Here is a 144,179-nt window from a genome sequence, read left to right as displayed (position 1 = left end):
CTGATACTGTTATGAAGTGTAACAGCACAGTGCTTTCTGTGTGGTTCTTATGATCTGATGATGAATCCCCCTCTTTACTTAAGTAGCTAAAACCTATATGTATATATATAAACCTATATATATATATATATGAAGCAATTCTTCTGAAATACAGTAATTTGGAATTTGAGTTTTCTGTTACCTTGCTATTTTCTTTAGGTGCGTGTGAAGGAACGTTAGCCTGTTCGACTTGCCATTTAATCTTTGAAGACCACATATTTGAGAAGCTAGATGCAATTACTGACGAAGAGATGGACATGTTAGACCTGGCATACGGCCTCACAGAAACGTAAGGCACCCTAATGCTTCCCTACATCAAAGAACAGAAAGGAGGGTTTGCGGATGGGGCAGTCCAGTATTTTTAGAATACCTTAATCAGCTTTTAATGAATAGCTGGATTCTGTTACATGGATACGACCGGCAAGTTTAGCTGTTGTTTTTCTGAATTCATACTGATGTCAGTACAGTTGATGGAATATTCATGACAATACTGTCAGTTTTTGTAAACTGAAGAGTAGCAGTTTCTAGCGCTTGCTCTTTTGTCTGATGCAGAAGCATCAGATACGGAAGTGTGACCAAAACCCCAGTTCCTTCACCAGAAACTTTGCCAGTGCATTCGTGTATGTGAATTTCCTTGTTCTTGTTTCCCTTCTGTTTTCTGTCTCCATCAGTGTGTATCCAGTTAATGTACATTATGGATATTTTTACATTAGCATTTTAGTTTGGGTCAGATCTTCTTTTCACAGATGCACAAAATGGTTGAGGTTGGCAGGGCACTGTGGAGGCCATCTGGTCCCACCCCTGCTCAAACAGGAACACCCAGAGCAGGCTGACCAGGACCACGTCCAGGTGGCTTTTGGAGATCTCCAAAGAGGGACATTCCACAACCTCTTTGTTTTTTCAATGCTATTTTTTTTACGTGCTAGTGAAGTAACCTTCTGTTCTGCAGCTCCCCGCTGTCACATGCCTTCTGACATGGGAGAGTCACAGCCTCGTCACTCCGCATGCCTGTTCCTAGGGGGCCGCACTGCTTGCTGGTGTGCACATAGCCTGTATCGTAGAATATAGCCACGTGAGCTATAGGCAGCTACACCGAGAGGTTTCTTAAGCCACTTCCTTCAGGTTTCAAAACAACTGCGTGTTGGAAGTCTTTGAGAATCTTTCCAGTGGTTTCAGAGGGCTTTATACCTGGCCTGTATAGCATTTATTTTTTAATGTCTCTGCAAAGAAGTATTCTGAATTAACTCATTTATCTCCTTGTACCAACAATGGGAATCCTGGACAAATGTTTTCTCTGTAAGGGTACACTTTCTTGAATTTCAGCCAGATCTTAACTTTTTAGGAGGTTGTGAAGGCAAATAAGTAAAGCTGAGAAACTTATTTCAGCTTCATTTTTTTTCTTCAACCATCTTTTAGTTAAAGGTTTAAAGCAAGGGTGTCTTACTGAAGAACTGAAAAACAGTGGAAAGCCAGAGCTCTCTGTTTAAACACTATTTTCTCTCAAATTTCTTCAGACTAAGTTAAGTTTTAGACCCTCTGAAGGCATATGCTACTTGTGTCATGTTTTCCTAACATCATGTGTTCTTCCTTGTGGCCAGGGATCTTTCATGTGTGCGAGAGGAAGACTTTTCTGGAAGAGAGTGCTTTAAGTGATTCTCATGTTTGCCATAGCTTGCCTGGTCTCGTGCTGATACAAAGCTTTGCAATGGAGATGTGCTGCCATGCTCTGTCATAAGTCTGAGGATAAAAGTTTTTTTTCTTGTCAGTGACTCTCTGGAACTGGAAGAGTTTCAGCTAGCAGCTGCTGTGAAAGTTAATGCCTCATAAAATGAGGGAATGATTAGAAAGGCTAAAACAAAATCGTTTTGAATAACTGCAATATAATGGAGGTTCCTGAAAGTAAGAATATGAGAGGGGAGGGGGGAAAGTAAACACTGGCAAATTAAATGTTTAAAAAGAATACTGAAGAAAAAAATAGATGAGAAACAAGAATATTTTTCTAGTTTTTAGCAGGCTGTTTCAGCTTATCAGAAGCAGAAAGGTTGTCCTTGTGAAGAACTAATAGCTGATGTAGAAGGTGCACTTATAAATAGATATGTAAAAACAAAGGTGTTTTCTTTTTTTTTCCCATTGTTTTTTAGTGGAGATGTTACAGGATGTCTGTGCACTGGAAGCTTTCTTTTCAGGGAACTTCCTGGAAGATCTGTGTCTAACTGATGTGTCCGTGGAAGAAGTACTACAGCAAATAAAGATGTAGGAACAAATGGGAAGGGCTAGGTGGCATTCACCCAGGAGTTCTAAGGGAACTTAGTAACTGACACTGCTGAGCTACTGCCCGTGAGGTTTAGTTAGTTGGCTTAAAACACCTAAATCACCAGTGTGATCTCAAAGTCATCTGTGCTAGATTTTACGTAGTGGTCATGTTTGTGAATGACTCGAGAGAAGAGATGAAGAGTAAGATGACGAAGCTTGTGTACAGTATTGTGTTACTCTGGAGTAAAGTCAGAAACTGGCTGTGACAGCACCTAGAAGGATCTTACGTGGTTGAGTGATGGGAAACAAAATTTGGTGTTAATAGATGCAGATTAATGCATATGGAGAGGCAGGTGGAACAGTGGTAACTGCATACTTGAAACGAGATGGCAGCTAGCTAAGCCTTTCCAGGAATGTTGGTTTCAAGTTTTTTGTTTGTTGGTTTGTTTGTTTTTTAAAAAAAGTAAATGGATCAGCAATATGAGGTAGGACCAGTTAGGAAACCAGAAAATACTATTACATGACAAAATAGGGATTAAGTGTATCTTTGTATTTGTACAACTCTGACTTCCTGCCTCTTTAAAGAAAAAAAATAGAATGAGAAGAAGTAAAGGGAAGGCCTGTTGAAATAGTTAAGGATGAATGGCTTTCATGTAGGAATTAACTAAATCATTCTTTCTTTTGTTGGGGGGGAGGGAGGGGTCCAAACTTCTTAGGCTGTCAGGGGAGGGGGGAATCTGGTTAAAGGTCTATCAAATTGCAAATGCTGTGGATGACGGTAGTTTGTTTGTCACAGTGTTATTTAGCTCTACCTAGTGCTTTGTTTTATCCTGTAGCAGGCTCAAAAAAAGAGTGTTATTTCAAATTAAGTTAACTCTGTTGTCAACACTGCAGTGTACATATGCAGTTAGCTTTGGTTCTAACTGAAAAACAGAAATTTCAGCCAAATTAAGCCTTGCAAACAAGTATCGTAAATTGCATCTCTCTAGGGGATTAATTTTTAAAGATACTTTTACGCTTGCATATTCACAAGGTGAAGTCTTCTGCTAAAATATATATTTATGCATATATTACAATAATTTGAAGCTGATGCATACAGTCACTTACACTGCTTTCAGGTGTAGCACTCAGCCAGGATCTTTAACAGTTGCTCTCTACGTGCTTGAAAGAGTTCTGTGCACATATTAATGTGGTATCTTTTTTATGATCTCTCTGACTACATTCCTGATTAAATTATTATTCAGCTGGTGACATGGAATATTGTACATCCTTGCTAACACTTAGGTATTCCTAAAAATGAACGTGTATATGTTAAATTAGCTGAGTTCCTTTAGAAAGGTGGGAGTAAGCCTTAGACTCCAATGTTTAAACAGCAAAGAAAGACACTGCACGTTGCTGGACTAAAGAAGCAAAACTGGAAGAGAGGATTCATTGTGTAATAATGTAGTGATTATTGAGATTAAATACATTTTTAAAGTTCCCTATATCTGTCTTACCCAACACACAGACTGCATTAATTCACTTCTTTCTGTGAACATAATGTTTTGATTGGGTCGGTGAATTTGTAGGATCATAAACGTGCTTGTCAGGATATATTCGGGTTTCCGCAGTGTGTTATCATCCACTTGGTCATGTTAAAAACCTGACCCAGTTATCCTCAGCTGTAGTTTGCTTCTTTGTTTATGAACTGGTAAAAAGTTGGCAGGCTTCTTTAGTATATGTAATTTCTGGCAAACACTGTGTTAAGCCTGCAAGGAGTGAGTTCTGAAGAGATCAAATTTTAGACATTTTAAAGACCCTGTAGCTATCGTTTGTACATGTAATAGGGTAGTTAATATGTCCCATGTGGTTCACGTGTACTCTCCATTACCTTATCACAGAGCTTTTTTTTTTAACAATGTTAGTCATAGGAAGATGCTGCTTCTTAGATACCTGCTTAGGCAGCAGCTATGTTAAGAGGAGGTAAATGAGAATTTTGTCTTGTAAATAATTAGGAAAAAAAGTCTAGAACTCCAGGTAGAAGTTGGTGGGGGAGGTTTGACTTGGACAAGAGCTTTTAGAAAGATACGAGGGATAGAAATGGAAAGAAGTTCCTAATCTCCTCTCAGTCAGGTTGTATGTAGCTTTTTGACAAGCTGTAAAAATTCGGTTAACCTAAGCTGTCAGGTGCGTTGTTCAAGTGCACATTCAGTTTTCTCAGGCTGTCTTCAGACCCTGGGTGGGTTAGGTTGTGCTTTTACTGAGGTTGTCCTTCAGGTTAATTGCCTTTGTCTCTTCAGAGATGCTGAATTCCCTTGGGAGATCAAGTGTCTGTCCCTACCCTTGCCTGTGAACCACCGAAAAAGGAAGGGTCACCATCACTGTGTTGCATCAGCAAGTGTGAAGCACTTGGTGTTCCACTTCCAACGTGCTGAAGCCTGTAACCTAAGAATGTCAATCAGTGAAATCAGTGACCGTGACTAATGCCACATATCTTTGCACTGATGCAAGCAGTTTACTACTGGTCTTGATTAAGACCGTGCACGAGGGGACTGTTTCTGGATCACAAAGTGTTTGGGATGGCTGGATGTCCGGGAAGCAGGGCTGGCTGTAAGTACTGTGAGATGTATGACTGGCTGGAGCTCAAGGCGATGTTATTTCCTTACAGATCACGTCTAGGCTGCCAGATCTGCTTGAAGAAATCAATGGAGGATATGACTGTTCGAGTACCAGAAGCTGTTGCTGATGCTAGACAATCAGTAGATATGAGTAAAAACTCCTAAAAGAAGATACCGTAGGAGTTTTAAAGAAGCTTAATTATTTTTATAACTTATTTTTAAATGTATAATTAAATATGGAAACTTACATAATTGTGAGTTATTTTATATGACTATCAATACTAGATTAATGCTATTTTAATTTTCTGTATAGAACCTCCTATATTTTTACGCTTAAGATGCAATAATACTTCTAACCGATCATTGGACTATAAATGTTATCAAGTGTATTACAGATTTCATATAATATTAATCTGCCAAATCCTTTAATGATGTTTGAAAACTGAATCACTTCTGCAAGACCTCTAAAACCCCTGGGCATTGCTGGGTTTCAGACCTAGATCTGTTAGAGAGCACAACTTGTAAGACTGCACGGGGTCTTTTTAAGTGATGCCATTAAAGGTGGTGTGCTCAGAACTAACTCACTTTTTCAGTAATTTTGATACTTCCTTAGCAAATAGTGGATTTTCAGGGTAGGGATTTTACAAACTTTAGGAACTCCTTAGAGATGTGACAAATTCTGTCTCACAGAAATACTGTTAAAATCATAAAATCTAGGGGCCAGTAAAGAATGTGGGCGCCTGCAGATTAACCCCTGCGGTACGCCACAGATGTGGAGATCCACATGGCTTAGAGTAAAGGCTTGGAGCTGTCTAACGGGAGAGCACAACCAGAGGAGGTGAGTGCAAATTCTTGCCATTCTCTGAAGCTTGGATGGCTGAGTCGGGGTTGAAGAAAGCAGGGTTTGTCAACATGATGTTTGTTCTGAATCATTGTCTCTTGCTTTTCCTGTTTTGAGCTTGTTCAGGAGGCAGTCTGATGTTAGCTAAGGCACTCAGCGTGAAGAGAGTCCTGGATTCTGTGCCTTGCTCCCAGAATCATTTCAGTGATTGATGTGAAATGACTAGGTACATTTTTTTCCATAAAGACGCACTAGGTTTCCCAGAAGGGGTAAGGAGATCCCCGTGGTGGGATATCACGTGGAGTGATGATCGAGAGCCTTCAGTTGGGTCTGGGTTTTGTCATTCTAAAGTAGGGCAAAATGAAATGACGTCTCTAAGACTCTATTAGTTTCTCTTTTTTTTTTTCCTTTGGCCAAAATAATTAAATGAAATGGCTGTCACTGATACAATAGAAGATCATAGAAGATTGTAGTTGTTACTGTTATGATTTTGGGCATATTCTTATGTCTAGATCATGTTTATTCACATTTGAATGATCTATTGTATTCATTAATGCTTTATTTGAATTGGTGACAATGACACTTAGACATCTTTTCTTGCATTATTATATTTATGGGAGAGGGGGAAAAATACTATCCAGTGTTGAATATTGGAATTATTTTGAGCTTCATAAAGCAAAAAAAAGGACCTTTTATGAAAAGAAATATTTTCTAGAACTATATTGAAAATAATAGATGTAGTTTGGAATCCTTGATCTCCTCTCTGAGCAGGTATTTCTTTGTTTTGTGGTGATCACTTGGGACCTCCCCCTAAAGCAAGGTATGCTTAATGTGGTCTGCTCAGAGACCTTAATCGTTAGGGGTTTCAAAACTCAACTTGGTATCTCACCTAATTAAAAATAGGACTTAAGAGTTTAAATATCCTGACTTCAAAAGATGAGGAGAACGAGGTTGGGTAGAAAGGTGGAAATAAATGGAAGAAGTGTTCTGAAGATACTGCTGCTTCCTTTGTAACTGCTGTGAGTAACCTGAGTTTAGAAGTTACCCCTCCCACCATCACATAAGGTAAATCGGCTCTCAGTTTGTGTTGCCTTTATTCTGAGTTCATTTACATACAGCAGTTCTTACTAAATAATGAATTTTTGATTTATTTTTTTTACATGAGACACAGATCCTTAGCTTCCAAGAGAGAACTCAGGTCATAACCAGATGTACTGTACGTCCTTACATAGGAGAGAAAATAAATCTGAGGTTTCAGTATAGCTCTGGCATTTGGGGTGGGGTGTGTTTGGTTGTGTGGCTTTTTTGTTGTTGTTTTGGTTTGTTTTTAAACTTACAGCACACGGCACTTCTCCTTGTGGGAATCTTATAGTGCTTAACACGGTGTTAAACAAATGTGAAACAGCTATCATGCAAGTTTTCCTTGTAAACCAAGGTGGTTTCATTGTGTGTTTCGTGTGATGGTTGTGTGTGTGTTTCTGGTTAAAAGACTTCTGAGTCTCCCATAGTGTGCTTGTGGAAGGAATTATTTAGTACAGCAAGGCAAAAAAAAAAAAAAAAAGGACACTTCAAAGGTCATTTTGAATTCTAGAGGTGTCCCGTAGTGCATATAAATGGAAATCTCAGAAGGCAAAAGAGCCGTCATGTAATCCCCAAGATGTACATCCGGGATATACTTGTTTCCTTATTGTCAAAATGATTTGCAAATAAATCTTATTTTATACTACTTTGACACACCTTGTTTGTATTGATTTTTTTCATCCCTTTGAATGCACTTCTGGGTGTAAAATGAAACTTCACAGTTAATGGTGCACATTCACAGATAAATATGAATTAACGGCTCAGTGACAGGCAATTAAAGCATCAAAGCTAGTTAACTATGTTTATTGTTTACTTCCTTGTCCAAATAAGGATGACGGGTAACTGGCTTGCTAAACGCACACACTTTGTGTTAAAACATGACTCAACGGGTCTCTCCTGTCTCTAGTCCCCTCAAAAATGAGGAGAAAATCAGAACTGACTTTGTTCCCTCTGTTTCTAAGCTTCCTTATGTGCTTCAGCATGTGCATACGGAAGAAGGCATGGGGTAGAAACAGATCGTGGTTTCACTAGCAGTGGCGAAACTGCCTTCTGATTCCTGCAGCTTCTGTTTGGTGTCTCGGACTAGAAAGGCCCTTCGGGTTTCTTTGCTTCCGAGAGAAAGCTGGGCCAAAACCATCCTCAGCCGAAAGGAAAGGTCTGGTAATCTCTGCTGCCCTCCTGAGCGAGGTGGGGAGCTTGTCTGGGGCTGGAGATGGTGGCCCTTCCCCAGCCCCTCGCAGCCCGGCCAGGCTGGGGGTCCTACCGGCTTCTGTTGGGGAAGCTGGTGGCGGCAGTCCCCTCTCCCCATTTCTCAGACACTTTGTGTGCTTGTGGGGTTCTGTTCCTGGTAGTGCTCGGCAGCATGCCTCAGGGGAAGGAGGTGACTCCCGCTTTCACACCACTTCATCTAGTCCTGCCAGGGAAAGTTGTCGTCGTGTGGACTGCAGGCTGCCACCACCAAAGGAAAAAGCAAATCCTACAGGTAAGTTTGTTACTCTTTTCAGTAAGAAAAACTCCTAAATCGTAAGTTCACCAATTTGGCTACAGGGCTCCAAAAAATTGAAGGCAGCTACGTCCATACTCACTTCACGCTGGGGGCAAGTTGAAACGACCAGGTCCAAAAAGGCAGCAGCGAAAGGGGCAGTGCTTCCCCCACATGCTTGTCTAAGCTAGGGTGAGGGGGAGACCCTGCAGCCTGAGCTGGTTTTGCCCATGGAAAGGACAGTGCGGGGTATGAAAATAGACCAAGAAATCCTCATCCCTTGGGAGGAAAAAGGAGAAGTAAATCTTGAGGAGGGGGAAGAAGAAAAACTCGAGCTGAGTCATGAAGGCATCGAACAGCAGAAAACATTAGGAAGAAGCTGCAGCTGCTGTAGATGACTCATAACAATTTCTCCTCAAATGATCCGAAAAGATACGAAGGGGGAACGGGGATTTCCTGCATCGTGCAAAGACAAGGAGCGGGGCTGTTGTCTCCGTGGGTGGCCTCGTATCCAGCAGGGAATGCCTCGGCTCTCCTCTCTCCCCCCGTGCTGCCAGCAGAGTGGCAAGAAGTGCACGCTGTATGTAAGTAACAGGCAGTAAAAGGAACTTTTGAGATTTATTTTCTAGCATACTGGATACCACCACCTTTTTAAATGAAGTTAAATGTATGTTTTTTGATGTGGACCAGTCCCAATTCTAAAGGTCTTGTTACAAGTAATTTCTGACCACTGCTGATGTAGCATTTGCAACTGGGGCAAACTTTAAAGCAGTGGCCTCGTCGTGTGTGGAGAAGCATCTCGGGGGGTCCCTTCCACAGCTCTGGAAGCTCCCTTGACCTCAGCCCAGCAGCAGCAAAGTGATTTTGAGCATTATCTAACACTGCCCACATGCTTCAGTACTGCCAGTGCCGTGATCCCTCGTTCCTCAAGCCTCCCAAAGCACAAAGCCCAAGCAGGCAGTGGGATGCATCTCGCATCTGCTAGAGATGAGAAGGATCAAGGGTTTTGAACACACGCTTGATACAACCTTCCTGACATTTACTTTTTTGTTTCTGGCTCTCTTGGAGCATGTCTGTCCTGAAAACAGGTCTGAAATTCCCACAGCTGGTGCTGACCCCAGGTGGTGAATGGGAGCAGCACCGAGCTACCAGTCTGGTGTCGGGGCAGGCGTGCCTGTGAGCCCAGCACAGCCGCAGCTTTCGGGTGCGTGCTGGTTGTGGTGGTGCCAGCTCGGATGCCTGTAGCCACCATAGACGTGTCTGTGGTGTTTCTGGTGAGGCTACTGTGCCTCTGCTCTTGTGTGGTCATAAGGGAGGAGCCTTCATAGAATCATTAAGGCTGGAAAAGACCTCTGAGATCATCTGGTCCAAGCATACCCCTACCACCAATGTCACCCACTGAACCATGTCCCTAAGCACCACGTCCAACCTTTCCTTGAACACCCCCAGGGACGGTGACTCCACCACCTCCCTGGGCAACCCGTCCCAGTGCCTGACTGCTCTTTCTGAGAAGAAATGTCTCCTCATTTCCAACCTGAACCTCCCCTGGCACAACTTGAGGCCATTCCCTTTAGTCCTATCACTGGTTATCTGCGAGAAGAGACCAACCCCCAGCTCCGCAGAGCTTCACAGCAGGCTAGGGCTTGCTCTTGGTCGGGTGAGTGCTCGTGGGGTTTGCTGGTGGCCACCTGGGAGAAGGACGTTGCCTTCCTAGAAAGCTCTGACAGGCGGGGAGGAAGGGCAGGAGCGCCGACACGGGCTCACCACGCGCTGCAGCTGCGGCCTCTTGGATCTAGGGGCGAGCAGCCACGCACCACCCAGGGAGCTGGCGGTGGGGCTTGGCCGGGGATGAAGGTAGAAGGTCTCATCTCGGAGGAATGTTGAACAACAGAGGAAAAGAGCTGTAAAAGAAAACAAATGGTGTCATAGAGACCAGGCATATGGGAGCTGGGAGCGAGGGGGAAGGCTCGCTCAGGTTGTGGTTTGGTGCCAGGGGCCTGATGTCTGTCAGGAGCGGAGCTCAGCAGGGAGGGCTGGAGTAGGAGCATTTCTGCTTCAGATTTCAGCACTTTTTTTGTCTTCTTCTGGCCTAATTGAGTTGTTATGATCATCTCAGTCATTGGATTTTTGTCAGAAAATTAGGCAAAACGTATGAGTGCTGTGCACAACGAGTATAATTCCAACCCAAGCAGCCCTCATTTGGGCATTGCTTGGGAGGCTCTCATGGAGAAAAAATACAAAAACAAAATGTTTTTTAATTTTAAAAATCCAAGTAATCCTGCTGAAATTCAAAGGATCAAGGAGTTCCTGGAGAACGCAACAGATTCCTACCTGCCCATGTCCCTGGTGGGGACGTGCAGACATGGCTGTGGCAGGACAGACGGACGAGGCTTCTGGGCTGGCAGCCTCAGCTGGTGCCGCGGGGGGTAAGAGGGCTGTGTGACCTTCCCGTCCCAGCTGGATTTCAGGTCAGCTTGCCAGAGCACTGGTGCTCAAAGTCCTTCGGGAAACAGACTGCGGGCTCCTGGGCAGCGCGAGCTGACCTGCAGCCCCACCGCCGGTCTTTGTGCTCCACCGCACTGCGTCTAGTTAAGTATTTACCCCCGGTAAGCAGGATGTGGAGAGTTTCCATCCCGTTCTGCCTGCTAGAGTACTTATTTTCAGAGGTACTGAAAGGAGGCACAAGACACCGGAGACCTTTGCAGAGGCACACAGAAACAAAGGGGGAAAACAAATTACCCGGCAAGGGAAATTAATTCTTAGAATAAAAGTACGGAGCGACCGCAGGGTATTTGCTGCGGCATTTCACTGCTTATGTAAGTGGTTACTCAGTGCTGTCAACTGACCAGCTCTGGGCCGCTCCTGGCTTACCATAAAGCACTGCGTTCACCATAAATAACGGATTTAATACATTTCTGCTTCCTTCCAGCTGAAGCTCCAGGCGCTAGATCCCAGAATTTTGTAACGTTAGCCTTCCTCCAAGAGTCAGGTGCCAGAAATTCCTACTCTCTGGCAAAATAATTCCCCCAGTGTTTTGCTAGCAAGTGAAAGATGAACGCCAGCTCCAAGCCCTGTGGTGCTCCCGTTGCTCGTGTACCTGCCCTGTGCTGTCACACTGCATCCTGCAAGCTGCTGGCTAACAGCTCCCAAAATGAGGCATTATTTACCAGAACCTTGCAGCTTTTTCTTCTCCTTCAAATACGGAGTGCATTCAGAAACACAGGAACGAGCTGAAAAATTGTGATCACCTCCAAGCCTGGAAGGAAACCTGTGTTATTTAAGGAGTTCATTCCTGGGAGCAAATTTCAGTGGCTGCTCCTCTGAGAGTTGACCTGAATCTGTAAACACTTGACCCAAATCCAACGAGGGAAGAAAAAGAGCCTTCAGACTGTCCTCGCGGCTTGCTTCCCACCTCTCCAAAACAAACAGACCACTATGTTTTGGCTTAGCAAAAATGTTGAAACAAATTACATTTGATATAAGTCACAGTGCTATTTCAGAAGTGAAAGCTGCGCTATTCCTTCCAAAGCACGCCGATTCTTTACATATAAAAACAAACCGCCCGGCCAGGTCCTGCTGGTCCACGCACTGAGCTCCCAGACCTCTCCTCTCATAAGTCCTATGCAGCTCCTGCCTCGTCTTCTCCACCTCCTTACTCAGATCCCACGACTTACACGTGCCCACTTTGCTCTTTTTTCCTGCTTGGTTTATGTACTTACTGTGTTTCTTCATCAGAGAGACACTGGATATCCTGCAAAATTTTCCTTTTTATTACACAAGTCAATATTTGTATGAAATGCAAACTCTGCTAGTTTCGGTTAATTGCTAAATTCTTCAGTTTTCCCCTGTGTTGCGAGTAGCCGTGATGCCTGGCATCCCAGCGGCTCAGCTGGTGACAGAAATGAAACAAACAGAGCACCAGGCAGTCAGGATAGAGAGGGGACAGGTCACTACAGATTCTGGGGAGGGGGGTTGCTTTGGGCACCCAGTGGCTCCCCCCCCCCCCCAAAGGTCTTTCCATGAAACCCGGCTGACAGAGACAATGGGAAAAGGGAGTAGGAACAGCTCAAGACTTCAGTGCTATGTTGTCATGCTCATTTTCTGGCTTTGGCCCCTCTTACCTCTGTTAGGGGCTGCACAAGCTTTGAAGGAAGTAGTTCAGAGGGAGCCTCCTGGGTGCCCGGCTGTGCCCATGGCCTCCTGTCCTGGCACTGGGCACCGCTGAGCAGAGCCTGGCTCCGGCCTCTCTGCACCCTCCCCAGGGATTGAGGGACACGGATGAGATCCCCCTGAGCCTCCTCTTCTCCAGGCTGAGCAGCCCCAGCTCTCCCAGCCTCTCCTCACAGCAGAGATGCTCCAGTGCCTCCATCATCCTGGTGGCCCTGCCTTGGGCTCTCTCCAGTATGCCCAGGTCCCTCTGGTACTGGGGAGGCAGAACTGGACCCAGCACTCCAGGTGTGGCCTCACCAGTGCTGAGGAGAAGGAAGGATCACCTCTCCTGACCTGCTGGCAACACCTTGCCTAACACAAACTCTTTGCCCAAAGTACCATTTGCCACCTTTGTGAAAAGGGCAATTCTCCCAAGTCAGTTGTGCACCCAAAAAGAGAAGCACCGCTGCCAGGGCCAGCACACCAAGTCACAGCCACATTTTCCACTTCCCAGGGCTTTACCCGCATTGCAGGGTCTACTAGAAAGGAGGTGCTGCCCCTGCCTGCATGCACGGAGCACATCACACATTTTTCAGAGCCGTGCAGTGCCAGAAAGCCTTGTGTTTCTGCTCGGTGACCTTCACCAAGCTCATTCCACAAAGTGCTGGAAATGTGTTGGATGCCTAAACTTAGAGCAAGAGACAATTTAATTAGTGACTACTTGGAAACCTAATGTCTGAACAGCTTCATACAGCGTTGTAACCTTTGTACGTTGTCTCTGTCAGACACCGCTTGCTCTTCAGTTGCTATTACCTTTGATAGCTTCCTTTAAAAAGAAATTATCATAATTACTTCTGAAGAAATGAAGCAGCAGACATCTCGAGCCCGATTCCTCCATTTTTTGCTTGGTTATCTGCTGCTCTTATGCTATCTGTTATGTCAGTGTGCGCTTTTTCTAATTTCATAGCCTTGATATTAGTGCCTTTTTTTTTTTTTTAACAGTAAACACCACCACCAACAACAAATTGCAGATAATTTCTCAGCACACTGGCTGGGAACTATTTGACTTCCAAACTGTATAGGAAATTACAGACTAAGGTATTTTCAAAATTATCACTTTTTTTTTTTTTTTTTCCCCCATGGAAAATGTGCAATAAACCCCTGTGTATTTTTTTCTTGAAAAGCATAAAATGTATTTTTCTTTTTGTATTTCTCCTCATACCATGAAAGCTGATCATTTAACAGAACACTTAAAAAAATGCTGAGGCTGATTCTGTTAATTTGTTCATGATACTTCTTAATTCTGGTAAGCTTGTTCATAACAATTTCGAAATCTGATAGTCACTGAAATTGTCTTGCAATGTCTCTATACTACAGGCTCTGAAAGATCTTTTTTAACACTATATTTTTTTTCCAAAATGACCAACACAAGCCAATAAAAACAAGATTTTTGGCCAGAGAACAGCATACTTGGTTAGGCAACTGCATAAACTCTGTGTATCTGATAAGCTGATTGTGTAAAATTTTTTGATAAAGTTGAATTTATTGAAATTTGGTGTGCTTTCACAGGCATCATACATAATATACGTCTTATTTTTGGAATTTTTCAATACAGAGGAGTCTCCCTCCTTGGAGATCTCCAAGCAAGTTAAGAAACACATGGAGGCTGTCTGGGTGAAATGAAAACAGGAACAATTAGTTTAAAGGAGGGAGCTGTAGGTCTGAAATCTCACAGTGTAAGTCAGTGGACATGGAGGCAATTTGTATAGAAAAAGTTCACAGAAGCATGTATCAGACTGCTGCTTCTCAACAGCATTTGTTCATAAGGAAATTGCATGTTAAGAAATCTAAAATTTATCCTAAGCTATAGTCGGTAATTTTGTCCCCAGGTGGTTGGTAAATTTGGAAGATTTGGGGCTGTGAAAACGTCCCAAACGTGTGTGTTGTTGTTGTTTTAAATGGAGTTTCCACAAGCAAGGATTTACTTGAAGAGTTAGTTCAAGGGTTGCTTTCAGTATAGAGCTTCTGGTGTGATGGGTGTGAGCCAACATGTCCTAGCCTGATATGAGCTGTGTGGCTGCTACAGGAACAGGTTACTTAAGGAGCAAAACTTGTGTCCCAAGGAAAGAAAGAAAGAAAAAAAAAAATCTAAAAAATCTCTTCAGAGATCAAGGCTGAGAAGGAGACATAATACTTGTTAGCAGACCACCTAGTTGGAAAATCACCATGTTTATAGAGACCCAGTTCTTCCCTTGGATCAAAGCAGAAAGTTGCACACTAAAGCTTGATCAGAGCAATGGCTTTGCTCCAAACTAAGGGTGTTACTCAGTTGGGCAGCTTGAAACAGTAAGACTAGTTGAAATCTGTTGGACCTTGAAGAAGATCCAGATGCACAGAGTTGATCAGATGCTGGCCAGCTGAGGAGCGGGTAATTAACATCTGTGCACCAAAACACAGAAGGCAGTTGATAGGAGACAATCTTAATGTGCCATGCAGCCTGTGTTTCTAATAAAACCATGATATTTAGTGTCTGAAGTAACTATGAATTTCACTTCCAAGTTTCACCTTTCGAAGGTGTTTGTAAGCCACCCTTGAGAATCAGAAGAAGAAAGTCAGAAAATAAGTGCTGTGAACACATCTCTCTGGCTGGCAACTGGGTGCTTCTGGGTCTTCAGCTTAGTCACTTTTGGTGACTAATGATCATTTAGTTTTCACCCAAATCAAAGAATCATAGCATGGTTTGGGTTGGAAGGGACTGATCATCTCATTCCAACCCCCCTGCCATGGGCAGGGACACCTCCCATCACACCAGGCTGCCCAAAGCCCCATCCAGCCTGGCCTTCCAGGGATGGGGCATCCACAGCTTCCCTGGGCAAACTGGTCCAGTGCCTCACCACCCTCTGAATAAATAAATTCTTCCTAATATCTAACCTAAACCTACCCTCTTTTAGTTTAAAGCCATTACCCCTTGTCCTATCACTCCACTTCCTGACAAGGAATCCCTCCCCAGCTTTCCTGTAGGCCCCTTTAGGTACTGGCAGGCTGCTGTAAGGTCTCCCCAGAGCCTTCTCTTCTCCAAGCTGAACAACCCCAACTCCCTCAGTCTGTCTTCACGGGAGAGCTGCTCCAGCCCCTTGATCATACCCGTGGCCCTCCTCTGGATCTGCTCTAACAGATCCACATCCTTTTTGTGCTGGGGGCCCCAGAGCTGAACGCAGGGCTCCAAGTGGGGTCTCACAAGAGCAGAGCAGAGGGGAACAATCCCCTCCCTCACCCTGCTGGCCTCGCTGTTTTTGATGCAGCCTAAGATACAGTTGGCTTTCTGAGCTGCAAGCACACATTTGGCAGTTCATGTCGAGTTTCTCATCAACGAACACCCCCAGGTCCTTCTCCTCAGGGCTGCTCTCAATCCACTCTCCACCCAACCTGTATTTGTGCTTGAACGATTTTACAGAATCATAGAATACCTTCAGTTGGAATGGATCCACAGAGGTCATCAAGTCCAAATCCTGGCTCCACACAGCACCACCCAAAAATTGGACCCCATGTCTGAGAGTGTTGTCCAAAAGCTTCTTGAACTCCAGCAGCCTCAGTGCCATGACCACTTTCCTGGGGAGCCTGTCCCAGTGCCCGACCACCCTCTGGGTGCAGAACCTTTCCCTAACCCCCAGCCTGACCCTTCCCTGTCCCAGCTCCATGCCGTTCCCTCGGGTCCTGTCGCTGTCCCCAGAGAGCAGAGCTCAGCGCCTGCCCCTCCGCTCCCCTCGTGAGGGAGCTGCAGGCCGCCATGAGGCCTCCCCTCAGCCTGCTCTGCTCTGGGCTGAATAAACAGAGGGACCTCAGCCGCTCCTCATATGTCTCTGGACCCGTCACCATCTTCGTAGTCCTTCTTTGTATGCTCTCTAATAGTTTTATGTCCTTCTTGTATTGTGGTGCCCAAAACAGCACAAGGTGAGGCCACACCAGCACAGAGCAGAGCGGGACAATCCCTTCCCTCGACCAGCTAGCAGTGCTGTGCCTGATGCACCCCAGGATATGGTTGGCCCTTTTGGCTGCCAGGACACACTGTTAACTCACATTCAACTTGTTGTTGACCAGAATCCCCAGATCCCTTTCTGTGCTCTCCAGCCTCTTGTCCCCCAGTCTGTAAGTATATCCAGGTTACACCTTACCAGGTGCAGAATCTGGCACTTGGTCTTCATAAATTTCATATTGTTGGTGATTGCTCAGCCTTCTAATTTGTCAAGATCCCTCTGCAAGGCCTCTCTACACTCAATGGAGACATCAGCTCCTCCCAATTTAGTATCATATACAAACTTACTCAAAACACTTTCAAGTCCTACATACAAGTCATTTATGAAAACATTGAAGAGAACTGGGCCTAAAATGAAGCCCTGGGGAACCCCACTAGTGACTTGCCACTAGCCTGATGTAACCCCATTTACTATAACCCTTTGATCCCAACCCATCAGCCAACTGTTAACCCATCTCATTATGTCTATCTGAATGCTGGATATTTTATCCAGAAGGATACTGTGAGAAACAGTGCTGAAAGCTTTCATGAAATACAAAAAGGTTGTGTTCAGCTGGGAGTTTATTATTACAGCAATCTTGGTCCTCCAACACCATCATTGGTGTTGAAGACAGAGACAAAGAAGGCATTAAATGTCTTTGCTTTGTCTATGCCCCTATTTGTGAGCTCACCATAGTCATCCACATGTGGACCAATGTTTTCTCTGGCCCTCCTTTTGCTGTTAACATATTTTAAAAAACCCTTTTTGTTGTCCCCCACAGTACTGGCCAGCTTCAACTCTAATTGAGTTTGGCCACATAAATTTTCTCCCTCCAGTGGCAAACAGCAGGAGGTAGTCCTCCTGCGTTGCTCGAACTCACTTCCCGTGGCCATATACATTTTTTCTGTCTAAGCACTAGAAGATCCCTGCTTAGCCACTCTGACCTTCTGCCCCACCTGCTTGGCTTTTCCAGCATTTTGGAATTGCCTGTTCCTGGGCTCCTAAAAGGTGGTTCTTATAAAGTGACCAGCACTGATGGACCACAATGTCTTTAAAAGCAGTTTTCCAGGGGACCTTACTAACTAGTTCCCTCAGCAGCCTGAAGTCTCCTCTCTTCTTATCCAGGCTTGAAGTTTTGGTGGCAGTTTTCCTCCTATCACCAAAAATTTAAAACTCAACTCTTCTTGGTCACTGTGGCCAAGACAGCCACCAATCATCACGTCACCCATGAGACCCTCTCTGTTTACAAGCAACCGATCTAGGAGAGCACCTTTCCCTTAGTATCTTTACCAAGCAGTTATCATCGAGGTGCTTCTGGAATCTCCTGGACCTGTTTGTATCAGCTGTGTGATATTCCCAGTTAACATCTGGCAAGTTGATCTAGAGGTATCTCTTAGTTCCTTAAAGAACAATTTGTTGGTGTCATCAAATGTACCTCATTGTACCCAGCACCTCATGGAGCAGGCTGAAGGATCTCAATAGCATTCAGTCCCTCAAATTTTGGTGTGCTGTTCCGTAGCTTATCACTGGTGAGCCTGGTTTTATCCCTTTCCATGAAATTGTTTTGGTTGAGCATGACAGTCACCCATGGTGTTTTTGGTGTTTGTATTGTAAGGCTGAATGCTGGAGCTGTATTGGCTTGCTCTGGCAAGATCCATCTCCATGTGGTGTTTGTCAGACAAGAGGTATCTTGCTTCTGGTATTGGGATTGGTATGGGTGGGAGGTGGGTGGAGGGCTAGAGAGGTTCTGGGTAAAAAAAGGTAGTTCTAAGAAAAGTTATTTCAAGGTCTGATCTTTCAACTAGGTTGTAATTATCCAGCATTTTCCAAGATATTTTCAGAAGGAGGAGAAATCTTATGATCTTGGGTGGGAAGCTTTTTTTTTTTTTCCTGTCAGTCTGCACGAAGCACATAAATACTCAGATACTATCGTTTCATCATATCAAATTAAGGAAATTAGAGTGGGAGGATTAGAGAAATTTTTAATTACCTCTGGCTCTGCATCCAAGGATTTTTTCCATGATGAAGACAAATATGCTTTTCACCACCACCTCCATAGAGAAGCTCCAAGATCACAAGGAACTTCTCCGCTGAGCTTCAAACGGTGCAAACTCCATGGCTGTGGCCAGATCTGCTTGCTGCAGCTGAGGGGTTGACTCTTAATCTCTTCAGTTTAGGATCTTGGGTTGTTTTAGTCATCTGCATGTAGAGAGGTTGGTACTGTGCAACTCTGCTCTGGGCTGTGCAACCCCTGCCTGCCTGCCTGCCCCGGGGGGATGCTGCAGCTCAGGGACAGTCCGTGGGCACGTTGACAGCCTTGTTATAATTAAGGCCCTGAGGAAGGGAATAGTGTGCTGCATATGTCCCTCCAGCACCTTCATCTAGCTATGTCCATAATGGCAATGCAGGATGAGAACTGATCTGGGGAGCCTTTATGGTTCGTTTCTTTCCCTGTCATCTCTAGTGTCAGCCTTGTTTTTTCTTACTTTGTTTTAGGTACAGCTTCACAACATATTTATCTGCTCCTTTGGGGTTTGCTGTGCCTGGCTGTGGTTTAGGGTGGTTTTACATCTTACTTTTGATGGATCTCTGAGGTAAAAATATTTACTAATGCCATCTCTATCAGGGACTAATACAACCAGGTGCATTAATATGTCTTCTCTGCTCATTCTTTGTCCTTTGAATGAAATGTGAAAATTCACCCAAACTGACCCATGGTCTCTTGTTTTGTAGAGTATACATTTATAATTGGCTTGTGAGGTCAGTGTGTGTGTGTGATGTTTTAATGTTTTCCAGATTATGACAACCCCCCTAACAGCAGAGACTCTCTCTTTCTTGGCAAATGATCTTCGGAAGATGTTCTGAGAGCATATAAATAAGGTAGAGTTGGACATAGAAATGTGACCTTCCCTTCTTGGGCCAAACATCAAATGGCAAACAGGGAGTAAGAAGGGTGGCACGTTAATTGAGTTATTTAAATGTATTTAGTGGGTGTTGCTGCTGGGTAGCGATGACATTATTGGGAACCTTTTGTTACAGGGAAAGATGAAAATAAAATTAATGGCTCCTGAAGGCAATTACTCTTAAAAATCACAGCTTGTTCCCTGTCTTGGGAGCTCAGTGGGATGATGGAGCCCTTGTATGGGGCCAGAAAGGCTGAACATGAGAAGACCTGATGCTTGCTCCCATGCCAGCTTTCTCCCTGATAAATTCCACCAGCCCACTCGCTCTTTGCTCTTTCCTCTGTTAGACCAAGAGAAGGTCACCCCTAGGCAGCTTGAGTGGTTCCCAGGACACCTACACACATGCAGGAGCCACCTCAGTAGTTCAAAACAGGGTTTACGTGGTCGTTTGTAGCTGCTGCTGCCAAGGGGTGGGCTGCAGCCTGCTGCTGGCAAAGAGCCTCTGGGGTGTGCAAGGCACAAAACCCCTCAAACTTCACCCCACTAAGCACAGGTCACTTCTAAAGGGTTTGTGAGTGCCCTTCAGTGCACTTCATACAGCTGAAACAGAAGTAACGATGGCTGGAGCCAGTCCTTCTAAATCCAACTTAAAATGGTATTTTACCTAAATTTCACCTAAGGTCACCTGAATTCCACCTAAATCCAGTTAGCTTTCTGCCTACTTCCATTCATCATGATGGCACCTAGTTCAGATGACGTCTCCTTGCTAGAACTTCACTTTCCTTGTGTCTAAAGTCAGGAGTGGGAGAATGCTTGGAGCATCCTGCTCCAGCTGTTCCTCTCTAACTCAAGCTTTAGGGAGGTTCAGGGGGATGCCTCTAATGCTGAAAAGCCTAAAAAACTTCCACCTAAGTGTAATGTCTCTTCATATGGAGCTGACACCACCATCTCCCCTGAACATCATGCCCTATGCGTTAGATCCTGGTCGTGAGGTGGGAGACCTCGGCTCCAGGACTCTTTAACGTGAAGAAATCTGACAGCTCTCAGCCCCAACCACTGGTCAAGGGAAAAGTGTGCTTCACCATGCCTAGTGTGGTCCTGGGAAGTCGTAAATGCAAGGGTCATGGGGCTAAATGGGTGAGGGAAAAGCAGGAACCAGAATATGGCATGGGAATGGATAGGAGTTGCTATCACCTTTTTAACAGAAGTCAGCGATTTCCCTGGAGGGGTAAGGAGTGAATTCCAACAAGTGTTTCTTCCATTGGTTCCCTGCACCGTGAACGAGAAGGGGCAGCACCTAATGTGGCTGGTCTAAATTGCCCTCTGGAGGCACCTGAGCTCAGTGAATGGTGAACAGAGGGCAGCAGAGAATTAACTTCTTGTGGCCTGGATTAGACTCTGGAAACTGAGTCCCCACTGACTGTGTGGGTGCCTTGGTGTCCTGGTACCACTTGGCTGTAGTTGGAGCTACCTTCTGACGTGCCTCCATCCACCTGATGGTGGGACTAAATCTGTGGTCAAGGCTCCTTTTTAGGGGTGGAGGAGGAAGCACTCATTACACCATGAAGAATAACCTGGGGGGCAGGAAGCACCTCTGAACAGTTCTTCAGATATAAAGAAACCCAGCACTGATCTCACACTGCTTCTCCGATGGCTGAAACCTCACCCAGGCTTTAGGGGAGTGGGCCATCCCCTTTTCCTTCTGTTAGCAGCCTAAAACTCGGACACAAGCAGGCTTAAGGCAGACGCCCAGTTGGGGTGTAAACCACCTGGCTCTGCAGGGAGAAGAAAGCAGCAGCTGCATTTGGAAACTCCCTGCAATGAGCCTCTTTTTTCTCTGGTGGGGGCACAAATAAAGAAAACACATTTTTGCATGCTTAATGGTGAAGCACTAAGTCTTTAACTAGCTCTTGTTTGGGACTGCCTGTGTGATTGTCCTATACAAAATTAGTAATCATTATGGACTTGTGAGTGATCACTTGGGACAGGGAGCCTCCTGTACCATTCAGGGCAGTTCCCAGGCAGTCATGAATGTCCTGTCTCCATACCCTGGTACCTGACGCTGTTGTACATGGCAGGACCTTGGTTTGCAGCTCTTCCTTAGGCAGCATTTCCATTAAAAAGGGTGCAGGGTGACTCAGAAGAAAATCTGAGGTGGCCATGGCCAAATGGCCTGAAAAATGTGGAAATTACAGATGGACGTGTTATTCCCCAGTCCTCATTAGCTCTAGTGCATGGTGCCTTCAGCAACCTTGGCTCATTTGTGTTGCAGTTTGTGCCCTCTCAATTATCACACACACCCCGTACCGAAACCTGGAATCTCTCTCGCTGCTCTCTGCTCCGTTCTGCCTCATTTCCTTGTCCTACATACAAGCACCGTCAGTGAGGTCTCTTCCCTTTTGTAGATGTCTAGTCTCCACCGTTCATGAGTCGTGTTAGGAAAGACCTCCCCGCTAGGCAGGTGAACATCACCTCTCTCGTGCATGTGGTGCCTGACTGGCTTCAGTCCAGGTTCAAACTCAAGGGGATGAAAATAAAATTGGTGGGCTGTTGTCGGAGCTGGGGAAGGGGCACTGGCTCACCTTGCTCTCTGCTCCTGCGCTGCTGAACGGCATTCCTGGACGTTAATGAGCACAGGAGCAGTTCTGGCTGCAGACAGCCCCAGAGCCACCCTGAGAGAGCGAAACCTGCTCTGGGCTTAATGAGGAGATGGGCTGGAAGCATCGCACTACGGCTCCCTCATTAGCCTGCGATGGGGAGAGATAAAGCCGGAGATTCGCTTGGTTAATTCTGCAGCCAAAGTCATTGCAGGGTTTCTGAAGAGAAGGAAAGGATCTGAGAAATACAAATAAATTGGATTGATGCGGTTAGTCAAGGGCATGTTACGGAAGCATTTGACGCTTTCCCTGGAATTATCTTTTAGAAGAAAAAGACTTCGGGCAATTACAAGACTGACAGACAAAGAGTAAGTGGCTGCATCGCCTCTGCTGGCTGCTCACTCCGGCACAACGACACCACATCAGCTGCTTTCCTTCCCCTTCTCCTTCTCCTTACCTTTACCCTTCCACTTCCCCTTCCCCTTCCCTAGGGGCACACAATCCTGGGTGGGGATCTGCTGAGCAGTAAAGCCTGCAATGGAGGAGTCTTTCCTGACACCCTGCCCTTTGACAACATCTAAGCAAAGGAATTCTGAAATAGAAAAGAGAAAGAGAGCTTCAACTCAGAAAGGAGTATTAACAGACAAGGTCCCTACTTCTGCTGCATGAGAGCATCAGTGCCCCTCTACCGATGTCTGAGCACAGTCCTGAGCTGGGCTTGGGTCGTCTGTCCCTCGCAGTTAATGAGAAGGACTCCTCCAATTACTGCCCCTAATGCACGCTGCTGAATGGAGAGCTCTGGCCTTCACGTTTTCATGCATTGCAAGATCAGCTTGCTCTGCTCCTGATGCACTCCTCTCCTCGTCTGAGCTAATTTCCCTGCCGTGGAGGTACTCCAACTTTTCCCCCTATTAGGTTCTCTTTGGTGCATCACCAGCTGCCGAGGGCAGAGACTGATGTTCATTGCTGAAGAATTTCCTCGATGGCCTAATTAAAAATGAAGAGCTCACTTGATTAGACAAATAATTAATAAAGCCTGAGCCTCTGCTCTGGTGAAAAGTTGCCCAGAACATCTGTGAAGAGGAGAGCAATGATGGCTTGGGGAGCAGAGTGGGTGTCCCCAGCCCAGCCCACCTGAGGTCTCCTGCACACACTCTGGTGGGAGCCTTCCTCTCTCCTGCTCAGAACCTGTCCGCTCCAAATATAGACAGAAATTCGGGGAGAAAAAAAAAGTATTTGAGAATGATCTATTATTAAAAATGTTTCTTGTCTGTTGCTTCTGCCTGTCTTATAAGTAGTTTCCTTCCCTTAATTCCTTACTTTCGGAGTCACCTGGATAGCAGGAGGTTGAGGAGGCAGAGGATGCTCTATGTCTGGACTTCTGATGCCAAATAACACAGCAGGCTTACAGGAGACACAAAATATGCCACGGACAAAAAGGTGCACTCAAAGGGTGGTCACCAACAGATGAGACCCCCGTGGCTGTCTGCTCTGGAAGCAGCTCCGTGGGGCTCTCTCCTTCCCCGTTCACCTCCAGACCATTTGGAGGACGGAGCTGAGAAGATGCTTTTGCAGACAACGCCAAGGTGAAAAGGATGGCAGGCTGGGATCCGGGCTGGATGCAGGCATTTGGGTGCCACCAAGGTTTAGGGGTGTATGCAGAGCTATACCGACAATACTGGAGTAATAACAAGACATCAACTGAGCAAAATTGATGTGCAGTTATGAAATGTTTTGATTTAACGCTCGTCTTCCTAGAGAAACACATTTTGGCCACAGATCTCCACCCAATTTTTTTTGTGACCCACAGCGTCACCTGCAGAGAGCACAGTGTGAAGGCAAGCTGTGCAACGGCTGGACACAAGCCTCGTGCCTCCCTTTTTTCTGCAAAAATCTGCTCTCTAGTCACTCCTGCGGCAGTAATAATAATTGCCAATACCACCGAGAATTTGCATTTCTGGTTATCTTAAAGCTTGGCATTTCAAATGAGAGACTTCACGGAGCTAATTAGCACACGGGCTGATTAAATGCTAAAAAAACGCTCTAGGTAGACGGAGCATCCAGGCTGTTAACCCATTTCCCAAAGGCAAATGCATCTCTGCCTCTTTAAGCTTTACCCAGAGCGAACTGAATCCTTGAATCCACTTGGGAACACAGTTCATACCATCGACCAGATTTTGCCTGTGTGCTGGGGGGCCCAGACGCTGCGTTATGGGGTGGTGGCACATCCCCATAACCACACCAGTGCCTGCCCACGCAGACTCAGCGCTGGCAAAACCGATGCAGTGAGCCAGGCTCAGCTCGTGTCTGCAGAGACCGAGAGGAAACCCGAGGGGAGCAGGAGCAGCTCTGTGCTCACACTCGCTGCTGACTCTTCCTCAGAACTTACAGAGCTGGCTGTGGCTTTTCTGTGGAAGTTAATGAACGATAGTAAATAATATTTCTTTGTGCTAGGAGTGAATAGTGCCCTCTATTTGGACATCGCTGTGTGATAACGCTTTGTATTTAACTCAGCTTCGCAGCAGAAGCGCACTGAATAATTCATTGCAAGTAAATTATCTGAAGAATACAGCCCTTTTTTTGCCACTTGCCAGCCCAGCCTGCTTCCTTTGATGCCCTTTTCCGCAGCCAGCAGTGTCTCTTCAGCAATTTGGGCAGCCGACACTCAGCGCACGGCTTTTGTTAATTGTGAGTGCGTGCCTGCATGTGCCGGGGGGGCAGGAGGAGGGTGACGGCCTCTTTGTCTTGCTAACGGGATGAGCAAAGCTGTGAGCGGGAGAGATGGCAATAAGTAATGCTGAGCATGTTCCGCACCTATGAACATACAGAGTACACACGTGTGCACATGTGTGTCTAGCTTTTCATACGCACTGCTGTTCAGAGGGCACAGGTTCCCGGTAAATCCCACGGTGAGTCTACACAGAAGGGATGCAGATGACACCCTTTTGGGCTGATTTAGGTGCTCAATGTTACCCGTAAAACTCATCTACTCCATATTCAGACAAATAAAATCTTCTTGTACACAGCCACGGCCAGTAACAACTCCGTGCTGAAAAGCAGAGGGTTGTCCCCAGGCTGTCCCCAAGGAGGGAGGCAGAGCTGGCGTCATCTCCAGCCCCAAGGCTCCCATGGATGTCCCATGGATGCTCCCACCAAGTGGGCAGCCCTGTCCTCATGTTCCTGGTTCCCACCTCTAGAAAGAGTTGCTACTCCCGGGAATTTTGCCAAAAAGCTTTAATTTCATCAGCACTTGATGCTTCTGGCAATGGAGCCCCCAGGTCTGGTGGCACGGGGCAGCCTCTCAAGAGTGGCTCCACACAGGGCCCATCGGAGCTGCACTGAACATGGAAATTCCCCCGCTAGCAGCACTGGGCATGTGGCAATACGTTATTAAATCTCAAGTTTGAGTCTTATGGAAAATGAATGCACGACAGAAAATCATGAGTTTTCCAAGCTTTCCACACAAAAGTTCTGCTTGCTGATTTTTGTAATTTTGTCTATTTATTTTAAAGAATAAGGGCACCTTTGTAAAAAGGAAGCGTTTTTCTGTTTAAAAATATCAGTCTGTTTTTTTTTTTTCCTTTGGAAATAGCTAAGTTGACAGAAAAAGAAACCTTAGATGCATGTTTTCAGCTGTTCCTTGTAATCAATAACACCCACTTAAAAAGAGCTGAAATTAAGCACCAGCAAGGGAACAGGCTGAATCCGTCACATTTGTGCTGACCTATTTAGTAGTCACATTTGCTAAGGGGAAAATGAATCAAAGCAATCCAGTCTCCTGACCCGAACCTGATGCATTACCTTGGGTTGGTTGGGTGTTCATACCAATGCCCTCCAAGCACCGTGTGAGGACAGCACTCAGATGCCTTGGCTAGGGTCCTGCCGTCAGTGGGGACATGATTTTCAGGAGATGTAAGAGCTGGGGACATGATGCATGGGGACGTGATGCTCAGGAGATGCTGAGAACTGAGTTTCTCTATCCTGGGAATGTGTCTCCTAAACCTGCTCCTTCCTGAGGTTCCTTCAGTAGACCCGTGTAGGATGTGAGATGTTTTAATTTTGGTTTGACTTGCAAATGTATGGAGATTCATGGTAAAATGGGTGTGCTTCTCCCCGTGGATCTGCCTGCTGAAACCAAACCCTGAACCACTGCGTATGGCACATGCAGCCACGTCGTGGAGCTGAGCTCTTCTGGTGTCACCTGGGTAGAAGATGGAAGAAGTGGACACGGACAGAAATAAAATAGCAGGGGGCTTTTAATAACAGAGGACTGTGAATTCTTTCAGGGAAGATGACGTGTGTGATGTCTGAACTACTTTGTCTCTGGAAAAGCAAGAAATGTCGGGGGCTGAAGGCTTACTGCTGCGGTGGCTTTCACCACTGTCACTGATAACTCCAGGTGTGATAGACACTGTCCTCTAGGAGACAAATGATCCACACTCCATGAGACAGTTTCTCCCTAAAAAACAAAAGGTGGGATCAATTTTCTCCCACAGATTGGGCATATTCTTTATTCATGATTTTAGGACAGTAATGAATCATTCCTCCTGTAGCCAGCGCCTGCATTGCCGATACACGCATGGAGAGAAGAAAGTGTCTGTGGAGCTATTCAGGGAGAGCATGCCTGCTGAATTTAGGTGTCTAAATATAGGCAGAGAGGATCTCCCTATGGACTCCCTGTGGGGAATCTGCTTCTTCCTGCTGACTACACTGGAATTGCAGGCACTTTCCCAAGGGGGATGCTGCTTTAATACTGGAAATGTACATGAGCAGTGACAGCCCAGGGTATAAAATGTCCCCCTTACATCTCTGACCTGCTCAGGAAGCATGTCCTCTCCCTGTCATCTGCGGGCAGTGTTTCACAGCCCAGACCTGAGGAGCAGAGAGGCACCAGCCCCGTGTATGGGAACTCTGGAGCCAGCTCCATGTCTCCTTTTCTTTGCAACCTCAGCTGGAACTGCCAGCAGTCATAGGGCCAGGCCTGTGGGGGTCACAGGATTACAACATTACAGAATGGTTCAGGTAGGAAGAAACCTCTTGAAGTCATCTGGTGCCACCCCTGCCCAAGCAGGGACACCCAGAGCAGGCTGCCCAGGACCACGTCCAGGCGGCTTTTGGAGATCCCCAAGGAGGAGACCCCACAGCCTCTCTGGGCAGCCTGTGCCAGGGCTCCGTCACCCGCCCAGCACAGAAGTGCTGCCTGGTGCTCAGAGGGAGCCTCCTGGGTGCCCGGCTGTGCCCATGGCCTCCTGTCCTGGCACTGGGCACCGCCGAGCAGAGCCTGGCTCCGGCCTCTCTGCACCCTCCCTTCAGGGATTGAGGGACACGGATGAGATCCCCCTGAGCCTCCTCTTCTCCAGGCTGAGCAGCCCCAGCTCTCCCAGCCTCTCCTCACAGCACAGATGCTCCAGTGCCTTCATCATCCTGGTGGACGATTTGTAGGCTGTGGATCTGCTATGGTGTGTGGATGAAACACAAAATGCAGAGAGCCTGCAAAACCATCCTGGGTCAGGGAGGACAGGGCAGTACCTGTGGGCTGGGATGAGACAAGCTGACCTGGGTGAAACACCAGCAAATGAAAACTCAGTCATCATGTGAAATGGTGGTTTCAGATAACTGGTGTCCACAGCAGGGACAATGTCAGCCCAGATTTCTAGTGGCAGCAAAATGGCATGGACACCCAAGTACCAGACAGCTACAAAAAAAGTTCATTAAAACACTAAGTAAAGAAGGGAGAATGCACCTCATACTTAGAAATCAAGACCAATCACGTTTTCTTTATATGTTGAGGAGGTTTATTTTTTTTAATAACTGCACGTGAAGCAGGCTTGTGAAGTTAAGTGTTGACCACCACCATGTCACTGGAGGTCACCATCTCCCAAACGTAATTTTGGGGGTACTATTACCCATAGCAGCCTCCCAGGCTAACCCTGGGCTATGGGTGGGTTTGCGCCACCTCCTGCCTGACCTCCTCTCTCCCACCATGGTACGGCCTCAGCCTCTTCTCCCCGCATGGACACAGGGAGCATCGGCGAGGACCTGCCCTGCCCAGGGCACCTTCCAGCCCCGCACACACACCGCCCATCTCTGGCACTGCTGTGCCGGAGGCAGAAGTTATTTGTTCAGTTCCTTGCACAGAGTTGTTGCATTAAACCCCATGCTTTGGCTGGCTCTGCTATATTTCAGGGCCTGATTCTGTGCCAGCCGTGGAAGAAAATCAGATTTGAGAGCATTCATCACTTTATGAGAGTCTATGAATTCCTAACAGAAAGCTAAGTAAATTCATATGCGGAGTGTATTAAAGCTATAAATATTTTGGAGTGATGGGCCCAGGCTAACAGCTCATTTTACAAGGGGACCTGTTGTGCACCCACGTCGTGTGGGTCTCCTGACCACGTGGCGGGGTGGGATTTTGTTCCCAGGGACCTGTTTGCAGACTTGTGGCTTTTACAGCCTTTTTGAAGGTGAGAAAAGTGAAGAATTTGCACAGTAAAAATTCCTGGCAAAGTCAGAGCCTCCAGTTTCTGCGTAATAAACTCATTACTGTGCTGTTGAATTTACACACCTCAGACAACTATACTGTAAAGTCATATCCCAAGGTAAAAAAATGCAAAAAATTCAGACTTTGGCTTTGCCAAACAGTTTATTGGACAAATTCTTCATTTTTTAAATCTAGACAGGATGCAGAAGTACTGAATACTTTTTTTGAGTCCTTACCACACTGAAAAAATATTTTCAAAGGCTCTACTTTTCAAAATAATAGATAGATCTCTGTAACAGAAATTAAAATTGGAAATGGAAACTTGATAGGGAGCAATTTTTTCCAGCAACACAAGAGTAGCTGGTATGGTTTCTGATTTATTTAGAAAATAGGCATGTGACCACGTCCAGTCTAGCAAGAAATATAATCACATAAACAACCTTATTGGACTTCTCTGGGACTATTTACACATTTAAGCCAAGCCCAAGCCCAGGCATGTTGCTGAGGTTCACCTTGCAGGCTCCTTATTCCATCGCTACATGGAGAAGTACAACATCATTTGGATGCTCGTACATGGACCGTTTTCCTGTGGGCAATGAAAACTTACCAAAATCCTTCAGTTCCCTCTGGCCTCAACTGCTCTGATCCATGGAGACCAAGTTCTGCTTGAAAAGGAGGCTTTGGGGCGTGGAATTCTTTGGCTGCTTGCTCATCTTAGGTTCCTTGAGTCAAAGGTGTTTCTGGAAAAGGGACGGTGGTGTCGGACATGCGTTTCATAGGCAGCTGTGCCAATGGCCCGACCACGTCCCTGCCTCCTTCCTGCCACCCCACCAAGCTGGCTCCCCCAGCCCTACGAGGGGACAGCCCATCTTGGTGCTTTCAGGGGTGTTTCAGACAAAGCTGGTTTGTTCAGGTAAAACACTTGCAGTAGGTAACTTGCATTTACAAAGCTGCTATTGCTTATTCTGAGGCCAGGGGTTCGCATGAAGGGCTCCCAGTAGCAAATAACGAGTGATCTCTTGGTGTATCCAGCTGGATCTGGAGGAGATCTTCTCTGCCCCACCTTAAGCTCTTTGGGAACAATTTATATCCCATCTTCTGTGAAAATGGTCCATGGGGCACTTGACAATTAAAACAATTCCTTCTTGTTCAGCCTGTTTGCTGACTACGACTAGGGTAGACACACACAGTGAACACCACCAGCAGCTGGTACTGCTCGTCTCTGCTGGTGAAGTTTGTGCGCACACGTGGAAAATGGGTCTCTCCAGTGGCTGGCATTAGCTGCTCAGTCTGCCCAAGAGCTGGCCTCAGCCCCTGGTTTCCTCTGGTGCTGGTACCTGGACCCTCAGGCCTCTGAAGGAGGAGGAGGAGGAGGAGGAGGAGGAGGAGGAGGAGGAGGAGGAGGAGGAGGAGGCGGGGAGCCTTCCCTCTTCCTTCACGGGTAATATCAGAATTACAGCTGCCTTTGAGAGTGGTTTTGTAGCAGTTTGACAGAAACAGTTTGTGACAAGAGAATCAAGTGCAGAGAAATAATTTCTGCATTGAAAACACCTCTCTTACACAGGGTCACTGAATGGCTAAATTCTGAAATATTTAACTTAATACAGTTGGCAGTAGCTACCAGACTACTTGTCCTCGAGGAACTGCTGACATTTGCAGTGAAGCCATTAAGAAACCTCGACAAAATAAGGCCTGGAGCAAACCTACTATTAAGAAAAAAGAAAACACTACAGAGTGCGTTGTACATACTCATAAAACACAAGTGATGACCAAAACCTTTAGGCCCTCAGCGTGGCAGCCATGCCTTAACAGGAATGCTCAGCACCTTTAACCAAAACGCATTCCCCTTTGGACCCTGGTGGATCAATTAGTTTGTCTCCACGGCGGCCTCCATACAGAGACGTTGTTAGCTATTGAGAGTAAGGGAAATCATTCCATGAATGGCAGAAAGCTGCCTGGGTGCCCTTAGGTGTTACTTAGGGCTCGGTTTGGCCAGCAGACGTCCTGCTCCACCACCTTCTGCACTTGGCAGGAGCGGAGCCCTCCTCCATGGGGATGTGGCCTTGCACAAATACCAAAGACGAGGCCTAGCGCGGGCGCTCGCTCCCCCCTCTTCCCACATCAGCTCTTGCTGAGGGAGGTTGGGGCCTCCTCTAGGTGATTCCTCAAACGCTGTGAGCACATCAGGTTGCCCTGAGGTGTCACCGAGGTTATCTCCCTATTTTATTCTGGTATTTTGAGTCTGGGATTAAGGGAGATGTTGAATATTGAGGGAAAGCATGTATCATAGACATCCAGTCATCGTACAAAGACAACCTGAATATTGTACATAAGACTACAGCTTTTCCTCATTTTTTATAAATTTTTGAAGTTCTTTAAAAAGCATCAGCATTGTCTGTTACAAAAGGTTTTATTTAGGTGTCTGAGCCAGCTACCTTTTCCTCAATTTCCCATCCTGATGACCAGCAGTGACCAGCTGAGGTTTTGCTATCTTTGCTCCAGACATGAGCTAGGTGGAGTTGCAAGCCCTTGTCAGGAGTTTGGGCCAGAGACCTCCTGAGTTCCCTTCCAGCCTGAATTATCAGTGCCCCTACGTTTTTATGGATTAATATGAGTGTGTCTGGCTCTATCAGACTCTGGGTCTGGGGAACAGCAATGGGAACAGCCATCATTGTGCACAAACTGCCGTGTCCTGCTTAGGGTGAGGGGAGGTCTGGACTGGACATCAGGAAGAACTTCTTCATGGAGAGGGTGGTTAAGCATTGGAATGGGCTGCCCAGGGCAGTGTTGGAGTTCCCATCCCTGGAGTTGTTAGAGAGATGTGTGCACATAGCTCCACATAGACATAGGGCCACAGGTTAGTGATGGGACTTCGTAGGTCAGGCTGATGGTTGTACTTGATGTTCTTGAAGGTCTTTTCCAACCTAGATGATTCTCTGATTCTAAGACTAGTCATGCAAATAGAAACAGGGAATGGAGGAGGCAAATAAGTCTGCCAAATGTCACAGAGTGGAATGGGAGCAAAGCTGGAAATGAATTGTAGACCACCAGACCCTGAAGCAACATTACATCTCTTTAACAAGGAAGGAATTGGACCAGCAGGTATTAACAGAAACCTGGTGATTGGAGGCAGGGATAAAGGGACACCTTCAATTTAAAGGCCACGCTTCAGCCCCGAGACCTATAGTCTGTTCTAGTTGAACTCTATAAACTGGTTTAAGCAGAGAATGGATGATACATCGTCCCTCTTCCTGAACTGGGCTGTACTTCAGACCTAAAGCTTGCAGGGAAGAAGCAGTATTATTTATGAGACTGACAAACAGATTTGAAAGAGCCCTTACCAAAAAATACCATGAAAATTCAGGCACATGGATCCTTTACTAGGGCTAAAAACAAAGTCAAAATTTTTTAATGGAGGTCAAGAACAAATTGCCCTAAATTGATACTACATTAGTCTCTGAAACGACCCAAAAGGCAAGGTGGATAGTGCTTGTGAAACAGGTAGGATGCTCATCATTTACAAGCTCAAGAACCCCTGTGGGACAGAAAGTCCAGGCGAGAGAGGCCATTTGTCAGTTTGCTTCATTTTGTTCTTGACAGCCGTGAGTGCGGAGTCATTGCCGCTGTTTCTTCCCTAAGTCAATTACTTTTCATTTGTTTATTTATTTTTCCATGAGGCATTGCTGCTCCAGGAAGGAAAACATTGTGGAAACGTCTCTCTGACCACTTGTCACTAAAACTCAGGCATCTCCCCCCAAGCAGCCCCCCTCTACTGCTGGCTGGTGGCTTGGGAAGACTCCTTGAAGCCTCCTGCAGAGACCGGGCAGGGTCCTGGGCATGGACTGTTGTCACCCCTCAGGGCTGAGGGGCAAACCTTAGCCAAAGTCTTTCGTGGGCACATGTAAGCAGTGTCATCTAAAAAGTTTTCCGTTTTTCAACATTTTATTTTTAATATTGCCCCAAACCCAGCCCTCTGGGGTGCTCCGGGGAAGGAGCAGCAGGGACACCCCTGATACATTGATGTCTCCCCAGCAAGAGCACACCTGGAGCCACTGCATATTGGAGTCCTCAAGGGTGCATCCAACACTCTGGAAAGGCTCAGTACAATCCATTTCGGATCTTAACAGCATTTAATTCCTTTAGTAAGCACTGCAGACAGTGATCTTCTCCATTAGCGCTCGTTTCTGTGCCTGTCACAGAACAAGCCTCACACAGCAGCAGGGTGTATGTCTTTCAAGACAGGAGTGCATTTTAAATCGCACTGGGTCCACATCCAGCTTGTTCACCATATGTTTAAATTTGAAAGCACTCTAGCTTTAGCTACAGCTCAAAAGCAGACACATAATTTGTTTCACATCGAGGCACTCTTGGATATGCTTTTACTTCAGACTAGCAGAGATAAACGACTTGCTGGAAGATATCACTTGTAGGACAGAACATTTATATTGCAGAGACTAGAGATTTTTCTAAGGCTTTATTATTGCTGCAATGAATCAGCATTTGCTACTTGATGTAATCTTGGCAGCATGGCAACATGCTTTTTGCCATTTCGAAAAGAAGTGCAGAGTAGCTGTTTTATTTCAAAATAGCATCATTTTTTTCTTTTAAAGGAGGTGAACATGTAGACCTATTACATGACAGGTCTCAGGATACACACAAAGGGTTTTACCTTTGGAAGGTGACTATTACAGATCAGATTCTGCATATTACCATTTTTATTAAAATAGCTAAATATGAAAAATGCAAAAAGGAGAATTTCCAGTAAAAAAAATTGAGCTTGTAAACAATTATACATGCTGGTATACTACCAAGTGCATGATATTTTATTGCAATATGTAGGTCTCTACAAATGCCCTTCTGTTCACTGATATAATCATTTGCAGGATTAGAGCCCAAAATAGTAAGTCTCTGATTCTGTATTTTCAAGTTAACTCCCACCCTGAATCTGTTGGAGATAATCCATTCTGTCTGATACAGAGCTAGAAATCTTTTTACACTGATAATACTTGGAAATAGCTTAGAGCACTGGACAACGTTTGTATTTTTTTTCAGAAATACTGAACAATTTAGGAGCATAAGCACCTTTACCGGAGTGTGGTTGAACAGAACAGGATCTGAAACTCCACCATTGGCCAGAATTAACTGGAGTGGGGGATGAAAACGGAAAGCTAATTAATGAATTTATGCAATTTCAGATGCACTGTATGCATGCACACATGCACAGATGCTTAGTTTAGCACTGCTATTCCCTCTTGCCTTCTCGATAATCCTGCTGATGTTAAAGAATAAATCTTGCTCCCCTCTCTTACTTGCTCCCCACCCTAATAGCCGTTACCTGAAAATCTCTCTCTGCACCTCAATGTTGTTCGCATCATCCCCTTAGCTGAAAACACTACCCAGTCTCCAGGTGAAAATCAAAAGGGTAGGAATTCTTGTTTGAAAATTACCAAAATTTACAAAAGTTAACAGCATTGATGATACATATGGTATGAATGATGCCACCCAAAGGGGAGGAAAAATGTTGCAGTCCTTCCCCAGGCAAGATTTACAGTGGCATCACTGGGACTTCTGCTTCAGCGATAGCTTGTAGAACTATAAAAAACACCTAAAAAACATTACAAAGAATATAAACTGAATTTATGACATAACAAATAATATTTAATATATAGCATTGAATGCATACACATCAGTACCAGTGCTGTAACAACAAAACAGAACTCATAAAATTAGCAGCAGTTTTTGCAAGTACAAAAATACACATTTTTTCAGAACATATATAATAGCAAAATTTATCAGGATATATTATACAAACTCAAAGCATTTAGATAATGCATTACTTTTAATATATTATATGATGTTTTAGATGCTGCATAATAAAATTACATGTGTTCTGCTTGCAATAATATATAATGCCATTTACAGCAATGTTAAACTATTCACAACTTAAACATGAACAGAACAGCCAACAAAGCACAATAAATGAAACACACAGAGTTGGGAGGTGTTAGTTACAAGCTTCAGCATTTATCTTTACATATTTTTGAGCTTATTTTTTTTTTCTTTCTTTCGCAGTGTGAAAGAAATAACTACACCTATTGAACATACCTCAGAAACGTACAGAAAACAATACACTTATTCCTTGGAGGACAGTGAAGGTAATACCTATCGGTTTCAGAACAGTAGTATAATACCACAGTTATGGATTCTACGCTGACTTTGCACGCTACATCAAAACCACAAAGGACCAGGACCCACATCCGCAAGGCTCAACACACAAGTGGTCAAGGGGAGAGTCCCAGCAGGAACCCTGCTGCCTCGAGAGGCTCACAGAACAGGTCCCTCCTCTTAGTTCCTGGGACCTTATCAGATTTTTCAGGAGGTTTCTGTTTGCTTGCTTTTAGCAATTTTTATTATTCTTACAATATTCTTGCAAAGCTTTATGTGGGAACATTAACAGTTTCCTAGAAAAAGAAAACCCACGAATTCAGGGACTGCTCAATTAAATTTGAACAGCCTGTATATTAAACTTAAAATGAACACACACTAACACCAAAGGCATTTTCTTTATGGTGTTTATTTTAAGCGTTAAGATTCCTCCGCAAAAAAGCTTTGGTCAGTCTCTTCAAACTTTGGATTGCTGTAATGCTCTCCTAGACCTCCTCTTTGATCTTGGATCATGAAGTCTCTCTTTTCCTGCGACTTTCAGAGGTAATGGCTGAATGTCAGGCTTAATCAAATAGCCGTCGACTCCTTCAGTAGGTTTCAGGAGTGCTGGCCTGCTGTTGGGCTCCACCAAGCCCCCCTCAGCCAGCGCCTTGGTAGGTTGTGGAGATGGTGGCACCCTGGTGGGTGTGACCAAATAGTCATCAGCCACGTCAGCGGCAGTCTCTTCGTGTTTCTTTACTGACTGAAAAGTGCTGATATCAAAAGGGGAGGAGGTTTCGGTTGGGGTAAACACAGATTGGTCTGAAAACTGAGAGAAAGCACTGTCCAGGGAGCTCATTGACGACACAGACGGAGATGTCCCAGGAGAAGACAGGCTAGAAGAGCTAAATCCTGAGCAAATATTTAATCCCTCTGGCGTTGGAGGCAGGAGGCAATGGGACAAGTCTTTCTTTTCAACATTTTGGTTTGTGTTGTCACTTTTACCAATGTTAATCCCTATAATCAGGCTCTGATTGATAAGCTTTTGCCCTTCCATCTGCAATGACCGAAGCTGACGGAGATAGTCTTCATCTTCGTGAGACAGGACAACGTCACAGCTGGCTTTGCGCGCTGCCTTCTCATGACTGTTGCCACTGTGGGTGAAGCTGGGGGCAAGGAGGCCGATCGCAGGCTCTGAGGAGCGCCTGTGTCTCCTCAAGGCTTTGAGGACACCTGAGGTAGCTGCTGAAGAGAAGCCCAATGCACTGGAGCAGAGAGACTCCTTCTCTGAGTTTTCTTGCGAGGAAAACTTACGGTGTACATCAACAGAAATCGTCAACTGTTTCGATTTGGTTTTACTTTGGATTTCATCCACCTCTGTCTGCTCCGAATCGCCGTCGCTCAGGGTGAAGACAGACTCCCTGCTCCTGTTATCCTGATCTCGGTTCTTAATCCAGTCGCTGGAAGAGGAGTCGGCCTCATCGTTCGCCTCATTTTCCAGGCTGTCGTAGGAAGAGTCGTTCAGATGGAGGGAAGCCACATCTGCAAGGATAAACCAAGCGTTAGCATGGCAGTGACCAAACCACCCTGCGGACAGGCAGCTGCATTTTTTTTTTTTTGCTTTTACTTTTAGGAGCATTTGTCATTTAAAGTCTCTTCAAAGAGAAACGTCAGTAATTTCAGAAATAAATACTGTCTAAATTTGGAAAGGAAAAACTGAATGAGTGCTAAGTAGCAGTTCAGTCAAGAAACGCAGGATAACAGGACAAATAGGGGTGAAGTCTCTTCTTTTTTTTTTTTTGAGTACTTCAGCAGTAAATAATCCAGCTGTGAACATTAATTTATATACAGAGTATTAAATCAGCAATTTATTCGATGTTTCTTTTTGTTAGTGAAAACATCATTTAACCTTTCTTTCCCTCTTCTAGAAAGATGAAGAAAACAGGGCATACTTCATGCTTCTACGGTCTTCCAGAAATTACATTTTTAAGAGCAACACTATGAAAAAAGTTCCAGTCTCTGTTTAAACAGTCACCTCATTTCAACTGAGCTGCGCACACATGCACCCTGCTCCATATATGCGGTAATTGGTGTTACATTAAATCTCTTTTGCTCAGGGCTACGCTAAGCGGACTTATCTCACACTGCAGCAGAGCTCACGCATGGGCAGTTACCGTACCTCAATGCCTGCCTGAAAACTTGCTCAGCTGCCATAACCCACCATGGGTCTGAGCTTTCAGTCCCAGCACAGCAAGATCAGAGAATTACAGAATGACTGAGGTTGGAGGGACTGTCAGAGGTCAGCTGGCAATCTGCTTCAACCCCTGCCCAAGCAGGGACACCCAGAGCAGGCTGCCCAGGACCACCTCCAGGCGGCTTTTGGAGATCCCCAAGGAGGAGACCCCACAGCCTCTCTGGGGGTCACTGAGCAGAGCCTGGCTCCGGCCTCTCTGCACCCTCCCTTCAGGGATTGAGGGACACGGATGAGATCCCCCTGAGCCTCCTCTTCTCCAGGCTGAGCAGCCCCAGCTCTCCCAGCCTCTCCTCACAGCAGAGATGCTCCAGTGCCTTCATCATCCTGGTGGCCCTGCCTTGGGCTCTCTCCAGTATGCCCAGGTCCCTCTGGTACTGGGGAGCCCAGAACTGGACCCAGCACTGCTGGCGTGGCCTCACCAGTGCTGAGAAGGGAAAGATCACCTCCCTTGACCTGCTGGTGATATTTTGCCCGACGCAGCCAAGAATACCATTAGCCTTCTTAGCAGCAAGGGCACACTGCTGGCTCATGTTCAGCTTGGTGTCCATCAGGACCCCCAAAGCCTTTTCTGCAGAGCTGCTTTCCAGCTCGGTGGCCCCCAGCACATACTGGTGCCTGGGGTTGTTCCTCTCCAGGTGCAGGACTCCACGCTTCTCCTTGTTGAACTTCACAAGGTTCTTGTAAGCCCACCTCTCCAGCCTGTCAAGGTCCCTCTGGATGGCAGCAAGGCCCTCTGGTGAGTCAGCCACTCCCCTCAGTTTCATGTCATCCACAAATTTACTAAAGGTGCACTCTACCCTATTGTCCAGATCACTAATGAAGATGTTAAACCAGGCTGGACCCAGTATTGACCCCTGGGGTACTCCATTGATTACTGGAACGCAACCTGGCTGTTCAGCCCGATTCCACGTTCTTCTGCTCTTAGGGAGTAGAAACGCATTAAAAGAAGAAGTAGAAATGCAGCTTTAGAAATATATTAAGGGGAGACCTGAACTTCCAGTCAAAATCAATGCTATCACAGTGCTAGAGAAAAGAATATTAATGATATTCTGGAACATGCTGCATACCAGTCAACTACTCTGTTGGACATTTTCAGTCCCCAGTTCCATGACTTTTCTGTGCTAGGAGCAAAATCTGCCTGTCCCATTAAAAATCTGGAGAATCTCTCTCTCTTGATAATAAATAATGCTTTCAGCACTTATATAACGATGTGACAACTGTATTATAACCATTGTTGGTCATTGGCTTTCTGATATTCTGAGAAGACATGCTGGGACACAAATTATATATTTGAGATGAAACCTTCTCCAGATTTCTTTCGTCCTTCCTTCCTTTCTTCCTTCCCTCCTTTCTTCCTTTCTTCCTTCTTTACATCTTTTCTTCCTTTCTTGCTAACACCCCCCATTTTTTAAACATAGTAGCTCAGATGACTGGAATAGGAACAAGGGATTATTTGGGACAGCACTTAGAGGTGCTCTAGCTCTGTGGTAAGCTGAAATCACTGACTATCACCAAAACTTTGGGTAAGGTGACAGAGACAACAGCAGTATCTGGGAAAGACATGTGAGTCGATTTTCTGTCTGGCTGTGTTTAGCTGATAGGATCAAAACATCATCTGCATTACCTGAGCCATTTTCTCTCTTGCATGTCATCAGTATTTCTCCGAAGAGGGAGTTAATCTCCTCTCCAAAAATCCTGCAGCAATTCTCAGTGAGGAACTGCACCAGACTAGAAATCTGCAACAAAGCAATGGCAGAGAGACGTCCTGTCACTTCTTGAATTATCACATTCAGGGCAAACACACCGTGCAGAGGAAGAACACAAGCAACAGCCATCCATGAAGTGCCCTCTGTAAAGCAGTCTCAATGCAGAGGCTTACCCCAGACGACTTGCAGCAGACCTCCCCATGGTGGGCCAGCCTGGGACTCTTGCCATGAGCTATCCCCGTGAGCTCTCCCGGCACACTGAGCCAGGGCACGAAGGGATGTGGCTCCACGGGGCGAACAGTGGGAGCCAGGGAGAGCAAGGTAGCATCTCCTGAGGCGTCATCCCATCTTTCCTGTTATGCCCTGTCTCTAGAGTTGTTTTTACCAAATGTTTCCCACATAACATCAAACTCCATCTTCTTCAGTAAAGGCAGATGACATTCATTCCCCACTGTCTCCTTCCCTGCTACCTTTTGCAATCCTCTCCCCCACCCATGTCCCTCTCTACCCTGGAATAGGGTCCAAATACTCCTGTCCTTGCATACAGATTTGCCATTTTTGCTATGTCCTGTTCAAGGCTACAACACTGGGAGATCTTTAGGGTGACAGAAGTCCTCTGTTAATGCACTGGGTATCTCTTTTTGATCTCTCTCCCCTTCTCCCAGGCAGATTATGAGAATGAATCTATGAATGTTTCTGTAGCCCTGATAAAAGGACAGGGATCTGAAGAGGTACTAACTATTTTCACATTTGTGGTTATTTTTGTTTAGTACACTGCAGTCTCCCACCTTTTTTGTGAATTCACTTTCCATATCAGGAGTGGAGGAAACAGGAGGCCAGAGCAGGCTAGGTGCAATGCAGATAGCTAGATTAAATGCGTTCATCTGGTTCTCTTCAGATCGCATTTCTATACCATGTAGTACGCCGAAGATGTAACGTAAGAGAACAACGTTAGCTCTGGGGAGCTGCTCTATTAACCTGAAAGCATATACAAATGTAAGTCTTCAAATTAGTGACTGGAAAATACCAAAGCTTTGAAGATAACATTTTCCATAGATACACACAAGTCAAGACAATGAAAATACAGGAACAGGGTAAGATGGTCCACTAATTGAAGCAGGTAGTGTGTTGAGGGGGCGTTCTTGCTCAGCTGCTTGCCCTCATTATAGCACATCTCTAAACAGTTTCCTGGGATGCCACGAAATACTCTAACAGATAATTAGAATTACAGTCTGTCAGACTAATGAACCACATGCAATGTATGACATGAAACTGTGTTTCACCAAAGTTGCCTGACAGTTCACTATTCAATGTGAACTATCCATTGTCACTACCTGCCATCGAGTTGCCATAGGCATGTATACACGTACAGAAGTACGCACGAGGTCAGCTAGTGTACAAAGCTCTGCTTCCCATGACAGAAACTTTGCCCACTTTCTGTTTTATATCACCTTCCAGTGTGTAGGATTCCCTTCTCACTATGCTCCAGTGTTTTATTTACAATTCCATCTTGGCTTCAAAATGGTCACTAAAATTTGAGATGAATGAGGGGGAAATATGAGGAACTGATTTCAGCTGCTCTGTCACCCAGCATGCACAGGTTCCCTGTGGATGACTCTGGCTTTGGTACCAGGCAGAAATCCAGATCTTGGACAGCATATTTATAAATATTATAAATATTTTTTTCATAAAAAGATATTTCATTTATTTACTGGCATTCACAAAAGGCAGAAAAGTGTGACAAAAGAGTCATAAATTTGCCCCATACAGGCTCTCCCTTAAATATAAATGTATGTTTAAATGCTCCATTATATGCAAAGATATTTTTAGCATCTATTTAAAGTTGTGGTTTTTTAATTGCAGGTTGTAAATTGAATGTTTGGGATTCTGCATTCTGGGATATAATTTTACAGGAAGAGAATACAGAGAATATAAGTAACTCTACCTTTGGATGCTTTTTATCTTCTCTTCGTTATTTCCTTGATCCATCACAGAGACCCACTTATCACAGAGCTGGGATGACAAAATGCTGCCTGGGATGTTGCGAAGAAAATCCTTATCCAGAGAAAAGAAGAAGAAAACGTGAGCAGCTATTCTGGAGTGTGGGAGGAAACAGGAATAATCTATGCAGATACAAGAAGATGTATCAGTAGGACAGCACTAGCTGACAAGCGTCTTGATCCACAAAAAAAACATCAGAAAATCATCTGAGATAAAGACGTTCTTTGGATTATGCTAGAAGTGAAAATTTTCCTGACTTGTCCTCACCCTTTCCTATCAAAATAGAGGTACTGGGATGGATGTTTCATCTGCTGTTGTTGAACTAAAAAAACCCACCTGCGCTGGGACCAGTTATTTTGATACTGTTTGTCTGCCTTTACTTATCACTTGAGTCCATCTGTAGCCCCTGTTTATCCTCCTCAGATGACAACCTTCAACCCCACCAGACCACAAGAACTCCAAGGCATCTCTGCCTGCCTTGTCCTTTTTGATATGGAGTATTTGTACCAGTCCGGGACAGTCTTCCTGCTCCTGTCTCCAAATACCTCAACTACTGGCAGGCAAACTGTTGAAGCTTGGGAAGAAGCCCAAATCCTAGCTTCCCAAACACGTTAGGGTAAGAGACGCTATGGTGCACATGAATAACACATTTGCTCTTATGTGGTGACTGCCCCCATGCTCTTATAGGTGTGCCCTAAAACCACCAGCAGACACGTAACAGTGTAAGTCTCACCCATGAAAACCTCTCATGTGGCAGCAAGAATGGTTTTCTGTGGTAAAACTATTCCCCCAAAGCAATGCTTGCTGGAGAATGGCTATTACAATTTCTTTTAAGCTAAATGCTATACATAAACAGATGTACTGTAATAAAATATGAAGAGAAATACGCTCCTTGTGGCTGCTGTTCTGCTGAAGGTGTGCGATGCTTTTTGCACAAGCAACATTGCTGTTAACATACAAGTGTGTAAGAAAAGATAATCCATGGGAAAAATAACCCCAGTATTTCAGGCAACACCATATGTTTGCAAGGGTCTGTGGTGTAAGATATTACTGATGAATAAAGAAACAGGTCTGCAAATTCGCCTTTCTAGTATTTCCATTGATTTAAGGAGAGATTAAGAGAGTTGCAGGACCAGGATGTAACTGAGACCTCAGGAAAGCTGGCAGCAAAACAAGCTGACCAGTCCTCTTCCCCATCCTAATCCAGCGGTAGCTTCCTTTGGTGACCCTCACGTTAATGTGCCAGCCCATTCTTAATTCAGACTATCAACTCCCCTCTGGGCTTGTCCCTGGTGAAAAGCCCGACTTGTTTGTGCCCAAGATCTGTGCTGCTCTCACCCGACAAGGGAGAAAGGAACGTTCTTCACGTACCTTAAACAAAGATGCTGTCACAAATATGGATTCACAGGCTAAGTCCACTTCAGCGCCTGAATCAAGCTTCTCCTTGAGCTCTTTGCAGGTTTTTGCACTTCCAGAGCGTCTGAAAATACCCTCAGTGGAAGGACCTTCTTGGTAAAGGAGGGAAAGCATGTCCTAAACAAAATCAAAAGGCAGAGGGGCTTTGTCAGAAACACATTTTATTGTCCACTACCACTGAAGTGTGGTTTTACCACTTTTGTCACAGGCAAGAACCTCTGAGTCCTCAAAAAGTTAAACACAACTCAAGGCTCCCTCCAGGCCACACCAAACTGCACAGCAAACCTATGGTCCAGGGAACTGATTTTGGAAAATGTCCCTTCAAAAACACGGTGCCACCACTGCAGAGCACGAACCTCATGCACAATCTCTTCCAGGATCTGTACAAGTTTTAGCCAAGCCACTGAAATAAATAAACACTGTGGTATGGGAAAAGGCTACCGTGTGCCTTCTGCAGCGCCCTTTGCAGGAAGACATAAAATCCTCCCCACTCATCAGTGTGTTTGATATTAGCACCGACCAGAGAGGAAGACTTCTGCTGCAACTTATCAGACTGAGGTCTGAAAAAAGGAGATGTTATCCAAGCTGGAAAGTGCTTCCTTTTTTAATATCCATCTGCACTTCCACATCAGAGCTGGATTTTACTCCCTTCTGCTTCTTGTGAGTGGCATTGCACCCCGCAAGCAGCTCAGAGGAAACAAGCAGATTTCTGCCCAGCTTCTAAAATAACACGAGGGCCTGATTTCTTCTGCTAAATAAAAGAGGAAAATGAGCAGAAATGCTCAAATCAAAGACCTCTCCCAAGACAGGATGACACAGTTTTCCCCAGCTGTTTAATTCTCTGCAGCCTGGTTTGGGGTGCCTCTCAGACACTTCTCCGCAGCCGCGTTCTGAGCAATGTGGGATTTGTCATGTTTGTCTCTTTTGAGGGGAAATGCACGTAGACAGTCTCTGAATTATGTGCAGGCACACGGTGGTCTGAGGGCCAACTTATCAGAAGGGATGGTGGGGGAGAACCTGTCATCATTAAACCAAGTTACTCTAACAGTAACGGCCAAGCAGCAGCGTGTGGTTTCTTTCAGAGTCTGGGCTGTAAGGTCAGTCTTCCTGACACACAGCAATGCAGATATCCCTCAGGAAAACTATTTTCCTAATCTTTACTTTCTTAATGCTTCCTCTCACTCTGCGGAAGTGGAAAGCCACTCGCGGCTGCGCAGACACGTCAGAGCAGCACCTTTCGTGGCAGCAGGACTCGTGGCAGCATTTCCATTTTCCTTGCAGGGACTTACTGCTGTCAAAACAGACTGAGCTCCAGTGCCTGAACAAACACCTTTAAAATATATTTTGAATAAAACACCCACAAAATAAAACAGGGAAGGAACCCTTACAATAGTAAATCCAAAAGAATTACATGAATGAAGCTACTGGTGTAAGACAATTCGGTGTAGCAGTGCCTAAAAGAGAGCCCTTCAGCTGTGAAAAGCGAGCGTAGAGCTTTGCAGCAGGGCTATCAAACATGCCTGCAGCATTCATCCCTGATGTTTCCCTTCTCTTGCAGGTGTATCCCACACAGTACCTCAGATGCAGTTTTCCATTCTCCAGAGACGCATGAGAAATCAAAAGCGAGTTATATTTTGGGCATAAACACGGTGTTTTAAGATTCAAACCACAAAGTCTACCAAGCTCCGATGCTATACTTAGTAGCTTAGATATGTTAGATGTAACTTAGATATGAATCTCTGAATATTTATGTTTTGGAAAAATTTCCAAAATGCAGCACTGGCTCCTCTCTTAGATGGGGAAAAAGAGAGACCAAATTCTTACAGAGTCCATCTCTGGCAGGCTTACTTAAATAACCTAACTGATAAAAATGTACAATTCCCCCTCAAAGGGAACTAAAAACCAACACTATTACAAGACCCAAAAGTCCTGGTATGATTCACTATTCAGGCAATGCTAAAGCAGCACATCAAGCACAAGCTTTGGAGACAAACCATCTGTTACTGTAAACTGATGTAACCCCACTGATTTCAGTGGGGTTCTGGCGAGTTGTGCCAGCTGGAAGGCAGTCTGCTAAGAGGAAGGGCCCAATCCTGCAGGGATCATGGTGGGCGCTCTTCCCTCCCCCTCCACAAACGTTTCAATTGGTGCATTAATAACAGGGCAGTCCTCAGGACACCCTCCCGACCAAAAAATGCCACACATCTATCTTAATTGTGCCTAGGATGGGCTCTAGGACGTTTCTGATGTCCCTGGACTGGGAGGGGAGGGAGTTTTGAGCACCCACAGCACGAGCACTTGCTTGACACAGGGTGAACAGATGCTGAGGTGTTCCTGAGGCCTCCAGCCATCCCAACCATTTTTGCAGTGGCAATGCCAGATCAAAAGTGAGGACCCAGAGTGCTGGGATGCCTCCAAGAAAGGCTCTGAAATTGTCTGCTTAAGGACAGGAGGCATTTCTACGCAAGCATGGTCTGCCTGCACTGGACAGCAGGCACAACCTGACTGGAGTCGGGGGTTTTGCTGAGACCTTGGGAGTGGTTTAAGAAGTGTGCATGAACGTGGTGTGTATTTACACCGTGTAGATGAGGATCAGGGAGCCAGCCGTACAGCATGGGCTGTAAGGAAGCAACAGCCCGGAGCAGTCGACCCACCACACGCTTCTCAGGCTGTCTGGTACCGACCAGGCCTGATCACAGCATATGTTAAAAACCAGAGTTCTTGCTGGGAAGCATAAATGAGGCTTCCTTCTGTTTGCTCTGCTCGAGTAGTTTCAGTGTCCCGTTTACACCGCATCCCCACGTTCTCAAAGAAATTCCACCACTGTAAGAGCCAGCCCTGAGCCTGGGACTCACCAAGAGAGGTTTGGGCAGGTTGTCATCCTCACAGATGGCTGTTAGCAAGAGGCCAAAGAGCTTCCCAGGAGCAGCAGATGTTGAGGAGAGGGGCACATTGTCCAAGTGAGTGCCTGGGCCACGCCAAAAAGCCCAGTTTATGATAGATCTTTTCCTTTTAAACGACTTCTGGCTTAAGTCTGGGAAAAGAGAGAGGTGTTTATTAGAAGAAATGCATTTCAATTCTAATTCCAGTATTTGTTTTGCGGTGGCTACTATGGTTTCAAAGGAAAAAATGACACGAACCAAACCAACTCCTTGGCACCCGGCTCAGCCTAATCCACCACGTGCATACCTGCGTGTGTGTGTGGAGACTGCGCTGCCCTACCCACAGTCTTGAGAGGCTCACCAAGACCTGCACTGCACGGCTAGAGCACAGCACCAGCGCCTACCCCTCAGTGCAGGATGGTGAACCTCAGCCCAGCGGCTTCCCATGGAGCTGGCCTGTGCCCAGTGACTCGTTTCCTACCCACAGGTGCGAACCACAGACCTTCTCTGGAAAAAATGGGTAAACAAACACCACTGCCCTCACCTTGGCTGACCGTCCGGAGGCATCCTAGCTCCACTCTCTCCACAAGTAACGCCAGAGAATCACAGAATCATCTAGGTTGGAAGAGACCTCCAAGATCACCCAGTCCAACCTCTGACCTAACGCTAACAAGTCCTACACTAAACCATATCACTAAGGGCTACATCTAAACGTCTTTTAAAGACCTCCAGGGATGGTGACCCAACCACTTCCCTGGGCAGCCCATTCCAATGCCTAACAACCCTTTCAGTAAAGAAGTTCTTCCTAACATCCAACCTAAACCTCCCCGGCGCAACTTTAGCCCATTCCCCCTCACTGACTGGGTGAGACGTTGTCAGGCTAGGAGAAGCCGCCACCTTTGCTCTCCTCTCCGCAGAACTAGCGTGTCCTTACTGACCACGACGCAGGGATGGTGCCTGCCCTTTGATCGACGCTTTCCAGATGGCATTTCAGCATGCTGCCAGCACACTGACTGATGGGCTCCATTTGTCTTCATTTATTTTAATGTATTTCATTAGATGGCTAAAGAGCACCGCTAATTGAAGCCCTTGTTCACAGTGCATGAAGAAGGAAATACTGATGTTAAGACACAAAGAGTTTTTTAACATGACCTCTCTCAACATCAGCGAGTTAAATGCTTCTGAAAAGCATGGGCTACTGTTAAAGGTGAGTTGACGCCATTTATGATGGAAGTGCTAACTGGGAAAAACTTACTCCAACATACTTTTCCGTTTCTGAAGTCTTCAAAGCCACTCAGCTTTGATTTAGTAGCTCACCTACCTTATGCACCTTTCTATCAGCTGGTTCTTTCACCTGGTCAAACATTCAGCTTTCTGCTGTTGTGGAGGGCAGAGGGTAGAAGCAAGGCTTGCAGAAGCATGGATCGCAGTATCATACCACATTTTTTTTCTCCTGTTCTTCGTTACATGCATTTTTTAGCCCCAACAGTGATTTTCTGTTATACATCATTCCATTCTGGAAGATCATGCTCCCTTCGGGAATGGGTGGAAGTCTTTTCATTAGAGGTTTACAGGATGAAAAGTTGCAGTTTTACTCAAAATGTGAGCATATGAATGCTAAAGCCCGATGAAAAATTCTTTTCATAAAAAATAACGAGGATATACATTTTAAGCAGTCCAAAGCTTCATGAAATATGAGCTTGGCAATGTCTAAGGCTTTACTTGACACATCATGTTTTGGGAGAACATAACTAAGAAAAACTTTCAAAACAACGTTTTTTCTTTCAGATGAGCAGGACATGAGCATGTGACTGTGGTTTGCCTCTCTTGCAGTTCTAGTCACCCAGTCACAAATACATTTTGGTGGTTTTTTTTCTTTTTTTTTCTGGTAGCCCTGTATATCTGGCAGGAGTAAAAATTAAGGAGAGGTCCTATTTTGGAGACACAGGAATAGCAGAAATGAAAAAGAAAAAGGGGTCTTAAAATGAAGACCTTAAAACAAAGAACTTTTCTTAAGTCTCTCACTGTTTGCTCCACTCCAGAAAGCCAAAGCCCAAATGGACAAGGCGACCAAATGGAAATTGTGCTTAAATGCAGCTCTCCTGAGGCAGGAGGAAAATCTTGAGTGGTGTTCTTCACCATACCAGGACAGAAACCAACAACTAATGCACAGCAGTGAAATGCCACCTCGCACAAAATCAACACTCACCAGTAACAGAACTCACGTGTTTCCTATCCCTGTTTCGAAGGGGACTCAGAAGTGTCAGGGTAAAGAGCAGGTGAGAAAGGGAGGACGAGAACTTTCTTCTCTTGAATCTGTGCAAAGTTGCATTGGGTGCCCAGCCTCCTCTCAGCCAAGACAGATGCACAACTTCCACAGGGAAACACCAGCACTGCACCCCAGGCCTTGTTATGGGGGAAAATTCTAAGCCCAGAATCAGAATAAAGCAACACTACTTTGGTTGCAGATCTTGCTCAGAGCTCACAACAGCAGCCGTCTGCCTAGGGATCAATTCTACGCATATTTTATATGCAGGGAATTTAGTCCATTCATTGGTAGTGGCTCAGCTACCCAAGTGCCATTTCCTCTTCCCGTAGACTAACCAGAAACTTCCCAGTAAAGCCTCAGACCTAGTTAAAAACCTAGCAGCCATTCTGACCAAATCCCTTTCAAACAGTTTTCAGAGACCTCCTTCCCGTATTGAGACCAACTTGCTTACATTTTGCTTTCTCTTTCACAGATGATTAAATAATAATCTGGACGACAGATGAGCCACCGACAGCAGCCAGTTCTTTCAAGTTAAACTTCAGGCAAATCAATATTTACAATATTTTTAGACATATGTTCATCAGACACAGCCGCCTAACGTGGGGCACGTTGGTACAACCGGGCGGCTTCCCCCTGCTGCCCCCAGGGCCGGGCGTCCAGCCCAGCGGTACCACCACCACAGGGTAAATGTCACCCTTGGCCAGGTGACATTTGGTTAAAAATCTCACACCTCTGAGCTTTCCAAGGGCACGTGTCGTGTCTGCATGAGGGTTACAGTGAGATGGCTGCAGGTGTCAGCTGAGAGCCTTGCTGGAGGTGCTGCTCGAATTCGGTTTCCAAGTTGCTGATTTTATTGCATTTTAAGGAAAAATAAACAGAATAATCTCAGCGCTCAGGTAAATCCCAGAATAGCAATCCCTTCTTGAGGAGGAGGTAAGGCCTCTTGTCCCAGTCTGGGACAGATTTCTTTTGAGGGAAGGACGGAGGAAGGGATGGAGGGAGGGTTACACGGCACGTGGGCAGCAAAGCGTGGGCTCCCAGACCCTTCTCCCTGTGAGTTGCCCTGCACGTGGTGTTGTGCCTAGTGGTCCCCGACAACACCGCAGCTCCTGGCTCTCTGATCAGAAGACAAGCCCCAAACCAGATCACAGCCTTGGCTTGCACACAGGTACCACTTTCCATTTTCCAAAACCAAAACAGGCGAGGAGGAGGCGGGAAGAGCACACCGAGCAGCACGATAATCTGGTCTGCAAGCAGCCAGACCTACGCATCACTCGGAAAGGTTCTGCCAGCCAAGGATGAAAGCAGAAAAAGCCTCTCCTCCTCCTGTGTATCCCATCCCTGGGCACGACTCGCAGCCTGCCCCGGGCGCCTGCTGCCCCAGCGCCAGCCCGGCCTCCCCTCCCGCGGCTCGCACCGCGCTGCTGACAACACATCTGCGCTGGGGCTTTACGGGGCTGATTTGCATTCCTATTTTCTCTTGCCAGTCAATGTCAGCTGCCAAGCGGGGCCTGTAAACCTAATTACACCCCTTCGCTAGATTGCCTCATTCTTGAAATATGCCGTGAAGTAATATATGATACAAATTACCGGGGGGGGGGGGGGGATGAAGGAGCGTGGAAAGGAAATTAATTTATATAAAATGCAATCAATTTCCAGAATAATTTGTAATAGGCACTGATATAAACTTGCTATATTTAATTTCTAAAAACATTACAAATGGATTCTACTCATACGTTGTGGGAGATCTTGGCTATTGGGACTTGCATAGGATAATGAAGTGTGCTTTTTATTAGTATACAGTCATTAATGGTGAGCTAGGGCAAAGCTCCTAACTACACTTAGTGTGATAGTATGTTAAGCACAATAAATACACATTGTGGGATGCATCTTTATCATACAGCATTTGTAGTCTAATGCCCCAGTCCTGTCAAGATCTACTCACTTGTTTTCATAGAATCACAGAATCACAGAAAGGTTTGGGTTGGAAGGGACCTTAAAGATCTAATTCCAACCCCCTGCCACGGGCAGGGACACCTCCCACCAGACCAGGCTGCCCAAAGCCCCATCCAGCCTGGCCTTGAGCACCTCCAGGGATGGGGCATCCACAGCTTCTCTGGGCAGCCTGTGCCAGGGCCTCATCACCCTCTGAGGGAAGAATTTCCTCCTTATACCTAAACTAAATCTCCCCTCTTTTAGTTTAAAACCATTCCCCCTTGTCTTGTTGTTGACTGCCCGAGCAAAAAGTTGCTCTCCATCTTTTTTTATAAGATGGAGAGCTCATGTTTTACTCACAAGCAGTGAGCAGTCACTGTGTCATTGACAACAGAGCGCAAAACAGAGAGCAGGTGCTCATATTTTTGCAGGATCAAGGCCAAAGGAAGGAAAAAATATTACTATCTTCATTTCGATGAGAGAAATGAAATAAAGAGGTTGTATTCACTCACTTCATCTAGGTTCTCAAACCCAGATTCATGCCCAAATTCATGCCCAGGCTGTGCCATGTGAGGGATCCTGCTGACGGAGGTGGGTACTTGTTTAGCACCTTGGTCAGATAAAAGATGTTGCCAAGTGTTGTATGGGAATTCTGTGCCAAAGCGAAGCCTTGACTGTGAACCACAAAACCACCCTGCCTTGCTGTAGAGCACAGCGAGGGCTGCAGGGAGAAGCTCTGCTAACAGACTTCCAAAAAAAATGCAGGGGAGAGATCTTGTCTTTCTTTTGCTGGTTTTAGAGCAACCCCTTGACAGGCAGTTTGTCAAAATGTACCTTAACAAAAAAACGGCACACATGCAACAGCACGCTCAAATCAAGGAGAACTACACCGCAAAATCCCCGTGCAGCTGGAGCGAACATCTGCCCGCTCCTCTTCACTTCCCACCCCCTGTCCCAGCGCGTTGGCTTCCCGCAGCAGAGCCAGGACGTGGGCAGGCTCTGGAGGAAGGAGGCTGGCGAGCGGGGCGACGTACCGTGCAGCGGCGGGCACTCGGCCAGGCGGCTGGGCTTCAGCACGAACTGGCACTGCAGCTCCTGGGGCAGCTGCTCCGTCAGGAAGGATCCCTGAAGCTGCCGGGGGCAGGCACAGTGCTTCGACCCGTGGGGCATCGCGTCGCGGATGTGGCTGATCTTAATTCCAAAGGGATATTCGTGGCCTGTGCAAAGAGAACTTGTCATCGTCTGGGTCGGATTGGCCGGAGACTTGCAAAACTCCCATCTATCTCAGAGGGAAGGCAGATTTTGCAAGCTGGCCAGCAGCAATTTCTTGGTAACCTCAGAACTGACGCTTTTCTGCATATTTACACTGGCACAAATCATACACTGGCTGATATGGAGTTACTGCGTTCAGTGTAGCTACACAGATGTAAAAGGAGAATCAGATCTATTACAGCTGTATCATATAAAAGCCCGTCAGAAAAACACAAGTGGCTATTTCTGCAATCAGCATTCATTCTTTCTACTGCTTTACTCGCGCTGCTCCAAGTTTAGGTACTCGCTTCTCACACGCTTCTGGCAAGAAATGCGATTTTGGGAGCAGTCGCCTGTCAGATTTTTGCTGAGCACGCAAAACCAAAGAAGTCCAGTGTGAAAGTGATCTCCCCTGCCTCTCCGTGGTAAGTGCAACCACCTTCGGCGCAGCCAAAAGAGACACAATCGCGGTTCCTGTCTGAGGCTGGGACAGGAAGGAAGCGTTAATCACGGGGCTGATGCAGATGAGCTGCGGGCTGCACTACCCAGCATCTTCAGGGACTACACAGAGGCAATTCATTTCGGGGGGAGCTTTCAAAAATGCCACCAGAAAGATAGTTTTTTTTGGACTCGTCCAAAGACGTGCCAGTTGAAATGTATTAAATCTGAAGCTAGGAAGTTTTTGTTAGCTTGCACTTGGACTTGAATGCTGTTAGTGGAAGAAACAATATTTGACATTAGAGTGAAACTGAAGCACAGTTGAATGCTGCTTCTGATGTGCTCCTATGCTAAAAGCCGGCCTCATTTGATTAACCTTTGTGTAAATATCAGGAGCAGCATCAGTTTACTGTCAGGTCCTTCTTTTCCACAGACCGTACATTGAATTTTCAGGGAAAGAGGGTCAGACAGTTAAAAAGGTCTTCCCCATCTCTGACCTCTCTGGTTCTACATTTATAATCACAGCTGTGATTTTATCTGACTAAGCTACACATAACGGTCTAAAAGTCAAAGTCTGGTACGTTTCAAAGACAAAACAGCTTGCAGTGTCTATAAGGTGCACAGGTTAGACATTTTATAAATATTAATGTTGTCCGACTCCAGCAAAGCAATTGTAGTTGAGGCTGCTTTGAGAAGGAATGCTAAGATTTACCGGAGTTAGATTTGCAGGAGGAAAACAGAAAATCCACATATTTCTCTCGTTCTAATCGTCTGTGAACTCTTACATAGCACAAGTAATGCGGGCTTCTATGGGGAAGGGTTCTTAATAATGGGAAGGGATTTATTCTCCGTGAACCACGAGCCAAAATTAAATCCCCCCATCCCACCACTTCTCAGCTTTGAGTTGATTCCTGGCGAGGGAATGTTTTCAAAAGCATTTGAGAAAGCGAACAACCAACAGTTTGCTCCTAGTCAGAGGGGAGCTGTCAGCCAGGAAGAGAAATACAGGACTGGAAAGTGCTTCTTGAGTTGTGGAAGTAGGGAATGTTTCTCAAAACTCTGCCGAGTTGTGCTGAGAAGGGGGGCAGAGTAAACAATGCTATGGAAATGGAGGAAGAAATACGGTAGAGCTGGACCAGCTCCAAGGAAGGAGGAGGGGGAGCGGAGAGGCTGGATCTGTACAAAGACTGAGGCTCACGCAGCTGAAAACAGCAAAAACGGTGCAGGAATAAATGAACTTTTTCCAGTGGATATGACACAACCAGACACAACTGCTCTTCAAAACAAAAGATCAGCATCTGACTAGCTCCCCAAACAGGCAAACTTGCATGATGGGGAAGTAAGAGGAAAAACGGGGGAAAAAATAAAGAGGAAGCTACACGTCAGTATTCTCTGCGTTTCTTGCTTCCTTCAGCACTAAAGACTAATGAGTGAATGTTGAAAAATAAAATCATGCCAACAGCTTACCAATGAGAGGGTATGGAGCATCTTCTCTTCCTGAAATCACCCACAGCTTGTAGTCTTTTTCAGAGCCCTATGAAACCAAAATTAAGAATAAGTTTCTCAGCCATTACGAATAGCTTTGTGTGAGGTTTCTCACAACACAATACCTACCCTGCACCCTGCCGCTGGCATCAACAGAGCCCTGCTTACATTCATGGCGCCCAAATTTGCCACCATCCAAGTTTCTGAATTCTGTCACTTGCAATGCAGTTTGAGCAGCCCTGGTCCATCTCTGAGCTGTGAGAGTGGCCAGAACCCATCCTTTCTGGAAACACTGCGCAGCTTTCTAAGGGGGTTATCTCTTGGTAGGAAATGGGGGGTGATCTGCCCCAGTTCTTGGCACTGCTCCTGGATGCAGAGGGGTTGAGGTCGCAGCCTGCCAGGACTCAGGATTGCTTTTGAGGCCTAACCAAGGTGTAAGCCATGCTGTCGGTGAGTCAGTCCCCGTCCACGTGCTTCCCTGCTCCCAGGAGGCTGGAGATGAGGCAACCTCCAGCCCGGGGGAGAGACAGCTCTGATGGCCCCGCGGGGTTACGGATAAGCAGGACAAGGTGGAGGCCTGTTGCAGAGCACAGCGTTTAGGTTGGAAATGAGGAGACATTTCTTCTCAGAAAGAGCAGTCAGGCAATGGGACGCGTTGCCCAGGGAGGTGGTGGAGTCACCGTCCCTGGGGGTGTTCAAGGAGAGGTTGGACGCGGTGCTTAGGGACATGGTTTAGTGGGTGACATTGGTGGTAGGGGGATGGTTGGACCAGATGATCTTGGAGGTCTTTTCCAGCCTTAATGATCCTGTGATTCTATGTGGAGTACAGTGGGCCGCTCGTGTGAGCTAAGATGACCCTTCAGCTCTATCCTCAGGATCAGGGCAATCACATCCTTTGGGATGTGTCCTGGCACACAGGTGCCACCAGCCTCTCACCTGAGACCTCAGCTCCACCACTGTCCCCGCTTCTCTACGTCCCCTGCAAGCAGGACGAGCTCAGCCTCAGCAGTGAAGAGCATCCCATGCTGCACGTGGGAGGATGGGACAGGGCAGGAGCCCTTTCACCTGCAGTCAAGCACCTACCACAGGGGCCAAGGCAAGGATGGCATCCAAGGGATTCCTGTAACTCAATGCTGTCCCAAAACAGCCTTGCTGGCCCTTTGATGCATATGTTTTGTGTTCAAGGACTTGAGAGTGTTGGGTGGTGCTTTAAGGCTGTTGAACCCTCTTTTAAAATTCACTGCGGAGAGGATAAATCAATCCTACATCAAAGGAGACAATTTCCAGAGGATCAGAGAATGTGAGCAACTTTGGGAAAAGCCCTGAAAAACTGCTGATTTGAAAGCAAATTCTAAATACTGCCTTTAGCACAAATATACAAGACAATGTTACAGTTTAACTGAAGGAGGAGAATGGCGCATTATTTCAGATATGACAATGAGGCAATAGAGATAGAAAGAATGACATTTAATATAAACCTCTCTCAGGACAAAGAGTAACAGCATGCGGATAAATACACACATGAAAAGTGATCTCTTACACCTTAAATCCCTTTTCAGTAACACTGCTAAATCAGGGTAATTGAAGTCTACATTTTTCTGGCTACAGAAGGTGATAAATACCTAGTGCTGGCATTTATTTAGCCCTAAAATTAAACCCTACCTCCTTTTAAACAGATTTGCCTACTATCTTGCATTGTCTGGCCCTTTACCCAGTGTCCCCAAAGCTCTTGAGGCTCTGCTTGGTGCACGCACCTGGTGTAATGCCGATATGCCCTCTAAAATAAAGCCTTTGCAGTTCGCTCTCTGACTGACAGCACTTTCTGGGCCGTATTAGCACTGCTGTTAAGTTAGCTAGCAGGAGGCAAAAGGAAAATAAATAGGCTTTAGAGACATCTCTGGAGCCTCAGGGCAAGCCGCCAGGAGCAAATAAATACAGCTGAGGAGCACAAGAAAAGGTATTTACTTTTCCCTTTAAATGTATATATGGAAGGGTTAGTGGCTGTGAAGGGGAGGCAGGCGAAGGGGAAGAGCTAGGCAGTGCAGTTTCAGGAGGCAGAGTGCTCATCTCCCAGCTGCAAATGTTGTCCTTTATGGGCTTTGTGAGGCCATTTGTCAGTATAAATGTGGCGGTCCCAGAAAAATCAGCAAGTGGATTGTATGGAGAATACGCAAGTACGGAGCTGGGAAACCCAAGGCCCTTCTTTCTGCTCCTCTTGACCATTTGGAAGAGAGGCTCGATGCCATTTTGCAAGAACTAGTTGTCATTTTACCAGAGAAACCACAGAGGGAAAAACCCTGACGCATTAAAACAGAGTGAACTCAGCAAAAGTAACAGCCCCATTAATCACCCAACATGTGAAATGTAGTTTTTATAATTGCCATCGAAAAGTCATAGAGCTCCTTTCAAGTGGTTCTCTCTGGACATAAAAAAAACCCTTGAGACGGTGCCTAAGGAAAAGCTCCCTCGCCGTTAGAGCAATCCTTGGAGGGGGCTGGGTGTTTGATTGATATACAGGCTACAGCTTAATTTATTTAGCTTGTCTGCCTCTACTGCTAATCTTGTGATCTGTCTCTAATGAAAAAGGCTTTATGCTGTGAAGATGCAGTGAAAAAATGTACTATGTTACTTGGGCACATAATTCAGTGGGCAAGATTTTACATCTTTCAAATGGCTTTCATTTTTTCCCTGCTCTAAATAAAAACGTAGAAAGGAGGAAAGGCTTGACTGTGCTACATACAAAAGAACACAAAGCTGAAACCGAACCAGCTCTTCCTCCTGCTCACCTCAAACAAAATATTCCTTTTTGATACTACCATTTTCCTGATTTTATTTCCTGATTGATACTACCATTTTCCTGATTTTTTCTGCACATGAAATGAGGAAGTGCAAACAATACCTGTAACAACAAGGTAAAACAATACCTGTAAAACAGGTAAAAAGGAAACATCCTAATAAAGACTTGCAGTTGTAACATAGCACAGTCTCTTGATTTTGGTTGCACACTGGGGGAGACAATGGGCTTGATTTTAACTCACATCATGTTCTCTTCGCCTCTATCACCTCCAGAGCTACCTTAACCAGACAGACTATAGGATCTTGAGCTGGGGCCACAGCCCTGGTGTAAATCGGATGTCGGAGCCATAAAAAGATGGGATAGAAATTGCTGTGCCCAGGAAACACCAAGCTAGAAGAATAAGCCCCTGGATGTACTAAAACCTGTATAAATTAGGGATAATGAATGCTAGGGAAGGTAAATTCTGAGACTGCTCTAACTTTGGCTAGGGGTCCCTGGAAGCCTCAGGGAAGCACAAGAGTGGCACTGGGTCAGACTTGTCAGAATCCTTGCATCGAGATGAACATATGCATCCAGAACGACACATTTAAAAATACCTTGTTACCCAAAGAGCAGACTGACAGGCCAGTTAAAAACCCGTCATCCAAGAGCTTCTATGTCCATCAGCATTGGGTAGAGTCACATTGTGAAACGATGGGAGAAAAGGACTAAGGGAGTCAGAGTTCTTGTCTCTGGCACTGATTCCTGCTAACACCTGAGGCACTTCCTTTTCTGGTTTAGAGAAAAGGGAGCTAGTTTAGACACTACTGGATCTACTGGGAATAGCTGCATCTACTCAGAGCACTATTCTGAGGTATCTTAGGTATCCTGGGAAGACCTCTTTCCACATAGTTTCAGGCCATTGCTTAAATTGGGTGCATTCAGATTCTGTGCGATCACCCGGTTACATTCGTATCTCACATGACACTGAAGATCCACGGATATTTACAGTGTCTGATCTGGACACTTGAGAGCGGCGCTTGTATTTGTAATCTGAGGACACAGCTGACCATGAGTGTTTGCATATTTGGAAACTAACAAACAAGCAGGTCAGTAGGTTTTCTGTTCACACTGAAGTATGCAAAAGGAGCTGCATCAAATTCTCAGTTTTTGTGTCTCAACATCTCCTCTCATGCATCAGCAAAATAGATTTAAAAGCAATTTCAAGTATGACTGATTCCTTACAGGGATGGGAGTCTTATTCAACACTTTTAAGGCATTTGATTATCTCTGGAAGTCTATATATTAACAAGGCCCTTTTGCTTCATTTCAACAACACTGAGTTGCTATGATAAAGGTTTTAATTAATATTAATATCCTAAAACTTGGAAAAGGTGCAAGAGGAGATTTGATTATTAAAAGTGACTACAAAAAGACTCATTAAAACCGGTGCAAGTACTTACAGAAATTCCCAGCTGCTGCAGGGCCATGAGAATTACATCATTTGCTGTATCAACATTGGTTACAGTTAGGGTTTTTGACTGTGAACAGAAAAAAGGAGAAAGTGGTATTAAAGATTTGGATTTGCAAAGAATATCTGAAGTCCAATAACTCTGCATAATTCATTGCTGAAAAAAAACAGAGAGTTAAAATTTTGCTTCATAAGTAAGTTACACCACAGAGAAAGACCCAGCTGCCTGAGACAGAGCTTTGATTCCTCTGCCTCATCGTACACTTTCTGTATTTGCTCCCTGCTTCCCCAAGAGCTCCATCAAACAGGCAGAGTGCCACAATTAGTCGGGACAAGATGTATGCAAGTTGCCTTTGGAAAAAAAAAAAAAGAAACATTTCAGTGATTTTTTTAAGTGAAAAAAGAGGTTCTCATATCAAATGTTAATCACTTCCTTCCTTTTCTATTGAAGATCTCCCTGGTAAGAAAACACTGTACATAGGCTGTTCATCTCTATATCCTTTGCCACCTTCTATATAGAATTCTCAAAGCTAGATTTTGGCTTAATACCAGGAACACTTCCTCTTGGTAATCTGTCCTCCTGTTAAAAACACCGCCTCGCTAGCATCCTCCTGACTCTGCTGACCGGCAGATCAGAAAAGCATGGGGTGGCATAAAGCCCCTCTTTCTAAACAGCTACGGCGCCCAGCACGAAGGGCTGTGCTTTGTGTTGGAGGAAGCACAGCTTTCTGTAAGGCAGCTGTCCCAGAGTGAGACTGCAGCACCTGCTGCCTGGCGCCAGGCCTATCCCCGTGCAGCGGGACACCGCTCCCTACCTTCGCGCTGCGTCGAGCTCCTCCGCAGGGCTGGGCATCTCAAGCACACCAGGATTAACGCCTCCATCCCCAGCCCCGCCAGGATGTGGCAGTACCACCGCCATCACCTTGCAGAGGCAAAAGTAAGCGGGGAGGGCACGTTCAGCGTGCCTTCTGCTGGCGTCATCACAGCTACCCTGGCCTCAGGCATAAGTTATGAAGCCCTCCTGATACACACGCAAGTTTGGCTCTACTAACGAGACTACACAGCTGCTGGATTGGAGCTGGGTCGTGGCCAGCGTAAAGCCCTGGCAGAACAAATGCGTGCCCGCTTGCAATAAACCACCTAAACCGCCTAAAGAAAGGAGGGTGGCAGAGCCAGGACGTAAATATTCACTGCCAGTCCCGGGACGGTTTGCTATACCCTGCTGCTCTGCGTATTTGTATCAGTTTTATACTGGCCACAGGATGTTCAGGTGAATCGACCCCCTGACATTCTGCGTTTAAGAAAGATCTGAGCTGTACTTGTGTGGAAGTCCCTGATGGTAGCAAGCTGCCATGGCAATCAAAGGAAAGTAGTGAGAGTACTGTATATCTTGCTTGAGGACATATCTGAACGCTCATACCATAAAAAATTTAACATTTGCCCAAAGCAATGACATCTGGCTCTCAGGAGTAGGTCAGCATATTTGCATAAGTTTTGCTCTGGGCTAGAATATGATAAAATGGTTTGTGCCTTGCATTCACCATTCCCTGTCCTCCAAAACTGAAATAATTCTTGGGCATCTCCAGCTGCTGTAGCACAGGGAACACAGTGCCATAAGAACTATTTGCATTACAAAGTTTCCATCTGCTCCTCCACTGCTTTATTACCGATAATAGCTAGACTACAGTGTGTCGTTTCTAGGACTATCAGGATCAGAAAAAAACATATTTGGCACATAAGCTAATTATAGCTAAGGAGAAAAGGCATACAAAAAAAATCACACAAAAAACAACAAAGTTCAACATGAACTTTGAGTACATGCACACCTTGATCTACAGTCCTTCCTTTGAACTATCACAACGATTATTATTGCTCATTAACATTTCTCTTAGCAACCCAGCAATTCTATTATAATTCACCTTAATAATGATTTTCTGAAAAAAAGGCAGCTTTTTTATGCTTCTTTCTGTGCAGGTACAGGATTCTAAGCAGAGAGTCACTGTTGGACAAAGATCTCCAACAAAGTCTAACTTCTGTGAAAACTTCTCATGTTCTTGCAAATGCTCTTTAGGCTTCTGAACATGAAATATAGATCTTAAAAACTCAGTTTGAAAGAAAGGACAAATGCCTAAGAAGCAGAGAAGAATGGATGGATTATCACTAAATGTTAGGGTATCCCTAGGGAACTGCCTACCTTCAAGAATTTCCTTTAAATTGGTCAAAAATGGCTCAGTAAAAAAGGTGCAAATCACCCTGTGGATAATCTTTCTTTACCAATTTACTTTGCACCTACAACGTACCAACATCACTGAGCTGATGAAAACCACGTTTAAGGCAATTTCAGAGTGTTCACATACATAGCTTTACTGATTTACGATCATTCTAAACAATAAAACAACACATTGCAACTTTGCAGAATTGAATGAAGGCAGCTGTGGGTTTAAATCAGTTTTAAAAGGAAAAAAAAAGGAACATTGTACTGGCATTTCTTAAAATGCTTGTGCATAAGTTCCTCTAGATGTGTTTCTCGGGGCTCTAATTCATGCAGTCTTTGGTTTGTGTGCTGGATCCAGTATTTCTCACCAGGAATGCTGTCTTTAAAAAGGAACTCATATATTAGAGACACGAAACACACATTTCAGGGCTGCATATGCTGAGTCTTCTAGAGGGGGCTAGATTCTCAAAAGAGATAGCAACCCAAAAGAAGGTGTCCACCCCTCATCCCAATATCCATAGGATTTACAGATGAATAGCATTCATAGTTGATGTGAATTTAGATCCCCAGGTTAGCTCGAGAGCACTTACATATGCACAGGTTCCAACGTCCTTTGCAATTATCTTCAGAGGAATGCTTTTAGGATAGTCTTTTTCCTTCTCTTCTCTTATTCGACTGAAAAAACAAGCACAAAAAAAGTAATTTGTTAATACTGAAAACATCAGACTGAGATTTTAAGAGCGATCAAGCAGTAACTGGACAAGAAGCAACTCATTTCCAGATGTAGTACAGTAGAAAGATCTCTGACGAAAGGAGAGCCTCCAGCATTATCTGGAAGGGATGATGACCATGCCCCCCACTAACACCCTGTTGTATCCAAATTGATACATTACGGGAATCAGAGTAAGCTGCAAAGAAACCAATCTTAAAATCTACATGTGGACTTCCCCACAATTTTAATTTTAAAGAGTCCATCAACATGGCATCGCTCTCCTTTAATAAGAGGACTTGTTCCCTAGAATCTGTGTCCTGGGAAGCCCACACAAGCCTGGCTCCTGCTGCCCTGGTTCTCACAGCTCAGACCATACTGGGTGCTCTCTGAAGACCTGAGAGCCTATGAGCCAAAGTCAGGCCCAAAAATCTTATGCTTCATTTTTACACCAGCCCTGAGAAGATTCACCAAAACAGAGAATCCACATCCTAGATTTGGATTTATACCATAATTCAGTGACTATTTGAGACCATGACAATTACTTATGAAGGACGTAAAATCCAGAAGAGAGGAGTTGCACAGGAGGGACTCTACAGCAAGGCCTAACTATGAAGAATGGGCTGCAGCAGAAACAGGACACTTTTAAGCCCCCCAAAAAGATCAAAACCTACTGATCACTGTGATGCCTTAGGCTGCACTATCAGCTTCTACTGAAATCAGTTACAGCCCATCGTCCAGAACATAGAAAATGACTGAACAGGAGAACAGTGAATTAGAAATCATCCCCAGTAAAAATGATTTAAACAACCCTGTGAACTGTAAAGAAGCAGATAAAGATACAAATCTCAACCAGAAGATCTAGGTGTAGAGAAAACAAAACCACCTATAGTAATATTCTGTCCAAAATGCTGACTGAAATGAGACAGTCCTATTTAACCAAAAACTCTTGTAATACCCTCTGGCTTGGCGTACGTTTTATAAGACCAAAGTTAGCCCCACTGCTCTCCATTCAGATAGGACACAGCCAGTCGTGAGCAGCAGATAGCTTAGAGCAGAGGTTCCTGAGCTCAGCTTGATTAGACGCCATCAGTGTTGAAAAAGCCCCAGGCTCAAATAGAGCGATGGTGGCAGTGCCTCCTACAAAAGTGTAGGGTAGGAAATACATCACAAATTGCTCTGGTTTTGTGTTGAGCCACGTTCAGTCACGGGGAAAAGAGTTCTCCTCCTCGGGCAGCGATCGTTGCATGAAGGGTGCATACTGTCTTCTCCAGGAAGAAGGTGTGGGATGACTTTTTTCTTAACATCTCTTTGAAAGAGCTTTTATCTATCAGTATGGCATAGCATGACAGCTCGGGGATCACTGGTCTAGATGACTGGGACTCTTTGCAATGTCTTCAAAGACTCAATAATAGAGTACCTTTGCAAAAAAGAGAGCCACGTTTCCTTTTGTTCTGCCGACCTGCAAGAGTTACAGAAAAAGGGACAAATCAGACGTCATTCTCATACCAAAACAGCCCTTGTACAGCCCACAGTGAAAAGGACTGCTTCTTGGTTGCAATTTCCATAAATACATACAAAAAATAATTTTGGGGGGAGATTTGAATGAAAAAATTTTTTCCCTGCAAAATGAACCGAGAAGCCTCCCATGGAGATCAAAAGCCCCAGATATCATCTTTATCACAGAAATCAAAGCTTTACCAGTAAATTCAGTAAGAAACTGATGTGCAAATAGAGAAGCAGACCACTTTAAAATAAAAGCTTAATTCAAAAGTTTAGAGGTATTTCCTCAGGTGTATAGACTTCTTTCTTCTTCCACTATTTTATTTCTCTTCTTACTTAATACTTGGTTTACCACCACATTAAAAAGTACATATAAACCACAATAAAAAGGTCCCATTTTACTTAGAAATGTTTAACTTTGGACTTTTTAAGGCTTATCTCATTTACACACTTTCAAGGATACAAACCTACCCAGTGAAATGTAGCTAATAATAGGACAGTGCAAGGAATTTAACCTAATTTTGTGTCAACTTTCTTGATCTAAATCCTGCCCCAGATGGAGTAATTGCTATTCCCACTGCTGCTTATGCAAATCAAGTTCTTCACATTTTCAGAGCGAGAATTTAGGGAACTACAAACCTACTGAATGATGCTGCTTCAGGGGCGTGCACTTCATAAACACTAAAACTGTGATACTTTGGATGCTTCAGTTCTGCAGGATATGCTACCTACATACTCATGCACGGTGTTTCAGACTTTCTGTGCACTTCCAGACATAAAATAATTTCACTTCTATAAAATCTCTGACTCTGTTCTGACTGACGCTATTGCTTTCATACTCACCTACTTTCTAATAGCTATAAAGGATCACGTACTGTCTCTAGATCAAAGCTCGTGTTTATTGGCAGGAGTTCAATTGAAAATCAATAGGAAATTTCAGCTTTGTTTCAGGATTATTAAGTGAAAAAAAATCATAAATAGCACAGACAGCTTAACAACGAGCAGTTTGCGCACAGCATTTTCTTTGGATACGGACAATGTGACATACAAATTAAGCTGCATGCGTCAGCTTTTGCTCTCTGTTGGTAAAGAGGAAAATGCATTTTCCAAGACCCAGCCAAATCACTTTGGCTAACCAGCTGGGATTTAAGTGGGACGGTGCCCTCCCTTACCCACAGTGACGACAGAGCCCTCCTGCTGAGAGTAAAATTAGCCTAATCATTGAAATTACCTCTATAGTCTTTATGTGTCCTACAGCCAGTGCTGCAAAGATGGACCAAAAACCTTTGATAATTCTGCTTTAGGAGGAATTTTGACATTTTCTCCGGCACAATTTAATTAAAAAGAGAAATAGGACAAGGTCAGTATTTCACTCTATGTTTCCTGCTACTTCCAATACAAGCTTTTCTGCTTAAAATTGTCCTGTGAGGGTCTCTTTGATCCTTTCATTAGCCTGACTGTTTACTACAGCTTGTTCATTTTATTAATTAACCAAAGCGTTTGTCAAATTATATCCAAAAAAAGAAAATTCCAGCTGAGCAAGCTTGCAGCACAGAGTATGCTCTGCCAAATCATATTTCTCACAAATTTTTAAGTGATAAGGGAGTAACACTGCCACATTTGCAGAGAGAGAAAGAAAATGAGATATAAAGGGTGACTTGCTCAAGCAGTAGAAGGAACTAGTTTAAGAATCAATACATTCTTGTTTCCTATTCAATGGTGCTGAAATGAATCTGTGAGAGTCTCTACCTGTCAGCCTAAAAATATTTCAGTAACTTGGTAAGTAAAACATATTTCTTACCTGAAATTTGCCACACAGTTAGTGGTGGGCCAGCCCAAAACAAAGGACCTTTCTGGGTCTGTGCTGCCTTCGCAGACTTCTTCTGTACAAAATGCTGTCCACATCTCACAGAGACGTGCTTGGCACTTTAGTTTGAAATGAGAGTGTGACCTGCCGGCAGAAATTCACAGGTATGTCACACACATGAAAACATAGCGAGACAGGTTAAACAACCCAGTTGTTCTTTTTCCTTTGGGAACATCTGAAAGGAGTTGATGGAAGAAGCACTTTGGATTTAGCCAATGAAAACAATGTCTTATTTGGGTTGCGTGTAAAAATATAGCAATTTCTGATCTAAATGGGATCAACAGATATTTTATATGGGGAATAAACAGGTTTCTTGTGACATCCCTAGACATATCCTTTCCTGTGGGGAAACTTCTGCCCATGACTGGAGCTCCCCTCCAAATCATCTCCACTTGCAACGGACTCATCCTTAAGTGACTTCGATGTCATTGAGGTGTTTATAGTATAGTATGATTGCTTAGCTCCGAGGTCAACAACTATGGAGACTTTGAGTAGCAACAACAAGGCCAGACTGAATGTAGCAGTCCTGAAGAACAAACACAAAACTGCCACTTGTGCTCACCGCAGCACAGGTCACGTCTGGCCTCCATGAACTAGCTGCATGGTAGCTTTTGGCCTACATCACTTAGAGAATGAGCCAGGACTTCTCTGAATCACAGAACTGTTGAGGTTGGAGGAGACCTCTGGAAGTGATCTGGTGCCACCTCTGGTCAAGCAGGGACACCCAGAGCAGGCTGCCCAGGACCATGTCCAGGCGGCTTTTGGAGATCCCCAAGGAGGAGACCCCACAGCCTCTCTGGGCAGCCTGTGCCATTTTGGTTGCCCTACGTTGACTCTCTCCAGTATGTGCAGGTCTTTCTGATACTGAGGAGCCCAGAACTGGACCCAGCACTCCACGTGTGGCCTCACCAGTGCTGAGTAGAGGGGAAGGGTCACCTCCCTTGACCTGCTGGCAATACTCTGCGTAATGCAGCCAGGAATACCGCTCGCCTTCTTTGTGGCAAGGGCACATTGCTGGCTCGTGTTAAACTTGTTGACTCCCAGGACCTCCTGATCCTTTTCTGCAAAGCTGTGCTCCTACGAGAATGCTTCCTGTGTTCTCAAAGTATCTACTCATTTGCAAAAAAAAGAAAAAGATACTTTACATGATTTCCCCAAACTTTTAAATTTGTCCTTCCTTGTATTTTATCCTACTGAACGTTCAAGTACAGTAAAGCTATGAGCCTGCTGGGCCAGCAGGGAAAAGCTGGAGAGAAAATGGCCCTTCCCTGAAAACGCTCTGCCCTTCTAACTGAAGGACCGCTAACAAGAGCATGTCAGCTCATCACAGTGTTGCAAATGTGGATGGGGACGGTGCCAGGCACCACAGTGATTAGTGCTCTATAAATAAATATGCCAGGTAAGCAGTTTCTTACAGCTCTGGTACACATGGACTACCTTCTCGGAGATTAGTCTCATTTACAAGGTATTTGATTTAGGACAGACTGAACTAATACAGTCTGCAACACGAAAGTACTTGAAGCTTGTGGCTTTAAAGAGGACTTAGATGAACTTGCACCACCCTGACTGGTCTGAGGTTTCCAGCAATGTTGTGCTAACAGGTGTCTCTGGAGGGAGCATGGACAAAAACCCAGCAACATTCACAGTGGTGGGTAAGAAAGGACCATGAGTGCATATCACAACTGGCAAAAAGGTGCACTACAGAATACTGTAAAATACCATCCCAAGTTCATGTATTTTTTAAACTATACTTGTGTTTCCTGTCAGCTGTACATTTCACTTCTCTTTAATCTATTACACTTTGTTACCCCACTCAAAAGAAGCTTAAAATATAGGGGAATATTTCAATACGCACACCAGCAAATCAATTTGTGATCTAACAGGCAAGATGAATATAGAAATGGCTGTAACAGACTGACCACAGAATGAACTGTAAAAATGTATATTTACAAAAGAATACAGACACGAATTCTGATACAAACGTCAATATATGGATGCCTGGTCCAACTCTACCAACAAGACTGTGTTACACCGGGAATCAGTTTGTTGAGCCTCCCTTTCCCCTCAATTTCTTTTTTCAAATACCCAGTACAGTGAGCTCTCTACACGCTGTTTCACTTTTTCAGCATTTACAGTTCATAAAGGCAGACCCCTACAGTGCCAGTAGCGGGTGTTGGCAGGGTGTTGGCAGAAGCACAAAGATGCTCTCCCAATCACGCCTGATGTATATTCTTGCCCTATTTGCCATGCCTAGTCACAGCTCTCAGCTATTATCAGTATTCAAGTGGCCTGGTTTCCAGAGGCGCTGAAACAGTAGCCTCCATTAACATCTAAAGAGCCTGAAGTATAATTTTATCTCTATCTGCCACGTCCTTTACGCAGTCCATGAGTTCTCAGCATTTGGGAAATGCGGGTCTTCCATTTAAGTGCCAAAGCATTACCTCTAGAAATGAATAAATCTTCACTGACTAAGGCAGTAGCATGGCTGAACATTTGAAAAACTGAAAGAATAACAATCTATTTTTTAAAGACAATTTTTACCTAAGAGCATTTTTTACGAAAGTCCTGCAAATATCAGACAGATCCAGACCGCAGTGAAATCAAGAGAAAATTCACGAGCATCGGTGGTGTAGGTATCGATACACCCCAAGTTGTTTTACCTCCACAGAGCAAATTCAGTTCCTTTTGCTTTCTCTAAGTGGCAACTGGATACCTTGCGGCTGTCAACAGATGGAAGATTAACTTCTCACCAGATTTGCTAATCTCCTTCATAGAATCTTCTGACAAAAGCATTAATGGAGCTACTGGGAGATTGTTACCATAATTCCATGTATTTACTCAACCACTAATGTGTATATCCAGCCACAATGAGAAAATAACATTAAAATGTACGAGTATATACACATGAACGTGTTATGAAGGAGAAAGAGGAAACCCTTTCTCTGTGCTTCCCATACAAAACCCTACATGACAACCTTGATCAGTGAGCTGAAAGGCCCTTGAAATACCTACTCTGCCAAATTAAAACACACTTGCTCTGCAAGAAATCGGATCGGTAAATAGAGAACAGTATAAAATTTTACATTCTTTATATTGGTTTAGTGAGAAAAACTCTTTCACTCAAATAATTTATGACAGCCCTCACATGAAGTTAAGTAAAGGAAAGGGCAGCAGAGAGACAAGCACAGAGCAAGTATTAGTCTTAATTGTTCATAAGCTAGTTAATGGATGAACTGAAAAGATTTCTACATTTCAAAAATGATTAGAAAGTATCAGAAAACAAACCTACAGGCACCTTGTCCAAAGTCACATGCAGACCAGCTGTGGAGAGGGCTCACCCCCCACAAATTTCCATGGGAGCAATGCCGATTCCTTGCCTTTAAGCAGGAGCTCAGTGCTGTACAGGAGTTTACTCAGCCAGCTCACGAGCCACAAGATACTTGGTGCTCTCTTCAGAAAAATTCTTGTACACATTTGCTGATCACACAGCAAATCACAAAGTCTGATTACACGTGAGCTCCCTTTGTGCAGTGAGTGGCTACCTCCAGCTGAGACAACACTGCTAGAGCACTGAGCCGTACCTAGGCTCTCTCTTAGGTGTGTATACGCCCCAAGCTGAAAAACTACCCAACACAAAAGAATATTACAAATCCTTAGCACCTGCATATGGAATAATTCTGAAACTAAATCATATTCAACTGTGTCATTAACTCTGTCTAGATATTATCCTGGTGACATGGTGTCCTGACTTTGCATCCCCTAGTAAAGTCATTAGCAATCATTGCTACGGCTGCATAGCCATACATACCAGCCAAGTTTTCCTTCTATCAGTAATGGTATTTTAGTATGCTGTATCTTTAAAAACGCTGTTTTTAAAACAGTATTCATTAGTGACAGCTCTGATGCTTTAATTGCTGACAGGGCAACCACAGAGAGAACATCCCAATGAGTTCTTTAAAATACATGAAGTAATATCACTCAGAATACTATTTTTACCATTTCTAGCAAAGACGTGCTTTTTTTTTCTCCCCATTTTTTCACACACAAAAGTACAATTTGTTCTCTTTCACCTTCTTCAAATATTGCAGACTCCTCACCGCATCAAATCAAGTACTGTAAGAGCCATTATTACTCCCCAGGAGCCATATTTTGGAGTGGTTACACGGAGTAGGGCTTTCCTATGCAAACAGTCCCACTGTCCCCCAGTCAAACCCGCAGTGCTGCACTGCCCAGCCTGCGGCTGTAACATCACTTCTGCTCAGCGCGTTGACCAGGCTGGGAGGGATTCATCTCACCTCGCTTCAGTCCTCTGCAGTTTAGGAGCTTACACCTCAGGAAGTGGGACTATGCCCACTGAACAGCCAGGGAGAGCCCCCCAGCAGTGTGACTGCCTTCAACACCGTCAACACTTTCCTAAAAGTGTGGGTTTGCCACAGGGAGGTGCTGGTTTCCTCCCGGTGACAGGAAAGGAGCCTAGAAGCCTAAGTGATTTACAAGTTCATAACATTTGAAAGCCTAAATTAGGTGGGGTGAACCCCGTCCTGAACACAACACAAACACAAATAAATGCAGTAACAATATTACTGCTAGTGCTGGTAGAACAGCAAGATTTCCCATAAATATCTTTACGTTCACCACTCACCCATTGCAAAGCATGTTTTGGATACTATATTCTCTGTGTTGTCACGCCACATAAGGTTAAGGAGTTCAGCTAGGGGGGTTACGTTTACTACATGTGATTCAAATTGACACAGTTCAGATTTCTACAGAAAATGCAGATTTATTCTGGCTTTTCCCAGCAGTCACTGAAACAACTGCTTAAGCGTCAAGACAGATTGCAAAAGCCCAGGATTCACATCCAGATTACCCACCCCGTGAAACCACAAACAGTGCCTAACAGAGAACAAAGCTGCATCAGAATCCTTTATGATTCCTTCCCCGTAACAACAAGTGAAAGCACCCTCTAAAATTGCCTTAAACCACAAATGCTGCATGAAGCTGGCATGCTAGATGCAGCTTGTAAATCTGATTTAATTGTGAATGGTAGAGTGAATAATCAGAGCTCAGCAGCAAGCCTGACTGCACATGCACACAACCCAGACTGCTCTGCACTGCTTCCCGTCCTGTTCCCTGTCCCCACGCTCCTCCTGGCACAGCACAAGACCAACACTGCGGTACCGCCTCCAGTCTCTGGTTTTATACAGCTGCACATCACTGGAGTGTGTCAGAGCAGCTCCCTGGTTAAGTGTTAAGGCCTGTAACCTCTCTGTGACACAGCCACCCCACAGGACTGAAGATGGCCTGTATAACGCATAGCTGTCAGCTCAAGGCAGCCCCATGGACACAGCTGAGCTCTGGTGAGGCTTTTCTATCGCACTGTGTCCCCAAAGCAGGGGACATCATACAACACAAGCAATGTACTCAGACATCTGCTACTCCTCTAAAATGCTGTGGCCTGGACTTCCTCTCTGGGTTATGGGGTTTTCAGAAGGGCCTAGAGAGGTCAGACACCGAACTCCTACTGACCAAATAAAAAGCTGCTGTATGATTTAGGGAAGATTTACTACCAAAAAAAAAAAAAAGCATTAAGGAAATCCATGTTATGCTTTGCTGAGAAAAAAGGGCTGCTCTGTAGGGGCACTGCCCGAAGTGCCATACTCACTTGGACTTGGCAACAACCAGAAGGTCTGTGAAGAGGAAAAGGTGTCGCTCCTGGGTCTGCAGGCCCGTCTTCAGCTGCACGTGGCCGTCGAGGAGGAACGTCCTGTTGTGGCACATGAAGGACTGCACAAGGGGACATGCCTCGGGGCTGATGGGGGAGAAGCAGCCTTCCCTGCGAAAGGAAGCAGAGGGGATAAAGGAACACGAGTGAGGACCAGGCAGTGACATCCTACACCTGCCGCCAAAAGGCAATTTATTTGAGCACATTTCAGTGAAGGGCTAGAAAGACACTAATGACACCTCATCCATCTGATTCTTATGCAAAACATGCTAGGAACTGTCCTTAGTGAATCTCTTACAGCACAAGCACATGGGTAGCATTTAGCAAATGACAATAATTAAAATGCAGCCTTCTCCATTTTGCCTATTTCTATTTGTCTCCCTTTGTTTGCATCCTTAGAGGAAATGCTGCACCTTCTGCAGGCTCCCCAAAGAGAGAGGAGGCATTAGCATGATGAAGGGATATCCTCAACCCCTCCTTGGTCAGAAGGGGACCCGTATTCAGGCTTAAGAGCAATTTATAGAAATTATTCAGAACCAAGGGCAAACACGAGGTGCAACTGAACCTTGCTGGAGATGGGCCACCTGCTAGATGCAACACGAGAAGGGGCTGCTCAGCCTCCCTCCCTCAGCACACGACCCACAGGCACTGAAGCAAGCTCCTGCTGCAGGGTTTGGTTGTGTGCCTGGAGCAGGGCTGTGCTGGTCGGTGGCTGTGCTGTGCTGGATAACCCAAACCCCGGTCTAGGGTAGGCAGTGGTACCGTTCAGGCTCCCTGGTGGAAGACACTGATCTTTTCCAAGGAGGTATCGAGTAGGTTGCAGTCAGACTTCACTGATGGTAGTGACAGGATTCCCTCGGTCCTGATCTAACTGTTCAGCCTGATATAAAGTAGCTCATTAGTTACTGAAGCAGAAATAGCAGTTTCTCTATCACGACGGTCAGCTCACTCACCCAGACAGGATATCCTTACTTTCTGAACCTTGCTCTAGCAGATGTCTGTTTATTCAGAGCTGAACTGCATCATTGTGAGGGGCTGAGGGAACACTCTCCTCCTCTAGGGCTCTTTAGGATCTGACTGCAGCTCAGGCTCTGCCCTGGAAAGCCAGTGATGTGGCTTCCAGTTCTCCCAGGCAGATGAGAGAACCGAACCTGGGTCTTCTGTACCTGTGCGTGCCTCGCCAAAGGAACCTCCAGCTTAAAATCAGGACCCATCAGCATCTTTTCTCCAGATTTTGTAAATGTACCTTTTCAATCATTTGATTTCCCTAGAGGTGCCTCCAAATGAAACACTTCCTTTTGGTTGAATGCAACCGTTCTGGTTTTATTCAAATGTATTTACTTATTTTTTCTTGTTAGAAAGAAAATAAAAGAAAGAAAAAATAAGCTAAAACGTGGTTGGATCGTCTTGGCAAGGAAAGGCTGAAGTGAGCAGCTTTGAGATTACAGCTTATTCCTGGCCCCACTGGAAAGAAAGACAAACACTTACTGATTTTGCTGGGGCTTTATAAGAAATGGACATTACAAAGTGAAAGTCTCAAAACACATGGGAGGGATATGAAAGAAAACAAGAGTGAGCAGAGAAAACTGTAATCTTCTTTGAAGATTACAAACCTCCTAGCACCTCTCTTAGAGCCTGGCTGATTTCCCACCCTTCTCTCCTTGATGCCTGTGGCTGGATTACTCAGGAAATTATTTAGGAAATCCTGACAGCAGGGAGAGAAAGGATAAGCTCTGAGATTGGCCTACATTAGAAGGACACGCTTTCACTGATCTGTAAGGAGCTGGTGAGGATCTTGGTTTCCTTGGTTTCCACCTTCTGGTTGGGAGCCTGATTTTTTTGGAAAGAATTCCTCAACTTAATTGACAGTTTTTCTCTTGTCTTTAATTACCTACTCCTTCAGGGGAAAAAAAAGAAAGGAGGGGAATAGCTTGCAGAATGAATAATGCAAACTTAAAGTTATTCGGTTGTTCCTACACAGAAGGGATGTTCAGGAGTGTGGAGGTTAAGGCAGAGAGAGGAGCTTTGGTCCGACACGTTGGGTGTTGATTGGTACATGTGGCCAGCTACGTGAGTGGGAGGAACAGCAAGCACCTTTCCTACCCGGCCACTTTTGTGTGACCGGGATTTCACCAATTCACCAGTTCATCCATGACTGGTTACTGGGACTCACTTTCATAAACTTCCTAGCAGCACTTGGCCCAGAAACTTAGGCAGAAATCGGGAATGAAGACCAGCCCACCTGTGTAAACGCCATGCGTGGCCTTCACCTCAAAGGTTAAGCAACGAAATACTCACTTATATTTCAATCCAGTAACAACAATAGTCAGAACAAAACCTTTCATGTTTCACTGCTGTAACCAAATCAGCAGAAACGTTCATAAAATCATGCTGAAGTGCCTGCCCCTCCCAACGCTCCCATAGGCTCACGCTCATATATCTTCATACAGACTACTGAATTTGATCGTTCCTCTTTGCATATTTTCATCATCCTGATTTGTAATCCCAGGAACTTCCCACGTTAAACTAAGCAAAATATCGGTCATGCAGATGAGCAAAGGAACGTGCAGTGGGTTTACTGATGCCACCAGGGGTCGAGCAAATTGAACTCAGTTTTTGTAAAAGGAAAATGCAGTGTCATAAATCGGTCATCTTAGTGAAATCTGGCTTTTGGACCCACTTCCTTCCATATATCTCTAGCATGTGAACTCTAATAAGAGTTTAATAGAGTTTACCTGACAAGCCTTTTAACAAAAAAGTGAAAATATTTTTTTCTTTGAAACAAAGTGGAAAAAAATCAAAGCCATTATTAATTCAACCAGGCCTTCTAAAGCCCATTGACTAAGGAACACGGGGGGAAATTCAACAGCAGTGACAAAAATGTATTTCAGAAAGCATGCTTTTGATCCCCTCAATTGATGTTCCTTTGTTACATGTCATGGATGAAACACAAGTTTTGTCACAATGAGGAAAATGCAGATCAGCTATACCCTCAGGCGTGGGGATTTATGTAAGAGAAGTGATTTTGGAGTTCAGTTTGTAATAGCTCGCCGATTTTTCAGGCCATTAAATGAATCTAATTTTTAAAAAGTGCTAAGCACTCTTGAAAATTCCTTCTAATACAATTATGCAAAAATCAGTCCTTAAGCCAATGTGACTTCTGATGTCATTAATAAAGTAAAAGTCAGTGATGTGGGGCCTTTTCTGAATTCTGAATTTGTTAAGAATGAGCTATGAACTAATTTCTGAAAGATGGGGTTATCCTGCAAAGTCAGCAATCAGTCATGTTCCACTTCATGTAGGAGCCAGGCCAATACTGAAATTTAGATGGCATTGCCACTGCATTTGTCTAGCCTCAAGTGGGTATTTCTGCATAAACTTACTATTTTGGGGTCTGAGATTTCCATGCATGGGTTTAACCAAGAATTTGAGGATATCTACAGAGTTATTCAGGAATAGATTAAAATCGTTGTACTGCCTGAAATTAGTGGAAAGATAATTGAAGACTTTTCTCCTGGCATTTCCAGGGCCTAGATTTTACACCTATTATTTTTCATATTAATCAAAATAGGCATTTTGTGCCTTTTTAAAATACGCAGCGATTTAAAAGAACACTTCAATTTTGTGGGTGTAACGTATGAAGTCGAAAGCTATCAGTAGTCAGCCAAACACTGAAAATACATCCCCACGGCATTCAGCATGAAAGCAAACACATCAGTGCTCACTTCACCAACGCTGTATTTACCAGAAGCCACAAAAGCACAAGGAATACTTGTTCTTCCCCCTATGGAGCTTCCTTGGGGTTTCCTCAGTAAAACAGATATCTGAACAGTATGATCCCCAAGGTGTTTATTTTAATTCTTAGTGCAATGGAGATGTCAGCTTTACCTTCTATTTGTAGTGGAAACAACAGAAGAAGTTAAATTTTTCCAAGGAGAGTTTAACAGCCTATGTTAAGCTGTTACGAAATCCACGATCCAAATGTCATGTATGCCAACGGGAAGCTTCCCCCCTTGATTTCAGTGGATGATGACCTCACTCTGTCTATGATTTAGATTAAGCTGTAAAATGCCTCACGGGAACAATCTGTTCTCCAAGGTACTTAAGCTGGAATGAGCTATTGCAGGTATCTCAGCTGACATCCCTCTTGCACACTGCTCATGCTCCATCCTCAGTCTCACTCCGTTGTTTTGGCTACTGTCCTCTGCCAGAACTTCTCTCCTCTGATGATAACTTCTGATAACTTTGATGATAACTAAGGATACAGCCCCAATGCTCTCTCCATGGCTGATACCTATAGAAATAAAACAACACTCTGCTCTTTAACGTCTGAAGTTAACCTCATGCCAAACCTCCTCGTGGTGCTCGGAGACCACAGGATTATTCTGTATACCTCAAAATCCAGTTCTGGATGGACCTAAAGAACCCACAATTTATCTTTAGGAAAAATACAGTGCAGGAATTTTCAGTTTCTGCCTTTACTTTCTCATCACTGAGTCACAGCATTGGGCTAGAGCAACCCACTGAGAGAAGCTGGAGCTATTCACACCCGCTGGAGGCTAGTGAAAACAGCAGCTATCTGCACAGTAAGAAACGTCTGCAGTCCAGCCCACATTACGGATTTTTGCCAAAATGGATAGATCAGTCAGGGATGACATGTGATTTGGGACTAGCAGAGATATTCCCAAAAGCAGTTCTGTCAAATTCTTGTCATTTTCCTAAGAGAGCTTATACTGGAAATCAGGTAACAACATTTGCGCTTTCTTTCTGTGTCTCCTTCTCAGGCACTTAGGCTCCTAAAACTTCCTGTCAGAAGAAACTTCGATGTCAGCTTGGTAGACGCTCGCTTCATATTTTTGCTGATGAGGCAGGCTTTCTTAGCTGGAGCTCTGAAGCCAAGGTTGTTTGCTGTTGGAAATCGGTTAACACATAAGGCATATTACCCCCATTGTGTGGTTAGACAGTATTTTCCATCCGAGATAACTAACTCATTAAGGTACAGAGAACTGTTCTTTAAGCAACCAAAAGAAAACAGCTCCGATGTAGTATGCAGCCCTGTCTCCCCTGAGATAAGGCAGAAAAAAACCCAAACCTGTTACACAGCAGTGAGCACTGATCCGCGTCCCAGGGCTGCTCAGAGTGCACTCAAGTGCAGCACTAACATTTCAGGACTTCAACACCTATCTAATTTCATCATAAATGATGGTTTGGATGTGTCTCATACCACATCCTGGCCAACCTGGCAGCATCATGATAACGGATCATCACATTCTGTGTGTGAAAAGAAAAAAGCAAAAAAAATGCAGTGAAAGAAGAGCTTCTCTAGTACACTGAAACCAAAGGGCTATGCTTGGGACTGAAGGCAAGGCAACAGAAATGGTCCTGCATATGCTCTTGATGAATTTAGCCTCTGTCATACTGGTAGCTCATTAAGGTGCATGGCTTCAAAAGAATCCCTGCCCATACTAGAAAGGCTGGGGGACGAAAAAAGGGGTTGCAACCACTTTACACACAGCAGGTCTTCTGAAATTCATCAGCAAGGGACTTTGTCTTTGAAGAACAGTTGTGGGACAATCAAAGTCCTACGCAGGGTTTTTTTTTTTCATATGCTCAAATCCAGCTATAGATGGAAAAAGTCAGAAACTGGCAAATGGCTGTGTGTTAACACTAGCTAGCTGGCGATGTCCTTGTGACACAGCTTCTGGCTTGGCACAAACTCACAAACCATTTTATGGATGGAGTGAGATGTTGATGATGAGGATGCCCACAGCTCTGCCTGCCTGCCTTGTCCCCACCAGCTCTTTGGCACAGCCATGCCAAGACCTGCTGGCTTCATGGCTGAGCAACTCGCAGCTCCTCTTGCCATGAAAGAGGCTCCACGCAGACACGGCTCACCCACACAGAGCAATCTGCAGGTTCAGAGACCTATTTAGACAGGCAGATTTAAAATAAATAAATAAATAAAAGTAATAATAATCCTTTGCATTTGTAAAGCTGCTAACCACTCGCTACTGCCACTGCCTTGCAGCCACGACCAATGCACTGGGGAGCCACCCACGTGCTCAGGATCTTTCATGCGTCCTCCCACTTCAGCTTCTCATGATTTGGAATATGCATTTCATCTAAGCTTATGCAGCACTTTATTATAATATATAATAATTATACCTGGAGGGTGAAAGTAAGCACAAAAAGGATCAGCCTGGAGGGTAGGAGTGCTTTCCAGGAAGGTGGTAGGTAAGGTATGAGCTGACAGAAAGTTGGTATGCTGTTGTAATCTCAAACTGACTATTTATAGAAAGGACTTGGATAGACAAGCATAAAACTCTTAATCACATGGACTACCAACCTGTTTCTGAAAATCTGCTGTCAACTTGATTCCTGTTCTGCTAAGGGAGCTTCTTTCTGAGGATGCTGGGCACGCTTGCTTTTTGTTATCTATGGTAAATCTTACACAGTTAAAGCAGCACTCTGTGAAAACAGCACAGCATTCCAGAAATAGCAAGTCTATTTTCTGCAGCACTCTGTTCAAGTCTCCTAGGCCATCGCTATCATGTACAGTAGCTTTTGTGAAACGAAACACATGAGATCTGCTCAGTTTTTTAAAGAGCGTTATTTATTTTCTAAGTACTAAAATATACACTCCTATTTGAGTAAGGGTGCCTTAGTGGCTGCAATGTCTTTCTTTTTTTTTAAACAAATACCAAATTTGAACAAACCAGGGGCACTCCTCACACCGCCGTGTTCTCCTTTAGGGGCTATGTCTGTGAATCTCACCGAAAGATGGGCCCCAGTTGGCAGCCCCCGGCACAGGCCTGTCCTCACTTTACCTATCCCAGCCCAGGCCCCAAGCCAGCTGCAGCAGCAAATGCTGCACCCCAGATAAAGCAGGGAGCCCCAGCGGGATCACAGAGCCTTCAACCCCACCTCCAGCACAGGCAGGGCAAAAACCTACTGAAAGATTAATATTAATAGAGCTTGGGAGCAAGTTTTGCCCAGATAAATAGATAATTTTACATTTTAGGGCTGAAATCAAGGCTACCACTTCTATTTAGGTCATCAGGTACTGCTTCTAAAACTCTGCGTATACATTTTAATTCAAAATACTTTGAGAAATTATTCCAAATTATATTATTTTAGAATTAAGAAAGTTGTTTTGCATTTGAAATCATACTCGCATGATGTCAAAATCTTGTTAAAAATGAAAAAAAATGATTACAGTGAATGAACGTGGTTTACACTACGTGTTCAAGGTGCCAAAGTGTGTATTTTTTTCTGCAGTCTTCCACAAATGAGTAAATGATTAAAAATGATTAAGACTGCAGTAAAACAACATATAGCTTTAGGGTAAAAAGTATCTTTAAAAAAAATCCTCACACATTTCAGAATGGAAGCTTGGCAGCTTAACAGCAAACAAACTGCACTTAAGTAATTTTTACATAGCCAAAAGGACAATATTTTCTGCAGAGCAAATATGTACTACAGCGTGGTGGCTGGAGACAGGAAACATGCTTGTGGTTTGGTTTACTTCCAAGCTTTTTTTTTATATATATATTTTATTTTAACAAACAGCTGCAAGGTGTTTACACTGAAAATTTAGTATAAGGGCAAAATTCTCTATCGGTATAAATTAGCACCGCACGTTTCGGTCATATTTTGCCTGTTTCCACCAGAAAAGAATTTAGTGCAAGTTATTTAAGCCCTATTGAAAAGCTCTTACGGCGTGGGAGTCCTCCAGTCCTGCCGTACAGCTCAACTGGTGACCACCAAGTCCAAGGGATTTTGGTCTGACTCCTCCTGGCAGGGGGAGAAGTTGAGGGGAGGATATATTCACCTGCAATGGTCAATAAAACCTGTTTTGCCCTTGGGAAGAATCCATCTTCTGTTCCTCACTGCGATTCCCACTGAATTTGGAGCTTCTCGTGGCCTACAAGAGGCCAGGAAGCACAGGCCGCCTTTGCCGCTTCCACCCTGGCTCCATCCTACCCCTTCCAAGGTGGGATACAGGGGAGTGCTCCGGGATGCCAGCTTCATCTGTGTCCTCCTAGAAGGGTCCAGTATTATTTCAGTAGCCTGAAGGGATATGGTTTCTGTCCTACCTTAACTTTTTTGTGAAGCAGCAATCATAATTGGGACATCTAATCCCACTTAATCACAATAGGGACATTTGAAGGCACAGCTCAACTCAGCTGTTTGTGAGTTACCTCAGGGATGCAATTAACCCTTCCTCCAAGCGGGGGTTTCAAGTGTCTTCTTGCAAAATATATCACTAGAGTTCAGTGCAGGTCATGCAACAGCCAGGCACTCTGGGCTACCAGGAATAGCCAGGGCATGCTGCAGAGCTCAGCAGAAACAGGTCTTGTCAAGCTGAGGTGCACGTGTGAAAAGCCTGGTGTGAGCATCTCTAGGAATCCCTTCTGGCCCATCATTTATGGCTGTCAGTGAGCCTGTAAGCATCTGCACACCCCACTGTCAGCAGCTACCTGGTACACAGGCTGTAAACGAGCCAGAATAAGGCACTTGTGGGACTGTGTCTTTTTAACAGGGAAGCACAGCAGTTTCTAGGTGACTGCTCAAAGGTTTATTGCCTGCCAGTCACCTCACGCAATTACCAGGTAATACCAGGGCGTCTGCTCGGGGTTTTTCAAAGTCCTGCGGCTCAGCACTCCTTCCCCTTTAGTCTCTGATTTTCCCATTCTTCAAGAATTGGTTCACCTAGGCTCTTCTCCTCGGCTTCTGCCACATGGGTAGAATCTGCAGTTGGGCGGCAACAAGTTTGAGGAAAAGCAAATGCGTTCAAAACATTACAAGACTTCAAAAAATGCGGCCAGGTAAAGCAAAGGTAGAATCCGCCAGCGGCTGTTCCCCGGCTGCCCTTTTTCAGGGGAAAACCTGCTGATTCTAAACAAAGTAATCACATCCAAAGCGACCTATAAATAGCTGCAAGTGCCGCCTTTAAAAGATAAGCCCCGGCACCACGCTTTATCCTCCCGCAAGCTGCAGCACTCTTTGAAGCCGCTGCCACCCGGCCTTGCCTCTGTCCCCACAGCCATGGGATGAGCTCCACAGGGCTCCAGCAAAGACCTGAAGCGAGGATCTGCCCAGCCCCTGTCTTGGCACAAGATTTTTTGGACCGATTCCCTATGAGGGACAACCAATACGGGTGCCTGTGTCAAGCAGGATTGTCACTTCACTGCACCTGTCCCCGCTGTAACAGGAACAAATCTGGCTTTGGTTTGCTTCAGGGGCTTTAAACCATATTTTGATACTCGTACTACAGCGCAGGAATTATCCTATTACACTGAAGAGATTACTTGATATGCCTGCCGCTGCCAGCTCTCACATGTGTAATGACCCAGATTCCTTACGAACAGCCAGCAGACAAATTAGTGGCAGCCACAGGCACCTGTTTACTCCCTTATAACTAATGCCTACACATTCGAGGAGTTTTTCAGAGTGACTCAGGCAGGTTAGTCAGAGGCTTTTACTCCAGCAGTGGCCTGAGCTGGGGGAAAAAAAGCTGTTAGAGGGTTCCCCACATCCCTGCACCTGATGGTAACTGGTAATTGTGCAAGTGAGAAGCGGGCACAGGCAAGCTAGTGGCAAACAGCAGCAGCACAGAGCAGGGGGAAACACAAGAGCCTTTTACATGATGACGTTTTCCCCCACATTTCTTTGAGCCTTTGGTTTACCAGAAGAGCTTGCTTGTGTCTGATGAGCAACCTAGTAGTAAAAATGCTCACTGTAGTGCTTACAACCACTTGGAGCTATGGGATGTGAAAGGTTGAACCTGGATGTGTCAGTGGGTGACATGCAAAAAAAAAAAAAATATGCTGGGAACGGACATAGTAGTTGCATCAGTCTTTTGGAAGTGGAAGATGAGTTGCTTGAGGATGCAGAGAACTGAACCTGGGTGATTCATTTCCACTGAAAGAACACATTGTGGCCAGTAGCTTCACCAAAAACAATGCTGGACCTGCCTGGGGAACAAGCTAGAGATGCCTAGCATAGCTTACACCAAGCTTGCTAGATGGCACAAACCCTTGTTGCAAGGCTGACCGTGGTCTCCACCCACCAAAATACCTGATGAGCCAGACTCCTTCACACCTCAGCCCTGATACTGCATGTTCAGACCGCTGCCCTAAACAATTACTGAAAAAAACAGTGCTCCAGGAAAAGTGGATTCAGCCAGAGGTTTAAAAGACAGCAATGTTTGCAGCTGCTTCTGTGAGGGCCACCGAAGAAATCCAAAGGCAGACTGTTATTTCCGTAGTGTGATTACAAACTTCCCACCAGCAGTTTTGTAGACCATGAGAAAGCAACTGGAAGAGGAGAAGTGATGCTGTATCAGCCGGGAGAGCTCAATGTGTATTTAATGCTGGCCCTTGTCAGAGGTGGGAGCAGCAGAAGCTGCACATCAGCCTGCACATCATTAGAGGCTTTCTGCTTGTTTATACAAGATAAATGACCACAAAGAAGTCTGAGCGAGTCAGTCCTATGATTTCCTCAGGTATGCTGCTGCCCAAACTGCTTGGCCAGACTGTCATTTGGCAGAGATTTTATTGTCTAAAACCAGGGATACACAATAGCTGGACAAGGGCTGTATTTTGCCAGGACTCAAGGCTTAATCCAAAAATACCCCAAATGGCTGAATCCAAAAGCACATGTGGGCAGCGAGACATCTGGATGAGCCAAACCCTGCACTCATCCTGATGAGCAGTGCCCCTTACGGCCTTTGCTTCCAACTGTCACAACTCTATCCAAAGGGGAATTGGCTTAAAGCACTAGTGTTAAACTATTAGTCATTTATTGTAAAATTAATCCCTCATTTAAACTCCAATCCCTCCAAAACCCTGCTCCCAAGCCTGCGTTCTTTTTACCTTTGGTTCTTTTCTTTTAATAAAAGGGCAGCATATCTCTGAGAGCCTCAGCTCATTTCAATCTCCAGATGTACAAACATTGCTATAAACCACTTTGTATATAATAAATGAAGAACCGATGTGTTTTATCAAAAACAAACATATGCACACATACACACACATGCTCACACACAAAACAAAACAGAAAGAAACCAGCAGGGGGACAGGAATGCCAGTCTTGCAGTTAAAAGGCCATTTGAGGCCTCAGAAAGTTCACTTTGTTCCTTGTTAACAGTTAATAAAATTTTATCCCCAGCTATTACTACATAAAAATAACTTTTGCGTTCAAGCACATGGTGTAAGGAAACAATACTCCAGTGTCATAATTAGCTTAAATCACGAGTGAATTAGAAATTCTATAAAAATGACAACTAGAACAATATCATGTTATTTTAATTATGTGCAATTCATTTAAAAAGGAAGAACAATTTGATGCAAAATAGATTTGTCTTTCTTAAACTTTTCACTATTTTTATACAAATTCATGTTTCCTCGCCTTGCTTATAGAAACATGATATACTGAGGGGAGAACTCTGGGGAAATTCTCTTTCAGAGATTTATGCCCATTCAGGTTAAGGATAAAATGTTAAAGCATCAAAACTCTTCACGAAACAGAAAATTTCTGAAAAAATCCTGGTCCGAAATGTCAAGGTCGAATTAAATCTACAAATTAAATCCAGAAGTGAAGGGCTCTTCATTTGCATTCTTGGCGGCATCTTTAGGAACAGGATTTTTGCTCCATCTTGATGACTAGAAACTTAATTTCTAATGAAACTTTTGCCATAATGGCAGCTTCTCATAAAAAAAAAAAAAAAAAGCCCTGAGGTTTCAGAGAGGGCCTGCAAGGGCTCTCCTCCACAGCACGTATCTTCCTGTGGGTGAACTGAGGCATTGAAGAGCCCTTGTCACTTGTGACCAGGCCATTTGGGTGTCCAAGGGCACAGGGAGAGGTTTTATTTCAGTTGTTTGTGTGCATGCCTACTGCTCATTAACCCAACAACAGCCTGCAGCAGCAGCAGTGGTCCTGGGTGGTGAGGTGAAGCAATCCCCCGTGGACAAGAGCACCGCCACATATTTGATCTCTTATTTGAGCCAGTACAGATCTTGTACACCCAGTGCTTTACCACACCAGCTGCTTCAGTGACGTCTGATTTCAACCCACCGCCATCCCCGGACCCTGCATTACCCAAGTTACAAACCATGGCCTTGGCTCACCCTATAGCCACTGCTGCCTGAGCAGCCATAAATCTTCCACCACCTCTCAAAGCGCTGGGTTTGAAGTGATTCGTCACCCTGCCATCCTCTCCCCTCACCGCCATTTTGCAGCCTTCAAAGACATGCCCCAAATGCAATGCCTTCATTTAAAATGGGAAAAGGCTGGGACAGTATTTGACAGTATATTATTCCTCCTGTGCTGGTTTTGAGCCCCTCTCCCCACACCACTACTAGTGCTGTATAAAGGGTTCAGTGGTAAAAACCCACGCTGATTACAGGTGTAACACTCACAGGCACACACAGAAGCAGGCACACACACAATATGGCAGCCTTTGTTCTGCAAAGCCCCTCAGGTGTAGCCGCCAGGCACCATTTGTCTCATGCCACCGCTGGGCTGTACCCTGTGGCAGGGCAGCCCTCAGCCCAGCGGGCACCATGTTCTCCCCGCTCCTCACCCACAGCCCTGTCATGGTGGCCAGGGGTGACATGTGAGCGACAGCCACGATGGCCAAAGGCACGGCGTCTGCTCGGAGTCTTTTCTTGTGACAGCCCGTGAATGAAGCGGGGAGGTGCTGAGCCTCACCAACCCATGGTGTCTTGCAAAGATTATGTTGCAGAGGCAAAATTAATTGCTACCATGGAAACGAGTGAAGAATGAGCAAAATGATTACAACTGGAATACCTATTTAACAAGTTAGTTATTCACACTGAACTTTTATTCCCTTCCTCTCCAAAATCAGATTTGTCTGAAACACCGAATACTCATCTTTCCTGTGAAAAAGAGACAGTTAAGGCCTTCTGGCAATTTATATTTATTAGAAGTCTCTATTTTTGTCTTCATCTAGTCACATAGCTTGGATCATCCACATATCTTCTGACTAAAACCCTGAAAACACAATGTCCAAGACTTCGGGAACACTTTGTATTTGACTAGAGCCAAGTAGAACGCATTACTAGATTACACATATGATCTTCGTTATCTGGGATATTTAGCATTTGGCACTGGCCCCTGGAAGATAACATGCCAGAGTCATCTACTGTGCACTAGGAGAAGAAAGAGTAGCCTCTCCATGAGCAGCACGACCCTACTTCTACCTACAGAACAAAAAAAAACACCTCAGAGATTTCTGAAATCCCCAGTCTATACCTTTAACTTCTTTGACTGTAAAACACGAATAATAAAATTGGGGAGGGCTGGCTTTTTAGGTATTTCCTTTTCAGGTTCTGCAAAGGTTTGTTCATAAAACCTTTTAAAAATGATACCTAATTTTATTTTAAAACCAGTCTTGCTTCCAGCTTACACCAAAATAATATCATAAAGGTGCTTAACTCTGTAATAAAGAGTAGTTTCATTACCGATTTTTTAATGTCTTTAGCATGCAGAGGAACATATCTATAAATGGTTATGAAGACTCAGATATGTAAAATTACATTACTAAGGCATATAAATAATTATATTGTTAAGCATGTAAAAATATCACTTTGGAAGATCTTGTGAGGCATGCATTAGCAAAAAGGAAGCTGCTAGCAACAGCAACACAGAATTTGGCTGTCCCTGTCATGTATCCTCCACGTGAACAGAGGTCTGCCAACACAGAGCAGAAACTTAGTAGCTTGGGCTGTCACATGTGAAAATTGTTTTGAGGGACAGCAGAACAAAGGCTGAAAATTTGGTTTGAAGTAAGTCTTTATTATTAATGTCAATTATTTTGAGAAGACAAGACCTAACGCTTAAAAATCAAGGCCTCAGACATTTCTGTTTCAAACCCGTAATTTGTGTTGCACTGAAGTATATCATTAAGTTGTGCAGTTTTCATTAAAGGACACCAAGAAAAAAGGAAAATTAAGAGGAAAATTACAACTGTGCAACAGGTCTAGGGCCAAATATAACTAACCCAAATCCTTTACTGATTTCATACATATTAATGGCTTTAAAAATCAGACTTTTTTTCTGCATCTGAGTATCAGCCCAGAAAAATATCAAAAGCTTACTTTTTTGGTATATTTCTAGAATAACTTTGTTCAAAGTGCTTCCAAAGAAGACATGGGATGATGTGAAACAGTCTTTGCATGCCTATTCATCACTACTTTGCGAGGAAAGATAAACTGTACAAAAAAAAAAGGAGCAAAACCAGGAGGCAATGAATAGCCTGCATATTTTCATCTGTTGGTAGTAAGGGCCTGAATTCCAGTATAATATCTATACTATTTACTATGTTCCCCTGCTGCCTACAGTTACAATCGAGTGAGATGGGGATTGCATGGTTGCACATCTGTACAAGACCATGACATTCAAAGTCATCTCAGAATTCCTCCACAGGCCAAGTTATCGTGTAGCTCCTTTTATATGGCTGATGTGGCAAGGCAAGATCTGTAAAGAAGGTCTAACTTTCATTAAACCAAATGGTATAGCAGGGGAAAAAGAAGACAAGCTTTTAAGCACACGAGACTTTCCAATTAGCTTCTCTTTCAGGACTGAAGAGCGCAGCGGAACAAAACAGTGTCTGCTTTTTCCAGCTAGATCTTCTTGTCTCACCTGCATCCTCCTGCTGTCACAGCTACAGCAATACTACCATTAAAAAACCTCAGTCCTCCGAATGCTGAAATAGCCATCTCCAGATGTCACAATGGTTTCTTTGAACAAACACCATTAATAAACTTTAAACTGCCCAAAGGTAGGTCTCAAATGGCTGCCACCACATTTTATGAAAATGCCCTGTATATAATCCAAGGGCACCTGACATATAAAATGGTATAAAAATACAAGCTGACTTGTGCTTCTAAGTATTTCCTGCCCTTTTAAACTTTGCACTTGTTCATTAATTTCAACAAATGTTGAGGTGAGCCAGCTGCTGAGGTGAGAGGATTCATATAAATCCCTCACAGATGTTTGCTAACTTCAGATAGGAGCTTTATTATCTACAAGTCATTAATCAACCATTAACAAGTAAGTGTTATGGAGTCCTGCTATTAAGGTTCACTGCCAGAGGAGAATAATGGATTTTGCAGGCTGGCTGTGTCTACAAGAAAGGGAACTAAGAGCTGAGACAGTTCTGAGATAAAACATTTGGAGGAGATTAGAAAACACGGGAAGTCATTTTGTTGCTCTCTAGCTTGCCTTAAGAGAAAGCACTTCACAGGAGTTAAGCATTTACACAACAAACTGAGGAGAAAGTTCAAGCTCATCCATCAGTTTAGTGATGAAGAGGAACGTGTTTTGCACAGCCAAACAAGGAAGTCAGGCATAGGTGAGAATTATTGCTCCTGCGAACAATAATAAACACTACATCATCCAACGTGTTAGTCTCTCACTGATAGACTTCAAAGCCACAAAATCACCTGCTCTGGCCTCCAGGGTCCTCAGACTTCACCAGGCACCTCTCACTAAGGTCACAGACTTCAGTTCAAAACAACAGGAGCAGCTAAACCGTGGCACGCCACAGGCAGAGGACAGGCAGGGCTGAGGCAGAATCCAACAGCTCTGGAAGTGGCAGGGTCTGTCAGGCAAAGCATTGCCCTTCCTGCAGAACAAGGCAACATTTCCCATTCTTCAGTCCTCTACACCACAAAGTTTCTGCCAACTGGTCTTACATAAAAAAGAAAAAAAAAAACCCTTCTGCACCCCAGATCTGGAAAGAATTTTGACCTGGACTATGTAAGCAAGACATACTTACACTTAAGAAACATTGTAAAATTCTTAGGTGCAAATTTACATGCGGAGTATTATCTCACTTAGAGGCTCTCCAGCTATGGCCAATTTCTGATACTTGTGGACCAAGCAATAAGACAACAACAAAAAAAGCAAAACTGAAGAGAAATGTTTATGTCTGAACCCCAGCAGGCAAATGATGAAGTTCTGAAATACGAATTATGAATATAGTTAATTTTTTTTTTTTTAGTATTGGCGACTGTCTTGAAGGGAATGTACTCCCTTCAAGAATGTATTAACAGCCTGAAGGGAAGACATTTGCCCCATCCCTGGAAGCGTTCAAGGCCAGGCTGGATGGGGCTTTGAGCAGTGTGATCTGTTGGGAGGTGTCCCTGCCCATGGCAGGGGGTTGGAACGAGGCGGTCTTTAAGGTCCCTTTCACCCCAAACCATTCTGTGATTCTGTGACTCTCTGTGCAGACACAGGCGTATAAACGGCAGGAAACCCTGAAGTCCAAGGGCTGAGGGATCCAATCTCTTGTCCTCTGTACCCTTCAGGTATTGCTGCTCCCTACAGTAAGAGTCCACCTCTAATTTCAGAACCTCAGTTATGAATGTGTGATCTATGCCCAAAAGGTGGTATCACAACTATGCACATTACAAATACAGTGAAGAAATTGTAGTAAACGGAAAATAAGTATGGTAGTACAGACAAACGAAACATTTCAATATTCCCATGAAGGGGTTAAAATACCTATTCGACTTATTTTAAAGACTTGGAAACAAAGTCGGAGAGAGGCCACGGAAGAAATTTTACAGCCAGAACCAGAACACATGTTGCTGGCTCTCGGTCCTATGCTCAGGCCACTAGACTACACAAAAAGGTGCAAACGCCTTTAGGAATTCATTTCTAAGTTTTCTCTTTCATGTCATAGCCAGTAAAAAGACCTGCAAGTAGTTTCAACTCATTTTCCTTCCCTATTTTGCAACTCTGATGTTTTCACAGAATACTTTCACAGGTTTCTGAAATACTGTGGAATTCTGTGTGATGACAAATATGAAACCAGGTATTGGTTAGATCAAACACAGAAAACTTTCCAAAGCTCACATACTGATTACTTAACACACCACAGTGTAGGAAAAAATATTCCTTACAAAGCCATACTTTAATTTCCCTCAATAATGTTTCTTAGTAAAGAGCCCTACACAGCTGGAAGCATTAACAGCCTACCAGATGGTTCACTTCTCGATAAACACTTATGTTTTGTAAGTTTAAAGTCTAATGAACTGTAGGTGCAGGAAGATAAAATTATGTATGCAGAGTGGTCCAAATGGCAGGTCAGGGGCCAGAGGCGGACAGTGGAAGAGCTCCACAGAAGCTCCCATTTCTGTGGTAGCTTTACATTGGGGTAGGAAGGGAGAAGAAATGGCTGATCCTGGCAGAAGACATGATGTGCTGAATGCTTCACACTTGCACATACCCACATACTCAGTCCTAGAAGCTCCTATGGGAGGACGGGAGTAGGTGGTGACCACCAGACCCTGGCCCACAGCATTGTCCTAAACCAGCCTGGGCTTCCAGAGCTCTGGAGAGACTGCATCATGCAGCAGATCCATGGCAGGAACTAAGCTCAAATTAAATGGTACAATCCCACAATAACCATGCCCGAGATATGCCTGGTACTGCATGTACAGCCAGCAAAACTCACTGACTCACCTTGAGACGGATCTAGATCTGTTAAGAGCTTTGACAAAGATCAAAGATGGTGCAGACTGGCGTCTTTGGGCCAAGCTCTTCATTTTCTGTTTGGAAAGAGAGACAAAATGAAATCATAGGTGAGATTGGGAACCATTAGTGCATGCATATGGACTTGTCGCAAACAGACTCCAATTTCAGGCCATGAGAAGAAAAGATAAGTTACTGCCATCAGAAAATTTGGGAGAGGAAAACGCTTGCAAAATATCACTTATTGAGAAAAATAGGAGCATGGCCAGGAAGCCCATGATACAGAAAAGTTGATCATTAGTGTCCATACAGAGATGCTTGAGGTATTGCATGCATGAAATAAACATCTAGAGCATTTCCTAAAACACTTTTTGACCCTTAAGAATCTATTGTACTTCAAGTGTATCAGGAATCCAGATGGTGATTCAAATTTCAAATGCTTGATACATTTCTGTGCCTGGTCTGACATATACCATAAATTAAGGTCTGAATTCTACCCCCCTAAGACTACCTGCTACACAGGGCTAAAAGTTTTTTCCAAATCTTTAGAGCTCTAAAGAGGTATGAACAGTTTTATTCCCTATTAATCTAACTGGAGCACTACCTCTCGTCTCTCGGTAGTCATTAATGACATTTTTTTCATTCCTGATCACGTATGGGACAAAATAGGGAAGTGAGAGGCAGGGCAGTTCTCAGAAGGCACAGAAAAATAGGAGGGAATAGGCAAAAGGAAGCACTCAAAGACGGAATGCAGCAGGAAAAAATAAAAATAAAAATAATAAAAAAAAACAAAGCACAGGTAAGAGATGAAAATATCAGTAGCTATCAAGGGAGTACGGATTCCCATTGAGTGAAGTTGAATACCGCAATAAAAATACCGAGCAAATAAACAATGCTGTTTTCCCCAGAGGCAGAAATTTTCGAAAGCATGTGCTGAAGACAGAAACACACATTGCCCTGAACACAAATGTATTCACCACCGTATTTTTTTCCCTTCTGCAGCCAGAAATAGGACTGAGGAGTCCTGGCCCAAACCCTGGAGCTGCTCTAGGAAGCGGTGGTGCAGCCTCCTGCTGCTGAGGTGCGTGACCTCTTCCTTCGCAGCCTCTCCACCAGGAGGACGGTTGTTACCTTATTTAGCTCAAATATTTTTCATAGTAAACCAGTGAACAAGAGGAATGAGGCTGAGCACCTCCCGAGACCCAGACAGACCGGTGTCCTGTGCTGTCCTCCATACCAGGCTGGGCACCGCCGGGAGCACACAAACAAACACGCCTCTGACAGTCACGAACTCACTGCTCGCGGCTAATCGCAAAGCAAGATTTTCTTCCTTTACAATAAATTTAACCACTGAATGCCAAGATGCCCAGTGCAATACATTAGGGAATGACTGATTTCTGCCCATTTATGCTCTGGACGTGGCACGCATTTTATTTGGGCAGGTGCACAGTAAGCTTCACTCTGAGGAAAGAAATTCTACAGCAATACGTGTTTTGCTTTGGACAAGTGTATTTCTTTTACTCATTGCAATGCATTTGTTAGTGTTGTTTGGGTTTTTTTGTTCCCCTTTGTTTATGTAGAGCACGCTTGTTTATTTTTTTAGATATTCAGTTGCATAAACTCAACTTTAATTTTAGTTCACCCTTAAAAATGATCCCCTCCTACCCATTTCTATCATCAAGAAATAACCTTCTCAAGACCAATAAATTAGGTCTCGTCTGGGACCCTTTAAATGTCTTCCATCCAAATGAAAGATTTCACCTAACCATCAGTTTTTGTAGGAGTTCATACAAAGCATCAACTCTCAGTCGGAAATTCACTGCAAGTCTCATTTTTGGGCAGGTGGCTTTCAGGGGGTGGTTCAAACTGGAGCATCTCAGCTCCTGTAAACACAGTGGGGCTTGGTGACTATTTCCAGAGATCTTACATACTTTGACTGCTCAGGTCTGAAAAGAAAGCCACTCAAAAAAATGCAGCATTTTGAAATCATAGAATCACTTAGGCTGGAAAAGTCCCTTCGGATCATCAAGTCCAACCATCAGCTAACACCAAGTCCACCACTTAAAACCTGTCCCTAAGCGCCTCATCCACACATCTCCTAAATACCTCCAGGGATGGCGACTCCACCATTTCCGTGAGCAGACCATTTCAACTCCTCAACACTCTTTCCATGAAGAAATCTTTCCTGATATCAATTCTAAACCTCCCCTAACACAACTTGAGGCCGTATCCTCACTTCCTTGGGATGTTTCCTAAATCTCTCTCAATTACGGCAATCTTTTTCATGGCTGGGCTAGCAGTGCTGCATAGCACCTGTGAAATTCCAGCCTTGACTTAAATATCTGAGGACTAAGGTAAAGCTTAGGACTACCACAAGTTTGACAACAGCTGATATGACCGGCACAGCCACAGACAGACCCAATGCAGGAGGGGATCCCAAGAGGTCTGCGATCCAGCAAGGTCTGTGTTACCTCCAAGCAGGAGATTCCACAGCCCTTCTGGGCAGCCTCTTAGTACAGACATAAGCTGTTAAGCAAAACTTTAAAAAAAAAAAAAGAGCATGAAAACATGAAAAAGATCACTGATGAGATTTGGAAAAGGAAAATTTTCACAGCAAAAATGAAGTGAGTCAGGTCAGCTGTATGCAAATAAAAACGTTACCCAGAGACATTAACTACAGAGATTGTTTATAACCTCTTTAATTAGGGGTTGTTTTGTTCTTATTTTGCCATGTACAGAGTCTGCGGGGTGAAAATACGAGTCCATCTTGATGACTTGACTTGATTTTATTTTGAGAAGGAAAAGGACAAATTCATTTTTGGCTAGGTTGGACCCACATGTCTGCTCCCCTCCGTTTCCCCGCTGCTACATGTGCAAGGATGTCCCCCTGGCAATGTGGAGAGGAGCAGACACATCCTGGACAGCTGCAGTGAGAGCAGATGTTTGGGAGCAAAAGGAGATGCAATGATCAAGTATCGAAGCATGGGACACTGAGAAGCATTTCACAACGTGTCCCACATCATAACCTCCTATTTTTTCATGTAAATATTAGAAAGGCCAACACGGGGAGAAATCCTCATACTTGCTGGTTGAGTCACAGCCATGTGAAATGTATCATAAAATCAGGATCCATAATGAATGTTTACAGTGTGCCAGATGCAAAGATGATAATCTTGTATCGGCCGGAACAAACCAGAGTTATCTTTGCCTTCCTCACGTCCAAAAACTTCAGTTCTCTCCCCCCTCCCCTTGAGTTCAGGTTTAACTTCATACTTTCTGCATTTCTGCTGGTGGTTGCCTCGATTCCTTTTTTAACTGAAACAAAAGGGTTTGCTTTTGTGGTTGTAGGACTGGGGGTACGCTTCAGCGTTTGGCTAGTTTCTCGTCTGGTGTAAACAGATGTAGGGCTATAGATTTCAAAAGAATGAGCTTACACCAGATAACGATCAGACCTATGCTCTGAACCACTATTTTGTAAACTCTGGTGGTAGGTGGTTTATGAGCAGATCAGCCCACCGTGCTGAGGACAGTAACCTCGCAAACCATGACTGGGAACCATGCTGTCTCTGCTCATGAATCAGAGCCCTTCTGGGGAGCAGGGTTAAAGCAGAACTTCCGCAAGTATCTCACAGGTCGGTGGCTGCAGGAATAATCTACTTCTGACTGCCTATATCCAGCTAATTTGGCTAGCAGTTGAAGTGGATACTGATATTGTATGGAATTTATGTAAATGAATATATCTGAGGTGGGATATTAATCCCCACTCCACAAAAAAGGAAGCAGCAGCATCTGCGTGCTGCCTTTAAAAAAGCATCAAACTGAAGATAAAGCACTCCCTTGTGATTTGTGTACATCACTTAACCACGTTAAGCTTAGAAGGAGAATGCCAGAACATAAATAAAATAAAGAACGCATGAAAAAAATGAGTGGCACTTACTATTTCTTTTGTGGTGAAAAACAACTTAGGAACCAGATACGGAGCGTTTATGACATTTTGCAAGTATCCAGAGCAGCAAAACTCTGTGCAGCCACCCTGCTGCAGCTACTGCAGAGGTGTAGGAGGTAGGAGGTAGGCATGGGCAGGAGAACACGGGGCTGCTGTGCTGTGCTGGGCTTCCCCAGCAGCACAGCACCCATCCTGCCGGGTTGTTGCACATGGCCAACACACAGGAGGATTCCCCCCACCCAGCTTCAGCCTTGCACACCTGAGCCACCCGCTCCGTGCTCCTCTTCTTGTCCCCAGAGAGAAAAGGACACATTCAGTTCACCTGTCCTGCTTTGTTCGTTAAGATGAAACGAGTCTTGAACTAGAAGTGCCGATTTCCTCCACCCACTGCAAAAGAAAACTAAGGCGACCAACGGGGCTGAATTAATCAGCTCAATCCTCTCTTTGCTATCTGAGTAAAGGACAGGGAGCAGAAGAATTTGTGAGCTTAACTCCATACAGAACAATTGTCCTCTTAGTGAAGGGCTTGAGTTAAGGATGAAGAAATGGTTTTACCTGTATGATATGTAAGAGGTTCATACAAGAAATAGTTGAAGAAGGCATTCGGCTCCTAACTGACAGGTGGACGCAGCAGAAATGCCTCCTCAGCAGTTTGCAGACACCCTTGCTAAAAGCCTCCCCAGAGATGAAAGGATTTCAGGCTCCTGATTTACAGGCTCGCTCCAGAAGTGGGTCAAGGCTGGGCCATGTGCCTGGGTCATTTAACCGGGTGACAGGGACAGCACCCAGATGTACTCAGGATTGCGCTCAAGTGGCTAAGCTCTCCCTCCCGCTGCTTTATTTTTCTAATAAAAAGAAGTCCGATTTTAACAAAGCCTGCTCTATAAAACTATCTAAGTTAATAACCATGAGGGATTTCACCCATGCAAACTCTGTTCTTGTTGTCTGAGCAACAAAACAGATCCCTGAGACGCGTTTCTGGTTCAGCTAGACAGGAACCAAAGCGCAGAACACAACCCTTTACAGAAACCCGCACAACAAAGTTCAGCTCACTGCTTGACAAACATTGAAAAAACCAACGCAATCCTCATCAGCCGGGAGGTAATTTTCCAAGACAAGTGGGCATCACTCTCTCCCCTGTATCGCTGGGCTTCTTACGAGAGGCAATAAATCCCTTCTTCCTCCACGCCATAATCCAGCGGTTGTTAGACTCATGGTGTATGGCTGCCTAAAAATACCAGAAATAACAAGAATCTCTTATTCTTGGACAGAGCAAGAAATGGCCCTACAGTGACCTGTAACATTCCTGAGCCCTTATAAAGAGGGTGAGAAGATGGCTGCGTGTGCACCGCTGGCTCAAGCGGCCGAACGTGTGCCTGTGTGCCCGGGAGACGGCCAGGTCCCGCGGGGAGCCCATTTACCATCACCGCAGAGCAGGTGACAAAACTATGTGCTTGTGTTTATGCTGGCAGGATGCTTCTACTTACAAGGACTTTCCTAAAAAGAAAGCCATTCCGGATGGAGAAAATGATGGCAGGGAGGAAAGAGCTACCAAGAGAGGGGAAGAAAACACCGCTGATCACGGACCAGCAGCTGCTGGAGAGCATGGGGCAGATGGAGACCAAAGGTGGAAAGAAAAACCTGATGAAAGAACCTTCAAGTAAAAGAAAAAGAAACATCTCACAAAGGATGCTAAACCTTGGAAGCCTGGATGTAGATGTGTTGGAAGGATCTCAGCCTTCATTAAGGGCAGGAGATGTGGAAGACGACTACGAACGTGGATGAAGGCAGTGCTGAGCATTTAGCCTGGGGGTCCTGCTGGCAGCTGCCCTGCGCCCGCTGCTCAGACCTGAGACTTTGCCTGTGGTGGCCGTGATGGAGCCCAGGTTTTCCTTCCGAGCCTCACAAAGCAGGAGCGTTAACACAGAGACACGATTCGGCCCCGGTTTCTGTGCAGCAAGGCCTTCTTTGGAGCAGTGACAGAGGGAGCAGATTCCCCCCTCTACACACGGATACTTCAAGCAGCGTTAAGTAAAGAGACAACGATGTGCTACATGCAGTTCTTGGGTGCTGGCTTCTACATGGCATGCTAGGTCCCTCTCCTTCCTACTGCCATCATGTGGGACTAAAACAAAAAACAGAAAACCGAGACCAAGAAACATAAGAGCTAGAACACATTGCTTTGTGCATTACCTTCAATTTCTCTCGTGGACAGACAGAGGAGGGATGGCTATTTCTAGTTCTGAACTGAAAACTGAAGCAGCAGCACCAGGCACATCACAGAAAGCGATCACAAGTCAGCACAGCCTGCCGAGGTCGTTCCATCCTAAGGACCTTACATGGATGAATTCATTAAAACAGGGGGGTTTTCTGTCCTCGTCAGAGATGCCACAGCGTATGTCCGCAGGATGACAGGAATCGTCCGATGTCCAACACATCACAGAAGCGATCCTGGAGAACTGAGACTTCTGGCACTGCGTGGTGTGATTTTGACCACAAGCCCCCCAAATCCTCGGCCAGGAGCAGAGCAGAGAGGACAGATGCTCACAGGAAGGAGCAATCTCAGCCTTAAGGAGCTTTACATCAAAAACATATATATAAGGGCATGAGAGCCAGGTGTCATCAAGCGTAATGGCAAATACACACTTGATTCATCTTCGCAGGGTAAGACAAAGAAGAGGATGAAGATTATGTATGATTGCCTTTTCTCTTCCAATTCAATTTGCTTGAATTTTATCCATTTAGTACACCATCAGGAAAACAAGTTTCCTTTTCCTGACAGCAAACTGCTGCCCTATGTGTGACCAGGATCACAAAGAAAAATACTTTTATGGTAATAGAACCACATTTTAAGCCTCAAACAACAAATAGGGTTGTACAAAACGGTTAACTTTTTGTACACACTGTATGAGTAAATATAAAGAACTGCGGAGCCTCACAAAAATTGTAAGTAGTCACTTGAAATTTTCAAGGAGGCAGCAAAAAATCCTAAGAGCGATTGCTTATGTTAACAAATATTGTCTTGTGTAAAATATGCGGCATTGGATGGAATCTAACCCCTCTGTGAAGGGAGAAGTGAAACACCAGAAACTTATAAATACAGTTAAATGACCACAGCTGTTACTGCTGACACAGATATACTGGCATAAAAGACATGCTGAATAGTTTGTTTTGATAAATCTGTAGAAATAAGCTCTATCAGTAAAATCACTCTTACTCACGTTACTTCAGCCCACTTCAGAGTTGCATCAATTTACTGGTACTGGTTACTAAACCAAACAGCCAGTACAAAACTTCTCTGTGGGCCAACCGAGCATTGTCCAGCAACCCCAGTAAGTCCAGTAAAGGAGGGGAATCTGGCCGAGAATTTTCCAAAAGCATTCACTAAGACGCTGGACTTCAATGTCACGTTTCAGCAGGGTGTCTCGAATGCCTTACAAGCGTTTAACAGGGAGAACCTCCCAGCGTGCGTGAGGCATGCTAGCAGTGCAGACCGCTCTGCACAGAAAGGAAGTGTTCCCCCAAAAAATAGTCTAACCGGGCACACAAAATACATGAAGTGAGTCCTAGACAATTCCTATCTCTTGGTCTTGTGATGAGATCAAGCATGTGATCCTTCAGCTTTGTTTTGACAGCCAAGTGGAAGATAAAATAGGAATTCAGACGACCACAGAACAACGCAGCAAATCTCAGCGAAAGAAATTTAATTTGGCAAAGGCATAGCCGCAATAATAAAAAGGGAGAAAGGTTTGGTGGCCGCTCACCGTGCTGTATTTGGGGGCGTTTGTGTCAGAACGCAGAACAGCGTTAAACACATATTTTCAACAGTATCTTTCACCTTGCCATGCTGTGTCACCAGGATCAAAGCTGATCTCTTGCCAACACGTCCCTCCATACAACTGCACGGACCCACACCAGCAGTGCAATCTCTCCTGCCATAACAAAGACTTGCAGGATTGTCAAAAAGTGTGGTGCCTTGGCACCGTGCGGGAGTCAAAACAGGGGTATTCAGAGAGACTTGGGGGCCTTAGTAAAGAAAAAAAATACTCAAACTGCCATTGAGATCCAGCTTCAAGCCCAACGTTGAACAAGCAAAAAGGCAGGAAGCTTCCACCCCGGTGAGGCGCAGAAAGGTGGTTTGCTGGGATGCTCACGGGAGCACCAGGACCGTGCGGAAGCATCGGGGGGCTGGGCTGGGCTGGCTGCACGCCGCTGGGCAGGAAGGTTTCCAAACGTCCCCCCGCCGCCTCTGCCTGCACGCCGAGGAATTCCAAGAGGGCTGCCAAGATCCGTAAAAAGTAACATCCCCGCTCCCCTGTCAGCGCTGGCGAAAACAAGGTCTGCGTTCCTTCGGCGGGAGCAGGAACAGGAAGCTCGAGTGCTGCCATCAGTACTTGTCCTCAACGCCGGATCCCAAAGCAGACCTCGTAAGAAAGCAATTTCATCTTCACAGCACTCGAGCATCCCTTCTCGTTCCAGGTGGTGTCTGGCATCGGGGCAGCAAGGTACACGGCACTCGGTCCTCAGCAAAAATCAAAGCAGTGGAAGAAGGAAAATCAAAGCCACGCGTGTAGCTGTCTCAAATTAGACTGCAGGATCAGAGAGGGTGAGCATCCTCTCCGCCGTTTCCTCCAGCCAGGCAGCAGAAGACACTCCACCACTTTGTGCAGGTGCACTGCCCTCCCTCTTCAGAAACCTATCGGGTACGAACCGCGGCACCGCGTGGCACGAGCCTTGGCTGTCCAGGCAAACATTTCACAGCGATCTCTGCCCTGGGCAGGTTGGACGCCGCGTGCCTTGGTGGGACACGGCACACACGGACACATCCCAAGGAAATTCACAGCGTCGCCTCCCAGCCCAAATTGATGCTCTGGAGGAGGAGGAGAGGGACCGGGACCCCCCCCGGGCACCGCAGCGCCCCAGCCAGCCAAGCCCCGGGCACCGCTCGGCAGCAGGGCTGGACACAAGCTCAGCCTCTGCTGCCACACATCCTAAATTCATGCCATCAGGTGGAGGGATTTAAGAAAGGACACTGTCACCTGGCCACTCGTTCTAATCCTGCCAGCATATTCGGCAGCCAGCGGCACCGTACTCCCCTAAAGACAGGCAGTGCCTGGAATTAAACGGCACAATTGGTGCGGGAAGGCACCCGGCTCCACCTCGGGTAGAAAAACACTACAGCACTCGCTATAAACCAAGGGGAGAAAAGAGTTCATGTTCGACACAGTGGGAAGAATGTGCTTGTTACAGCTCGCTCCTTCCCGCAGCGTGCACGGCACAAGCGAGCACCCGGCTGCGTGCAGGAGCGAGCGTTTCGCACTTGGCCGTGTCGGATGCCGCCACGCCACCCATCACGCAGATTTTACAACCAGCTTCGGATTTGGGACGGCGCTCGTTTTCGATCTGGGAAGCCGCTCGTCCATTTCTCTCCCCCAAAGCACGTGTGGGAGCACCCAGCACCCCCCCGGCCCCAGCCAAACCCTTCCCCGGCCCCCCGGGACATTCCACCATCACCCCCCGGGGCTCCCCTGGACGACCCCCCCGCAAACCCCATCCCTGCCACGCATCCCCACCGCAACACCTGCACCCCGCAGAGCCCCCTTCCCCAGCCCGGCCCCGCACCAGAACCCCCCCGGCTCGCCTCGGGCTGCACCCCGGTCACCCCACAACCCCTTCCGCAGCCCCCCCAAGCCCCCACCGGGGCTGCCCACCCGGAGGAGCCCCCCAGCTCCCCAGGAGCTCCCAGCACCGCCGGGATCCTCCTGCAGCGAGCTCTCCCGGGGACACCCCATCCCCATCCCCACCTCCCCCGACGCCCCCCCCCCCCAAACTGCCCGCCGAGGGTCCCCGGTGGGGCACCGGCACCGCGGGGGCGAGGCAGGCACCACCACCGGCCTCACCTTCTTGCTGTCGGCGGCGGCGAAGCCCCTGCCCTCGCCGCTCACCGAGGCCGAGCGGGCCGGCCCGAGGTGCTCCTGCTGGGGGGACATCGCGGCCATGCGGCCCCCCGCCGCCGCCCCCGCCCCGCCGCCGCCGCCCGCACCATGGACAGGGCGCGCCACCGCGGGACACGCCCCCGGCAGGCCACGCCCCCTCTGACCACGCCCACACGAAGCCACGCCCCCCTCCGGCCTCTCCCCCCCCCCACTACTGGGGGGGGTTGAGGCGCATGCGCCCCGCTGGGAAGTGGGGAAGGGGAGGGGGGGAGTGAACTCGTGGTGCGCGTGCGCGGTGTGGGGCTGAGGGGAATTGGGGGGGGGGGTTGGGGGGGGGGGATGTGGGGACCCCGGGTCAGCCCCCCCGGCTCCAAGCGCCCTGCACAAGGCAGGGACCCTCCAGAGACATGGCGTGGGGGTGTCCCCGCTGGAGGGGCAGGAGGCGGGGGGGGGGCTGGGGTACTGCCCTGGGGGGGTGAGGGGTGCTGAGGGGGTCCTGGGGGGTGCTGAGGGGTGCTGGGGGTATTTAGGGGGTGCTGAGGGGTGCTAGGGGGTGCTGAGGTGTCCTGAGGGGTACTAGGGGGTGTTGAGGAGATGCTAGGGGGTGCTGAGGGGATGCCTAGGAGGTGCTGAGGGGGTGCTGAGGGGTGCTGAGTAGGTGCTGGGTGGGTGCTGAGGGGTTCGAGGGGGTGCTTAGAGGGTGCTGGGGGCTGCTAAGGGGTGCTGAGGGGTCCTGGGGAGTGCTGAGGGGTGCTAGAGGGCGTTGAGGAGGTGCTAAGGGGTACTGAGGGGTGCTAAGAGGTGCTGAGGGGGTGTTGGGGGGTTCTAGGGGATTCTGAGGGGTGCTAGGGGGTGCTGAGGGGATGCTAAGGGGTGCTAGGGGGTACTGAGGGGGTGCTAGGGGTACTGAAAGGTGCTAGGAGGTGCTGAGGGGTGCTAGGTGGGTGCTGAAGGGGTACTGAGGGGTGCTAGGGGGTGCTGAGGGGATGCCTGGGTGGTGCTGAGGGGTGCTAGGGGGTGCTGAGGTGGTCCTGGGGGTTGCTGAGAGGTGCTGTCATGCTCCAGAAGGCCACCAGCGACCCGTTGGAAGCGAGTGGATGGCACTGGCCCAAGGGCAACCATGTGGGAATGGGCTCTGAGTAAATCCCGTCTGGCAGCTGGGAGGAGGCGTGCTGGTGGTAGGGGCGGTGAGGCCGTGGAGGAGCTCTGTCACATCCTGCCTTTCTCCACGTTGGGAGGTGGAATTTTATCTCCTGCCTTTGCGGTGGGTACAGGCTCTGCGAGCGTTTCCTCCTGTGCTGAACACCAAAAAAAAGGTAGAAAAAGAGAGGCCCTGCCATCTCACGTGCAGCTGTTCCCATCTCCCACCTTCCTTCTGTACCGGGACTCGGTCCGGCTCCGTAAGGTCACTTCTCCTCTGGATCAGCTCCCGCCAGGTTCTCCTGGATGCACAAATGCCCATGGCAGCGGCCACTCTTGCCATGTACGCCTGAAACAGCGGGGAATGGCGATGTTTGGTGTCACCTCGCGTGGCCACCTTGGCGGGTTGTGAAGGCCCAGCAGCTCCACGGGACAGCGCTTCAGTGCTCCCATCACTGAGATCGATGTGGGCACCTGCCCTCTGCTTGCACCCTGCTCTCTGCGAGTCAGGGGAATCGTGTAATGGAAAGCGAAGGGAAGATGAAATATTAACGCCTGGGATGCAGCCTGAGTGCTGCTGCCTCCTCTGCAGAAGCACTGGGCTTTCCCACATCCACCTCTTCGCTGTTCCTCATCACCCTTTGCAAAAAAAAACGAGCCATAGACATTTATAAGCACTTGGGTGCTCGGTGATAGCTCTTGGATGTCACCATGCTGGTGTGTTGGGGCTCAGAAAGCCCCATGGGCTGCCCCGAATGTCCTCATGGAGGAGAAGTAGACAGCTAGGGCAGAGGTGTGTGCGCACCATGTATGTAGCCGAGCCATTTCCCGCTCGTTGGATTTGTATGCTCTTTCATCCGACGTGACAAAACCTTGGCGGCACCCAGCCTGACACATCCGATGCCGGGGCAGGTCCCGGCGTGGCTGCGAGAGGGCTGAGGAAAGATTTGTCAGGGGAGGGAGGAGGCTGCGCGCTCTGTCTATTCCAAGCCCAGGATGCATTTAGCGATTTGGCACCCTGCTCCCCAGAAACGTTTGCAAGTGATGATATTCTCGGTGATGGTTTGGAAATTAGGCTGTGAGTATATATTTATTTTGCAAAGGAAATGTTACATAAGCTTTCCTAAACGCTCGCACGTGCTTTTGAGGTGTTCTTTTATCTAATCCCGCAAGCGCATTTCCTACGATGTTTGTTGAACGCTGACTCTTTCACCTGCTCACCAAGATAAATAGACTAAAATCCTGCCGTTCGGTTAAGCAAGATCAGAGAAGAAGCTTCTTTGTGCACCGTGAACGCAGACATACAGCCGTAACGTAGCATTTGCCACGTGCTAACTTTTGCACACCTTCAGTTAATTTGCTGTGCCAGGAAAGTGCCCGGGAACCTTAATCCATCCCTGTGTGCAGAGGACGGGTGGGAAAAGCCCTGGCTCCCCCTCGCTGCTTGTCGGGGCTGTGGATGATGCCGTGGGGATGCAGCAACACCCGTGGGTGCAGAGCCAAAACTCTTTGTCCCTGCTCGCCTGCAGCAGTGCTCGGATGTGTAATTGCACCAAGCCACCCTTAAACTGCACCGACTGCCATCAGCACCAGCCAAAAGCCTGCGGGAGCCCTGCCCCGAGAAGTGCAAGGCTCAGAAAATAACATGCATGCTCATAGAGAGATTTTCTTTCTGTTGCCTTGGCCACAGTATTAGAAGAAAAACACTGTGGGGATAAAGGGGGGATTGGGACGGAGAAATATATGGGTGTAGCAGGGAAATCGCGTTTGTGCACGAGACACGGGAGAATTACTCGAGGGCAAGCCCATCCAGATGGAAATGCAAGCCCTGTAAATCTGCCACGTTAGGGAAAACCGCAGCGAGCTGTTAGCAAACGCTGGGTGCGGGGACTGCTGCTGCCTCCAGGTTTTATGAGCTTTCCACGCACGTTAGCACCAGCAGAGGTTCCCTTCCAAGAAAATCACGGCATCCGAGGAGCCACGGTAGGCGAGGAGCGAGCGAGCTGTACTTAACTTGCACTGGATAAATACAATTCCCCCAAATCTGCCCCAGAAGGATATATTTTCCTGAATACTAATTTTATGAAACCCACAAGTGCCTCGTGCAATTAAAGCCACGCAGCAGAGCAGAACTGGAAACTCCAGAGGCAATTACACGTACAGTGAGATCCGATGCAACAACTTTCTGTTCTGATAACCTAATACCTCGAATCCAATGCTGCTCGTGTATTATGAGCAGCTAAAAATAGGGCTGTGTCCTGGACAGGCAGGAGCCACGCTGAGGGAGAAAACCTGAGCAGAAAGAAAAAGCTGGAGGAGAACAGGATGGGTGGCTTAACAGCTTCACATCTTCCTCAACTTGGAGCAGTCCAGCTGGTTCCTGGTGTAAATTAGAACATCCCTTGGGAACACTGGCTAGAAGGCATTGCCTTCTTTTTCTGGAATTCAGCACAGCAGCTTTGGGGGCAGGTGGGAAGCCTTCACTGCTCATCTTCACGGGATTTGCTGCTGCTCCATGCCAAAGAGGTTGTGGTAAGCAAAAAGCATCCTCCACGCGCCGTGGTCCCTGAGAGTCTGGACAGAAGAAAGCCCAGGAACCAAGCCCTGTCCTTCCCTTTTGATAGTAGCTTGCTAATAAAATCATTAAATACTATATGAGTAATTGCTAAGTGCTATTCACTAATGTCCCGGGATTCAAGCCATGGCGGTTATTAACACTTCGTGCACGTAGGTTGATGTTAACAGAAAATACCCCGTTCTGTCCCTTCCCGAGGTTGCAGAGATTTTCCAGTTTCGGGCTTTGATTTCAGGGCCAGTGGCCAGCTCAAGCCGTCCTCCCATGGCCGCAGCTGCTGCCCAGACACGAGGAAGGGCTGTCACAGCCTGGCCTCGCGCAGGAACCCACCGCCCATCCCGCTGGCTTTTAATATCCACTTCAGCCTTATTACATATGCCGTGTGAAACTCAGCCCAGCGCATCAAAGAGAAGTCTGCCTTTGAAGGGCTGCATGTTTCCTGCATGCAAATGCAGCTCTGATTTAATTAAGCTTGATTTTGTAATCGGCGTAGTTGAACTGGTGCAATTCTTGTGAGCAAATACGGCTGGCACAAGCTCCTCGGCGTGCGTACGGCCTCATGTCAACACCACCCATCAGTGAGTGACACTGGATTTTCCTACCGTTCATCCTGTCCCTATTTTTCCTGTATCTTACTTCTGATTTTTATGCTTTATTTCCTTCATTCGTATTAATAGTCTCATAGGTTGTTTATATTTTGTTTCTCCGCATTGAAGGTTTCCTTGCGGTCATTTTCCAGAGCTCAGCCTTTCAATTGCAAATTGCGAGGCAAAATTAAAAGTCGCTAACTGGAGAGGCCTCGCTCAGGAGCAAAGTATTAGACATGAAAGGACAGCATTGCATTTAAGATAAGGCCTGATCTCTTCCCTTTGTGGGCAACATTTCCGAACTAAATCTGAGCACTCGCTCTTGGAGCTGTTTAGCTTCTCAGCTGGGTGGGCAGCGATGGAAATACCCAGAGCTGAACCTGCAAGGTGATCCTGAGCACAACACGCAGGTGCCATTAGAAGAAGGGAGGTTGGCTGCCTACGAAATGGTCAGATATGTGCAGGACACATCTCTTCAGAATGAGCTTGAGCTTTCATAGACCTCACTGTGTACCCACCACACTACGTGACTCCTTGAGAAGCACTGGCGGTGATGCTCAGCAACGGGGCTGGTTTCTATTCATCGACATATTCTTGAGGGAGGACAACCTATCACCTGAAATCTGACGAGACTGTGTTAGCAGATGCTAGTCCCAAAGTTCCTGTTGAGAAGCACGACTGTCTGCGCACAGCTCATAAATAACCCGTACTTTGTTGCTGCTGTTATAGCTAGGTGTTGCTGACGGACTCCCTGGAGCTCCACAAAGCACTGGCCATGTAGACAGCCAGATTCCCATCTCAGCGGGTTGAGGCACGGAATAATAAATTGCATAGCATAACTAAGGTTGGCATATATGTGCCCAGTGAGGGTTATACATCCATAACAGGAACATTTACGGTAACTAGAACGGGAAATTATTGGGGTCACGTCAAGAATAGAGCATCTTCGTTTTATGGCTGGTGGGACTTGAATTTATGGGAAACAGAGAGCAAACTGTTGACGCTGGCGTTTTAGGAGATGCAAAGGAATCTCCCATGAATGGGGGACCCTTAGAGTATAACATGCAATCATCCATAAAAGTTATCACATTATCATCCTCGCTCTGGAGTCATTGCAGGCATCGGTTTCTCTATATCACAACCTAGACAGATTTTACTGTCAGTGTGTTTAAGAACCCAGAGGGCCATATTTTTTGTCAGTTTGTATTTTTAACACACTGATGGATTGTTTGGCACTTCTGGTCCCTCCCTGGATTTACTATTTTCCAGTCACCAACTTTTCCTAACAACCTGTGGGACTGTCGAGCTGTGAATGACAGACATTAAAAAATTATGGGCAAGATTTTTAGTTGTCCTTTCATGACACACTCAAATCCATTCACTGCAAGAGTGGGATGCTTTCAAAACTGACTCAGATGAATAAAAAATGAGCTAGACATCCTCCCGCGGACTGGGACTCCAAGAGGAAATAGCTATATTTTTCTTGCACAACGTGTTGAATTACTCAATATAACCTGATGGACATATCTTCAGCTTCTGTAAGCCCAGGTGGGAGCCCAAACTTCCCTGCACTACATCGAGCAAGGACTTGGCTCTCCTGCCTGTCTCGGCCTCTAACCACACAGCCTGTGGTTTACAAATTAAACGGCCCATTATACGAGGACGGAAACTCCTGGATCTTCTAGCTGATGTGGACAATGAGGACTGTCAAGACTCCAAAATGGAGTCTGGCTCTTGCCGCAGTGCCAAGAGGTTTAATTCCCTCCACCACCAGCAGGAAACACGTTCAGGGCAGCCATCACTGCTGCTGCGCTGCAGCTCCCACCACGGCCCCTCTGCTTCCCGTTTGCTACTGTCAATATTTCAGTGTTTTAAACGAAAAAGCAACGGCTTCAAAGTGGATCCAAGCTTTTCCTGACACCTACACTGTAATTGTAAGAAGCAGATTTAGGGAGGGCTGCAGAAGATACCGTAACCGCATTGTCAAGCAGCTTTACCTGTGTCTTTCCTGAAGGACGCCTGGATAACTTCCTCGAAATTTGCAGTGGTGGGGATTTGCAGGCTCCCTCCTGAGCCTGTCTCTGCATTGTCCCTGCAATTAGAAGCTATTTTTCCTGAAGCCTGGCTGAAATCGCCTTCTCCTCAGCTAAGCCTATTACAACTTGTCCTAAGCCCAGGGGATATAAAAAGAGTTTATTCTTTCCTCCTTAGAGCTACCTTTTAGGTATTTGGACACTATCTGCCCACAATCCTCTTTTCTATACTAAACAATACCTAATCCTTCAGCTTCTCCTTGCAGTTCATGATTTCTGGACCTCCGATCAATCTGGTTCTCTCAGTTCTTTCCATCTGGTGCAGAGCCTTTCTAAATCACAATTTCCAAAGCACGGTACGTATTGTTTGCAAGGACCACGTGCACGTGTTTCTCTTCCTTTCACACCCCACCTCCAAAACAACTGTTTCACTGCTTTTTTATTAGCCACAGAAGGGTGTACAGGGAGACTGGCAGCACAGTGTTAATATTCTACCACATATCAGTTGTTCCCCACAATGCAGAAAGCCACCTAGCAAGGAGAAATGTATTAGTTTCATGTTTCCTAAGTGTCATTGTAACTGTCGAAGCCATAAAAAATATATGTAAAGCTATTAAAATATTTGGATAGTGTAAATTTAGATAAGAGTCCAGCAGATAACCATACTGCACTATTTCTTAACATGAAAGCTGTGACCCAGCTCTCCTACTGTATCAGCAGCATGTTGGCCCTGATTATCAAGCAATGCACTGTCTCGGGCTGAGAGGTAAATTAGCAGAGAGGTGGTCAGTCCTGAAGAGCTTGGATGGAAACCTAAACTGTAGGATAATGGTGGGCTTGAAGTATTTTAGTGTTCAGGCTTCAGAAAAAAAGGGTTTGTAATGGTAGTGACTCCCAGATGCTTCAAAACAGAAACTGTTTCGTAAACTTGGTTAAAAATTAAACTGCTATAGGTCACAACATCGGGAGAAAATATCCAAAAACAAAACAAAACAAAAGAAAACCACCTTCATTAACCTATTTTGAAAACAAAATCCCTTCTCTGGAAGAGTGAAAAAGTTCATTTGCTGCAAATGCTGAGGTTTTTGATCAGAATCATAGAATCATAGGATCACCTAGGTTGGAAGAGACCTCCAAGGTCGTCCAGTCCAACCTCCGACCCAACACTGAAGCCAAGGGATGGGGTGGGAAGGGAGGTGCAGGGGAGAGGAGGCACAGGGCTGGCAGCGCGATGCTGCTGGTCCATGAAACAGCTCGTGCTATGGGAGGGAAGAGAGGACGGCAGGGAATAGCCATGTCTGACCACCACTGGCCTTGGCTTCGTTGTTTGGTGCCAGGACACCAGCAGGGGTGCCTGGGGAAGCTGATCTGCCCAGGGGATATGGGTATGCCGGCTGGGCACCATAAAGCTGGGTGTCCACGGCATTAGCCATACAGCATTACTACACGCTACCGCACGTGGCGGCACAACTTGAACACAAGATCACCTTCCAATTATTTTAATGAAACGGGAGGCAGCATGGATAGTCATTAATACAGCAGGATCAGGATCTATCCATGTAATTAGAAAGATTGGAGAGAGCACTAGAGATGTAAGCTAAAGGCAGGTCTGAGCAGAAATAAAGCAAATGGCTTTTATGGGTGGTCACTATTAGATGCCCCATGTGGCATCCTCCCAGGTTGGCACACAGGTCCACCAGCTTCAAATCTCACGTATTTGCAGTCTTTGAAACATAGTTGGCTGTAGGAATGTGTACTAGACCACAAATAAATAAATAAATAAATAAATAAAAGGCTAAAATTAGTGTCAAAAAGATCATTGTGCATTTGTTAAATAGAAACCTGAACTAGTAATCACAGGCCTACCCTGTTGCTTCTGCTGCCATTCGGGCTTCGCTGCTTAATGCTGCACAAAAGAGGTTTGCGGCTGGCTTGAGGACTTACAGGTCAGTGGAAACTGTTGATCCTGAGAAGCCTGTCAAGAAAACACGTGAATTATGGGTTTTGGCCAAGTCATGTGGTTGCTAGGCCAATTTTGGTAACCAAGGCAGCAAAAAAATCCATTTCAATGAAATGAAATTAAAATGCATATAAAAGTACAGTCTGGATTTTGCAGGATTTTTTTATGCCTCGCAGTATGACATAATGACACATATTTTTATGTCCCCGGAATATTTCTGCTGGTTTCAAAAGGTTGAACTGACACTGATGTCACATTATCCACTTACTCTAAAATACATGCTGGCCTTGTGCTGTATTTAATACTTTGCAATGTTATTTGGATGCCATAATTTTACAGTTACCTCACTGGATCGATGAGGAAAAGTAAAAAGCTGCCAGACGAAGGTCGTTTCATGTACTAAGTCATCAGCAGCCCAGGCTTTTCCCAGCTTACCTTTCCCTCTCCACCTGCACGCAAACACATTAAAAATGTTCCAGGAAACCTCTGCCGCTGCATTAGCATGCAAGATGCTCATAAATCATATTTCTTTAACGGGGGGTTGCGATCTGACATTAACGAAGACTCTGGGAAGGGAACGGGGCCAGGAGCTGGGCCGGTGCATGTCCACAGGCCTCCGGTGTTATCAGTGGAAGCCCTCGGAGTTAGATCAGTGCCAGAGCTTTCCCAGTCTTCTCCGTTCAAAAGTTTCTATTGGCAGAATAATAAAAATCCCCCATCACATCTTGTGAATAGTTTACATTGCAAATTCCTAAGTCCTGACTGCTGCGGCGTGCGGGTCCCAAAGCACAGCGGTGTTGCTGCTGCCCAGTTCAAAGCCTGCTTCCCATTTGCTGCGAGGCTCTCTCGGCCCATTCCAGCAACGTAAAAGGCTCCTTGCATTAAATGAAAGATCCCTTTCATTGAAGGCCCCCTTTGGTGCTGGGGAGGTGGAAGGGGCCCGAGTGCAAATGCAAAGATGTGCTGGGGCCTTGCAGGAAAATTTGGTGGGTACTTCTCTAGGTGGCATGGTGGCTCTCAGGGCACAGGAGAGGATCCTGTGCCTCGTAAGCCCTGATGTGGAGAATAATGTCACTTCTCATGACTGTAACTTAAAATCCTGGCTTTTACACCCCAGCAGATCAAGGTCACTTGCAGACTCACTAACCTGCTAACTAACCAAGATAAGCCAGGATATTGCAGCCCCCTGCCTCTCCCCCATTCGAGCCCTCTGCATCCCTCCCTTCTACTCTGGGGTGGCCACACTGGGTTTTGGGGTCACCAGGCTGTGGATGCATGGCTGCACGGCACGGTCACTGTGCTCTATGGAGTGAGCTGCCCTTGGCAAGGGGGAGGCATGCTCCTGGACATGCCTTCATCCAACACCAAGCAGGGAACTTCTGTAAGCTCCGTGTCTTGGAGACTGAGGGAACCAAGGTGAGCCTGGCTTGCCAGCCTCTGGTTTTGATTGCATTACTGCTTAATTGGTGCATGGGGATTGATAGCTAATTGGCATGTGAGCATTAGCAAATGAATAATGTGCATAACAATGGGGATAACAATGATTTACTCTGCCGGAGAGTTGCACTGAAAAGCTAGCAATCGCAGCGGGCTGATTACAGAAAGCTGCTTCTTTTACTCTGTGCTTTGAATACTATAAAGCATGGCTGTAAAATAAATGCCATTTTGTTAGACAATAACTGTGTCCTTGTGCTGAATTAATACCTATGGATTTCCATTATAAAACTGATTTTACTCCTGGTCTTTATATTGACCAATGCGGAGCAGGTATCATTTTGTTGTCAAGTGAGAGCTGTCGACCCAGGAGCTCTCTTGGCTCAGATGTCGCTCAGCACCCTTTGTAGGGCACCACAGATTTGTAGGGCTGGATGGTAGCATTAAATCAGCTGTGGTGCATGCTCTCATATTGACCAATAAAGTAGTGATGTTTGCTTCTGAGTGGTACCAAGGAGTAAAGGGATCATATCCTCACAATATTGTAGAAAATTTCACAGGATGGTAATGAAAATAGAAAGAAAATAAAAGTGTAGCTCAATGGAATAATTGTGGCTGATATAAAGTCACTGGTATCTTAGTAGCCCTGTATGAGGGACAGCGGGAACAGTGATATCCAAAAACCTCTGAGAACTTTGATTATGACTGATTTCAAAGTTCAGGTTTTCTTTCAGCATTGTCATGTCTTCCTCTTTATCTTCTACAGCTACCTACAGCAAGGAATATTTTCTCAGGTGCAAAAAGATGTATTTTCCCTTGTTTCATCCTATTTTATTAATTGTTCATCTGAGTATCTGCTGGCATTAGTCATCTGCTCTCAGCGGTGCTTGCTTCCCACCTGTGCCTACAGGGACTTTGAGGACAGCTGGCAGCAAAAAGCAGACTACAGGCTTCGTTCTGGGCACAATAGTGCTCCAATTTGTATTGCCTTACCCCCATCCTTGTCTTTTAGATCCAATTGTTGTGTAAGAATGAATCAAAGGCCGGTCTCTCTGGTCCCCTATGAGGCTTCTCTGCTAGCTGTTTTGTTATCCTTTATAGCGCTGTGTTTGTAGTTTTCCAGCCAGTTTTCAGTCCATGTGACAATGTTCATTTCCAGGCCAATTCTGATTATTATTCTTTGGTGTTAGATACCCTGTCATTTGCTTTACTAAAATCCCAGAATATTTCCTTTACATCATCACCTTTGTCCAGTAATGGTAAAACTCCATCATAGATGTAATCAAGGCTGTCTGGCAAGATTTTTTATTTAGAAACACATGGGGCTTATTGCACATAATTCTGCTGCCCTCTTGATGTTTCCTAATTACATGTTCAATCTCAGTGTTACATTAGTGTGGATGGAAGGGGGGTGCATTAATTTCATACTCGACCAATCTTTTCTTATGCATGTACACATTTCCTATAATGCAGAGCACACATGCAAGAGAGCCGTGCTATTTTTCCATGTGGTTTAGGCTGTTTGTGTATTCTATCATTAATTCTCGGCAAGAAGGTCATCCTTTCCCCCCAGATGTTTTTTACTTTCACAGACCAGAAAAAAAATTGCTCTCATAACTTGCATCGCAGATCTAGTACTTGTAAAATGCACTCGCCATGCCAATGCTGTAATGGTTTCAAGAACTTTCTTTACGCAGGGCTGTGGTTTACCACCATGCCACAGCTTACCACAATTTAGCATAGAGCTGTAGTTTTTAATCAGTAAGCCAAGCCTCAGCCAATTTGAAAACACAGCGACTGGGGGGTGGGAAAGATTTGGGAGAGATTTGCTGCACTGATTTCTTTCAGCTTTTCTACTTACTTCCATTTTTAAGATTCTTCTCCCAGATGCATAGCATTGAGGAAACGGGTGACAATTAGGGAACAGTTATTTCTGTTCAGCTTTCAGATTCCCCAGAGGAACAAGATAGCTCATGTAGTTGGTCAGTTTGACCTCACATTACAAAATGTTTGGGCATTGGCAAATTGGAAAATTCTGAAGGAAAAGATTTTCAAATGTATTCTCAATGGTAACTGTCACAATAATGTGGAGTGAAGGTGGGCAGACATGTTTGTTTTATACCTGTCTAATCCTATTTTAGTTATATGTACATTTCTTCAAATGCAGTCTGCATATTCATGGAAGTTTTTGAGGTTTAAATATGTTACCTACACTATTTTTTCTTCCCTCGGTAGAATTTTTATCACTTTGACTGTACTCAGCTACTTCTGTGACTGCACAATTTACGACTAACTGCAAGGAGAGTGGATTTGGAAATAAAATCGTATATACATAATAGAGAACTGACAGGGACAAGTAAATAAATTACATTTTTCATGTATCTGTGAGCATGGGGGTTGTATGCATGCATATACATTTTGTCCTTGGAAGTTTTACAAATGCATTTGATTGAGGAGATGAAAGATGTACATTCAGTATGGAACATAAAAATGAACCCGTTGTTTGGAAGGGGGTGGCTCGTATTTCTGATATGTCTGAAGTTGAATTTCTTCAAATAGGGTCTCTATTTTTGCCTTGATAGCATGAAAACACTGTTGGGACTTGCTAGAAAGATTTATTTCACTGACTGAAAGCCGAGTAGGCATCTCTGAGCAGCTGGTGGTAAGGACAGGAGATAGGCTGAATTAAATCACCGTAATGAGCAGGTTTGGATTTAAGGAAAAACAAATTTTAAAACTGACATCAAATTCCAGTTGTGACTTTTTCCTCAGCAGAGACCAGCTGTAACTACCTTACATTGATCAAGATATAAATCTTTTGATCCGGTACCATAATAGCCATGAAGTCAGAGATAATATTACTTGGTTTAGATTTTGTGGCAACCACTTGACAAGAGGAGGCAAGAGCTGTGTGGTATGGCACCACCACAGGCGTCACACCAGACACAGGACCGAAATGGTTCATCTCCTTTCCTTATCATGGGATTTTCACTATGACCAAGTCTGTGATAAAGCAATATTTTTTTTATCAGTCTTCCTGCAGGCAAGGACAACAGCTGTGTGCAATTCAGCAGCTTTGCATGTTTTGTCCAGAAAAAAATTCAAGCGAGCTTGCTGCACTTGCACAGGGGCTGAGTTCCTCAGTAGGCGCTGTTCCCTGTGTGCCCGGACCTTGGACTTGCTGAGATGTGAAGTGAGTCAACTGTGAGGGGCTGCAACGCTCCGGTGTCGTGGGGTTTGGGAATTCTGGTCACATCTCTAAATTAAATTATCCTGAGGAAAACTCCTGAGTCACCAAATTTTCTCAAAACTATTCTCTGTTCTGAAATCAAAATGCTCAGATAACAGAGTTCAGCTCACTGTGGTGCAGTCCGAGGCAGCAGAATGCGAAGCGGTGGTACCCAGAGACAATGAGGGGTGATGGCCAGGGGCATGCAGTTGGGGATGTAATTAAGGAGAATCAGATCTGAGTCTGAGGGAAATCTAACTCACTAAGTCCATTATTAAAAACAAAATAAATAGTCCAAGCAAGCCAAGGTTTGAGATTTTCTGGATTGTGAGGATCAGTTCAGTTAAGACACTTAGTAAAATAGAGTTTAATTCAAAAAACTCAGCTACATAAAGAAGTAAAGAGAAAAACATATTTTCCAGTTGCTTATGGTTGTTGTCATCCACAGGCAAAGCAATAACAAATGACACCTCTGTGGGCACTTGTCTGTAAGTGAACTTCCCACTGCGAGAATAGGTAAGAAGAAGAGGTGGAGAAGAGGTTGCTTCCCTTGTCCTTTCCAGGGGTGGTTGGTTCTTATCGTGTTGTGTTTATGTCTTCCTCACCTCAGTCTCACAAAACTCAGTATCACTTTATAGTAATCCAGGCTTTTTGGTTCATTACGGTAGCAGATCGACAGACACCGTAAAACATGTTGCTTTTCCCCATGGAGTAAAGAGAAAGTCTCCTTCAGGATAAATCAAAGGCACTATCATCTCTTCTGTGTGTCCTGGAGGGTTAGCGGCCTCTACAAGCTTCCTCAGCCCCTCCTGCTCGCAACCATGGGAGGCCATAACAGGAACCAAACTGGTGTCCCCTGCCAGTCGTGAGGGCAACACACATCCAGCCCTTGGAGACAGGAGATGTCCAAGTGGTGGGGGCTGAACAAGCCCACGTAGTTTCCTCCCTCCAGGCCTGAGAGGAGCCCAGCACCAGCTGGTGCGAGCAGCAGGGCAGGGCCACCAGAAAATGGCTGCAGGAGTTTGGCTGTGCCCCTGCTGGAGATGGCGGAGTGCGTGGGCCTCCCCGCCGGTGCTGCCCCGTGCTGGGTCCCTGCTGGCTCGGGAGCTCCTAGTTTGGCCCCTGAGGTCAGAGCTTGCCTGGAGATGCGTCTCAACCAAGCGGTGTGGTTATGTGGAGAAGATGGAAGCCATGAACCGCCGGCGGTGAGGACATTTCCGAAAGGAGGCCAGGTGAGGCAAACTGCCCCTTTTCCTTGGAGCTGCTAATACCCATCCCTGCCTTGGTGAGTTGAACAGGGATGAACATTTCCTCTCTACGTAAGAAATCTTTTATTAATCTGGCTAACAAATTTCCAATGCCGTTCCGTGGGATACCTCAGACAATAAATCTTATATCAGTTTAGTTTTCCCGCTCTAAATCCTACTTTTTCAACTGGTTTGTCATTCTCACCTTTCACACCACGTACTGTGATGTGCAGCCACAGCTCAGGAGCGTAATGGGATCGCTCCACACCACTTCCATCCCTTGGACCTCTCTCCCATTAACCACCTCCAAAAAAAGGTTAGCTGAGCACCGGCACTTCCACATCTCTGCAAATATGTCCCATGTTTCTTGACAAAGCTGTCTGCTAGCTCAAAAGGCCGTCACTCATGGCATGCAGTGACTTCTCCATGCAAAGGGTCCGGTTCCTTTGTTGTGCAATCTGTCCTCTTCTAATGTCACAAAAAGAGACGTTTGCCATTTCCTCAGCACACAAAAGACAGTCGGGTATTTTATGGGGTATTGACTTTACTGCAGTTGGGTGCAGTTCTCTCCTGTTCTTTTAAGAAAATAGCAACGTGTAACTCCACTGTGAAGACATAAAAGCTGTGACTGCACCCGTACCTCAAGCTGCTTTTACAGAGAGGCCTACATTACAAAAAAGATGGAAATTATGGCTTTGCTCTGGAATTGTGCTGCTGGGCATCAGTCAATGGGAGCATCTATCAGTGCTTTACATGCCTGTGTGAAGTTAGACAGCTGGTTTAAAAATATTCATCTCGGTTTCTTCTAGCTACAGTTACCCACTTTGCTATTTCCTTACAGACCCAGTTACTGATGGTTTCCCCTTTAGAGTGGTTTCCAGTGTCATCATTCCAGTTTGTCGTGACAGGCTGGGCTGGCTCCTGGTGGCCCCAGGGCTTTGGTCCCTGTGGTGGAAGGCCACCAACACAGCATCACCGGCCGGATCCAGCACCGCAGGGCACCGGCTTCAGTGCATCATGGCCCAGCAGGCACGCATGGGATCACCCAGACAGCTCTCTCACACTTTCTCCCCGGTACTTTTCTGCTTGCTTGCTGATGCATCTAACCTTATTTTTGAGGTCTGCTAAATATACAGCCAGCCATAGGCTTCAGCAATCAAACCACAGAACCCAAACAAAAGAAAACTCATTCCTCTTTTCCCTGTTTCACCCGCCACCAGACACAAACATCTACAACACTTCCCCAATTTAAACACGTGTGATATTCCTGCTAGCGCCTGCAAAATAAAACCAACATCCTCTCTGGCAAATGCCGGCCAAGCTGCGATGCAGATTTCTCTGCCATCGCCCCAGAGGCTGGCCCCTCGCTCCCTCAGTTAACCTAAGGGCTGCTGCTAAAATCTTTTCTAACTGCTGGATGTGTTTTTTAGCGCTGTGCTCTGGATTCAATGCCAATGGGAGGGCAGAGCAATTCTTGGTGGGTCTTACACAGCAGCACCCACAGCCCCTTGTACTGGTGCTGGAGAGCTCTTGTATCAGTTATCATCACTTGGGTTCAAAAGAATAAAACCACCGCATCCTTTGATTGCCTTAGGAGGGTAAATTTCCATGCTTTTAGGTAGTATATTTTTTTAAAACATGATATTCTGCAAATAGATCTGCTATGCACAGAATGAAAGCCTCAGACCAGCAACCCCAGCCAACACATTATGAAAGCAAAGTGGCTGTAAATGATCTCTGTGCACAAGTTCACTTTGAAAAACAGCTCCTTGATGTCTGTGGAAATCCGCTTCTTTTATGCAATTTCCCTTTTTCTGCAGCTCTCAGGATAGCACGGAGAAGCATAGGCTGCTTCTGTTTCAGGGTAGCCTGTAAGAAATAACTGTGAAGTCCAGCAAAACAACAACAACTTTCTGGAAACAGAGGCCAGACCTCTCTCTGCTCCATTAGTAGTGTTGCTCTTCTGCTTCCTTTGTACTTTCTGTAGACACTCAGCCCCACAGAAGCCACCAGCTTCCCTTCTACTCCACACAAAAGCTCTTTCGTCCTTCTTCCTTCACCCTCACCTACTTACCTTCACTTTCCATGTATCCCCCCATCCCGATGTTCATTCATTAGTGACCTGGATGATGGGGCAGAGTGTACCCTCAGCAAGTGAGCAGATGACATAAAACTGGAAAAAGTGGCGGATACACCATGCTGCCATCCAGAGGGACCTCCAAGAGCTGGAGAAATGGGGGTCCTGGTGGACACCAAGCTGAATGTGAACCAGCAATGTTTTCTTGCTGCAAAGAAGGTTAATGGTATCCTGGGTTGCATTTGGCAAAGTATTGTCAGCAGGACCCATGTCCTTTTCTGAAAAACTGTTTTCCACCTGTGTGACTTCCAGCATGTCCTGTGCCTGGGCTTGGTTTTCCCAAGGTTTAGGACATTGCACTTCTTGCTGAATTTCACAAGTTCCTGTCAGCCCATTTCCCCAGCCTGTTGACGTCCCTCTGGATGGCAGCATGGTCCTCCCTGCTGTATCAGCCACTTCCCCCAGCTTTGTGTCACCAGCAAACTTGCTGAGGGTAAACTCTGCCCCATCATCCAGGTCATTAACGAAGATGTTAAAAAGGACTAGATGCTGGGGTACATAGCTAATGACTGTCCTCCAACTAGACTTTGCACTACTGATCAGCACCTGGACTTTTACCTGGACTTTTAGCCCTCCTTCAGCCCCTAAGTACTTCACCCTTTAGCAAACAGCTAAGGCAGGTGATCCCTGCATTGTTTTAATCTCCCTTCAGGGCACACAGTGGATTAAAACCTCTGGTGGTGCCAGGAAGCCACCCCTTCCTCGCCTTCCCCCCTCATCCCAGGAGCAAGTGCTGCAGCACACCCCATGTCCATGGAAGTGCTCGCATCCCGCACAGCTGCTGCGGTCCCTCAACAATATTCCACCATATGGCACACCGTCCCTCCGCTTTATCACATGGAAAATATCAAGATAATCAGACCTGCCTAGCTGTGATTCATGTAACCATCTGTCTGGGCTTCGCACTATTCGAGTGCTGTAATACCCAGCCTGATAGCCAGAATATAAGCGGCCTTTTGCTGTCCAAATTTCTTAATCTAAACAAACATAAAAGGCCAAATTCTGATCTGGGTTCCATTTGCACAAATCCCATTTGTGACATTAAATGGAGCCATATGAATCAGTGCAAGCATGGAGTTTGGCACAGGGTTTTCACACTGATTTATAGTGTCCATCTGGCTGCTCCTAATCAAGGAGAGCCTGGCCTGAGCACAGTTTTTAAACAATGACGGTATACACAAAACTCACTCGTAGCCACATTTGTGTTTGGTACCATAACTGATAGCACAGCTATATCCCTGTTACATCACGTTTACACAGCTCTGAGGCTTTGAGACGTTGGCCTATCTGGTCAAATGGGGCCCTGCCTTAAGTCTTCTGCAGTGAGGGTGATAAACTTTTAAAGAAAGTTTGGCCATGGACAATTTAACTGCTACCAAAGACTGCTTCTGTAAATTGCTCTTCACCGCAGGCTAACACACGTGTCTTCAGCTATGGGGAAAAAATTGGGAGGTAAACTGCTTGGCTTCCAGCTCTGCAGAACACCCAAGGTATCGGTTGCATTTAACACTACTCTGGGCAGGCATGGCCTCCAGAAATGTACTCTGCCCCCTCTGTGCCATCAGGACCCATGCAATCCCTTTTCCCAAAAGCCAGGCAGAGCATCACCCCAGACCCTGCTCCTGGCCGCATCCAACCCACTTCTGGTGTCAACATGAGGCTTCACAGGGCACAAAGCTTCCCTTTCCCATCCACCGCGTTTCTGAGGCTGGGGACCAGGGGCTCACTGGGGCAAGGACAGCCCCTGTAAGCAGGCAGCACATCACCCTGGGGAGGTGGAAGTGCGAGCAATGTTTCCTCTTCTTGGAGATGTTTGTGGGCTCACACGCCTCTGTGTGGCCGGGCACTGGCAGACATCCTGGATGCAGCAGCATGTGAAAGAGAAGTCAGCCAAGGGATGGAGAGGAACGTCAGCTCACCTTCACCGAAGAGCAGGCTGTGAGGAGCGACAATCAGTGGGTGCCTGCAGGCCTTGCACATCCCATCCCACCCCTGCAACCAGGGCAAGGCTACAACGGGATCCAGCTCCCACTTTTCAGCTCTGCCAGTGCCGTGTGTCTCAGGCCAGCTGTCCCACAGAGCCATGCTCTCCATGGGGTCCGTCTCCTGGGTCCAGCCCCAGCTGGCTTCCCTCTGCGCAGAAATGGACAGCGATGGAGGTGGCAGTGCTTTTAAGCATCTAAAGGTCTGCTGTAAAGAAACAGGGAACCTCCATGGACAAGCACTGATGGGTATAAGTAAACCAGGGAAGGGCAATGAGAGCCTCTCCAATGATTTCAGGAGACTTTAACTGAAGAGTTTTCAGTCCTGGAAATAATGATATTGCATGGCCTATTTTCCCTACTAGTTTCTGTCTGCTTCACGCTGCTGGTCAAGTGAAAGCCTAACAGCAGCCAGTGAGTCCAATTTCTTCTGGAAATGTGTTAGTACTGAAAAAGGGAGGTTTTGAAATTAAGTCTCTATTCTCTTAAAAGAAAATGAAAAGAAAAGAAAAGAAAAGAAAAGAAAAGAAAAGAAAAGAAAAGAAAAGAAAAGAAAAGAAAAGAAAAAAAGAAAAGAAAAGAAAAGAAAAGAAAAGAAAAGAAAAGAAAAGAAAAGAAAAGAAAAGAAAAGAAAAGAAAAGAAAAGAAAAGAAAAGAAAAGAAAAGAAAAGAAAAGAAAAGAAAAGAAAAGAAAAGAAAAGAAAAGAAAAGAAAAGAAAAGAAAAGAAAAGAAAAGAAAAGAAAAGAAAAGAAAAGAAAAGAAAAGAAAAGAAAAGAAAAAAAGAAAAGAAAAGAAAAGAAAAGAAAAGAAAAGAAAAGAAAAGAAAAGAAAAGAAAAGAAAAGAAAAGAAGAAAAGAAAAGAAGAGAAAAGAAGAGAAAAGAAGAGAAAAGAAGAGAAGAGAAGAGAAGAGAAGAGAAGAGAAGAGAAAAGAAGAGAAGAGAAGAGAAGAGAAGAGAAGAGAAGAGAAGAGAAGAGAAGAGAAGAGAAGAGAAGAGAAGAGAAGAGAAAAGAAAAAAAAGAAAAGAAAAGAAAAGAAAAGAAAAGAAAAGAAAAAAAAGAAAAGAAAAGAAAAGAAAAGAAAAGAAAAGAAAAGAAAAGAAAAGAAAAGAAAAGAAAAGAAAAGAAAAGAAAAGAAAAGAAAAGAAAAGAAAAGAAAAGAAAAGAAAAGAAAAGAAAAGAAAAGAAAAGAAAAGAAAAGAAAAGAAAAGAAAAGAAAAGAAAAGAAAAGAAAAGAAAAGAAAAGAAAAGAAAAGAAAAGAAAAGAAAAGAAAAGAAAAGAAAAGAAAAGAAAAGAAAAGAAAAGAAAAGAAAAGAAAAGAAAAGAAAAGAAAAGAAAAGAAAAGAAAAGAAAAGAAAAGAAAAGAAAAGAAAAGAAAAGAAAAGAAAAAGAACTCCGGATGTTCCTTCTAGCTTTTGTGGCATGCCCAGTACTTGCAATATTTTAAGACCACAGTACTTGAAATCCAGTGAACATGAGATATTTGTAGCTTGCTTTTAAAAAAATAAAACTGTTTATTTTCTTCAAGCTTTGAGAAAAAAAAAATCCTTACCTAGAAACAACGGAGCCTGCAGAGTGGAGGTCCAAAAATCAGCCAAAAGGTAAATTAAGTGATGTGAACCAGTTAATTTTAAAATCTGAAGATTTCTGAATGCCAGGAATCGGTGACACACAATTTGCATACAGACAATTAAACGAGTCTTCTAATCAGTCATCATGATAGAAAGTCTTTTGGATGCTACCCACAGGATCTGTTATTTTTATAACCCTTGGCTGTTTTAAGTTATTTTTTGAATTACTCTCTCTCACTGCAGCTTGATTTTACTTAGCGTATAGCTGAAAAAAGAAAATGTGTTAAATCTAAAAAACAGGAAGAAAACCAGGAAAAAAAAAAAAAAAAGCCTTGTTTCCAAAAGCAATATTGCCATAGCCACATTAAGCCTGCTGATCACTACTTGCACAACTTTCTCTGAAAGCGATGTCAGGAAAGGTATCAGTGAGGCAAGATGGCAGGGCTGGGGAACCTACATTTGCACATTTTTGTCTTTTTTTTTTCCTCAAGTCAAGAAAGTCTCAGAAGTCCTTGAAGAGGGCAACAGCCTGGGTGTGCTTGAAGTGGTACGTGATACCCGTTTCTGCAAAGACTCATGTGAAGAAGAGGAGTTGGGGCGGTGATGTTCATTGCATAGGTTCTTCCCAAGCTGTCCTGCACTGTGTCTCTGGCGTTACTCAGCCATACAGGTAGCAGAGGGAAGCTACCCGTGTAAGGAAGCTACCTCCTGGAAGGAAGAATTATTTGTTGGGTGAGTGGAAACCAAAGGCTTAAGTATCTTTTTTCCAACAGCAGGGAACACAAGAGAGAAGATATGGGAGCTCAGGGGAAAACCCCTCAGTTCTCCTCTTTCCCCTGGCACGCGAGCAGGAAGCCCGGGTTCCCCCAGAAACAGCCCAACTGCTCTGCTCACAAACCTCTTCTGTTTTCTGGGCCAAGCCAGCAGCTGATGCAGACTGGTGCCCAGTTGCTCAGGACAGAGGAGAGCTGTGTGGAGGCACCTCAGCTCTGGGCTTGCACCCTTTGCCATCCTCCTTCTTGTTTTCCAAAATGTGTTAGCAGCAGAACAAGGGCTCCAGCAATAACGATACCTCGCTTAAAATTTTCCCTGTTAATAACATTGCCTTTTTTCTGCCCTTAAGCCATTTTTAATCCCTTCCAGCTTTTTTCTGCTTATTCTATGCCGTGCTTTCTGACCTTGCAGTTGAATCTGTCGTGCAGTGTGGTATTAAATGCACCCCTGGCAGCTGGATGAACCGTGCCTACCGTTTCCCCTCCGTCCATTAATCTGGTAAGCAAATTTATCAGGTATGACCTACATCACTGGTTGGAGAGCAACTGTAATTCACACGAGAGCCTATCCTGGGGCTGGAAGACACAAGCATGTAGCCCAAGCACCTTCCTAAAGGCTGCCAAATTCTGAAGTCATGGTCCATGACCCAGCCCTGCTCCTTGTTTCCTCCAGCATGAAGCGAGAGTGAAATTAAAGTCAGTGGGGTGACACATGAGTGATTCTGGCACGGATGGGAAGAGATTCAGCTCTGTCATTTACGATGCAAGGTTATATTTGCTTTTAAAGTTCTACCACCTGGAGAGCCTCCTGTCTCCCTCTTCAGACAAAGGCTCACAGAGCACTGCTGGCTGATTCATGTGCTGTGTCCGGAGCTGAGCCGCCAGCAGCAGCCGCGCTGAACCAGACAGCTCAAAAGCACGGGGCTGGGAAGCACCTGGGGCAATAACGCCATCCAAACTGCGCCAAGACAGGCTGTACAACATCCGCACCATCCTGGATGGATGTTTCTTTGACCTTGTCTCTTCTCATTATCCTTATAATCAGGAAGTTTTAAAAGTAAATCTCTCTGGCTAAAAATTTAGCTGATCGCCTCTTCTGTGCCAGGCTGCTCCCAAGGGAGGTAAAGGACAACAGGAGGAGGGCTTCTGAGTGCTCATGGGTAACTTCTAGCGGTTTCAGGTCAAAATCCAGGCCAAAGTGAAGACTCCTTACCGTCTTGCTAGTGAAACTGCTGTCAACATTGTCATGCTTTGTAGAGGACAAGTACAGGCAGGAAAACAGATGAGCACCTTCAGCGTGAAGGTGAACATGTCTTCTCCACTGGTCTCTTTCCCATGGACTCAAGAGAGGAGTTTGCTTCTCCTATCTGTCCTGGGAACGTCCCTTGTATATTCTGTGCTTGTCACTACTCCATGTAATGTCACCATTGAGAAAGAAAAACCGTGACTTTCATACAGAACATTTCACAAACACAAGTTCTTGGAGAGCAAATTTGTGCCACTGATTTTTCTGACCATCTCCAATCTCAGTCCTGTCCCTCACAAACCAGATTCAGCTGAAATTTCTCACTGCATCTTTCTTCTCTAACCTCAAACCACTTCGAAGCATGCTTCTGCACTTTCTCTTTTATTTTTGACATCACTTAAGATATAAACACCAAAGCTCCCAGCTCTGTGCAAGAATACTTATTGCTCTCTGACTTGAGAGCAGTTTGACCAGGATTTGGTCGTTTCGCAAAGCTCTATTAATGGAAATATTAAATAACATGTCAGATGGAGCAGGTTTCAGACTCCTACGAGACACTGGCGTGATGTAACATCTCCGTGGAAACACGGCAGCCTGGGGCTTGGCAGCACGTGGCAGCGGTACTACACATCGAAGGTGTGGGACGACCGCCGGCAACTGTGCAGCAAATCCTCTGCCCTGCCTGCTAAAGGCACCTGCACAGCGACCGATTTCCAGAGCTAAAAGCTGTGAATTACATTCCCTTTATTAGAGATCTGAGTAGCAAAGGCACAAAAGGCACTTCTGAATTGCCTTCAACGGCGTTTCAGCACGTCCTGATGTGCTCTGCTAGGCATCTACAGGAACAGTCAGGCACTGAAGCTGAGAATGTGCTTTGATGAATTGTGACCCACATTTAATATTTAACGTGAATAGATTGGTTCTCTAGTACCAAGATTCTTATGGGGAAATTTGCTTTTAGGCACCAAGGAGAAACGTTATTGCTCTGGTTTGAACAGCGCGCTTTCATGGGTATGTCCTTAATAATTTTGGGTAGGGCCACAGATGCATCTGTATACAGGCAAATGAGATAATCTGAGAGGAATAAGTCAAGCCAGACTGCAGAAAGAGATGATATTTAGAGTGGATGAAGCAACACACAATGTGAGACGCTGATAATTTGGAACATTTTGTACGAGATTATATTTCATCAAAAAAAAATAAAAAACTAAAAAAATAGACAAAACAAGTTCCTTTTTTCCCACCCTCCTGAGAAACCACATTTACGCAAGCCTAGGGCATTAACGTCTGACCAGCCTTTCCCCACAGCAGCGAGCAAAGGTTTCTCTCCCAGTTTCCCAGCCCATGCTGCCAGTCCTGCAGCTCCCGTTCAGGAAGCTGTGCGCAGCAGGTGTAACTCCTGCGGATAACAGGGCTGTTCCAAGCTGCACCAAAGCCCCAAGCAGGGCTTTTTGGAAGCAGCAGAAAGCTCTCCTTTGGCCTTGGTGGTGGGGGATGCACTGGTTCAGCAATTCACCATGCAGCCTACAAGTGCAGGTCCTCTTTCAGCATGGATACAGGAGCGCATAACCTCCTGCACAATGAGTAATTCCCTTGGCTTTATGTGCACGGGCTAATTTGGATGCGTTTCTTTGTGGGAATGAGTCTTATGTGTCATTATTATTAACGTAAACGTACACCCAGCATCAACATAAAGCTGTTCCGGACACAACCACTGAAATGCAGCCACTCTGCCCCAGCTCCTCGCTAGCGTATTTTAGGATAGGTTAAAAAGGAAGAGGAGTCACTCTGCGTGGAAACAGCTAAAACCAGAAAGCATCCAAAAGATTATGTTTTCCTGTTTATTGGCCCTGGGGATGCTTAAGTGCATGTGATACTCAGTAGCACAGGTTACAGCGAGGACGTGACCATCTGTATGGAGGCACATTTCTGGGTATGCGTGAAACACAGAGAGGTCGTTCATTTCTATATATTATTCATGTGATCTTTTTTCTTAAAGTACCTAGGTGAAGGCACTGAAGAATGATATTTTCTGTCCCTTCAGGGTGGAACTCAACTCGGTAAAAAGGGAAAATAAAAGGCCTAGATGTTAATCCTAAATAAATCCTCTATTTAGGGGTGAATTTCAAACACCCAGTGCAGCAACGCAAACTTCCCCAACCGTAGCATCCTCCAGAGCCGCTCAACCCTGACCTGGAGAATACCACCTCCAGGGCTGGGAAACTGGATGGCATTTTGTTTTGCAACCCCCTCTTACTGTAGTGAAATATTTCCAATAAAAATAGGATCTGTTCATTGTAGGCTTCCAGCATTGCCAAATGACAGCAGCACTGGGACTTCGCAGTTTAGAAAATCCCTTGTTCACCTTTATGTGATGTGTGAGATCATGGAAAGGCAGAGCAATCCACCTCTGGCCTGCCAAACACCCAATCACCATTTAAAAACTTTACAGCATCCCTTGGTGAAGGTATATTAGCACTATTTAACTACTCACAGAAAATTTCAGAGAAAGTAAATTAGGAGTATGAAAAACAAGAGATAAACAGGGCAACCCTCATAGCAGGAAGAAACCACAAAAGGAGGGAAAGTGTGTCTTGGGAATCTATTTTCATCCTCAAATGGGCATAGAACTTGCTTTTAGGTAAACAGAGGTTTGATTATAAGACAGTAACCTGTGTGTTTTTAGGGACAGTAACAGGAGAGAGCATCTCCCCAGCTCATCTGCATGCCGTTAGGTAAGTGCTCAAGCATCTCCTGCTGTTATTAACAGGGTCAAACAAGTGCAGCAGGATCCATCCTCATGGCCTCCTGCCTCACTGGTCCCTGGAGGAACTGTTTGACAAGGGACACAGAAGAAGGCAGGGATATGGATGAAGCTTTGGAGGTCTCAGCGTTAGAGGTGGTGCTCGAAGCAGGTCAGGAGGTGATGTAGGAGCTGCGAACCCAGCCCTGGAAGCTGGCAGCTTGAGGCCAGGATTGCTGGGGTTGCAGTGAGCAAGCAGAGCAGATAAGTGCCGGTGTGGAAGTGGGATCAGCTGGCCAGACACACATACAACCTCACACCATGGACTGGGAAAAGTGCCCACGTGCTAACGAGTATGTAGACACGGCAATTAAATTGTAAGCGCTTTGGATTAGCACCATCTGTGCCATGTTCATGCAAACCTACTGCAATGGGCCCTGGGTCCATACTGTTGATATCCTGCCACAGCACGAACATCCAGAGCGAGGAGCTCACATTTTTCCTGACCACTGCATGTGTTTTTGGAGAAAGTGGGGGAAATAATTATTTTCAAAAGAACATCTTGTTACAACAGTTCTTAGAGTAGCTTGGTCCTGAACTCAGTAAAGCTTTCCAGCTGAGCAGCACGGCAGAGACATATGCAGATTTTTGGACTGGAATGGGGAAGATGGACTTGAGACAAGTCTGAGGAAGATTCAAGTACATTTTCAGGCAGAGACAAGTGATTCATCACACTTATAATAGCAGTTATAGGCATAACTGCAAAAGTGGTAGCACGACACGAGCAATCAGATTAATTAAGAGGGACCAGGATGACATCGGTTCTGAAAATCAGGAAGACGAAAAGATTTTTGGTGCGATATCTTCAGGGGACAGGCTGAAACTTCCCATGCAACCACCAGATCAGAATTTACAGCTCAAAACATGCATGAAAGAGCAACTGGGAAAGTGCTGAAAACCACCAGGGTCCAGTCAAGCACCAGGGCAGCAGCTCATTTCCTCTGCTTGCAGGATGAAACTTTCTGTTTGTTGTGCCTTACAGCCTGGCAGCTCAAGACAGGAAAGACTGTAGAGATTAAAATAATAATAATAATAATTCCTGGGATAAAATTAATCTACTTGCTTTTGTATCTGTAAGACACCCCATGCTTTGTGGGGAGAGGACACGTGCAACGAGTTTTGCATCTGTCAGGGAAAAAGGCCACCCTTTGGTGCCAAATTTATTAGAGCATTCAACCTACCAGCGATGGAACAGCACTAGCTCTGAGACAGAACAGTAAGACAGGGCTTTGGCAGGGTGTGTGATGTATCTGGGGATATACATTGTAAGATTAACTAGGTTACACGGATGTGCTACAAGGTTTGCCAGTGCCACCTAGCATTGCACTGCCCTATGTAGGGGCTGAATAGGAATTTCTTTTTTACAAATCCAGACATGTTTTAGAAATCCAGCATAAATTTTTAAAAAAATAATAAATAAATAAAAATGTGATGACTGTAGAGGATACATCTAACCATGCTGTAATATCAGTTATAGGCACAGGTACTGATTGTCACTGGTCTCTCTGGAGAAGGTGGTGGTTGGGCTGAAATCTTAAATTAAGCTCCCAGTGACTTCAGTGAAGCCAATCATTAATGCTTTTTCCCACTGAGTTTGCAGAAGTCTCATTTTTGAGCACTGAGCAGAAGCTGCGAGAAGAAAGGTCCAATGATTTAGGTAGTACCTGAGGATTTCCCTGCACCCAGTTCTCTATTTCATGAGTGATTTTGCACAGTCTTGTGCAAATTATACTGTCTGTGTTGTGCAGGCCTGCCTGCAAATGTTAAATGCTGCTGTCCCACAGACTCACCCTGGCCAGAAACCCCAACACGAGTCCCCTCCTCACGTAGCAGCACAGGCAGTCTGCGTGCACGGCTCTCAGCTTGCAGCGAGCACCTTGCTGGAGCATGTGGCAGCGGAGCCATGCCACATCTGGCCAAGATTTCTTTCCAGGGCTGATCCACGTCCTGGAACGTGGAGTCTCCCCGGCAGCTGGATATAGGTGGTCAGGCAGATTTTGGTTACCCAAGCAACTCCCATGTTATGATTCCTAAACAACTGAGATGTTGGAAGGCTTGGGACACTTGAGGGAAATGGTTATGGAAAATAAAAACAGTCTTCCAGCCATGCAGACACACTGTGTGGTAAGATCTGTTTATTGAACTGCTTTCAACTCCTCATCATTTTCTGGCTGGCCAGCATATTACCAACTATCACACCAGATATTTTATTCTCCTGCTTTTCTTTATTAAATTCTAACTCTAGCAAAAGAAGAACCTGACCTGAAAGAGGGCAAGCGAACGGCCATCAGTGCCCTGCAACGTGCAGCACAATGAGCAGCGTGGTGCCCCTTGAATGTGCTGCCTGCAATCAGCCATTCCCAGCTTACAATTGTTTCATTAGGCTGAAGGAGCTGGGAAATGCTGGCTGAGACCGTAAAATAGGATGATGATGATTGCTGAAAGCCCGGGTGTGAGATCCTGATGCCACACCAGCCAGCATTGCTCCAGGGACATCAGCGCAACAGCTAAATTCACCTGACACCAGTCATAACCTCTTGGAGATCATCTTCATCATCACATTTTGAAATTTCAGTTATCCTCACCTGGAAACTGTTTTGATTTGGGAAGTTCAGTCTCACACAACAAGCTGATTTCCAGCCTCCTGTGCTGAATGGTTTCCATTGCAGATCTGCGCCCGCAACCCCGATAACCTTCATCCAGCTTCACAGTTCCTGATCTGAATCAGTTCCCCAGACATTTAATTTGAGGCTCGTGATTAATTATGTAGGTAGCTTGTGCTAATCAAGGACTTGTTAACTGTCAGAGTGCCCACCTTGTGAAAGATTGCATTTCTACAGCAAAAGGTGTCCTCAAAGGGAGAGCCACGGTGCAGAGCTGGTGAGGCAGAGTTTTGTGCCAGCCGATGTCATGAATTTCAGCTCCAGCAAAATTAATCAGATTCATCTTATTCGTCTCTGCCTTCTCTGAACCGTGTTTGCAAAGGTTAGCTGGCACTCACAGGATACAGCTCTAACAGAAATGCTGCCAATTACTCGAGATGGCCTATCAAAATATTTTCAAGGTAGGTGTTTTGCAAGTACTAGTACAACATGAGTCACCTCTAAAGTCAGCCCCAAAGTAGCAGTGACTGTGATAAGCAGGCTAAATCAAATCAGTTGGTCTGAGTCACACCTCGTATTCATCAATTTTGCAGTGATTTGGCTTTTCTGTTAGCCAGGCTACTTGCCTGTACCCCAGTAATGCAGAGGGGAGCACAAACCAAGAGGGCTAAGTAGTCCCATTTGGAAGTCAAAGGAATACAAGTGACCAAATTTCACAGGACATAAAACACTCGAAGACACTCATCCTACCTGGTTAACTTCTGTCCTTGGTGGGGTAAAACAACCGTTGGCCTGAGCAGAGGAGAATATACAGCAAATATACTCAGCTCTGAATATACAACTGATGCGCAGTGCGCCAGCTGACAAGCTAAACAAAGAGATTGCAAGCCACTTCGGATAAAAATGGACCACAGTGCTCATATTCCACAGCAGTCCCAAATGCCCAGCTGCCAAAACCAGTGTAACAAAAACAAGTTAAAAAAAAAGTACATCTACACTGGTATGACTGTAGCTGGGTAGCCCTAACGAGCTTCTACTAGACCAAGCCTTAGGGCAGCCTCTGGACACCTTGAGGCAATGTATGCTCTCCAAAATTAGACAAGAGACAGACACTGCTCTCTCCTCCACCAGCCCCATCCTGGTCTTACTCTCTGCCTCCCCCTGCCTGCATCTCCACAGCCCCCTCCTTCCCACCCCACTCAAGGTGCTGGGCACCTGCTCTTGGAGGGGGCCACGTACCTAAAAGCAGCCATCAAATGCAGCTGGGGGGAAAGGACTCCGTATCTCTGCTGGCTGACCAATTATACCAGTCTCCTGCAAAAATATTTTCAGGACAAAGTGTGTTAGACCGGTTCATCCTTACTGGGGGTTGTGGAGGTGGTCTGGTTTGCTGTGGAAATGATTGATTTGCATAACAGCAAATGTATAAAGTCAGGGCAGACACTTTGACAAGTTGGTAGTACTAATTTGAAGACTACAGACTGATTTCTTAAAATAATCCTAGAAACTAATGGTCTAACTGGTTCCCACGGGGTGTCAGTCTCAAGACCTGTTTTCATTAATAATAAGTAATATTCTAGTAGTGAAAGAGTATTTGGGGTGGTCTCCTTTGCAACCTTGAACTGTGGCATCATGAATCTTAATGTAGCAAAAAAGAAGCCACTGAGAAACCTTCTTGTAGGCTGGGATGAGACATGGGATGGACAGAAATTTGATGGAATGTAATTTGCAGAAATAGTTGTTGTTAGACACAGCTTTGGAAGCTGCACGAAGGGAAACCCATCTGTCATGGACTGCCACTCATTCAGCCACCATTGGTCTCTGGCTGATCGGGTTGACAAGGTACAACGTCCCACTGCCAAAAATGCAATCACTCTTATCAAAACTGGGCTAAGTAAGGATGCTTTGGACTCATTTCTAGAGCTGAGAATTGTGCCTCAATGACAGGTATGCTGCCCCTCATTGAGCAGACTTTACTGAAAAAAAGGGTGATGATTTGGGGGAATTGTCACGTCTAGGATGCTTGTTGTGCTTTCAAATTCAGACAGATGATCACAATTTGAGGTGTGACTGCTTCTTGGCTACCAAAATTACAGAGAACCTCACCTGAAAGTTTTAAAACACCTAAAGTAGCCAGCTCCAAAAGGCACATAACATTCCCCAAGTATTTTCAGCCTGTTCTGCAGCTAAGAAACATACTGACTGTTGAATAGCACAACACATTTGGGATTTGAAAATTAGCATAAAAGATTTTAATTCTTTTGAGTAATTTTTCTTAGTGATTAATTGGTCATTAACAAAAGATATTGGCTCATAATTTACCGCAACATTAGCCAAATGACAGAGTTTCAAAATTATGACTCTTCCCTGAATAGCGCACTCTGAATCCATGCTTGATACATCTGGTCTCCTATTCTTGAGTGGAGATCAGCGTGGAAGTTAAATCAAGAGAAGAAGCAAGGACTATCATATCTGTAATTAGCTGAGGATCTCTTAGGAACATCAGCACTCTGAGGTTTTATGGTCCACAACTGTTTTTGAAACTGTTTTTTGTGCTCTTTCTAGGCTTTGTGCTGCTGCTCAGATTGCTCATCATTCATGTCATGATGAGGTCTTCTGGGGGGGGGGGGGAATCACACATTGCTGGAGTTCGTATTGAGGGCTGCCTTCTACCCACCTTAATGTGAAACCATGGAAGATGTGATGGTGTCTGGTGTGCTAAGCCATGAAGGTGACAAGCAGCCTCATTGCCTGATGAACAAAGAGTGAACTCATAAGTCAGGTGGTTGGCATCACTGCTGAGTAGCCTTTACATCTGGAAAACACCTGTAGAAGCTGCCAAATCCCAGTTACTCCATTTTGCCCACTGGAGTCAGTGGCAAAGCTCCGCTAGACCAATATCTTATACTTTTAAAACCTTTCTATTAAAAGAAAACAGGCAAAAACAACTAATAAATGTTGTTTAATTTAGAGGAATTGGGCCTTTTAATATATTAATATCCAGTAACAAGAGAGGTGAGCTTCCTGGAGCTGACTAATGGGCACAACCCATACTCAGGGTCAAGATATAATCGGGATCCCTCACCTCAAACTAACCTGAGTTTAATTTGTTCTATTTGACAACAAAGCAAAGAGTCCCCTGTGCTCCAGGCAGGGGTGGCCAGACAAGGGCTCACCCAGTGTTTTGTGTCATCCCCTGCAAGAAATGCTGACATGAAAACCAAATCTTGAAGAAGATCTGAACAATTCAACTCCTTTATAGAGGTAGCTGGGCACCTTGGACGAGTGACTGTTCAAGGTCAGATATGCTTCTGGAAGCCTGGGGTTTCTTTGATTGAGAATCTAGTAGCAGCTTTAAAAATAAGGAGGCTGCCCTATCTGGCCACGTCCTTGCTTTCCATGAGCTTTCCCTGGAGCCAGGGTGCCCCAAGGTGGGACAGGGCTGACCCTTTCATCACCAGGCTGCACTGGCTCAGCACAGCATGAAGCACGGCCTTTCGCAGACACAGTCTCATTTCAGAAGCCCCTGGAAATAAACAGTCCCACTGAGCAGAGGCTTTGTGTGCATGTGCACGTTTGTATGGAGGGGCAGACTGATAGTGTCCCTTTATGCTATAATGGTGTTTATACTCGGGGTAACGAATTACCAGCTTCCCCAGTGACAGTGTGCAGGCACCGGCCTGCAGCTGTATGCTCACTTAGCACCAACAGCAGTGCCAAGAGATGTTTCCTGAATGCCATGCAAGCTTCGCTGCTCTGTTGCAAGCAGGAATATTTTCCAGGCCATTATCCCTGCCCTTCACCCTACCCTTGGGTCAGCTGAGGGCAGAGGTATTACCTCCTGACTGGGGGGAGCCCATGGCCAGGCCTGGCTTGAGCTGCTACCAGCCTTGTCAGCACCCTGATGCCCATGGGGATCACCCACGTTCATGTGGGTGTCTCCCTTCTCCACCAAGCTACGTGCCCCAGCATGGGCACTGCAGGTGGCTTCACCCAAATCTGCCCCTGTAGGAACGTGGCAGCAACCTAACCAAGGTGCAGCCCACCTAGCTGAGGCTCATCACTTCGGTACCCGAGCAAATAGGTGATAACTGAGGGAGCTGCCATAAATCCTACACCCACAGCCTACCCAAGGCGAGCAGCATCCAAGTGCCCACAGGAGAAACCATCGGTCTCAGCCACAGGTAAGCAAGAGCAGGGCTGGATGTAGATGTGGCCTAAGAAATACATGCTGGCAAGTAACAAAAAAGTAGGGTAAACCAAAATCTTGCGACACAGCATATATCTTGCCATTTCTTACATTTCTCCTGTTGCCTCTTCTAACCACCTGTAATCATAGCAGGCCGTGCTCTTCCCACTAGAATTACTCAACATTTGCAGGGGTTAAATGACCATGAGTAGAGCTCAGGATAAGCAGGCACTCTAAAGTATGCCCTTATTAACCTCCACAATCCTCTCTGTGGTTGTTAAAGGTGGTGGCAATTTTGCTATACATTATTTCATTCCTTTTAGTACTTTCCTTGAAATAGATTTTCATTTTCAGTTTCTGTTTTTTTTTCTACCAGAAGAGAGGGGAAAATATGACACTAACTCTCTGTCCTTCACTCTGCAGGGAAAAGGATAGAAGCCAGAGGTCTGTGGGAACAGCAAAAGGCCATATTTATATCCGATTCTCCTCCATTCTCTTGATTTATACTAAATGTATGTATTAGAAATACAACCGGGTACTTGCAAGGGCATTGTCAATTTCAAAATTACCACATCTCTGCCTGGAAATTACTTGCTGTCCCTTGTTACAAATGAAACTGTAGCTCGGTATAAGTGAAAACAAGGTAGAAGGAAAAGTGTCTGTTATTCTTTCCCTTTTTTTTTTCTTTAATTTGTGCATTCACACAGCTGTCTATCTCTTGGCAGCCATCTATTGCCTCTTTGTCTTAACAATCACTCTCCCTCTTTAGAGGTTGTTTTTATGTTTGCATTGGAGGGAAAAAACATTTTTATTAGAAAAATGGTATCAGGAGGTGGGAAGAAGACAGAGACCCCTCCAGCACTTGCCAGCCAATTAAATGCAAATTGGAGGATAAAATTTAAACAACAAGAGCTTCATTTTTGCCTTGCTACGACTTCTAATAATGAGCTCACTGCTTGCTTTTCTGTTGTTTGCTTCTGTGCACCTAAATCACCTTGTTTTAAATTAATTATGAGTAAAGGTGCCCTTCTAGAAAGCATCCTACGTGGTGTTGGTCCCCAACCGGGGCTGCCCAAGGAAAAGCTCCAGAACATCCCCTGGTGTGTGGTGTCCCCACAGCTTGAATCCCCCTTGGAGAGGCAGCAGGTGGCATACCAGGAGCTGGATCTCCCCTCACCCCTGTGGCTCACCCAGCCTCAGCTCCTGGATGAGAGCATGGACGGAGTGCAAACCAGCCCAGGGTACCAAGCATGCTGGTGCCCTGCTAGCTACCGACTCATTTGCCATCACCTTGGATTTCTGCACATAAAAGTGCGTGTGTGCATGTGTAAAAACATTTTATACGCACTCATATATAGGAAGGGAGAGGGAGGGACGCCGTGGAGGGGGGCAGAAGTCCCCCAGGCGTGGGCCAGGTGTGTTTTGCCCCGGGGCTGCCCCGGGCCAGCCCCAGCTGTGCAAACAGCCCCAACCTGCCGCCCTCCCTGCCCGCCCCAGCTACGGGCCGGCTCTGAATGCCATAAAAGTTATGAATAACGGGTTCTTGTTCCCCGCCTGCTGGTGTTTGACCCTGTGCAGGTCAGCTTTTCCAGATATCCCCCATAATTGTTACAGCTGGAGATTTGCTGTTTGTAAGAGCTGGAGTGAAAACCGCCCTGCTCCTGGCTGCGGCTGTGCCGGGGACATCGAGTGCGTGGCTCCCACGTCCCGGTGTGTCCCAGCCCAGGGCCAGCAGCGGTGACCTCTGGGCCACCACAACCACCCCTGTATGAGAGAGGAGACCCCTCTGCTGGCTCAGCTCACAGCTAGGGCTGGGTCATTTTGGTGTTGCAGAAGCCACAGCAAAACCACGGAAACCACAGGGAGCTCGGCGGGCATCCCCATCCAGTGGTTGTGCCGCTGCCACAGCAGTCCACAGAGCTCGAGCCACTGTGTTTCCAACAGAGGCATCTTCTGCTGTGTGCTACCCCTTTCTGTGCTGATTTACCTCTGGGGAACTCGTTTTGTGGTGATTCCCCCTCGAGTTTCCTTGCAGCTGCACGGTGCAGCCCTGCACGCCCCAGCCCGTGCCCGTGAGCACCAGTGGGGCCCTGGCTCCCCACCGCGGTACCCCAGCCTCCTCTCAGGGCTGACCTGGCTCTCAGACAGGCTCTGGAGGAAAATCTCACAATTTTAGAAACTAAGCTACATGGGAATTGCTATTTATTTCACTCTAAAGATTAGCATGTCCCTCAAACCTGCTAAAAGGTCCTACCCAAGCAAAGCCTGGTTTCACACAGTGCCTCCCGCCTGCAGTCAGGTGAAACCACTCGCTGTCCTGTAGCCACGCACAGAGACAGCAGAGAAGTCTGCAAAATCCCAGCAAGATCAGTCAAGGTGACATCAAGCATTTTTTCTTCCATTAAATTTTATCTGGAACACCATTTTTACCCAGCGCCACTCTCCATGCAAAGTTCAGGCTGTCAGAAACACACCATCCACCCAGGCTGCATACACTGTGCAGCTCCATTCCTCCAAAAGCTCCCTCTGGGATTTCCTGCCTTCCCTTCTGGAGCCAGCAGCAGGGTGGGAACGACTTTGCTGTGACACAGCTCTGCCAGATCTCTGCGAAGAGATCCTCCAGCCGGAGCATGCCTCTCCCCACGGCCATGCACAGGGTATCTCCTACCTGCCTTCCGCAGCCAGGAGCACTGAAGGGGGATCTCTGCCACTTGTCTTCTCTGAGCTTGGGGACACTTCTTCACAAAGGCACAGCACAAAAAGCAGGAACCAGTTGTTACTGCAGCATATTGCTTTCAGCATACAGATCATTACAGACACGCTAGAAGACCCCCCCTTCATTGCCCCTAGGAGCAGTTTTTAGGTGCCTCATAATAAGCACGCTTTCCAAATCTTTCATAAGCTAAGCATCAAGTTATGCTGTAAGACTTTTCCAAATTCATAACCTTTTTACATTCAGAAAGAAAGGGCAAATATTTGGTGAACCCATAATAAATTAAGGGTGGATAGATGGATGGATATTAAGAGCAGAATAGTCTATTCTTAGAATTATGTAAATGCGATTTAAATAGAGTTTCTCACAGAGGTTGTGCAGAGAGATAATAGGAAAATCACATTTCTAATGTACCAAGCTATTTTGGAGTCTGGATGAGTTATTTCTCTGAAAATTAAAATTTTTCCAACACCACCAAAAAGAAAGAAAAATCACTGAACTTTATTTTAATCAAACACTAAGTTTATTCAGGTTAGTTTTCCAGTACCCAGAAGTTGCTTGGGGTGGGAGGGTTACAAGGGGGGGCTGATTCCTCACCACAACTCATGCATGAGCTTTCTGGGCTCTCAGCAAGGTGACCATGAAGCCCTGTCCTCCTCCAGCAAGTACCTCAGGTATTGCTTTTGGGGACAAACCAAGCATGCCCGCCACGCTCTGAAGGATGCTCTATGGAAGGGATAGCAAGGAGGTGCTTTCCCACACTTCATACACACTGGCAGGTCAGCAGTGAGACACTAAGCATCAACACCTCTCCTGGATTTCAAGCCAAATGACTTTGCTCATATTACTCCTACTCCTGCTGCTGCCTTATTGTATGGCCCTTGTGCTGGACACACGCACACCCACACCCGTGATCTGGTGCAGAAGACCCCCCCCTTACAGCCTCTTAGTGAATATGCAAGCACTGTGGACTCAGCACCTTGTGGGTTATTCAAAGTGGGTTATTCGAAGTGTGCTGCACACTCGTGGTGCTTGGAAGTCATTCACAAAGCAGCAGACCCCGGGGAGCATTCCTGGCCAGCAATCCAGCTCTCATTTCTTTTGCCCCACCAACCCGAATATTTATGAGGTGGCATGTGATGTGATGGTGTCTGGTTCCACATGTAATGCTGATGTCATGTGTTTTAGATTTAAAATGCCAGTTTCATTTTGTAGTGCGTAGTAATTTGTTTCTTTGGCAGTCCATAAAGAATTGCACTCAATCCTGGCACGCCTGGCTGTAGCGACACGGAGGTGGAAGCAGGAGGACCTAACACGCTGGTGGTTGTACCAAGAGCCGTGCAGGGCAAGCTCTGTGCCTAAAACATTGGCTGACATCAAGACGTGGCTATGCATGCCCAGAGCACTTTCTGCTCCAAGTACTTGGCCAGCAATGAAAAACAAAGTTTTGCCCCATCTGGGCGATCAGTGTTTGATGTTACTACCCACCCAGCAGAGTTTGATGTAAAGATGTGGAATACATCTGCAAAAACTGCAGTGGATAAAGGTGTTGCTATCAGATACACACACATCCTTCACAAAACGTGGATGAAATTTCTCATACATTTATGCAGGGAACAGCCCCTTTCGAGGCACTCCTGCTGCTCACATGGGTGTCTGTGATGTGCTGGGGCTTCCCAAACACGTTGGTGTGGATGCTGCTCCCTGGCTGATGGACGCCTCATGGCTCCACAGGCATTTCTCCATCAGGTCACCTCGAGTGTGAGAGCTCAGGGCAGGGTTTCGAGAAGCACCAGTGCTGTGGGAAAATTCATTCAAAAGGGGATGGCCAGGCTGGTGTATAAAGGGCTCTGGGAGCGAACTGCCAGCAGGATCCATGCAGGACCTGTTCTGCCCAGATAATATCAGCTCTCCCGCCTGTGTACGAATTGTCAGCACTGTCTCAGCTCCACCAGCCTGGGGTAAGACTCTCATATGGCTGTGCAGGCAGAGACGAGCTGTGTCTGAAGCATTAGGTGGCACCTGCCTTGAGTATCGGCGTAGCAGCACCGCACTGCACTGTGCTGCTGTGTTTTGTTACTGTTTTTACAAGAACCCAGCTGCATCAAAGTGAAGGCTCCTGCTGATCTCGGAATAGTATCTGTGTTTGGATCAGTAAGAAAAATCGTGCAGACAGAGTGTAAGGAAGAGCTGAGAGAGAAGAAATAAACACCCTGAAAACTGACAGGAAGAGGAGAGGAGTTTGTAGAGGATTTACTCACCCAACCCAGTTACAGAAATAAGCCCCTCTATTGACCGATACACCCAGTGGGACCCCTGCATCAGCCGCTCCAGCAAACCAGGGGCTCACCCATGGGTGAGGGTGGTCTCTGTCAGGGGGGCAAAAAGGCTCCTGAAGGTCAAGAGGTCTGCAAGCAGAGGCAGGAGATGAAACCATGGCGCACCAGGTGAAGTCATTGACCTTTCTTTAGGACTGACACAGCGAAAGGAGCTGGTGCAGGTCCAGAACAACTGCTCTGGGTTCGGTCTGACTGTATTAATTCCCTGATACTCAGAAAAAATATGTGGGAGAGCAGTTACCAAGAGAAAAGATGGGAAGGCGCCAGCCCCGTTTCAGCTCTGGGAAAGGGACGGTCTGACCACATTTCTTTTTGTCAGCTCTGCCTGTTGCTTAATGAAAGGTGCTGTCTCCTCCCAGATCTCCCTGCCTGCACTGGCCCTCCTGGTGACAGCACCACAATCATTTCCTCAGCCGAAGCACTCTAATGCCAGAGCGATAAGCGCAGCACAAATGCCCTGACAGGCAGGCTAGATAAGGGTCTACACAACATGACAGAAATTTTGTTTTTACTGACCCGGCCAAAAGCTCGGTAAGAACTGAACAGTTCATTCTTGTGACACATCTAACCTTTTTTTTTTCCAGACTGGAGAAGCCTGAATAAATTTTGGCGGGCAGCAATCACTCAGGTGCACTTTGGGCTCCCCGCTTTGCCACCCTTCCTTAGAAGAGACCCAGGGGATGCATTTCTGACACGTCGACTTCAAATTTCCCCTGTCAGAGAGCACTCATCAAAACAGAGCAGGGAAAGGTCTCCAGCACCCGGCGGTGGAGATGTGAGGTCTGTTAAAGTGTGGTCAGGAGACAACCAGCTCACGGCACACACACCTGTGCTCCTGCTAATGAGCTGAAGAAAAGGTGTTTTGTGAATATGATTGCTGTTCAAAAATATATAAAAAATGAGCGTAGAAATTTCAACATACAGCCTGCTTTTGTTTCCCGCTGGTGGGATGAATTGCCTTAAGACTGTACCATGCGATAGTCTTTCATGAGCTCCTAATTTCTTTTGCAGAACTTCAGCCTTCTATTACTTTCAGATAAATCTCTCCAGCGCTTCTTCCTTGTGAAGAAACCCTCAATATCTGAACACATGTAACCTGCATACAGACAGCTGTGAACCCTGCGCAGCCTGGAGAAACAGCTGTGACAGGTAGAACTGCATAGTGAGAGAATCTGGCTCCTAAAGGGTGGAAAAGAAACATGGTGCCACTGCTGGGAGGCGGACAAAGAGCAGCCAATACTTTGTCTTTTTGACTCCTGTTAACAGCATAGGCGATTTCTGGTGCAATTTAGGGACAGAATTAAACTTACGGCACAGCACCACCTCAAGTCACACACACAATCACAGAATCATTAGGGTTGGAAAAGCCCTCCAAGATCATCTGGTCCAAGCATCCCCCTACCACCAATGTCACCCACTAAACCATGTCCCTAAGCACCACGTCCAACCTTACTGTCCTCCCAGTTCTGCAGTTCTGAATACAAAGAATTACAGGCACACCCAGTCACGTAGGACATATTTCCTACCCACAGCTTCAATGGTAGCAGCAGAGGAGAAAGATGGATTAGCAACCCTAAAAAGTGTTTTTTTGGACCACGTGATGAGTTTTAGAGATACATTTTCTGGACTTCTGTGGTCTCTGCTCCCTGCTAGTCTGTCCCACTTCGCTATGACGGGAACCTTTGCTCCTGATATATTCCTCTGATGTGTTTTATTAAAAATTTCCAGCGACAGAGAAGCCAGTGCCTCCACAGACAGCCTACCCCACTGCACCACTGTCTGCACCATCAGAAAGTGATCCTGCACGTCTAGCCCAAACTGCCCTCGGTGCCTGTCAAGGCATCAGGACTCCTCACTTCATCCCCTGCGGGTGTGGGTGCCATTGCAGCCCGGGGAGCTTCTTCCACAAAAACTAATCATGGGGTTTCTTGGCACTGCCCCGGGGAATTTGGCCAGCCAGGGGTCCTGCCAGCACCACCCGTTGTCCCTAGTGGTGTCACTGCTCAGTCACAGCTCCTTCACCAAGCCCATGTGCAGACCTGCAATAGGGGATGCTCTGAAAAAGGCCATCCTGATCCTCCTTCTCCACCAGCTGCATCAAGCAAGGGGCTACATGACTCATCCCCATGTGTCACCCTGAGCAACTTCAAAAAAAAAACACAAGGGAGGGATATTAAAAAAAATAATAATAAAAACAAAAAAATCCACTTGAACTATTAAACTTAAAAAGTAGATGAACTCCAACTGCAGAAAACTGGCAGGTTGGGATAAATTCAGTTAGCTCTCATTGTGCTCAGCAAAGCCTCTGGAGTTAGGAAAAAGTAGCAGTTCCTTTCCTCGAAATCTGGCTCCAGAGACTGCACTGCATACAGCATTTGTCCAGGGCAAGCCTTGGGTGATCAGGGTTTTATCAGCAGCTGGGAATAGTTTGTACGCAGAATATCCATCACCTCCGTGCTCTGACAGCGCACCATAAAATTTGAAGTTGAAAGGAACGTAATCTCCCATCTCATCAAAGAGGAGAAATTTGTTGTGTGTTGGTTTTTCCTTTAAAAAAAAAAAAAAGGAGGAGGGGGGAGATTATGTCTCAATATCTTTCTAGCCTGAACCAACCACAAATGGCAAAGCCTGCTGCTCTATTTATGGCTCAGCAACTTTGCGTAACCATGTTTAAAATTTTTGCTGGGATTGTTGTCTTGGAACCCTTCGTTTTCAGCTTGCTATAAATATTAACTCATTAGTGCTCGCAGTATCCATATCTGGGAAAAACACAGCAAGGATGAGATTTGTCTCATCCAACGTGAACCGCCAAAAATGTAGCTGGTTCTTTAGTCCAAGCAACATTTATGTCTCTCCATTGACCACAGCAGAGCAGGATACCCAAGAGGTACATGTTGGATGGCTAACATTAGATGAGACGTTCATCAGTGAAGGAAATCTGAAGACACCCTTTTGCTTAATCCCCTTTTACATCATGTTCTTTCCTGCAAAGCTGCCTGAATACATTGCTATCTCCTGGCATCCCACCACTGCCACAGCTGAGCATCTTCCATGCAAAATTAAGTATGAAAGGTGGATGGACCTCATGATCTTCTTGAAGTATCTTCAGTGTCTGCTCTCTTTTGGCCATATTCATTTACTTCGTCATTATTTTAGGCAGGGGTTGTTCAGACAGGACGTTGGATGATTTGGTAGGCGAGTGGCGTTTGTATAGTCAGGAAGGGTTTGCAGCTTTTCCTGTGGACAGAACAGGTTTTAATTCACTTAATCTCCACCTAAAATGCATCCCACAGCCAAATCCTTTGAAATAAAAGTGCTCTGCCTCCCCCTGCATCAGGGGCAGTTGGAGGAATGTACTCAGGACATTGCTCTGGCCCGCTGCTCTTGGCCAGAGGCAGGGAGAGCTGCCACACTGCCTGCAGAAGTGACTCTGTGTGGAGAAGAATGATGCAGTCAGGAAGGATTCAGCTGCTTTATAGGAAGGGGATCAAAGAGTTGATACGTGAGAAAATAAAGCAGATAATTTGGGAGCATCTCTCCTAGCTGTGATGGGACCTTCAGCAGGGGCAGGACACAGGTCTGACACATGTCACAGAATCACTGAGTCATTAAGGCTGGAAAAGACCTCCAAGATCACCTGGTCCAACCATCCCCCTACCACCAATGTCACCCACTAAACCGTGTCCCTAAGCACCACGTCCAACCTTTCCTTGAACACCCCCAGGGACGGTGACTCCACCACCTCCCTGGGCAACCCGTCCCAATGCCTGACTGCTCTTTCTGAGAAGAAATGTCTCCTCATTTCCAGCCTAAACCTCCCCTGGTGCAACTTGAGGCCATTCCCTGTAGTCCTATCACTGGTTATCTGCGAGAAGAGGCCGACCCCCAGCACTGCTGAGCTCCTTGCTGGGACTGTCAGGACCCACTGGCCATGGGGACCGGGGCAGACCTCCTGTTCTCCTCCCTCCTTGGGCACAGCAGCATTTTGGGTCCCCTGCCTGGCCTCCCATGGATGGATCTCTTTTTCCATTGCAAATTGAGGAAAATAATTAAACACTTCTCCATGACAATGCAGCTCAGTCATGAATGGAGGGTTTCCTCCCAGCTCTGGAGGGCTGGACCCCTCATTTTGGGGTAGGAGGATGGGGTCGAGAAGACGACCAGGGCTGGGGCATGCGGCAGGAGGGCACGGCCGGCCAAGCAGGACGTGCTGCGGGCTTTCTGCAGGCGGTGCTGACAAAGCATCGCCACTTGTAACTGAATTACCAGCCCAGGATTTACGGCTGGAGAGAATTTAGTGCTACTCATGTTACTGAAATAAAGCTCATGAAGGAGAATTAGCTGGAGTCAGTGGCCGTAAATCAACCAATCCCCAAATCTCCGGGATGTCAGGGGATGAGAAACGCATGTACTTGTAAGCTCACACAGCGGGCTGCTTGGAAAGCTGGCCTGTATTTCATTTGATTTGTCCAATTAATAACATATACTGCACAAACTATATATACTTCACTGTTTCCATTTTTCCTTTGTTAAAGCTGCCGTGTTTCCACTCCCTCTCTCCCCAGCTCCACAATTTCTCTTTTCCTATTCATAATATTTGGTTAAGAATGCTCCCACCATTTCAATCCCGTATTAACAGCAAGTAACATTTGGTCCCCCCAAAGTGTCTCATGAATTAAAACGAAATATTTGACATTATTCTAATGTAGCCACATCGAGAAAGAAAGCTGGCGAAGGCAGAAAAGGAGAATTTCCCATGATGGATTAGATCAGAAAGACTTTCATAACGTGGGTGCCAAGAATTAGACCCTTAAACTCAGACTAATTTCGTAATCCATCCTAACAGCGCTTACACGTGGTTTCCTGGACGCTGAGTAGCGGGCAGCTCCGAAGGAGCTTTTCCAGGTCATGCATTTGGATGTTGGAATAGGAAACTGGTCCCCGTTTTTCCCGTGTCAGGAGCAGGTCACTGCCTGCTGCCAGCTGCATGGGCGGACACTTCCCAGCCAGCCGGGTCCCCACGCCACCACCTCTGCCCTGGGGAAGACAGCAGGCACCTGGGCAATGTAATAAACCTCCCGGGACCCTTAGGCTTCGTCCTTGTGTTTCTCCCCATCTAGAAATTAAAATCCTGTCCCCGTTCCCATGTAGGGTTTCTACAGAGCCAGGTCACTGCCACCAGCCCCGTGACCACAAGTCCAGGCTGTTTCGGCCACTGCTTTCATGGACTGGTGCTGCCCTGGGTACCTCAATACATACTGCTGCAGTTCCTCAAGCTGAGCTAAAAGCACTGCTCTGCCCATCACTATTCGCCTCGGCAGGTCGGGGCAGGACTTTGATGTAAGCAGAAAAACATTCCCAGAGATACGGGCAAATGAAACACTTGCTTCAAAGGGCTTCTCCGCATCGGGCTTTATCTTTGCTTGGTAAGTTTTAATGGCATGCACATCGACAAGGATATTGCGGGAACACAGCGAGCCTGTAGCAGAACCTGCCTGATTTCATAAACCACTCTGGCCTAAAAACTGTAGACAAAATGGGGCCATTACCTGCCTTTCTGCGCCTCCTACCTCGGCTGCTTGCTGTTCTGCCTTTGTGTTTATTTTCACAACAAAACGTGTCCTCCGGTGCACAGCAAATGTGTGGTCTGGGGCAATTTCTCTGCTTCTGGAATCCCAGCCACTGCTGTTAATGCTAAAACCCAGGAGAAATGAGCCCTTACAGTGCCTGGCATCTTGGCACCCATCCGTCCTGGTGGGCTCTGGACAGGTGATGCTGCTGGCTCCACACTTCTCTCCACATTCAACACGGGGGAGGCATTTGTGGCAAACTGCAGGGGGCTTCATGACCTTCTCGCTGTTTCTGCGTGTCATTTTACATCAGGCAAAAATATAATATGCCTTATTTCAGTAATTACTGTAGCAGCCAGCTTTGTAGCTCGGCATCTTTGCAAAACAAAAAAAAAAAACAAAACAAAACAAAAAAGGAACATTTTTAAAATACCTTCTGAAAAGTTTATGTGGATACGAGAGAAGGAATTTTGTTTCTTTTAGGCAGGTTCCTAAAGAAGTAACGCACCCCGGCTGAGACATGATAGGGCTGTGCAAATAAAGCCTTCTCTGCTCATCTCTTTCTTTTGGTTAACCTGAAACACAACACTTGTCTGCAGAGAACTTGATCCCCTGCAGGGGATGGCACAGAAGGCAGAGCAACCAGGTGAGACCTAGACTAATAAACCCATTGCAAAAGACACTGATTTTTGGTCTTCCACTCCCAACGCTGGTCAAATATGTTCCCCAAGAGCAAACGTGTCCTCCCCTGAGCGTCCCATACCTTATACCTTGCTGATGACTGCCTTTGGGAAGGGTTCAAACCACTCAGGCTGCAGGGGGGCACTAAATACAGGCTTTGTGTATTTTGGAGGAATGCAGCGAGCCCTTGGATGAAGGAGGCATGGCACCTCGCCCTCTGGTTACAGCACTCCTAACCAGAAAAATATTTTTCCAAGTGAACCCCTCTAGTGAAGTCAGGTTAGCTTTATGCTTAATTACAGGATGGTGTAGGGGCATGCTTTCTATTGCAGAAAGCAAATAGTTTGCCAAAACTGTGTTTTTAAAGTAACCTACCACAGATAAAGGGGTAATAATAACCTATGCCAGATAAAGAAAAGAGATCAGGATCTCTCACCGCTTCCCATTTTTGACTTCCCAAGGGGGTGAACAGGGGTAGGAGGAATTTGCAGCATGCTACAGAAGTCAGGAGATTTGGGTCTGTATCACGAAGACAGTGGTACAGGCCTGTTCTCAGTTCCCTGTGCCTCCTGCCTGCCAGCCCCAGCCGTGGCAAGGTGCAGGTAGGAGCCAGGATCAGTAACTTCTTCCAAAGCCAGAGAGAAATCATTAATAACGTGGAACTGCCAAATCAAATGGTACATGGAGTTTCCAAGGCTGATGCGTGTCTCAGAGAGGCTATACCATTGCAGTTTCTGCATGGGGGCCTGGACGTTGACAAAAAAGACAAACGTCATGCCCTGTGCCAGATCATGTCAGCGGATCAGCAAGGTCAAAATCAGAAGTAGTGTGTGAACAGGAGAATTACCTCGATCTCTGCTATACCTACTTAGGCTGATGACAACAAAAATGGTTTCGGGTAATTCCATGGGTCTGCGCATGAAGGATGACATTTCTTAACAAGAATAAAAGCACGAGACCCTGCTCTGAAATTAATGTCCCATGCAAAACGAGCTGGAATTCATCAGGACTGCAGGAGAGCCTTTCAGCCTGCAGCCGGGAGCTTCAACTCTGGCCAGAAAGCCCAGCAGAGCGGGCTGCTGCTGGCCCTCAGCCACGACCCGGGAAGCATTACTTCCTCTGTGCCGGAAATTACGGGGTGTGTTGTCAAAATGTTGCTTACACCTGCTAGCAAAATGTAGATAACTCCCTGAATTTTACAATAAGGGTGCTCTTGCACCGGATCATCTGGTCTGTGTTCAAGCACAGCCTGTGTTCAAGCATCTTCTTTCCAGGCACTTTCTGCTCTTTATTTTATGCTACCAGGTCGCCTGCCTCAGATATCTGAAATGCACAACCCCCAGGCACCTGTGGCCCTCTGCAGGCACCTGGTCCTTCTCTCCAAAGCCCACCACAGCAAACCCTCTGCGATTCGGAGCCGTCGCGCCGGTGTCACGGCCGTGCATGGCACCTCGAGACAGAAAACAGCTCCTGGAGAGCCCGTGTGGATGCCTGACAGCACGCGTAATGGAAACAGGTGACATTTAAACAGCCCGCTTAAGTACTTGTCTAGTCCCCGTTAGAGTTTCGCAGCCCTCCTTTATTTAAAGAACAAATTTCTGACACTTAGGAGAAGTTAAACAACGTGGTTGAGAGCTTTAACACAGAACAGCCGTAACGCTAGTGTTTCTCTCGAGAAAATTGTTCGAAACGTCATTAAAATGTCGCTGCTGAGGATATGGAAATATTTGGATTAAACAGTATATTTACTTTCTAAAAATGGATGCAGAGAACAAAATAGGAACTAGATATACAAACATACAAAACGCACACATACACAGAAGCATTTAAGAAGCAGCTGACGCAGCATCTGTTTGGAGAGCAGTGAGCACCGGAGGCGTCCAGGGAGGAGCATTCCCATATATATGATAATATATATATATAAATATATATATATAAATGCTGAACTTCAGCCATTGTAGCTAGTGTAGCACTATTGGTACGCAATAACAAATGTTGACGAAATCCAAGCAAAATCAAGATTAATTTAAGGTCATATTCTACGATGGCCTTTGCTTAAAGTGGTATCCTGGTGGAGAAGGACTGAAGTAGCTGTGGATCCCCTCGGACACATCCAAGGGGAACTCTGTAACACATCCCAAGGGGAAATCTGCAGCCATGTATCACTCTCGCTCTGCTGAGACAGGGGGTGGATCCTGGGTGATGCAGGGCTCCCCAGGAACACTGCCATGGGATGCAGACAGCCCCAAAGGTCTTGTCTTGATTTTCTTAGCCGGTGACCGGTGTGGCTGACGATGTTGGATAGGAGTGATTTTGTCTGGGGGCTTTCCCCCGGTATTTCTGCCTCCCTTCCTTTGTGCTTGGCAAATGCAAGGCAGAGGCAGGTGACGCACCATTTTGTGCATGGGGAACAACAAGGCAGCAAACCTGTCTGACTTCAGGCATTCATTTCCCCCTTTTAAACACTGCAACAGCCTTATCCTTCTGGGCACATGCTCGCTGGGTTTCCAAAATGTATTAAAAAGCAACACCTGCTCTCCCAGTGCATCTCAGACAATCTTTTGGATATAAGATGTACCAATCAGTGGTACTTAATTGGTTAGGAATTACTGTTCAGCATCCCTTTCAGTTACTGCTGGACAGAAAAAAAAAAAACCTCCTTATCACTATAAAACACTAAAGATAATCTAAAAGAAGCACAGAAGTTTTCATTAAGCATTGTCTGCACTGTCATTGATCATCTGTCCTATTTGTCAAGCACCACACCAAGGTCCTCCCCAAAGCATTTTTAAGTCACAGGACCCCAGGATGACAGAGCCAGCAGGTAGGAAGGGAGCTCAGGAAGGCAATCTCCCCGTCCTTACCGGACACCAGTTTTGGTTTTGCTTCTCTTGTGGATCTCCTCACCACTTATATCTTCACTGCTATAACCTCCTGCTTAACCATTTCTTGTTCTGCTGGTGGGGAGAGCTAGTTTGGTGCCCAGGTGGAGCCCCTAATTTGCAGTAGATTAACTGCAAATTAAGGACTTCCGTCTTTCCTCATTTATTCTCTTCCTTTCTACATTACGTTGCTTTTTTTAAGCTATGTAGAAATCTAACATGTTTGTGGGATCACAGCTTTAGGACACATAGTAAGATGCTTCCAAACATTGCTAACATATGTCCAGGTCAGTTTTCTTTACTGACAATTTTTCTCATAAATACTTCCAGCTCTGAGAAACTTGGGAAACTCCTCAAAAGCAATTTCCCTGCAATACGGGATTTTGCAAGTTGTACCAGGGCTAGAGCTGTATTTTTGCAGTCTGTTTTCAAAGCTGACATCATCGAGTCTCTGTCTGAAAGCAAGGCTAACTCTGGCAGTCTGACACAGCCACTCGGCTGGGTGCGTCTGTCCTTCCTGCATATATCAGTTATCCTAGTCAGTTTTTACTGCTGAGGAAACCAGAGATCAAGCTAAATGCAGAACAGAAATGGCCCTTCCTTCGTGGTGGCTTCATTTTTGTCCAGTAATTGCCAACAGGCACCATGTAAAACTCCGTGGAGGCTGTGTGACCCTGCATCATCCACTCAGGTGAGGAAAGAATAGTAAATAAAGGATTATGCTTTCCAGGAAATAGGATTTGCCTTAAGAACAAAGCAGAATTGACAGCTAACCAGGAAACTCTGTGTAGCATTGTCACAGCTTATTCTGCTTTGTGTTGGCAATGTTTGCCAGGTGAGTCACAACAACCCTTTGACCACTGCTGCCTTACCAAGAAGATGGAGACAGACGGTGTTACCATATCAGTAGTGCTCCTGTTGATAAGGGTTAGGAATATTTGCTATAGTCTTCCTGGTAAACTCTTCAAACTTTTTTTCCCTTTGCTTGAAGAAATCTCACCTTCACCCACCACCCCTGCCCTGAGCAAGGTCTGCCTGGGAGTCCCTGCAGGTTGCCCAGAGGAATTTTGAAACCTTCAGTGGGCTGAGGATGCAGTGCTTCTCCGTCCCTGCTCTCATCTTCAACCTCTCTGAGATTTTCTCATTGCAAACATCCCGTTCCATCACATTTTACCTAGGGCCTCAGAGGCAGCGAAGAGCTCATCTCACTTGGATATGGGAGCATGTGTTTGTGCACATGAGCTGTAGGGACAGGTAAAACGACCAATATCGTGTGCACTGCCAAATCAAGAAACAGATACAGCACTTTCAAAATTGAAGGGGCAGCTTTTCCCTCACTGACGTGGAAGTAAACTCAGGTTGAACCACTGAATCCAGCAGAGCTGCTCTCCTATAACAGGCTGGGGCAGATCTCATCCGTGTCCCTAAATCCCTGAAGGGAGGGTGCAGAGAGGCCGGAGCCAGGCTCTGCTCAGCGGTGCCCAGTGCCAGGACAGGAGGCCATGGGCACAGCCGGGCACCCAGGAGGCTCCCTCTGAGCACCAGGCAGCACTTCTGTGCAGCTTTCTTAGGCCTCATGAGCTTCTCTGGCCTACTGAGCTTCACAGGAGAACATAGCTTTTCCCACCAGCCTGGCCCATCATTTGCCCACTCCTACTGTGAGATGAAGCAGTACCCCCAGAGCTGGCCTTGTCATGCCAGAAAAATCAGCTTTCATTTCCCTGTTGACATTCTGGGAGGTGGCACCCTTACGGGGCAGATCGCACGGAGGCTCCCCATGGAGACACAGGAGGCACTTTCCTTCAGGCAAGGTGGCTGAACAGCAGGGCTGAACAAAACTTTAAATAAGCATCAAATCTTTAATCTATTCACCCATCTTATGACAAGTACCAGTTGCAGCAGATGTGCAGATGTCCAAGCAATGTACATCTCCCAAGGTCTCCAGCACATGCACTTGGGGGATCCACCAAGGCTCCCCTGCACTGGGGCAGAGGACACCAGAGGGCTGGGACAGACCCTGTGCTCCAGTTTGGTGGCGTTTAAGCAATGTTTTAAGGAGAAGCATAATGCACAGAGCCTGTTCAGGCACACAGCAGTGGCAAAATGTTTTGAGACTGTGGAGGAACTCCAAATCTGCTGGATGTGGAAAGTGAGAGCAGAAATGGGGATGGGACATTGTTTGAAATGGGAAGACCAGTCCTGCCTGCATGCTGGCTTTACAAAATCTGGCTGCTTATTTATATTCCCCTGATATTTCTTGTCCTTCTCCAGCACGGAGTAAATTAGTCATCTAGATTACGAGTTATTTGAGCAAGACAAAAAAAAAAAAAAAAAGAAAAAAAGACAGCTTGCCTCTTTCTATGAGGTTGAGTTATTTGAGAAGCAGTGCTGTTTGTGTCTGGCATAAGCCTTGCTGTGGGAAATGATGGAGGAGGAGAGAGGAGAAATTATTGATGAAAATGGAAAAATTCCCAAGTTCATTGCTGCAGAGCTGGAGCTTCCCAGGGGTGACTCAGGGCTTCCAGCACATGGCGGGGGGATGAACTTCACCTGAAAATCAGGCAAAACTAAGTTACGCATAAAGCCAGCAGCAGGATCTTTATTTTGGGTGACTCTTC

At 45.8% G+C, this 144,179-nt stretch overlaps 2 protein-coding genes and 1 long non-coding RNA gene across 5 annotated transcripts in view; 1 reads left to right on the top strand and 2 right to left on the bottom strand.

Moving 5' to 3' along the window:
- Positions 1-7,462, top strand: part of FDX1 (ferredoxin 1) — a 16,927-nt gene extending 9,465 nt beyond the window's left edge. Inside the window, exons 3-4 of the mRNA XM_048047055.2 lie at positions 199-328; positions 4,940-7,462. Coding sequence (XP_047903012.2) covers positions 199-328; positions 4,940-5,054 — 245 coding nt within the window. The 3' untranslated portion in view covers positions 5,055-7,462. The remainder of the gene's footprint in view (positions 1-198; positions 329-4,939) is intronic.
- Positions 7,463-8,057: 595 nt separating this feature from the next.
- Positions 8,058-10,745, bottom strand: LOC125179895 (uncharacterized). Its single transcript, XR_007157930.2, has 3 exons — positions 10,625-10,745; positions 10,058-10,194; positions 8,058-8,259 (listed from the first exon to the last, which is right to left on the bottom strand). It is a non-coding gene; the product is annotated as an uncharacterized lncRNA (long non-coding RNA).
- Positions 10,746-34,072: 23,327 nt separating this feature from the next.
- On the bottom strand, positions 34,073-95,989 carry ARHGAP20 (Rho GTPase activating protein 20). Of its 3 annotated transcripts, none has more exons than XM_066989805.1 (15): positions 95,832-95,989; positions 85,977-86,062; positions 68,421-68,591; positions 62,693-62,842; positions 60,809-60,850; positions 59,270-59,354; positions 56,457-56,534; positions 52,200-52,266; positions 50,078-50,260; positions 44,813-44,991; positions 41,913-42,074; positions 40,486-40,595; positions 39,329-39,518; positions 38,459-38,570; positions 34,073-36,122 (listed from the first exon to the last, which is right to left on the bottom strand). In XM_066989805.1, exons 1-15 carry the CDS (start codon positions 95,928-95,930, stop codon positions 35,059-35,061), a joined length of 2,778 nt encoding a protein of 925 aa, XP_066845906.1. In that variant the 5' UTR covers positions 95,931-95,989; the 3' UTR covers positions 34,073-35,058. The 3 variants fall into 3 exon arrangements, with proteins under 3 accessions (XP_066845906.1, XP_066845907.1, XP_066845908.1); XM_066989806.1 differs by lacking the exon at positions 95,832-95,989 and adding an exon at positions 93,153-93,171; XM_066989807.1 differs by lacking the exons at positions 85,977-86,062; positions 95,832-95,989 and adding an exon at positions 83,951-84,056.
- Between the last annotated feature and the right edge of the window lie 48,190 nt (positions 95,990-144,179).

This window comes from Anser cygnoides, chromosome 1, assembly GCF_040182565.1.
Source record: "Anser cygnoides isolate HZ-2024a breed goose chromosome 1, Taihu_goose_T2T_genome, whole genome shotgun sequence".
NCBI lineage: Eukaryota > Metazoa > Chordata > Aves > Anseriformes > Anatidae > Anser > Anser cygnoides.
This window is presented reverse-complemented; position numbering and strand designations above follow the sequence as displayed.

What these genes read in the sequence shown, in the direction of transcription:
- ARHGAP20 (XM_066989805.1), bottom strand. Translation starts at nt 95,930, where the DNA reads ATGGCCGCGATGTCCCCCCAGCAGGAGCACCTCGGGCCGGCCCGCTCG. An exon ending in AACTGTGTGGCAAATTTCAG is followed by an intron (nt 60,851 to 62,692) that starts GTAAGAAATATG and finishes TAACTCTTGCAG; the next exon opens with GTCGGCAGAACAAAAGGAAA. An exon ending in CGAGTGCCCGCCGCTGCACG is followed by an intron (nt 44,992 to 50,077) that starts GTACGTCGCCCC and finishes CTCTTTTCCCAG; the next exon opens with ACTTAAGCCAGAAGTCGTTT.